Here is a 107,509-nt window from a genome sequence, read left to right on the forward strand (position 1 = left end):
AGATATAGATAGAAGACCATCCGTTGGGGATGGAGGCGAGCACGGTCTCTTCGTTTTTAAATTTTTTTAAATGCGAAGACGTTTAGTTGGGAAAATGGCTCGTAACTCAGATTGGTAACTCGGTAATTACTGGGTTTAACCGTTCCAGTAAAACTTACCGAGGGCTGGAATTGGTGGGACCAGCAGTGAGTTATCTTAACTTTGTCTGTTATGGTTCCTTTAAAGTTTTAACGGACTCGTGTTCGTTTCGGCCGAGTCGCGATCCTTGTCGTCACGCATGCTTGGCCGAGTCAGATTGGGCGAGTCACATGAGTTTAATTAATGACCGACTCTTGATTGTTGTTGTGATAATCAAGCCGAGCTTGTACGTTCGTGTCTCAGACGAAGTCTGCCAGGCCGAGTCGACTCGCCTCAGAGAAAAATTCAATCATGCATGTTTTTTGGCCGTCACCTAGGGGTGAACACAAGCTGAGTTGAGCCCACGTTCAGTCAGGTCGAGCTCGGCTCAACTAATGAAATCTCGAGCTTGATAATAACTCGACGGAAGCAACTCGAGCTCGACTCGATTAAGGTTCGACAAACTCGTTTAAAAAGAATTGATATTCATGCTTACGTGTTGAGCTCAAACTCGACTCGATTAAAGCTCGACAAATTCGTAAACTCGTTTGAATATATCAACTTGATTAAGGCTTGACAAACTCGATTAAGGTTCAAGCTCAACTCGACAGTTACGTGTTGAGCTAGAAATCAACTCGATTATTTGAACGAGTCAAGTCATGAACTTGAGCTCGACTTGTTAAGTAAATAACTTGGCTCAAACTCGTTCATGAGTCGAGCTTTAACAACAAGTTGTTCACCCCTACTGTCACCCCAACAAAGTGTTTATTTCCTCTCAAACCACACTCACAGGGGATTATGCTTCTGGAACAAAAAAGAAAAATGCTAGGGCTTGAGCTCTCATCCAGACCGTAGGATATTCTTCTCATAGTCATACATATGTTACAGAATAATGTATAATTTGTTTCTCAACCCAAATACAAAATCTTATAAATCTTGGGGAATAAAGAAATAGGGTATTTGATTAATAGTTGCTATAATTTATTTCTCAACCCATTAAAAAAATTTATTTCTCTTCATTTATTTTCCAAACCTTTGCTTATGTCGACTTGGTCGATGGTCAATGATTAATTTGATTCGATCTTGCAGCAAATGGGCGGCCTTTTAGTATCTATAAATGATCTTTAAAGAGCTGATTAATGTTCTTTTAGTGCTTTATGAATGCGCTATTCCATTCAGTAGCGGAAAAGCATGAAAATTATTATAATTGTTATAAATGCTATCTCCATGAGGCTCCTCTTGATCATGTGCAAGCTCAAACAAAAAGTTATTCTTTAAAATTGGTCACAGTTTGATGGAACGTATAAAAAAATATAGAATGGTTTTATAACTCATTGCTCAACTTTTGCACCATTGATTACTGCTACCAGTTCTTCCATTAAGAAGTGTTAAACTATAAGTTAATATTCCCTTGAATATCCAAGGACAAGGAAGAATATTATAACTTAGCGATCTGCCATATGGCGTGTCAAAAAAATTAAAGTATAAAAATAAAGAAAAACATGAAAAGTATTTTTTACAAACATTCGACAAGTGGCACCCTTAAATGGGCTCCCGAATTAAATGGTTTGCCATTGATTCGATTTGAAGTGGCAGATTCTGACAACATTGTCTGATGTGTTAGGCAAACTAAGCAATATCTAATTAAAACCAACAATATGGTCCTACATGGTCGATCATCTAAACCATAGTTACAGTTTAAAAAAACAAAAACAAAAAAATGTGATAAATTAAATGGCCATTTAAAACTTAAAAAAATGATTTTTTTTTTTGAAAAAACGCATTTGAACACATTTTTTGGGTTTTTTTCATTTTTTTGAGTTTTTTTTAATGCCAAACAGTTTTTTACATTTTTTTGGGTTTTTTCATTTTTTTGAGTTTTTTTTAATGCCAAACAGTTTTTTTCATTTTTCATTTTTTATTTGTTGCAAATGTACTTTTCTTGTGATGTGTATGTCATTAGTTTCTCATTTATTTTATTTTTTTCTTATTTTTAATTTTTTAAAATTTTTAAAAATTTACTATATTTTCCTCATATTTTTTCGTTTTTTTCAAGCTCGCCGTATTATACCTGAGAAAAATCTTGCCCTTTAAAACTCGCAAGGCCTTATTTGTGATTATGATCTAAACAAACGAAAATTAACATTTTACATCAGTTTTTCTAGTTTTAGCAAAATCACACTTACCCTAAAGTTTTTTCTTGGGTTAGAAATGCACCAATTTGCAAGACTAATTTACTTTTAACATTTTAAGAAATGCACTGAAATTCACTGGAGGAACTAATTTGCAAGACAGTACAAATCAGGCACCTTTTGAAATTATGATTAATAAGGCGGGGGCTATTTTCGCAAAAGCCCTTTGTATGTAATTTCATTTGAAGATGACTACTTATTTCATTCATAAAGAAAAATTATGAGGCATAAATTAGATTCTCTGCATTGTTTGTTTCCAGTTGACAATGAAAGAATGTTCAGGCATGCTTTAATTGCAGTTTTTCTCTTATTTATTGGCCTGTTTAACGAGTTGGTGTCATTTGATCCTTTCTTTCCAAAATATAGATTTTTTTTTTAATTCATAATTCTAAGTGATCTCTGCCAGTTGTTCAAATTCAGGATGTAAGGCAAATTCAAAGAACTCGTCTATGTTGTCTTGCTCTTATATAAATAAAAAATCTACGAATTAAAGCAACAAAGTTTGAAAACTGGCAAAATTTCTGCAAATAACCATATAATCAACCCAAGAACTAAACGGTGAAAAATCGGATCTGTTTTTAAAATCAATTCAGACCAAAATGTTGCTTCCATCAAGTAAGAAATAATCAACACATTAACAAAATTTAAGCCAAACTCATGTTGATCCATGGGTGTTAAATCAGATTTTAAAAGAAAACCATGTTTTAGAATCAGGTTCAATTATATATATATATATATAAAACTGGTTTTTAAAAGGGGAAAGATCTTGTGATTGAGATACATTCAAGTTTCAACAGTGGGCGGGCATATAAGCATAGCGCACATGGGAACTCCTGAACACTTGGGATCGTGTTTGAAGTCGGAACATATAACCTGCTTGGCCGTCTCCCTCTTTCGCTTCGGTACTGCTGAGTACCCGGCCCGACATCCACTCTTAGACCGAACCTAATTTTTTTTATCATCAAGAGCCACGGCGCCCCCGGCCTTGATGCCCACTCTTAGACAAAATCTAGTTTTTTTTTTTTTATCAACAATTATGCTTTCTGTCATCCAAAGAGGATTTAGCTGTTTGAATTCCATGGTTCTTTAGATTTTTCGAAAACCCATTGATGTTTTTGGAGAAACAAAAGCCTTTCGCTTTGACCTACCATACCATGGTTAGAAAGTACTATATACTTGACATTTACATTTTCAGATTCGAATACTAACAAAAGAAAAGTCATATACGAATTTGAATCCCAAATCTGATTTCACATTTTGAATCCAATCCAATTCTAATTGTTTCATTCATATCTGGATCCAAATCCAAATTTTGTAACTGAATTAGACAAATTTTTTAAATCTAAGAGCGTTCGAGAGAGAATGTTTATTTAAAACTAAATCCGATCTAAATCCGGATCCATCAGATGCTAAATTTTATCCATATCCGATCTTTTCAGATATTCAATCCAAATGAGATGTACTGATACTCATATTATTTTGTTAAAACTGGGTCTTAACGAATCCAATTTTGGCCGTCATCCAAACATGCCTTAAGTCTATTTTGAAAGCAAAACGTCGTTTCAGGATGCCATGCAAACATATGAGCTTAGAGTTTTCATGACGTGAGACTCTCTCTGTCTTTTACAGTACGAAGGCACAGGGGCGGAGGGAGGGGGAGCCCGCCTGGGCTATGGCCCAGGTGAGAGTAGGATTTTTTTTTTATATTGAAAAAATCAATCTTTTTTTATTAGTTTGACCCAACCCATCACTCCTCTTGGCCCGACCTGTCGCTTCTCTTGGCCTGACCCGCGAACCGTTTGGCTCACCTCTGAAAAAAATCTTAGCTCCGCCCCTATGAAGACGTGCATGCACGTGTGAATGAACTGACGTCTCAAAACAATAAGGGGCCGTTTGATGAACTGGAAATGTGGAATTGGAAATATATTTCTAGAAATATATTTCCTGGAAAAAATGAATGAGGAAAATCTTTTCGATTTCAATTTTGGTGTGTGTGTGATGACTGAGAAATATATTTCCAGAAATATAGTTCTGTGTTTGATAATAAGGAAACATATTTTCATATTTACATAATCTTTATACAGTTTCTTAAACACATGATGAATACAGAAATCAAGCACGTTAATGTTGTCAAATTTGAAAGCAATAATTTGTCCTTTCACTTTCATATCTTGAATCTAGAATGCAGTTTTCAGAACAAGTATGTTTTCTATATGGCATTTCTCTCTCTCTCTCTATAGCATCTATATTAGAGATGACAATAGATAAGACATAAGGTGTTCTCTATTCATGTTCTTATCAGTACTAACAATACATTATAAGATATAAGATGAGGCATTATCCTGTTGAACATCCACACATTCCACTCAAAAGCATAAAAATTAATTCAAGCAAGGATGGACCTTGTAAAAATGTCAATGATAATCTGAAAGTTGAAAATCACACCACGTGCCAATTGATAATGTGATAGCACTTAACAAATCCACTGTTCTATATCTGGGAGAAACATAGAAGAATCGTTCATACTTGGAAGTATAGGAAATTAAGAAATGGGGCCTTGCCTTACTGTTGTTCTGCTTCAATTGAGAGGAGAAAATAAAAAAAGAGCCAGTATGAGCAGCAGAAAAAAGTTGTAAGCAGACAAATCCAAGTTCAGTTGTAATAGGATTTACCTGAACTAATGGACAATTTATTTCCAAATATATTTGACCTGCATTCTTGATATCTGCTCCATGCCTGTCTCCCCAAAGATGGCGTCAGTTGTATAATTAATGCTGAAGAATGAGATCAGCTTGAACAATAGAATGCTAACAAGGATCTTAATTTGAATGCGACTTAAATCTTGAATGTCAAAACCCTCACCTTATTAAGAAGCTGATAAGGGAATCCTTCGATTGGGGAAGGTTCGTGGCAGCAGGAAAAAGGCTGCGGCTTCACGGCGCGTGAGGACGAAGAGAGTTCCGCGTGAGGACGAAGAGCGTTGCGTGAGGACGAAGAGGTTGTTGCGGCTGCGAGAGGCGAGTGAGTGAAGAGGCAGCGAAACGCGACCGTGCCCTAACGGTCGGAAAAAAAACTCCGAAAATTTATTTCCACCCCTCTGGGTGGAATAATGTTTCCGGAAACATTATTCCGGAATCGACCTAAACGGTCGAAAAAATAATTCTGCGTTTGATACGCAGGATTTTTTTTTTTAAATTTGAATAATTTTTCCTGAGCTACAGTAGAATCCCTGCGTATCAAACGCCCCCTAAGTAACAGGTAGGTTTTTCTTTGTCATGGAAGAATATTAAGTTCCCTACAGGTATTAAAATTGATTGAGGTAGTAGGTTATAACGAAACAATTAAATGGATTATACACGCAAACGGAGTACTCCGCAACTATATCTTTTTCATCAAAGTTGATGAACGTATTGATATCATGTCCTGGTACGTGGATAAATTTAAAAAGAAAAGAACAAGAGTCTGAATTAATTATATCATGTGCATGCACGTTTATGTTTGTTTTCTCCAGTTGGTGCAGCTACCCCTTTAGATTAGGGTTCATGCGGATCTGCTGAGACCCAATGATTGATTGTGACGAAACTATGGAACTAACATCGACTTTACAATTATTTTAGAAGATAAAGCCCATTTAATTCTATTCATGGGTTCCTTTGTAAAGAGTGGTTAGACAGCAAAAACACTATGTAAATCTTACATATATATATATATATATATATTTGGGACATTCATATAGTATATAGTATATAAGTAGATTTACAAAACACTCTCATTGTTTGCAAACTAAGCAACCACTATGAATTTGGGTCTTGATGCCAAATTATACTCAAATTAGAGCAATGTGCTTTTACTAGTTAACTAAAAAAAGGGCATTCGATGACTTGCATAGATACATGGACAACATTTTTTATTAAGAGTGAGTGAAGAGACCGTAAAGAGGGTAGAGTTGGATGTGGATGCTTATAACATAAAAAATGCACCTAACTTGTGAAAGGGGCAGTTGGCTGAGAAGGGTTTGGGTGGTTGTTGGTCCGTTTCAATCAACCCCGTCATTCCCCATCCTCTATAATCTTACTCGAACCCAATGGGCAAAACGCAGCGTTGCCATAGGAAAGTGCATAGGATGGAGTCAGAAATTTTTTATGAGGGGGTCGAATTATAGTTGACATTCAAAATTTTGACAGAGCCGAAATATTATTGTTTAAAATTTTTAATAGAACAATTGAACTTTTTCTTAAATTAAAAAAAAAAAAAGAATTTTGAGAAGGGGCAAGGCTCCTGCCAAACTCCTTTTGACTTGGGGAGTGGTGGAGCAAAAAAAGTTTAGTTAAGAAGCATTAATTGTTTAAATTAGGCCCTTGTATGTAAATAAATAAAAATCGGGGAGGTACCAATGTGCAAATAAAACAACTTTATATGGTTTGGTGTGGGCAAATACGCACATCAGCTTATACAAGCTGCCACCGCTATTGAGGTCATCCGTTAGATTAACTACCGACACCTTTGTATGGGGTCTCGATAGGGCCCTCTTCTTTCTCTAGCATTGTCTGTGTGGGTCTTGGCTGGGCTACCTACAGACTTAGAACACATTAGAGTTGTCAATATTTTTTGAGTTAGTGCAATTAAAGTTTGCCTCACAATATTAATCGATCAGTAGTACTTGCAGGCCCACGAGTTATGGTTGCGCCTCATTCAATCCCATCTAAATCCTCATGCAGCCCATAATCTCGAGGATAGGAATGGAAGGGTCTTTGGACCTCCTTTCCTAAAAACCGAGGCAGATTCACGGTACACTTTTAAACCTATTTCATATACCTGTTTAAGTTTTTAGAAAGATTAGGAATAAGGTGTAAGCGTTCCATAAATTCACATTAAAATTGAGTTAAGTCCATGAAACACTTGACGTGTGTCATGTGAATCTACTTCGATTTTAAAGTTGATTCATAAAACACTCACATGCTTTTAATGTCAAACTGGCCCTTAAGTGACATTTACTAACAAAAGCCTTGTGTTAATTTTTTCAACATTTGAAATAGATTTGGGAAACACTAACATAATATTTCTATTGCCAAACACCCTCTTATTCACCCCGCATCTATGAAAATGGAACCCAGAGTCAATTTCGTACCTGATCCGCGACTTGAAATCCTATTTCATCTGGATAGAGACCAAATATAAAATCCATTATAAAATTTACAAAAGGACCAGTGTATTGAATTTATGTTGTTCGAAATATCCAGAAACTGATCCATGATATAACCGGATCGATCTAGGTCTAGTTGAGTCTGCTCGGACCAGGGCCGGGGCAACAGGGCAGATGAGACCGAACCATTGTCATATAGGACCGGCGGAATACTCCAAATTTTCCGACCGCGACGATCCGTCGGAAAGTAAAACCCAGGCGGCGACGGAAAGGTTGGCGGTCAACCTCGCTAGGGTTGGGAAAAAGCGACTGCCCGAATTCGGTTTCCCCGTCATTTTCCCATCAAACACGCATCTTTCACGGACCTTAGAAGCCACGCCTGCCTCCGGACACCGCCGCCTAGGGAGCCGGGAAATTATTGTAGTGAAAGTTTCCCGAGAGGGGTTGTGGTTTTCGTTAAATTGAACCTGAGCCACTCAAACTTTGCAATCCTTTTGACGAGATCTATGGAGGCGTAGTCATACTCGCCTAAGAATTCAAAGTCGAAAAAGCTCAGTCAACTTGAATGAAATGGTATTCGCAATTTATTTTTCTAGTTTTTAGTCAATGACAGATCGTTAAAAAAATGCATCATGTGGAAAAAGTTGGAAAGCGCGTTAGGGTTTTGGAAATATGATCAAAAGATGAGACCTTAAATAAAAATGCTTGAAACCATTTTCCTACTGTCCCCGTCTCTAGATCTCCGGTGGGTCTGCTGTATTTTTTTGGGTGGTGGTTCCGTCCACTGCACTCCAAAACCGAATTGCTATTTCCCTTGAAAATCTCTTCTCCTCTTACTTCCATCTTCTACTCTTCTTCTTCTTCTTCTTCTTCTTCTCCTTCTGTTTCTTCCGTATAAAGAAACAAGGAGCAAAGCGAGATTTCAGAAACAGAGAAGAAAAAAAAAGCCCTAATTCCATCTTCATTCATCTCTCTCTCTCTCTTTGTTAACGTGCTTCTGGATTCTTTGCAAGAAGTGGAGGAGAAGAAGGGTCTGACTAGGTCAATTTGGCGAAGAAGAGAGAGGGGGAAGAGTGGAAGATGAAGTCGCAGCAGGGGTCGTTCGGCCGGCGAACGAATAGCTTCCGAGGCGTACTGTCTGAGGGCGTTGCAGATGGCACCGCGAAGTCGCCGGTGGGGCTTTTCTGGCTTCTCCTTCACGGCCTCTGCTGCATCATCAGCCTCGTCCTTGGGTTTCGCTTCTCCAGGCTCATCTTCTACGTCCTCTTCTCTGCCTCCGCCACCACCAGGCTGAGTACCACCGGCACGACAGTCGCCACTGATCTCTCTGCCCAGACTCTTCTCAACGTCCAGCCAGAGAGGCTGCTCACGCTTCAATCTGTGCCACGACCGTCGCCGCCGCCTTCATCCCTTCAGTCGCCTCCGGCGAGGAGCAAGGTGGTGGTCGGTCGCCATGGGATCCGAATCCGGCCGTACCCACATCCGAATTCGGAAGAGGTGATGAGGGCGCACATGCTGATCGATCGGGTTCAGGCCGAGCAGAGGAGGGTTTATGGAGTGAAGAAGTGGAAGAGGTTGGTGGTGATCACTCCCACCTACGTCCGGACGTTCCAGACCGTGCATCTTACCGGACTAATGCACACGCTGATGCTCGTCCCCGGCGACCTCACCTGGATCGTCGTAGAGGCCGGCGGAGTTTCCAACGAGACAGCCTCGTTGATCTCCTCTTCCGGACTGGATATGGTCCATGTGGGTTTCAATGAGCAGATGCCCATCTACTGGGAAGGTCGACATCTGATGGAGGCAAGAATGCGTCTTCATGGTCTGAGGTAACTTTCGGGAACCAATTCTGTTGAATGCTGTTGCGATTTTTGATTGATTTAGATGGGCTTCTAGTCTGGTGACCGATTTTTCTTTTCCTCACATATCTTGTTAAGTTTTCTAGTTTATAGATCAATATATGTTTAAGCATTAGTTTATTGGTCTTTTTGTGGTTTGGCCTTAATCAGAATTGTGAGGGAGAAGAGATTGGATGGGATTGTGATGTTCTGCGATGATAGCAACATGCACAGTTTGGAGTTGTTTGACGAGGTTCAGTCTGTGAAATGGGTGGGTGCCCTTTCCGTTGGCATACTAGCACACTCTGGCAGATTGGAAGGAGCCAATGGCGGTGAGATCTCCGGTGAAAACCTTGATGGGGTTGGCAATAAGGAGGAGGAGCAGACCGCACCTCTTCCTGTTCAGGGCCCTGCTTGTAACTCATCGGGGCAGTTGGTTGGTTGGCATACCTTTAATTCCCTTCCTTACATGCACAAGAGTGCTGCTTTGATCGATGATGGTGCGACTGTGTTGCCCAGAAAGCTCGAATGGGCTGGTTTTGTTCTGAATTCCAGGTTGGTATGGAAAAATGGTGATCTGGAGGTTGGTACGAAACCAGAGTGGGTGAAAGATTTGGACGAGATCAATGAAAATGGAGATGTCTGGGAGAACCCATTATCGCTTTTGAAGGACGCTACATTTGTTGAACCGCTTGGCAAATGTGGACGAAAGGTTATGATCTGGTGGCTTCGTGTAGAGGCACGAGCGGACAGTAAATTTCCTCGAGGGTATGCTTCACTTTAGCTTACATGTGATTGATCTTCTTATACTATTTTCTGTAGGATATCTATTGCATTCGATCACTTTGCATTGGTGAAGCTTTTGCTTTTCACTTATTTCATAAGTTAGTATTCCTGTCGAGTATAGGGAATAGATCCTTTTCATAAATTTGTTGGCCTTCTTGAAATTAAATTACATCAAGACCTCTGAAATTTTCATCCATAATTTCTTTGACCTCGTTGATACAGTGACATTATTCTCACACATTTTTGTGTTTATTCTGATGATGAACTTTTCCTTGAAAACTTAGAAACTTGGATGTGAATTGAAATATGAAATTCGTGGTACTTGTGATTTTGTCTCCTAAGTTCATCGGATATTAGAAATTAGTAGTTTCAAAATGGGTGTTACTTTGCAGAATTTAGTTAACATCATTCAAGCTTGATCCAACCTACTCTCGGGAATTTTCTTTTCCGAAACTGTTTATCTTTTCCTCATGGAATATTTCATAGGTTGCAATTCCTTTTTCTCTGATGGTTGTTTGCAGAGCAACATGTCCCCTTCTAGAGGAAGGGCCTGTTGAACTCCTCTACGACTCTTGATCTGTAACACGGTTAGATGCAACAAAACAAAATAAACAGAAAATAAGAATGCTGGCATAAGATAATGGAAAAATGGTACAGTCGGAGAACAAGCAAATTCTGATTCTCTGCTGATTTTGATCTTCTGTTATCTTGTCTGGTGGTCTTTTGTTCGTGTTGCTTCTCAATTTCAAATCTGTTATCCATCAATTTTATAGATCCTCCTTGTACTGATATATGTTAAGCACAAAAACATTAATTGCTCTGTTCCATGTTTTGGGGTTAAGTTGCATGAACTTATTTTTCCTGCATAAGCGCTTTTTTGGTGGGCCGCTCTCTAGTCAGAATGAAGTTTGAGAACTTTTGCTACCTTGTTAGTGGTGCGCTTCAGAGGTTTTTTGAAAGTTAGTTCTCTAGAAATGTTCCACTTTATGCTGATTTTGTCAAAACGGCCCAGCTTAACTGTTTAAATCATATGATTGCCCTAGCAAACCCATAATCATAAAAAATTGGCTAAGCTGTTATGCCTTCACCAAGGCACTGAATTGTTAGGCCCTTTCACTAGCTGATGCAATGTTACATGTATTAGAATCAGCATTGCTACATGATTGCACATATTGTTTTGCTTTCTTACTTGTGCTGTTAATTGTGACAGATGGATAATTGATCCCCCCTTAGAGATTGTTGTTCCTGCAAAGAGAACTCCCTGGCCTGATGTGCCTCCAGAACTTGCAAGTGTATCTACCGCAAGGAAGGGTCTAATTGGGGATCACACAGAGAAGCGTAAGGCTCCGAGAAAAAAACGTTCCACCCGCACTAAAAGGAAGCATGGGCAACAGGAAGATGTACTACGTGGTTCTGGTGCATCTGGCGGCCATGGCCATGTAGAGAAAAGATGATAGCTCATCTCAGCATGAAATATTGCAGGTGTGTGCAACAAAATTGTTTCAGCCCAGGATTTTAAGACCTGCATACGGTTACAGTTTGGCGAACTGTTGGCAAAGCTGATGCCTCTGGCTCATCTTTCAGAAGATTGTCATTTGAGTTTAGCTTTAACAGAAATTTGTAAGTAGTCCTGGGTATTCTTTTGATCTTGGTCGCGCAAAGCTCAAGTGTGTATTATGCTGGAATTGGGAAGTTCGGTGGTATTATGGGTACATGAAGGACGTATCACCATTGCACCGGGGTTTTACTTTGCTGATTTTTAGTGCAAGATTTTGTCAAACAGGGATCGCTTTCTGTGCTGTATCTTCACAGAACCTTCTCTATGCCCCCCCTGGTCTGTGGGGTCTGCATGGTTATTTTTAGTTGTAACCAGGGGATCTTGCGCATGCCATTTTTATAAATGAATTTAAGATTCTCTGTAGCACGCATTATGATGCTCTCTCATAATTATACTGAACATGCAACCTTGAGCTTGTCTGCGTAGAAAATAGAAAAATTTTACGATGCTCGTGCGTCGTGTGTATCCCACGAATATGTCTCATTTCATCGCACCGTGTGGTTCAGAAGCCGCAACATGCTTGTTCTGGTGTACAGTTCGCAATATCTTATTGACTTGTCGCAGAAACATGAACATGGAAGGCTGAGGCGGTCACCGGAGCACTGAGCACGATCTGTGATACGAACTTTTACATTTTGGGTTTCCTTTCAAATTAATTAATCCTCGTCTTGTGAGCAATTGACAAGTATGTTCCCGCCTTATTGTGATCCGAAAATATTTCCATTTTTAAGATAAGCTCACATCCTTTGACTTATGAGCAGTTGGCGAAGGTGTAAATCTATGTGCCAACAAATGGCAGATAAATAGTCATTGGCTCATTCTGCCTTATATCTTTCTTTTCTTTTCTGTCTTTTTAACGTGGCTGCGCCATCCTCCTATCTAATTTTCGGGATGTGGGTATTCGTTGTTTGAATTCCTCCCAGCCACAAACTTTTCTACTCTTTAAGGGGCGTATTTGCTCGGCCGTTAAAATTTTCCTTCGTGTGCCCAGTTGCTAATCGTGCTTTTCATGAAAACCACTTCTTCTTTAGCCATTGATCGGCTTACTCGTGGACCACAGGTCCACAATGGGTTACAACTATTTGAGCAAACTGACTGCAAAAAGTGGGGAGAGAGGGGGAAAGATCTCTTATGCAAGGGGAAAAGAGAGAATGGCGGAAGAACCATTTGGGGACGCGTCAAGTCCCATTCGAGTGCAAGCATAATATACTTATGTTCTCATTGGCATGATCCTAATTTCACATCGTCTTTGTGTATAATCCGTACTTCAGTAGCATAGCAAATCACATGTTCAGTTAGTGTTATTTGACTTGCCCAATTCTTTGTTCAAATCTTAATTTTTGGTCCTGGTTTAGGCCTTGTTGTCCAATAACCTGAGCATATATATATTCGGTTGGTTCGTCTCACTAAGATGTCTACTTCATGCCTGTATGATATTTTTGAGATGTAATTAACGTCCATGGAAGTTCTTATACTTAATTTTTACATGGCATAGAAAGAAGTCAAAGATTACATACAATGTGTTTATTTGCATGTGCTTCTATGCTTATTGAGGCACTTATATGATTTACTACCATATCAATTTTCCTTGGCATAGTGGAGGGTACCTTCTTTGGTTCACGACAAATTCAATTTAGGGACGATCATAGTGACGCCAACATTTCCATTCAAATTTTGATGCCATGATTTGAAGTGATCGCTATTTGCTTACAATCGTTAAACGTTATATTCTATTCCTGTTTATTTTCATAATACCAATTTAACACTCATAAAATTGTCAATCTAGAATGAAAACTAATTGGTATGGAAGACAGAAGCTGGATTATAAAAAAGAAAATTGTACAATGGGTCCATTCATTCAAGGACTTTGTCGTTGCAAATAATGTCATACTACAAGTGCAATAATTGCAAGTCTCAATTGTCAAAGATGAGAGAGACTATATTTTGGATTTATCGAATCAGATCTCCATTGGCAATTTGACGAAGAGATATTTTTTACCACAAGGGAGTAAAGCTACCTTACCAACTGATGTTGAAGTTGAGAATACGAAGAATTGATTCCAGATATTGTGTTTGATGTGCATAAAAATGCATCAACTTCATAGAGGCCTACCGACGTTCAAATGGAAAAAGATTGAACAATGATGCAAATGAAAGATTGACTAGAGAAGCATTAGGGAAACTATATCGATGGTGCATTAGATTGATAAGAATGAACTTTTTGATTAGTTTGTTTCATATAAAGTATTTGAAGGGGTGGAGTAACAAAAGCTTTGACATGTTATTTGAATTGTTGTATGAAACATTTTTTACAGGTGTGCAGCCAATCAAGATTTTAACTTATTTTCGTATATCACTAAGGTTGTGTTTGATAGGATCCGGAGCTGATTTTAGAGCCTTGGATCTTAAATCACGAACACACACACACACACACACACTCTCTTTGGTGGAGCAGCATCTGGTTCCCGCCACAGTTTCCCACATGGATTTGTTAACGGCGCAAGAGATTGGACCTCCCCCCTCCGATTTAAAACCGTGGATTTCTTGTTTTGAGGATTTGAAATCCTTACTTTGAATATCTAAGAGATGACAAAGGCAGGGAGTGGAAGATCAGAGTCGGAACAGTGATGACTTCATCCAGTTTATCACGAAGAAGGTTATGTAGTAACAATAATAATAATTTATTAGTTACTACTGATCTCTTTCATGGTTCTTATATTGGAAATTTCGTAAATTCACTAGACCTTCTGTAATGCAAAATATGAGTTATCGTTGTTTTGTACTCTACATAATTAGTGACTCGTGACAACTCAATTATGGGAGAAAGTTAAGCACCCGGCACACCATGTGCAGTAAAGGAGGGAAGGAAATTTTGGTAATTTATTAAAAAGAAATGTTCTGCATAGTTTTTTGCTTTTTTTTCATTTCCAAAATTTATCTTTACAAAAAGTTTCCTTTTTCAGTATAAATTAAGAGTATCTTAGTCATTAACCATACTATTGCCTTAATACAGTAACTTAAAACAAAGAATTCATGGTTGGATTTAAGATACTCACCAACTTAATGGTACATGGCTGTTGGAGTCAGTCGGACAAATTAGTGAGAAGTTAAGCAGGAAGGGTAGGGTTAGGAGATGAGGGAAGGGGGAAAAATTAGTTACATTTCAAAAAATTTTAATTTAGTCATCTAAAAATTCTGAAAAATATTGTTTGAGTAACCATAAATTTATTAATACATTATTGAAGACACCCATATGAAAATGAAAAAAAAAAATTTGTAGGGTTGGTGTAGGCAACTGTCCACAACAGACCACATAAACTTCACTATTGGTTTTCAAGCTTTTCCACTGAGATGTGTTACACAATGTTAAAAAAAAAAAATCTGACTTGATTAAGAAAGCATTAGATACAAGATTTTTATGGAAAGTAAGTGACTTGATACATATATTTGAAAACAACCAACTACCAGATTATTTTTTATTTTGTGTCGTCAAAAACTATTAGAAAATGTGTATAATTAATGACCGAGTCAGGTTGGCCGAGTCACATGAGTTTAATTAATGACCGACTCTTGATGGTTGTCATGATAATTAAGCCGAGCTTGTGCATTCATGTCTCGGAAGTCTGCTAGGCCGCCTCGAAGAAAAATTCAATCACGCATGCTTTGGGCTGTCACCCCAGCAAAGAGTTTGTTTCCTCGCAAACCACAATCACTTTTGACATGTAGGGAGGGGGTTGTGCTCCTGCACTAAAAAAATGCGGTGAGTAAAGGGTTTCGGCTCTCATTCAAACGGTAGGATATCCCTCACATAATTGTACCTATGTCAACAACATTGTCTAATTTGTTTCTCAACCCAAATACAAGATCTTATAAATCTTGGGGAATATAGAAAAAGGCATATTGATTAATAATAGTTACTATATATATCTCGCATATATTTCCTCAGCTTTATCATTTCCCTGCCCATTAAAAAAATTTAGTTCTCTTCGTTTGTTTTCCAAAGTTTTGCTTCTGTCGACTTGTCGATGGTCGATGATTAATTTGATTCGATATTGCAGCAGATGGGCGACCTTTTAGCATCTCTAAGTGATCTTTTAAAGAACTAATTGATGTTCCTTTAGTGTTTTATGAAAGCGTTATTCCATGCAGTAGCTGAAAAACATGAAAATTATTATAAATGCTATCTCGATGAGGCTCCTCCCAAACAAAAGGTTATCGTATAAAAGGCAATATTGCTCCACCTATTACGGTTGGTGATGTACTGATGTTTCTTCGGTGTTGAGAAGAAGGCCTTGATCAAGAGCCAGCATCAACATCCCCACATTCTTATCTTGCTGGCTCATGGCCACGCGATTCCTCTAATAGAACACGGCCATCTTACAACTCTCTGAACGTGGCCGGACCGTCACATGCCCTTCAAGTCCCTCCCACCATCGATGGGCTCAAGTTTTCCAGCAGCAACGCCCAAGTAAATGGACTTCTTTTCCCTCGCAAGAGTAAGCACTGAGACAGCATGATTACCCAATGACGTGGTGAGTTAGGTGCATGCGTAGAATTTTTTTGGTTAAAGGCACTAGTTATATAATTTTAAATTTTGAAAGACATCTGTAAATAAATGAGAAAAGCTGTCGTAAAGTTTTTAATATGAAAACAAACAGTTTGTCTAGGGTTGTGTAGGCCTTCACCCCTACTGCGGGGAGATTGAAGGACAAAGTCACCCTTGCAGCACGCATCTTGGTTGTGTCATATTTAACTTCCTGCTCAATTCTGTGCCACAAAGGTGGCCCAAAAATTCAACACACCGAGGATCTGCTTCCCTGGCACCTGTAGCTTCTCTTCTGTCTTAAGATTCTACCTCCAGTGTGCATAATCTCCAACCTTGGGCCTTTGCTACCCATGAGCCATTCTATTCTGGTGTCTGATCTGTTATAGATGTTTTTCCTCAAGAAGAATGCTTAAGAAGACAATAACCAACCAAAAATAACTTTTAATGCTGACACAAACGCTTTCAAACTTCAAACATGCATATATCCAATAATTACGCCACTAACAATAATCTCTAGCATCAACATAGCTGTCTAAATAAGTTAATTTCATAAAAGGGATTGTACAAGACTGCTGAAAATCAAATCACTTGGCTGCGAGCACAAAATCGAGTTTCCAACACCAATATTGCAGCAATATATGTCAAGATATATGCTAGATAATGCAGAAAATAAAAGACACCAATTTACGTGGAAAAACCCCCAATAATGAGGTAAAAAACCACAGGCAAGAAAGATTTTCTATATATATAAAAAGAGCCAAATACACCAGCAGTAATATCCATACTTTAAAGAAAGAGCCCAAAAAAAACAAGAAAGAGATCACCAATGAAGACTCCCTTCATTTCTTCTTTTTTCTTTGTCTTTCCTCTCTCTTCTCGGCGTGTCGATCAACCCAAGCAAGCATGCTGCGATTTCTCCTTTTTTTCTTCCTTGCCTTCTTCTTCTCCTTCTCCTCTTGCTGTGTACAGCCACAAGAGTTCTCTCCTTTTCTTTTTCCCCAAAAGAAAAAAATGAGAAAGAGAGGGACGTGAGAGATATGTGGGGCACCATCGGGTTCCCTCCCCCTTTCTTCACCCGTTCACTTAAGTGACGGGTCGGGTCCTCACTTAAAGCTGGACTCGACCCAACAAACTCCCCCTCTAGCCCAAAGAGAGGGATCATACCTGCAAAATGAACAAAATTAATACACTGCCTTAAAGATAGTCATCCCAACTAGGTCTTTACACTTGTCATGTTTCTCTTTATGTAGAGACTTCATCATCATATCTGCAGGATTCTTCTTTGTATCTATCTTCTCTAACTGCATTAGTTTTTGCTCAAGCACATCACGAATCCAATGATATCTAATATCAATGTGCTTGGTCCTTGAGTGAAATGCTGAATTCTTCGCCAAGTGTATAGCACTTTGACTATCACAATGCAACACACAAGTCTTCTAGCCAAGAACTATATCATGAAGAAAACTCTTCATCCACAACAACTCTTTACAAGTTTAAGTTGCTGCAATATATTCTGCCTCTGTAGTGGAAAAAACAACACACTTCTGCAATCTGGACTGCCATGATACTGTTCTTCATGCAAAAGTCAAGACACAACCAGAAAGAGACTTTCTAAAGTTCAAGTCACCTGCCATGTCTGCATCAACAAATCATTGTATCTCTAGATTATATTCACCAAAACACAAACAGTAATTGGAAGTACGTTTAAGATACGTTAGGATCCACTTCAATGCTGCTTAATGCTCCTTGTTTGGATTTGACAAGAACCTGCTAACTACACCAACTGTATAACCCACGTCTGGGCCTGTGAAAACCATAACATACATGAGACTCCTTACTATTGAGGCATATGGTATCTTCTCTATTCTTTCTTTCTCATCTGCTGAGGATGGACATTGCTCATTTCTCAATTTAAAATGTGTTGCTGAAGGCGTACTTACTGCTTTGGCATCTTTCATGCTGAACTCGCTAAACGCATTTTCAATGCATTTCTCTTGTGACAACTTATTGGCCTTCCTATCATGAACAATCTTCATGCCTAACAATTGTTGTGTTGGCCCCAAGTCTTTCATATCAAAGAGATTGCCCATGTGTTTCTTTAATTGACTAATCAATTGACAGTCCTGTCCAACAATAAGCATATCATCTACATATAACAACAAGATTTATCTGATAAGAACTCTCTGATGTGAAAACAATGATATATGACTGACATGCAGTACTTATGATTTATCATAAATGCATCAAATTTCTTGTACCACTGTATATGTGCTTGTTGAAGTCCATACAAGCTCTTCTTTAACTTGCAAACCATGTGCTTATTGCTAGTAAAACCCTTTGGCTATGTCATGTAGACTTCTTCTTGCAGATCTCCATGAAAAAAAGCAGTTTTTACATCTAACTGCTCCAACTCCAAGTGTAGACATGCCACCAAACCAAGTATTACCCTAATAGATGACATTTTAACCACATGAGAAAAAATTTGTACACCCAAACCAAGTATGTGCTTGAAACATTTCACCACTAACTAGGTTTTGTATCTCAACTTGCATTGACCTTCATTTTTAAGCTTGTACACTCAATTGTTTTGCAACACTTTCTTACATTTTGATAGATCTACCAAATCAAAAGTGTGATTTTTATATAGATAATTCATCTCTTCCTGCATAGCTTGAATTCATTCATCTTTATGCACATCATCTAGAACCTCTGCATAGGATTTTAGCTCTTCCCTATCTATAAACATAATATATTCATTAGTAGAATATCTAGTAGATGATATATGTGTTCTTTTACATCTTTCAAATTGCTCTTTATTTGGTTCTAAATAAGGAGGAAGCTCAATTCATGCTCATGATCAGTTTGAGTCTTCATAGGGCTGTCATCTATATACTGCTCCTCTGCCTCTATTTCTTCCTCTATGTTTTCATCAGTCTCACTATGCTCAGATGAAAATTCCTCAGGTTTTGAACAAGTTGGCTCATGAACACCACCAGCATTCACACATGACTTTGTGTCTCTCCTGACATCTTCTATAGTTGATCATATCTGAAGACAACATCATGACTCCTGTAGATTTTGTCATTCTTTGGATATCATAACATGTAACTAAATTCATCATTTACATATCGAAGAAATATTAGAGGAATAACTTCATCATCTAGTTTGATTCTATGTTCTTTAGGTACATGCATGAAAGCTTTGCAACCAAAAACTCTGAAGTGATTATACTTAACCTCTTCATCTGACCAAACTCTCTGTGGAATATTTCCATCTAGAGGCACTGAAGGAGTTCTGTTTATCAAATAAACTTCAGTACGCATTGCCTCTGCCCAAAAAATAGTTGAGGCAACTTAGAGCTAGATAGCAAACTTCTGATTCTCTGAATTATAGTTATGTTCATCCTTTCTGCAACTCCATTTTGCTGTGGAGTTGAGGAAACTGTCGTTTCATGTCTAATACCATGCTTTAAACAATATTCTCGTACATAAGAAGTTATTACTCACCACCATTATCTCTACGCCATCTCTCCATCTTCTTACCAGTCTCATACTCAACCGCTGCATGAAAAGTCTTGAAAATATTACTTACTTCACTCTTACTTTTCATTGTAAATGCTCATACCTTCCTTGATGCATCATGGATAAATGTAACAAAATAGAATGCTCCGCCTTTAGATGTCACATTTATAGGTCCACACACATCTGAATAAACTAAATCCAATACATTTTTAGTTTTTGAAAAACATTTTTTTCTGAAAAGAGATTCTATGCAACTTACCAACCAAGCAGTGATCACAAGAGTTAACTGTGCACCATCTGCCTTTGGTAACAAATTCTTCTTGGTGAGCAAATCGATTTTTCTTTGACTCATGTGACCTAGCCTTTTATGCTACAAATCTGACGAAGTACCATTAGTTATTGCATTTACCTCTACACTACTGGTTCGAGACTTTATACCATACAAAGAGCCAAATCTGCTGCCTCTATCCAATACTAATGCCCCATTTATCAATTTTCAACCTGTTTGACTAAACAAAGTATAATGTCCATTTTCATTTAGTCTTCATGCAGAAATCAAACTCATTTTAAGATCTGAAACATGTCTCATATCCCTCAAAGTCAATTTGCATCACATGCTTGTCTCAATGCAAACATCTCATATCCTAACAATATTCGAAGTGTCACTGTTGCCCATGTGAACTACTCCAAGATTACCTGCTCTGTAGGATAAGAACAACATTTTACATGGTGCGACATGATATGATGCTCCAGTATCTAAAATCCATATAAAATCACCATTCTGAATTGTAAGACAATCTTTCTTCAGATAAAAATAATACTACTTCATCATCTAAAGCAACTAGAGTGTACTCTTTTAGTTTCATACTTTCTTGACTTTTTTTTTTGTTCTTTTTTTTTCTATTTTCTTCAATCAATCTTCTTGTAACCTGGAATACCACAGTGAAATCATTTACCTGTCATCTTGGGCCTTGATTTGGACCTAAATTTTGATATGTCATGCAATTTGTTATGGTTCTTTTGTCTGCCCCTGTCTCCCATCACTAGCACTTGTGAGCTACTAGTACCAAGAGACATTCTCATTGTTTCTTCATTTAAAATGTTGCTGGTTACATGCTTCATCGTTAACACACCATCTGGAGCAGAGTTGCTCAGAGAAACAACTAAAGTCTCCCAACTATCGGGAAGAGAACCGAGCAATAAGAGTATTTGTAACTCATCATCTAATATTATTTTCATAGTCGATAACTGATTTATTATGCCCTGTACTTTATTCAAATGCTTTGACACTGGTTTTCTCTCTCTAAATTTCAGATTTACCAATTGCCTAATCAAGAAAGTCTTGTTTCCAGTTGTTTTCCTCTCGTAAAGATCTTACAACTTCTACCATAATGACTTTGCACTTGTCTCTGCAGATACCAAATGAAAGTCACTGTCATCTAACCATTGTCTAATTGTGCCAATGGTTTTCATATCCAATAACTTTCATTTATCATCGGTCATATTCGCTGGCTTCTAGTTCTCAATAGGTGCATACAAATCTTTACAATACAGCAAATCATTCATTTTTGCTTTCCCTATAATCCAATTATTTTCATTTAGAGAGACCATCCTAATGGGGGTCGATTCCATCCTTCAATAAAAATGCACACAACAAACTTGACGCTCTGATACCACTTTGTTATAGATGTTTTCAAAAAAAAAAAAAAGCTTAAGAAGACAATAACCAGCCAAAAATAAGTCTTAATGCTGACACAAACTCTTTTAAACTTCAACCATGCATATATCTAATAATTACGCCACTAATAACAATCTCTAGCATCAACATAGTCGTTCAAATAAGCTAATTTTATAAGAAAGATTGCAAAAGACTACTAAAAGTCAAATCACTTGGTTGCGAGCACAAAATCGAGTTTTCAACATTGCTGCAATATATGTCAACATATATGCTAGATAGTGCATAAAATAGGAGACATCAATTTACGTAAAAAAACTCCCAATAATGAGGTAAAAACCATGAGCAAGAGAGACTTTCTATATATTAATATATTAAAAAAGGAGTCAAATACATCAGCAACAATATATCTCTACTGTTTTAAGAAAAAACAGTGAACTCAATAGAACAATAACATTCTCTTATATGAATGAAAAAAAAAGTTCCAAAGAAACAAGAAAGAGATCACCTAATGAAGACTCCATTCATTTCCTCTTTCTTCTTTGTCTTTCCTCTCTCTTCTTGGCGTGCCAAACAACCCAAGAAACTTTGCTGTGATTTCTCCTTCTTCTCTTCTTTGCCTTCCTCTTCTCCTTTTCCTCTTGCTGTGTGCAGCCACAAGTGTAATGCCCACGATTTTCTTTAATTAGGGAAAACATTAGAATGAGGTTGTAAATAGTAGATTAAATGATTGTCGAAAAGTATGAAATAACTGAAACTGTCAAGGGAGTAGCGATGGAAGAAACGAATGGGTTACCAAGGATAAACCTGGCTGGAGGAGTAATTGAAATATTAATTGAAAGAGAAAAAAAAAACGGACAAGTTATTTCTTTTCTTGAGAGAGAGAATGCAAAATTAGTATGACAATTTTGGAGGCCTTGAAGAGGGTCTATTTAACCCTATTTTACAGCAATAAACATTCCTTTTACTGCAGCAATAGAAGAAAACGTCCAACAATAGGGAGATTAAGAGAGAGAGAGAAAGAAGGAGAAGGGTTTTCAATTTTGCTCTCTTCTTGGAGAAGATCGTGTCTAGGGGCTGCTTAAGAGAAACAAGAAGACTGTCCACGGGAGCTGATTTTACAGGTATGGGAAGATTCAGACGTGTATGCAACATGTAGTCCATGTATGTTATGTGTTATGTGTTATGTTTGAGGGATATAGATGTATAAATGTAAATATGTCATATGTATACAGGTATGCCTAGAGTAAGAAGTAGTGGTCAGGTTGAATATGCTAGTATGCAGTAATGTAACAAGAAAGGCTGAGCATGATTATAGACTAACACCAAAAAATTTGAATAGGATCAGCATTATGACTGATGGTGAGTGAGTAGGTGTTGTGACGTGATGATACCTAAGTTTTGGAAGTGCATAAACTGATATTCCTATATATATATATATATAGGTACGCATGTGTGGTATAGATCTGCAATGCAAGCTTATACATACTCATATGTAGCTGTATATTCATATTGTGGGAGGTAGGTTGCAGTAGCTGGACTGCATGTAAATGTGCTTGCATGTTGAAATGATATGGGTGGCATGTCCCTTCATGAATGGGTCTGATGATGATCGGCAACTGCAAATGTATATGTGCCAAAATAATAAAGCATATAGGAACAGATTGAGGTCTGCAATTAAACTTCTCATGATTGGGTTGAGACTCCTGGCTAAAACCTCCAAGTTAGAGATGTAATAGACAACAATGTATAGTGTATGACTGAGTGGAGGAAAAACTGAAAGAAGGGTGGTTTCAGAATAGTCAAGCTATTACTGTTGTGGTTATATAGTGTATGACTGAGTGGAGGAAAAACTGAAAGAAGGGTGGTTTCAGATATTTGTTTAGCAAGCTTATACATGTGTTGATCCTACTAAGAATGATAAACATGAATATAGAGGTAAGATGTTGAGAGCAACTGCTGAGAATAAAGAAATTCTCGGAAAGGAGGAAACCAACAAACAGCTAGAGATGTAATAGACAACAATGTATAAACTCTACTGTTCTGTTCCTGCGAAACCTGAAACTGAGTCGGATTCCGATGGCCGGCGCTGTCAGCTCCGAAATTGGAAAATGTCAAATATGGGCTCGTTAGATTCGTCTGCTTCTGCAGATTGTTCCTATAAAATTTCATAATTTTTGGAGCCGCCGATAAAAAGATATGAATTTTCAAGTGACTGCCTATCGTTGGAGTGTTTTCTGCGATGAAAAGTCTGAAAACTACGTTGGATTCTGGCGACCGATGTTGTCAGCTCTGGTGTGAGAAAATAATGAGTAAGGGCTCACTGGATTCTTCTGGTTCTGAAGATTACTCCTTTTTGGGTGAGCGGTTGAGGAGATACGGATTTTTGAGTGACTGCATGTTGTTGGAATGCTTTCCTGAGAAACCAGAAACGGAACCATTTTCTGGCAACCGGCGCTGTTAGCTCTGGTGTTGGAAAATGTCGACTAAGAGCCTTTTGGATTTGTCTGATTCTGAAGATTATCCCTGTAAAAATTCATAATTTTTAGAGAAATCGATGAAGAGATATGAATTTTTGAATGACCGGTTGTCACTAGAGTGCTTTCTGCGATGGCTGAAGAACCAACTACAGAATAGTTGTCTCTCGTGCCTACCCTCGTCAAATTCTGTTAGTGGGCAGGTTTGGGATTTGATCGTAAGTCCCTCGGGGTCGTTCCGACCAAAAAAATCAGAGTATTTGTAGCCTAAAAGGAGCTTTTTATAGATTTGTTTGTAATTTCAGTAGAAAACCGAAATGTTATCTATTATTACTCATTGGTAACCTGAGTTTGCCTCAAATTTTCAGAAAAAAGATGCTGAAATTAAATTCAAAATAATAGCCATGTTTTGAGAATTTAAATATAAATTTCTTGTTTCTATATGGTGATCAAAATATTATTATTTAAAATTTTTGAACGTGATAAATGTATTGATGCATGTCTATTCAACTTTGTCTTGCTGCCATTAAATTAAGTTAGGAAATGACTTATTACTTTTGTTTGGGAAATCGAGCCTCAGGGTGGTTTCTGTGAGAGGTAATAGACGATGTCTAGTGATGATAAACCTTCACATTCAAATTTCGTAGGCGAAACGTGAACTGTGTATGCATTGGTATATGCGAGTGCGAGCTTGTGTTTTGCTAGTGTTTGGTTTCGTTCCGAGAAGTAGTGGCGCGCGTGAGCTCACTATTGTCGCACACTCCTCTGTCTGCATTGGAGGACCCATAGTGTATTGGGCGGCGCAAGGGCCCGAGATTTTGCTGTTTTTGTTGGAGAGCGAGGTGTCTCATGGTCCCTCAACCCGGGTGCCTAGAGGGGCCCTGCAGGAGGCTTCACTGCAGGTTAGTCTCGATCTGTTGGATCACCTGGTGAAGATATGTTCTGTTTTGCCTGTGAGTTGTGTCCACAGGGTTTTCTGTTGTTGCTCAGCACGATGATCATACCCATTATAATGATAGGCCACAGTTGGAAGTCTACGAATACTTGGAGGTAATTCTGATGTGTATTAAGATTTGATGACTTATGCTTTTAAGATTTGGGGACTTATGGCTGTTGACCATAAAGTCTCATACGTATTTGTTTGACGAGATCAAATATTACTTTGTTTGGCCATATTCCATTTATGGCGATTTTTCCATACTCAAAGGAATTATTACACTTCTTTTTATCTCTACAAGTAGTTCTTGAGAGATTTTAGTTTTGAGATTTGTGGTTTATTTTCATTGTTTGGATCAAGTGTTTCATAGTTGCAATAAATCATACTATTTTTTAATACAGTGTATTTGATTTGGTTTTGGTCATGACTCAAGGTTGCTTCCGTTATTATTGTAACAAAAAAAAATGGTGTCAAAAACTTGGCTCTCATTCTCTTTTTCCGCAAAAGAAAAAAACGAGAGAGAGAGAGGGGGGATGTGAGAAGTATGTGGGGCACTATCGGGTGCCCTCCCCCTTTCTCCGCCGCCCATTCACTTAAGTGACGGGTCGGGTGCCCAACATGATCTGCCCGATAAGTTAAGTTTGATTTATTTAAAGCCCAATTGCCAGATGCTTTTGCACACAGGAAGCGTAATGACAAGAAATAACTTATATGCCTGTTCTTGAAAGAGACAACAAATGCTGAACAGGAGTGTCATGGATAACTCCACAGATCCTTCTTATGATGATTGCCACAAGAACACCACAGAGAAGACAGTTTTAGGCTGTTGGTCCTCTTTTCCTGTGTCATAGAAGGTAGCGGTAAAAAGCCTTCTGTTCATGACGAACAGTGGTTGGAGTGAGGCTTGTTACTTACGTATCTTAAATTTGGTGGCATTCATTAGTTTCATTCGTCCAGCCCAAACCACAGGTTATGACTTATGATAGTCTCACAGCCTTCTTGATGGATTGCTTATGGAAATTCAGTTCACATCTGTTTTGGGGTGCCAATGGCATCTGAGTTTTCCTGACGGTCTGTATACCAAAATGACTCAAAACTCTCCAATATTGACTCAAAACTCTCCAATATTGACGGCTTCTTCCCCGTCCAACATTTGACAAGTTAAAACAAAGCATGCACTCGCAAAGCGAATGGGCAAGCAATTCGCAAAACAAAACTTGCTGTCATATCACATCATTTATCATGTCACCTCATGTACAAAGCCCTACGCTGCAGTCTTTTTCGGTTTGTCACACTTAGCCTGGGCTTATAGATATCTTAAAATTATCATAAAAATCAAGGCGGATGGTTATTAAAATAATTGCCTCGTTATCATTTTCATGGCCAATTATTGAAAAATCCTGTGGGGAAATTTGCGACAACCCAAAACCAATTTTTGAAGCCTTCCAACTTTTCACTTCACGCATGTTGGGATGATATCAACAAATGAGTTTTGCATAATCTCATTTTCTTGCAAAACCTGTTTTTTTTTTAAGGAGTGAATAACCTGGCACCACCATGTTATTCAAACTTAATTCTCAAAGTGATTTACTTTAATGCAAAGATTAGGGCTTTTGCAACCGTGTTAGTGTAATGCAAACCGATGTAGAAAATGAATATTGAATACATAAATGCAATGACATATCTGTAAGTGTGAAATTAAAGGGCATGCATTAATTGTTAGGTAGGTTGGAACTTAAAATTATAATTTTTCCGTGACACTAAACCACACCAAATTTTTGACAACAAAAAAAAAAACATTTGTTGGGAAAACAGGTGAAGGAATCAGCCTACCACCCAATTCCAACCCCACCCCTACCTACTACTCAACAAACAGTCAAAACCTTCCAATCCTCCGCTCCCCACCTTCCAACCCTCCACCCCCGAGTCAAAACCTTCCAACCCTCTGCCCCCCTCCCTTCTTGGTTAGTGCATTAAAAATTTGAAACTAAAACTAGCTACTTACCAACCTCCGGTGCGCTAGATGCACTATCTCCCTTAAGGATAACAACTAAAAAACATTTAACTTTTTATCGTAAAAATGAGACTTACAGCGTATAACACTAATGTCAAACTAGATTCACACTTGAGATGAGATGCATCACGAGATCCGGACCTACTTTTAGGTGCCAAATATTGCAACAACCTACTGTTCGAAAACTAAGTACAGCAACCATTTACTAATACCACCACCCGATTTAATATAGATATTCCCCATCTTCAATCAGCTGACGATTTATCGTACGAAGAATTTCTAATGAACATTGTAAAAACAATCCTGAACTCCCTCCCCAAATTTCCGCCGCCTAATACCCCATCATAAATGAGGTGTTTTCGTTTTTTTATTTCATTTTTTTTTTTCTTTTAACCAGCACCAACCATTATGTCCAATGTCGTGCTCTAGTGTTTGCGGTGGATTCTTTTAAGGGTGTTTGGCAACGAAAATGTTAGTGTTTCGTGACTATGCCTTGACTATGCCCTATTTGAGTAGATTCATGAATCTAGCCTTCATTATATGCTCAATGATGTAAAGTAAGGTAAAGCTAGACGAGGAAAAAGCTGAAAGATATTCTCTAAGTATCGCATTCTAGACGTAGATGGTGTGCTTTCACCTCTACATCATCTATCAGTGCTTTGAATGTTAGTATAGTACCATGCTGCAAGTCTTAGGGAGAATGCTAGCATTATGAAATGTTTGTGCATTAAACTCGTATAAGTGATAGCTAAAATGCCAATGTATATTGGGTACTATAACTTGCAAAAGGTATTAGGTGTCCTAAAGGCAGTGTTGTACTGCTGGCAGGACATAACTGGACTATAGACCATTTACTTGCACTTTAGGCCTCCTTTGATGCAGCAGGGAAAATTACCAATGTATGGAAGGTAGATTTTTTCGTAAAGTGAATTTTTCTGATTTGAACGGAAAAATGTATGGTAAAATTTTTTGTATTTGATGCTGTAGGAAAAACCGTACAAATTTGATTATTGACCTTCATTTTCATGGCCTTGTCCATGACTGGTCCCATCAAGCGGCTTTGATATCCATGCAAGGATCCTTTATCATGGAAAGCCTTAAGAAAGTACAGAACTTCTATCAAAGTCATTTAGGAAACAGCCAGTTACGAAGGACGGCTTTTTTCTTCCTCATTTGGAGACGCATGTCTCCATGACACATTTAAACACGTTAATGATAGGTATACCTTGTCAATTAAGATGTCCGTTTTTTTTTCAATTTTTTGAGTTCATGGAAATATAACATCACTGGAATCAAATGTATCTTTTACATGGCCACCTGCCCATGCTAATTTTAAGTCTTCTTATACTATTAAGAATTAATTAAAAATAATATTGGTGTTTATGGCAGGTTTACTTTTTACAGATCCTCAAATGAGGCAGTAATTTGAAATACATCCCAATAAACTTCTGGTATCCCTATCCCACCCCACGTTGGATTGAACTGAAAAATGAGGACCAAAAAGAGAGTGAGTTGCATGGCACACAACAGGTATATACTAAAAAAGAAAGGGGGAGTCGAGGTGTTTTGAGTTTTTTCAAAAATAAATGTCTTCTTTTAACTGTTAACTTTTTGGCTGCTTTTTTTTTTGTCATTATAAAAGGTTTTTTTTGCTGACCAGAAGTATTCTGATAATTACACTCTCAATGCAATTGTTTATACACCTGCATATAACAAGCTTCTACAAAAAAAAAAGCCTATCAAATTATCACTGTTAAAAAAAAAGTACCAACAAAAAAATGTTCCCAATATCTTTCCAAATCCACACTAAGTTTGATGCAAAAAAGTTGTTGCCGACAAAATTTGAATATGTAAATGCTCAAGCACAAGGGCGGAATGAGGATTTTTTCAGGCGCGAGCCAAACGATTTACGGGTCGGGCCAAGAGGAGCGACGGTTCAGGCCTAACTAAAAAAATTTAACTTTTTCAATATAATTTTTATTTCCTACCCCCCTTCTGAGGCATGTATGTATTCTTCTTACTTGGGGGACCACAATTCATATTCACGTGTTCTTTCAATTGACAATGATAAAGGCCGTGGACGGCACAAGTTATTCTTTTCATCAACTTCTTTATTTTACTTTTTTCAATAAATTAAGAAAACATTATACAAAGGATGATCATTTGGTAAGTTGCAATGATTTGATTAATGGTTAGAGCTTAATCGAACCAAGATGCCAAATTAATAGAGAATCACGCGAGGCTGGTAAGAGAATTTTAGGTAAATCAAGGTCATAATATATGGTACCTCGTTAATAAGATAACCCGGGTGATTCTGGGGGACATTTTTCATTCTACAGTTTAGTTTAGTAGTGGAGAGTTCGAACCTTTCATTCAACCCCTCGTTTTTAAAAGTTTGCTTCAACTGCCTTTCTTTCAACGTGAGGGCCCTTTTTACAGCGCATATAATTAACGCATTCCAAAAGTGTCTTTCTTTCAACGTGAGCCTTTTTGCAGCGCATATAATTAACGCATTCAAAGTAAAAACTGACGTCCGTAAATGTTTTGCCTTGCGATATAATTGGGCACTCTTCCCTGGATGTTCACACTCTTCCTTTGAAATCAAAACCAGCGAACCTGTTTCTTCCTCCATCATCTACAGCCATCTCATCATTGTTCCATGGCAGAAAACGCCGAGCTCACTTCAAACCATGCGCATCATCATCGCCCACCTCACATTCTCATCTTCCCATTCTTGGCTCAAGGCCACATTATCCCTCTTGTAGACATGGCCATCTTGCTCTCTCAACGCGGTCTCACCGTAACGCTGGTCACCACCCCCCTCAACCTTGCTCGAATCAGCCCCGCCATAGATCTGCAGAAGGCCGCCGGCCGCGACCTCCGAACGGTCGAGCTCCCCTTCCCCTCGGCCCACTATGGCCTGCCGGAAAACTGTGAGAGTTTGGAATCAGCCACTAGTGGTGGCATGGTTTGGAAGTTCTTACTCTCCACCAGGAACCTCAAGGAACCATTCGAGAAGATCATGCAGGAGACGCTTCCTAATTGTCTCATATCTGACTTCCTGCTTACCTGGACCTCAGAGGTAGCCCACAAGTTCAACATACCGAGGATTTGTTTCTCCGGCACTTGTAGTTTCTCTTCTGTCTTGAAATGCAGCGTTCATGAGCGAAAGCCTCACGAGGGGGTCTCCAGTGATTATGAGCCTTTCCTGGTGCCTGGCCTGCCTCATCAGATTGAACTATCCAAAGCCCAGATGCCGGAAATTTTAGACAATTGGTTGTCTGGTGACCAAGGGGAGACCACCAAGGCTTTTTGGGGGAAGGTGGCAAATGCAGAGAAAGACAGTGACGGCATAATAGTAAACGATTTTTATGAGCTTGAACCTTCTTATGTGGAGTGCTACAAGAAAGCCACAGGGAAGCCAGTTTGGACGGTCGGTCCACTTTTCCTTTGTCATGGAAACAGACAACAGAGAGGCAAGAAGTCTTCTATTAGTGAAGAAGAGTGCCTGGAGTGGCTAGGCTCAAAGAAAGAGAGGTCTGTTCTTTACATATCTTTTGGTAGTATCAGTTTCATTTCTCGACTACAAATGGAGGAGATGAAGTTGGGCCTTGAGAACTTGGGGTGTTTTTTCATTTGGGTTGTCAAGGAACTTGATGATTTGCAGTTTATTGATAGTTTGGAGGAGAAAACCAGGGACAAGGGTCTGATAATAAGGGGATGGGCGCCACAGGCTGTGATACTCTCACACCCTTCAATAGGAGCCTTCTTGACTCACTGCGGATGGAACTCTACCATTGAGGCCATTAGTTTTGGGGTGCCCATGGTCACTTGGCCACTGTTTGCAGAGCAGCACTTGAATGAGAAGCTGGTGGTGCAGATCCTGGGCATTGGAGTGAAGGTTGGCAGTCATATGATCTCGGAGGCTCTTGGGGAGGTGGTGAAGAGTGAGGCGATAGTGGAGGCGGTGCAGAGAGTTATGTGGCCTGGAGAGGAGGGAAAAAGGCTGAGAGAGAAGGCTTGGAAAGCAGGAGATTTGGCAAGGAGGGCAGTGGAAGATCAGAATGGTTCCTCTTGTAGGAACGTTGATGACTTCATCCAGTTTGTCACGAACAAGATTGTGGAGTAATAATAGGAAAAATACTATTGTTATTACGCATATTAAGCTACAACTTATTACTATTTCGTAATTTTGATATGAATGATTAGGTTAACTGAGAGACTGTGTAGTTCTAGTCCACTTGTATTTCAATTTAATGTGTTCAGAGTCTCTTAATTGTTTGGCAGTATGTATGATGCCAACTTGCTTTAAATTTAACGGTTTTGGTGATGGCGGTGGTGGTTCCCAAGTCGACGGCTGTTACAAGTTAAGATATACTGAAAAGCGTCCAGTCTTGGGAGGCGGGATTCTGATTGAGTTCTACATATTTCAAGAATACCAAACCCTAAAAATATGTGCATGTCTTTCATTCCCCATAACGAAAAGTTGATGGGTCGGGTCCAGCCTCAAGAGAGGACCCGACCCGTGTGAAAAACAAAAAAACAAAAAACAAAAAGGAGGCGATGGTGCCTTAACCATGTTTTTTTTTATTGTCAGGGTGAAAAATGTACGGGCGGATGAAATTTCACCCATCAAACAGGGTGAAATCTCACCCGTTTAATGTAAAAGAGAGCCGGTGAACTTTCACCCGCTCGACAATGCTTCGTTTTACCTCATTTCTCTCCAAACCTCCTCACCTCCACAGCTTCTTCTTCGTTCGGCCTTGTACCTTCTCACCATCGCACCAGAGGCGTCGCCCCTCTCACCGTCGCCGCTCTGCTCCTCCACCGGTTTGCTTTTTCCCTTTCTCTCTTGCTCTTGTTGATGCATTCACTTTCTCCATTTCCCTCTTGCTGATGCCTTCGCCACCGTTCTGCAGCCTTTTATCTTCTCACGATCGAGCAAGCTAGCCATCTTTCTAACCTTCCTTCATTGCCAGGGACGAGCAGGAGGGACATCTGCGAGTTAAATTCCTCTCTCTCTCGCGTCAGGGCAAACGTCTGAACCACCGATTAGGGCATTCCTCTTTGTTTTTAATTTTTCTAATTCATCATAGTTTGGAATTCCTTCGTTTCTTGGTGCTTCTGCTCATTGATTTCTGTAGTCATCTCTTATACCTTGAGTTTATCTTGTTGTTTCAATTTTATTTTTTGCTATATTGCGTAATGGAGGGATGGAAAAAACAGAGCCCCTTTGGATACCTAACAGAGCCACTTTCGAGAGTTTCTAGAGATTCCACCAAAGTTCTGCTATGCCAATGTTAATTTTGGTATATTGCAGAATTTGTTGCACTTGTTGGAGGCATAGGATTTTCATTTTACTAGTGCCTTTTCCTCTTATTTGATTGTCATGATCTGCGGCAATAGTTACTTGAAATAACTGGATAGTTCAAAGATTACCTGCTTGAGTATTCCTATTCACCGCGCGGATTTTTTTTTTCACTCAAGTTGCATTTTGCCCCCTCTTTCACCAAGAGCAGATCATCGCTCTTTGCCATCAAATCCCATTGCCCGCCAGCAGCAGCAAGTCTTCTCCTCAGCAAAATTATATTCAGGCAGGCTTCTTTCATATACTATCTTGTTAGGATGTCTTGGACTGTATTTTGAAGGCCGCTTTAGTATGAATTTGGTGGGAAGCTGTCAGTTCAGCTCTTCATGGGAGCTCTTTTTCTGTTGCATTTACGTTGTTCTAGTTAATGTAGCTGGTATTGAGCTGATTCTATATTTGACATGCTTTTGCCTCTCTTGCTTGGTTTTTGGAGGCACCGGTAGAATTGATATGAATGGTTGCTCTTCATCACCTGCTTGAGTATTCCTATAGTTTTATGAAGATATTCCTCGGCGCTGCACATAGCTCGACAGTGAGATACAAAACTGATGATGAAGCTGCTGTGAAGAGAGCAGAAGAAGCACATACTCACACGATTGAATGGTTCAATACATATGTTAACTAAGTCCGTGACACTGTTCAAGGGACAAGCATGAGAGTAGGAGCTAGTTGAAGCATGTGTGCTGCTCTTCATGCTGTTATGTTATATGAACTTTTTGATTTGTTTTGTTGCACTGAATTACTTGAAGGATGAGAAAGAGGATTTATTGGTAAGCAAACGTTAATTATCTGTACCAAAAGCATTCAAGTTGCTGAAATTTGCGTTGCTTTGAGAAAATTCGTAAAATGCATACCATGGTAGCATCCATAAAACCAAGTTGCGAAGCATTCATTAGTATGTTGTAATTACTGCAAAGAGATGAAATCTGCCCAGTCAATTGGGTAGGAGACTTTTCTAACTTTCGACAATAGCCTGGAGAAACTTGTAAATGGAATGTTCTTCAAGCTGGAGCCAGACAGATGTATGGAACGAAACATAAAGTCCACAAGCACAACTCAAGTAGAAAACCTTTGTATAAATCAAAGAAAATGCTAGAAGTTGCAATATAATCATTGTTGGCATATTCCGTGAGTCGACTCAAAAATTGCCCGAGTCAGCTTGGGATTGTCCTTTTACTCAATGAATTTTGTATTGCTTGTATTTTTCCTTGGTAATCCTAATTTATGGATTAAGAATCTTCGCTAGTGGTTGCAGTAAAATCATTTGGGACGAGAAGAAAAAAAAACATCTACCACGTTAAATTCTTCTTTGGTTAAATTCTTCCTGTGTATCAAACATGGTTAAATTTAACAGGTTAAATTCTTGTTGTGCATCAAACAGAGCCTCAGGTTGGAAGAAGGAAAAATTTCATCCTGTAAATTTTTCTAGAAAAATTTCATCCTGTAAATTTTTCTAGAAAAATTTACCATAGTAAATTTACCACGTTAAATTTCACCCGACAATCAAACGGGCCCTTAGGAAAAAAAAAGGAGGCTTTCTCGTGACTCACACCTAGCATGGAGAAATAAAAGCGGTAGTCGTGGGTGTAAGTGTGGAGAGAGAAAGTAAAAAAAATAACAAAAAAAATATATGGTGATTTCTTTTCAGTTAGTTTTTTGTGCATCCATTTTCTATTGAATTGATGTGTTTGTATTGTTTTCTTAAATGTATATAAAGTTTTTTTTGCTTGTGGTTTTTAGAGGTTTTTTTTAAGTAAATTGATGTATTTGATTTTCTGTATTATTTAACATATATTTTGATATATATATTGCTGAACAAAACTCGATCTTATGCTAGACGGGTGAGTAATGTGTCAGAACCTGTCTTGAGAGGAGGACAACAGCTGAAAACGACAGCTAATACCCTATAGGCTGAAGAGCAAAAGGATGAACCTCCATCTGATTAGTTAGTTGGTGAGGTAATAGCTTACCTGACGGATTGTTTCACAGAGCGATGAAAAGCGAGCGTAGAGTGAAAAAAAGGTGGTACTTTGAATTTCTCAGTCCAACCGACCGATCAAGAATTCCACAGTTGGGCCAAAGCAAGAGGGAGATTTTGTTCTGAAAGCAGTCTTGTGATTTAGATTTTTAGCAATTTTGTGCATGCTCCACTATCAAACTAGTTGGTTTGGACTCTTTTATTGTTGTTGAAAATTGTCATTAGCTGTTTAATTATTAAACACATATATTATTGAAATTTGAAAGTATTTGTGTCAGCATTAGCATTAAGAGCAGAGTTAGTGATGGGAAAGCAGTAATATGGTTAAGTTACACCTGTCCACTCACGTCGACAAATTAAGCCAAAACCATCCACTTTATCTTCCCCACACTAATAAGAAAATAAAGAAAACGTCCGTTTCATGCGGTACGAATTACTTTTCTACCTTCCAACAATTGAATCATTGTAACACTTGTGATGACAGGAGGTCACCATTAATACTATGTGATTATATTCAACTTTTTTTGGGGGTTTTATTGACGGACCATTTGCTTTTTATCTAGGTCTTGAAGTGGTTTTGAACCATCGGATTAAAAAAATGAAGAAGGACTTCGGTTTCTTAGGCTATTTCTCTAAACAGTTTTCAAATTCATCCTCCCAGATTCTTATTTATTTAAATATAATCCAGCACTTTTTCTAAGACGTGACAAATTCCTCATTCACTTTATGTGCTCCGGAAGAATTAATAGAGTATGACCAGCGGATCTTAGGATAACAGACAATTTAAACCTCATCTGAGCAAAGTATAGTTGTGTTTTATTAAAAAACGTTATTTTAAAATATGATATAAGTAAATTAATGTGGTTTCCCCATAAATAACTAATCTTTCATTCTTATAGTAGTGGCTAATTTTCCATGAAAATATATGTCTGGAGAGAGGGGGTAACCAACATTTGTTTCACATCGAATGTAATGTTTAAACAACGACTAATGAAAGGATGACGTGCCAACAGAAAGTTAAAGAATAGCATGTTGCAAAAACGAGAAAAGAAATATGTTGATTGTTAAAATAATGCCAAAAATTGAGTCTATTTGGAAACCCAAAATGAAGGACACAACAGAAGGCAGACTTGAATTAGCAACAACGAAAGGTCAAGTTTCACAAAATATGCCCCGAAATCCACCAACAGGAAAACCAATAATTAGCGGGAGGCAAATCATTAATTGCGGTGGGTGGTCTTGGAGCGGGGGAGGGTGTTGCAGCCTTGGTGGAAAGTAATACACTGGAATTAAATTGACAACAACTGGACTGTACCATGACAGGTTTGCAAAATCCAACTATACAAGCTACGACCGTCCCTCAGTGCTAGATGCAGTCTTACAAAAGAGTTCGTTCTGATAACATAAGCGCACATAAAATCTACAATAGCCAAGAAAGAACGAGTTTGCACAGAAGACCCGGAGCTAATTACATGAGAATGCAATATACGACGCCTTCTAACTTTCTCTAAAACTTGGATGAACAACAAGAATCCTCGATCAACTCTTACACAGAGTCCACTTCATGAACATGTCTGGAACTCAGATATTAACATAAAAAGGCGATAAAATGTCAACTCAAAGCACTTACATTGTAACACTTTTAGCCACACGTCCTTCTGCTATCAGACTGTCCCTTGGCAGAAGCCAAAAAGGTGTTTCCTATGAATTTACCATCTCTCGGATAATAAGCATAAGCAAACCAACAAAAAACAAATCCCAAGAAAGAAACATTCTACTTATTCCTTTTGTATTCCCTCATGAGCAAATCTGTCCATTCAGGGAAGCATTTTCCATGCATTAACTAAACAAATCAATGAATTGTAACAAAATTAACTAAGTGGCCGCATGAAAACGCGTGGCCGGAATTAATTTCTCGAATTGGTCGGTCCGGGCGTTCTGACTCTGCATTAAGTGCTGTTGTCCACGCCGAAGGGAGCGGCTACAGCGTAAGGTCTTCCCTCTTATATGGTAGTTTGGTCGTCAGACCAAGTTGTACAGAAGCCAGCTACTGATCGGTCAGGGTAGGATGACGATGAAACTTGATTTTGGTATCGCCACTAACTAGCTTTAAATTAATGATCTATTTTGATGCAAAGATTATGTTTCACAACTGGCGCCACTGCAACGATATATATTATATTAAAGATCTGTAAATATGTAAATTAAAAAGAACAGCCATTGGTTATAGCTGGGAGTGCAACATGTAACTAGAATTTCACAGCGATGTTACTAAGATATTGAGCAGCTAGCAAAACTACAACAGATTATCACAACCAACGGACATTTATTTTTTTACCATAGAAGCACTTACGACTAACTTTGCTGAAATACATACTATAATATCAAACTGCATTCAGACTTTGAGAGTAACGTGCATCGCACGTCATCCACGTGGTATGACGTGCAAAAACTGTTGCAACGTAACGAGCACACCCTTCAGAAATCAAGAAGCAAGAAAGTACTCATATCACCGATATTATGGTATTGAGGCCGGCACCGTTAATCTTCTGCCGTTGACGAAATCAATGAAGTAATCAACATTCAGAGAAGAGGAACCACCCTGTTCTTCCACTGCCTTCCTTGCCGTATCTCCTACTTTCCTAGCCCTCTCTCTCAGCCTTTCTCCCTCCCCACCAGGCCCCATAACCCTCTGCACCGCCTCCACTATCGCTTCCCGCTTCACCACCTGCACCGCATCTTCCTCCCCAAGAGCCATTGAGATCACATCACTGCCAACCTTCACTCCAATGCCCAAGATCTGCACCACTAGCTTCTCATTCAAGTGCTGCTCTGCAAACAGTGGCCAAGTGAGCATGGGCACCCCAAAGCTGATGGCTTCAATGGTGGAGTTCCATCCGCAGTGAGTCAAGAAGGCTCCTATTGAAGGGTGTGAGAGTATCACAGCCTGTGGCGCCCATCCCCTTATTATCATTCCCTTGTCCCTAGTTTCCTCCTCCAGACTATCAATAAACTGCAAATCATCAAGTTCCTTGACTGCCCAAATGAAAAAACACCCCAACTTCTTAAGGCCCATCTTGATCTCCTCCATTTGTTTTCGAGAAAGGAAACTGATGCTACCGAAAGATATGTAAAGAACAGATCTCTCTTTCTTTGGGCCAAGCCAGTCCAGGCACTCTTCTTCACGAATCGAAGACTTCTTACCTCTCTCTCCTCTTTTTTCATGACACAAGAAAAGTGGACCAACAGAAAAAACTGGCTTCCCTGTGGTGTTCTTGTAGCAATCAACGTAAGATGGCTCTAGTTCATAGAAGCTGTTCACAATTATGCCGTCACTCTCCTCTTCAGCATTTGCAACCTCTTTCGAGAAGAGGAGCATCTGTTCTTTTTCTTCACACTCTCTATACGCAAAAGCATCCGGCAGTTGGGACTTGGTTAACTCAACCTTATCAGGCAGACCAGGAACCAAGAATGGCTCATGAGCAGTAGACACGCCATCTTGAGGCTTATGCATATTGAGGCAGAATCTCAGGACAGAAGAGAAATTACAGGTGACGGAGAAGCAGATCCTTGGTATGTTGAAGTTGTGTGCCACCTCTGAGGTCCAGCTGAGCAGGAAGTCAGATATGACACAGTTGGGGAGAATCTGCGGCATGACTTTTTCAAATTGCTCCTTCAGACTCCTGGTGGCGAGCATGAACCTTGCAGCCACGTCATGGCTAGTGATCATGTCGAAGTTCTCGCAGTTTTCCGGCAAACCGCACTCTTTACAGGGGAAGGGAAGCTCGATTACTCGGACGTCGCAGCCGGAACAAATGAGCCCGTCGATGGTAGGACGGATTCGCGCGATATTGAAGGGCGTGCTGACGATTGTCACAGTCAGGCCGCGTTGGGAGAGCAAGATGGCTAAGTCTACGAGAGGGATCATGTGGCCATGAGCCATGAAGGGGAAGATGAGAATGTGGGGATGATGATCTTCGCTCTCGTTCACGGCCATCTCCTCTGCAACTCAGAAGCCAATGGAGTTAGTGAGATGTATAGATGAAACCCAACTTGTCCTGTCCGCCCTGTTGATCGGTGAGTCTTGAAGAAGGATGCCGTAGACGATGAACAAGATGGTGGCCCATCTCATCAGGCTGCGTCATGCAGAATAATTAATTCACATTTATTGGGGTGTTAACTTACCGGTTGAAGTTCCCCAAAAAGAAATTCCTTATAATATTTCATCGGCGTTTTTTTAGAAAAAACGCTTATTATACGCCAAAAAAATTTTGGCATATAAAACGAGAATAAGACGGGTCTTTTTTAAAAAAAGGCCAAATTTTATAAAACGCTATTTATACTAGTCTTTCGCGATACTTTTGAAGGCGCATGGAAAAATGACACAACGTGTAATATTGTTTAAAAGGTTGGTTTTTGTTTAAACTTGGTCTCCTTTTATTGGTAAAAAGTGTATTTTTACATAGAAAAAGATTGCTTAGGGTTAAAAACTTAAAATCTAACACGCATTCGACCCTTCGTGTGACGAAAAGGGGACGCCGGTGAGAGCTTGAGAGGTTCGTGACGAAGAGGGGACACCGGACAGACGATTGGTGAGCGGTTCATCTCCTTCTCGTTCTCATCGTCTTCCTTCGTCTCCTTCTCGTTTGAAGAGGGCATTCGACTAAAGAGGGGATGCCGGACGGACAAGCGAGCAGAGCTTTTCATTCCCTGTTGGTCAGTGGATTTTCTTTTTTTTTTTATTCCATGTTCGTTTTTTTAATCCGTTTACGCGGACTAGTTTTCCCTGCATTTTCCTTGTTGCCAGTAATTTCATAGTGTTTATGAAGGTTGGAAAAATCCGTCCATCTCTATAAATGCTTCTGTTCCCTTGAAGAAGTAGGCAATAGTTGATAGTTTTAGGTGAACTGCAAATGTTTTTTCAATTTTTGATAACGTGGGCAAGCACAACGAGGACACAGTGCAAGCTCAACGAGGACACAATGAAAGAAATGTGATTTCATTGATATATGATTATTTATTTATTTTTTTAAAATTTCCGTCTTTTTTTCGTTTTATTCTCGAAATATATAACTTTGTCTTATTATACTTTCTTTTTTTTTCTCATCCTCTCACCGTATTATACTCATATATATTTTCTTGTGACAAAAAACCTGAATGACCCTTCTAGAAGAAAGCTGCTCCTCGCAAACAAGATGTCATTTTTTAATTGGTACTGAACTTATTAACTAGCACCAACCATTCCATCTACTTCTGTCATTTATCGTTTGCTTACTCATCAGGTGTTCATTGGAAAAGTTAAATTACAAACAAAGTTAACCATTTTTTTCATAATTTGTTATCTTCCATTTTAAAAAGTAAACTAAAAATTGAACCCAGTGTTGGATTAGCTTGTTTACGGTGAAAATTAACACATTTGGACTGCTTAAAATGAGAAAAGAAAACCATGGAGTTATCTCACTGAACTGTACTGACAGTCTGATTGTGCAAACAGGTAGCATTTAGGGTGCCGGGTTTGGTTTTTTTCTCCTCTTGAACCAACCTCGTTCTTAATCTACCAATATGACAATGCGTGGCCGGTCCGTTTCAACAGCAAGCTCGCCTCTGAGTAAGACCCATATAAAGATTCAAGCTTAGCTTTACTGGAGAAGGAAAAAATCAAAGTTTAATGTTTGTCAGCGCTGATGAGTATGAAGTTTCAGTTTTTGCATTCTCGAAAGTTTGATTTGGATCATATAAGAGGGCGTAATCCGTCCTCAAATTTAAGAGGTTTTGGACTGGATCGGACATGATGTTTCAGCATGGAATGAAGTTATCAAACGCAGCATGAATGAATGGTCCAGACATCCAGGCCTTTGGATTCTTTGCATGGGACTTGTGATTCGGTGTGAGAAGCTGGAGCTCCCAATTGCAAGGAGACTGCGAGCGATCAATAAATCTCTCTTGCAATGGTGGGGAGCCTGAATGCGGCTCAACTTCATCAAGGGTAGAGTCAAGAATTTTTTGTTGGAGGGACTAAACTACAGTTTCAAATTTTTAGTAGGAGCCAAAATAGAACTTCTGAAATTTTGTATATATACGTTGAACTAAAATTTTTATAATTGACTTATAAATTTTACAATTTTTAAAAATCTTCCCCTGCTCGCGCTCTAGAGCTTCAAGTTGGTGGGTCATTGTTGCCACAATCAAATGGGTCGGCCTAACCCTATCGTTTATTGCCTTCAAAATTGTGTATATGATTAAGTGATCAGATTAACAAAGTAATTTTTATAGTTTAGATAGTTAATAATAACAAGTTTTGAACCGCATGACAATTGCAATTATATATATATATATATATATATATATATATATATATATATATATATATATATATATATATATATATATATATATATATATATATATATATAAGAGTGAGTTGTGCACACAATAGGTATATACTAAAAATGTGTTGAGGTGCTTTGAGATTTTCAACAAGAAATGCATTTTTTTTTGTGTCATATAGGCATTCTTTTTACTGAACAAAAGTAATCTCCAAAATTGTGCACTGGGGCGATTCATTTAATCATTATCAGTCTACATGTCATTTTTATGAAAAGGCTAAATACACTTTGTAAAAAGGAAAAATAACAAAGAAAAATGTCCCCAACATCACGCTGAGTTCACCATAAGTGTGACGCAAAAAGTTGTTTCCGATAAAATTTGACTATGAGCGTGTTCACATATGTGTGTACGTAGTCTTCTTCCTTCTACCTTGGTAATATTTTGATAAGTGACGTACTTAGAACAAGTGAATACAACCACAATTTATAGTCATGCATTCTATCAATTGAGAACGATATATGACGTCGACGGCACAACCCAGTGAAATTTCATGAACCACTTTATTTAAGTTTTTCTTAAACTAATAAAATATTACCTCTCCAATTGATATGCTGGGTGAGTAGTAGGAGGAGTATTTCATTTACTGTTGAGGAGAAATAAAACTTTGAGTCAACTCTTCATTTCTTATTACGGTAAGGGCATGCTTTTAATGCCTTGGAGTTTGGCCCTCCGCACTTCGAGTCACTGACCCCCTTGCGTCAAAAATTTGAAAGAAAGATTTTAATTTTATCTGAAGAGTCAAAACTCTCACCCAACCTTTCATTTTTTAAGGTACAAGATATGCTTTTTGTGCTATAAAGTTTGACGTATTGAAAACTTGAAAGAAAAAATGGTTACCTACCGATCCAAGGTAGAGAATTTTTAATTTTGCCTTGAAGAGAGGTAAAACTTTCATCCAACCATTTAGTTTTTATGATATAAAGAATGGTTTCAGTGCTAGAGTTCCACCCTTTGCTGCACTTCAACTTTGGAGTGAATGGCCCCCTTTTAAAACGTAGAAAATCGCTCCATGAAAGATTTGAAAAGGAGATTGGCAAAGGAGATTGGCTACTTACCAATTCAGTTGTAAAGAATTTTTAAAAAACATTATTTTAAAATGTTGATATATGTAAATTAATGTGGTTCCCCCATAAATAGCTAACCTTTCAATCCTAAAATAGTGACTAATTTTCCATGAGATTGTATGTTTAAAAGAGAGAGGGCAACTAACGTTTGTTTCACATCAAATGTAATGTTTAAACAATGGCTAATGGAAGGATGACGTGCCAATTGCAAGTTAAAGAAAAGGATGTCGTAAAAGCAAGAAAGCACAAACATTGATTTTTAAAATAGTGCCTAAACTTGAGTCTTTTTGGGAAAGCAAAATGAAGGACAGAACAGAAGGCTGACTTGAATTGAAAAGTACGATAAAGGCCAGGCATAATATTGTTCCAAATTGCAAGCTGATGCATTGAATGCTCATTCTGTCATGGATGTACGTAGAGCATGGCACAGCGGTGCAGTACTCTAGAGAGAACTTTGAGAAAAATATCAAAAAATTCTCATGAACTCGGCACATGAAGTGAAGGAGTGACTTAATTTATAAATCTTTTCAACTCTAGAATTTCTACGTCCATTTATAGAGTGACTAAGTAAGAGAAAGTTTTGATTTATTTTATATTGCGATCGAGAAGATACCAATTTTTTTTCTAGGTTAATATTGAAAGGCTCTGCTAGTTTTGATGCCAATAATGCACAAAAGTTTTCAACATGCGCTGGTAATTGGCAAAATGAACCCAAATTTTTACTACAGCGAAGTGTGGCTGAAGACATCTCGTGGGCTTTATCGTTGGGAAGATGGCGTTCTTAATTTACAAAAAAAAAAAGATGAACATATTCCAGAAAGTTTATTACGGGTTCAAAGTCAGGATGAAAAAAATTATTAGTGGAACATGGCCTCGAAAGTTCTTCCAAAAAGTTTTCTTTCATTGTGTTTGATAAGACAGGAAGAACGTTACAGGTGTATATCCACCAACTACGTAACGAATATATATCAAAGTTGTTATAATATTCAAGATCTTCTAACCTAATTTCATATTGTTACAAATAATGTACGGAGTTTTAAAATACTGTGGACTTTAAAATATGAAAAAAAATGTATTTTTTGAATTTAAAAAAAAAACTTTAAATTGAAAAAAATAAAATAAGTAAAAAAATAATAACATAAACATCAAAAGATAAGTAGATTTGCAACAAATAAAAAATATAAAATTAAGAAAAAACTGTTTGGCATTAAAAAAATAAAAAAATACATTTTTTTTTTTGTTTTGCAAGTTTTTTTTTCAAAAAAAAAACGCTTTTTTAAGTTTTAACGGGCATTTCATTTTTTCACAATTTTTTCGTGTTTTTTTCGAAAACAACGTATTTTTTCAGTTTAAATAACATTATTAGCGTCCTTGAATTTCCTCTACTTTAATCCTATGTATGCAAACGAATTTTATACACCTGCCCGCGAAGCTGATATTATTTTACCGCGAAACATAGAATTTTCCAGTTTAATTTTCTTGCACTGTGTTGAATTCCTTTTGACAGCTATTCTTTAAGAGAGGGGAAGAGAAATCAGGAGGACCTCTCTTTTAAGACATTCCTTACTGGGTGGATGGGGCACATGTTTGAGGAGGCATCATCAGTTGGGTGCAACTAACGGCATTTCAGCTACAGAGGGAAAGAGTAGTAACTCTTCTTGAAGGCCAATCTCCCTGCTAAGGGATGTAGCAGTTGCCGGTGATGCACGAAGTAAAAGTATGCAATTATGTTGCCTTTTCTAAGGTCTCCCCTGAGTTTTTTCAGCTTTAATTTGTCAAGAAAGGAGGTGGTGATACGGAACCTGAAGCCGTAGCTTTTCGAATAATGATTTTCAATTGAATAATCACCCGGCTGAAGCCATTACTTTGCTGGACCCATATGCTTTCCTTTGAGAGAGGGAAGAACCAAAAAAGGTGACCTAACTCTCAGATCGGAAATGAACTACAAGGATCCAGAGAAAATGAAATGAGAAAGCAATATACGACGCCTTTGTGCCGCTCATTAGCAAATCTGTCTATTTAGGGAAGCATTTTGAATGCATTAATTCCACAAATAAATTAATTGTAACAAATTAACTAAGTGGCCGCATGAAAAGGCGTGGCCGAAGCTGGTTGGTCGCAGCGTTCCGACTCTGTATTAAGTGCCGTTGTTCACGCCGTAGGGAGCGGCGATAGCGTGCGGTCTTCTCTATTATGTCGTAGTTTGGTCGTCAGACCAAGTTGTACAGAAGAAGCAGCCACCGATCGGTCATGGTAGGATGACGATGGAAACTTGATTTTGGTATCGCCACTAATTAGCTTTAAATTAATGATCTACTTTGATGCAAAGATTATGTTTCGCAACTGGTCCCAATGCAAAGATATATATTATATTAAACATCTGCACATATGTAAATTGAAAAGAACAGCCATTGATTATAGCAAGGCGTGCGACTCGTAACTAAGATATTGAACAGCTTGCAAAACTACAACAGATTGTCACTACCAACGACCATTTATTTTTTTACCGTAGAAGCACTTGCGACTAAGTGAACTGAAATCCATGCTGTAACATCAAACTGCATTCAGACTTTGAGAGTAACGTGCATCGCACGAAGTTTGAAGTGCAAAAACTGTTGCAACGTAACGAGCACATTCTTCAGAAATTAAGAAGCAAGAAAGTACTCATATGACCAATATTAGAGCATTGAGGCCGGCACCGTTAATCTTCTGGCGTTGACGAAATCAATGAAGTAATCAACATTCAGAGAAGAGGAACCACTCTGATCGTCCACTGCCTTCCTTGCCATATCTCCTACTTTCCTAGCCCTCTCTCTCAGCCTTTCTCCCTCCCCACCAGGCCCCATAACTCTCTGCACCGCCTCCACTATCGCTTCCCGCTTCACCACCTCCACCGCATCTTCCTCCCCAAGAGCCATTGAGATCACAAGACTGCCAACCTTCGCTCCAATGCCCAAGATCTGCACCACTAGCTTCTCATTCAAGTGCTGCTCTGCAAACAGTGGCCAAGTGAGCATCGGCACCCCAAAGCTGATGGCTTCAATCGTGGAGTTCCATCCGCAGTGAGTCAAGAAGGCCCCTATTGAAGGGTGTGAGAGTATCACAGCCTGTGGCGCCCATCCCCTTATTATCATTCCCTTGTCCCTAGTTTCCTCCTCCAGACTATCAATAAACTGCAAATCATCAAGTTCCTTGACTGCCCAAATGAAAAAACACCCCAACTTCTTAAGGCCCATCTTCATCTCCTCCATTTGTTTTCGAGAAAGGAAACTGATGCTACCGAAAGATATGTAAAGAACAGATCTCTCTTTCTTTGGGCCAAGCCAATCCAGGCACTCTTCTTCACGAATAGAAGACTTCTTGCCTCTCTCTCCTCTTTTTTCATGACACAAGAAAAGTGGACCAACAGACAAAACTGGCTTCCCTGTGGTGTTCTTGTAGCAATCAACGTAAGATGGCTCTAGTTCATAGAAGCTGTTCACAATTATGCCGTCACTCTCCTCTTCAGCATTTGCTACCTCTTTCGAGAAGAGGAGCATCTGTTCTTTTTCTTCACACTCTCTATACGCAAAAGCATCCGGCAGTTGGGATTTGGTTAACTCAACCTTATCAGGCAGACCAGGAACCAAGAATGGCTCATGAGCAGTAGACACTCCATCTTGAGGCTTATGCATATTGAGGCAGAATCTCAGGACAGAAGAGAAATTACAGGTGGCGGAGAAGCAGATCCTTGGTATGTTGAAGTTGTGTGCCACCTCTGAGGTCCAGCTGAGCAGGAAGTCAGATATGACACAGTCGGGGAGAATCTGCGGCATGACTTTCTCAAATGGCTCCTTCAGACTCCTGGTGGCGAGCATGAACCTTGCAGCCACGTCATGGCTAGTGATCATGTCGAAGTTCTCGCAGTTTTCCGGCAAACCGCACTCTTTACAGGGGAAGGGAAGCTCGATTACTCGGACGTCGCAGCCGGAACAAATGAGCCCGTCGATGGTAGGACGGATTCGCGCGATATTGAAGGGCGTGCTGACGATTGTCACAGTCAGCCCCCGTTGGGAGAGCAAGATGGCGAAGTCTACGAGAGGGATCATGTGGCCATGGGCCAGGAAGGGGAAGATGAGAATGTGGGGATGATGGTCTTGGCTCTCGATCATGGCCATCTTCTCTGCAACGCAGAAGCAAATGGAGTTAGTGAAATATATAGATCAAACCAACTTGTCCTGTCCTCCCTGTTGATCGGTGAATCTTAAAGAAGGAGAACGTAGACGATGAACAAGATGGTGGCACAGCTCATCAGCCTGCGCCTTGCAGAATAATTAATCTACGGAAACGGGGAATAAGCATATTCCTTCGGTTGTTGACTTACGCTAGAAGTGCCCCCAAAAAAAAATTCCTTATAATATTTCCTGTTGCCGTGCTTGAAATTGAAAATCTAAACGAGAAGTCAAAACTCCCTTGCCGTTCGTGCCTCTCTCCATATACTTGTTAAAAACCCGAATGGCCGTCCCAAAGGAAAGCTGCTCCCCAAAAGAAAGCTGCTCCTTCTAGACGAGCTGTCATCATTTAATTTGTTATTGAACTTATTAACTAGGTTTAAGCATTAGATCTACTTTTGTTCTTTATCGTTTGCTTACTCACCAACACTTTTTAAGGGTGTACCTGTTGTGGGCATACAACTCACTCATATATATATATATATATATATATATATATATATATATATATATATATATATATATTGTTTTTTTGCAATTGTAAAAAGGAAAAATAACAAAGAAAAATGTCCCCAACAGCATAACGAGTTCACCCTAAGTGTGACGCAAAAACTTGTTTCCAATAAAATTGGACTATGAGCGTGTCCATATGTGTGTATGTATTCTTCCTTCTTCCTTGCGTATATTTTCACGTGACACACTTAGAACAAGTAAATATGCCCACAATTCATATTCTTGTGCTCCTGAGAACGATATATGACGTCGATGGCACAAGCCACTCAAATTTCATCTACGCATGCAGTAGATTTTTTTAATGAATTACTTTAATTAACTTTTTTTAAACTAATAAAACATTATTGAAATGACATAAGCTGGAATGATTTGATTATGGCTAGAGCTTAATTCAACAACATGTGAAATTAAATGTATGGATGATGAGGGAATTATAGGTAAATTAGGGTTAGAATATATGGCACCTCTCCAAATGATAAGTTGGGTAAGAGGGAGGTGTATTTCTTTAGTGCCTTGGAGTTTCACACTCTGCTGCACTTCAACTTTCGAGTCAATGACCCCTCTTTCACAACATAGAAAATTGACACATCGAAGATTTGAAAAAAATATTCACCACCTAGCAATCCAAAGGTATAGAATTTTACAAGGTGATCCTATACTTCAAAATTTTAACAGCACCCAAAATATAGTTTTTTTTACATTTTCTAAATAGGTTAAACTAATTTTTTTTAACCTTAAATATAAATTTTTAAAAGGAAAGGTGGTCACGTCCCCTACCAACCCCCCGTGCCAATCTGTCTGTCTTGCCAGTTGGGCTAACCTTTAAAACATGCTGAGTAGGTAAGATGCTATGAAGTATTCCATTTTATTATATATGTGTGAAACTGTCATGCATTCTCGCCGGATCTTCACATTTTTCCGTCCAATTCAGAACCAGTCAACCAGCTTCTTCTTCCAACATCCACTGCTTTCGTCGCTACATGGCAGCCAACGCCGAGCTTACTTCAAACCATGAGCATCATCGTCGCCCACCTCACTTTCTCATCTTCCCATACTTGGCTCAAGGCCACATGATCCCTCTTGTAGACACGGCCATCTTGCTCTTTCAACGCGGTCTCACCTTTACGCTGGTCACCACCACCCTCAATCTTGCTCGAATCAGCCCTGCCGTAGATCTTCAGAAGGCGACCGGTCACAACCTCCGAATGGTCCAGCTCTCCTTCCCCTCGACCCACTACCTGATCAAAGTTAGCAAAATTAAAAACGCAGTTGTCTTTATGAAGAAGGTAAAGGTTTCAACTTTTGGGTTCCTCAATAATTCTATCGTGCCATGACAAGTGCCTCTTCACCTTGCCTATTTTAATTTTCAGTTTTTTTTTAATACATATGTCAATTATGGCCATAGCGGAATCACCATGAGTCATGTCAATTATGGCTATAGTAGAATCAAAGAGTCAAGTCATTTATTTTTTAGTTTTTTTTTACATATATATATATATGGCCTTTTGGGTTGGCTTGGCTAAATGTGTGTGAGAAATGCTTTCAAGTGTGCTCAAAATTTTTTTGTCGTATGCTTAAATATTTGTTCTCTTGTGTCATGCCTTGCAACCACTTGAAGAAGCAAATGGTTGATTAGTTGTTGTGTGGTTGATTGTATTGTCATGATTGCTGGTAAGAGTGCAAAAGAGAAGCCTGCAAGGTAAAATCTGCACATAACTTGTTCGACAAAATTTCTGTGGAAAATTCTTGTTCATTATGGCTAATGGCATGACCACTTCGAATATTTTTCAATCGCTCATACATGTATTTAATAGAGATAATTATGGATTTTAGAGCATAAAAATAAAGACTTTCTTTCTGTCACAAGATCTTTGAGATCTAGTTGAGAATAACTATATAAAAAGTGCATAGAGCTCTAAACAAAGAGAAAAGACACTTGAATCAAGAGAGTAATGGAAGAAGGATTCAAAAGTCTTACTTGTTCTTCAACAAGCTATAAGTAAGACTACCTTTCCTCGAATTGCTGGTGCTACTAGTTCAAATGAAGCTTGGACTATTCTCAAGCAAAAATACCATGGTGATAAAAAGGTAACAATAGTGAAACTCCAAACCCTCCGTAAAGAGTTTGAGATATTGTTTATGAAAACAATGAATCAGTCCAAGAATTTTTTTAATAGCTTTCATAATTATAAATGAGATGAAAACCTTTGATAAGGTTGTCAGAAACTAGAAAATTGTAGAAAAAATATTGAAGAGTTTACCGCCTAAATTTGATCAAGTGGTTACAGCTATAGAAGAGTCTAAGGATTTGACTGCATACTCTGCTAATGAATTATTGGGTTCTCTTTTAGCCCATGAATGAAGAATGAATAGGTCAAGTGTGAAAAGTGTAGAACAAGCATTCCAAGCACAAGTCAAGTTGAATGACTTTAGCAAAGAGAGAAAGGGAGCAACTGCACGAAAGACTGCATGTCGCGGGCGAGGTAGAGGTAACTATCGTGGACGTGGACGAGGAATATTTGAAGCGATGAGAGACAAGTCAGAAGGAGGTGACACAAACAATCAAAAACATGGCCACAAAAACAAGTACTGTGTTTTTTGCAAAAGAAATGATCATACTGAAGCGTACTGTTAGGATAAAGCAAAAGAACAAGTTAATATAGTGGAAGAGAAAGTAGAATATGGTAACTTGTTTTTTACTCATGCAAAGTCAAAAGAAATTATTGATCATTTATAGTTTTTAGATAATGGATGCAGTAATCATAAGACATAAAAGAAAGACTTGTTTCGTCACATTGATGAATTAGTGAAGCAACAAGTTTGACTTGAAGACAACAAAAAAAGGTGCGAATTGATGGTAAAGAGACAATTGAGATACCAATTAAAAGTGGTACTAAAAGGTTGGTACATGATTACTATATACCTGGATTAGCATATATATTGTTAAGTGTAGGACAGTTAGCACAAAAAGGATATTTGATTCAATTTCAAGATGATGTATGTGAAATGAAAAAGAAATGTTCTAACATGCAACCTATAGTAGTGCACATGACAAAGAACAAAATGTTTCCAATCGAGCTTTTACACTTTGATGCATGAAGTTATTGGGGCAGAAAAAATTAGTTGTTCGTTTACCTCATCTTACTATTAATGAAGATATTTGTGAAACATGTGTGTATGAAAAATAACATTGTCTTCCATTTTCAGTTGGGAAAGCATGGAGAGCGAAAGCTCCTTTAGAATTAGTACATGCTGACATTTGTTGACCAATAAGAACTCCATCTCTGAATAATAATAGATATCTTTTTACTCTTCACTGATGATTTTTCTCGCATGAGTTGAGTGTTTTTTCTTGTTGAAAACTCAGAAGCCTTTGAGGAATTTAAAATATTTAAAGAAAAAGAATGTGGGCGATCTATAAAAATATTTCATATTGATAGACAAGGAGAATTTCTGTCAAATGATTTTGAAAATTTCCCAGCAAAATGGAGTTGCTGAAAGAAAAAACCGTACAGTGGTAGAGATGGCTCGTAGCATGTTGAATGAGAAACATCTTTCAAATGAGTTTTGGGCTGAAGCAGTGAATCCAATTGTGTATCTTCTCAACATATCACCCACTAAAGCACTCTGCAATATGACTCCATATGAAGCATTGGTGGGAGAAAAACCTAATGTAAGTAATTTAAAAGTTTTTGGATGCAGTGTCAACTCCTTGCTTGATTCTAGTAGCCGAGACAAAATGGATAAAAAGAGTGGGAAATGTGTTTTTGTGAGTTATGGTAATAACTCAAAAGGTTATAGACTATACAATCCGGTAACAAAGTCTTTAATCATTCGGCGTGGTATCATTTTTTATGAGAATGGATCATGGGAGTGGACAACAATAGAATATCAACATATTCCATTTGTTGAATCAACTTTTCACTCAAATGCATCGTCGTCAAGTGCTACTCATTCAAAAGAGACCAATTCAGGTCATGAAGAAGATGTGGAAATAATTACAGATGGATCTTCTCCACCAAGAATGGTACGATCTCTACATGACATATATGCTTCTTGTTCATTTGCTTTTATGATAGCTGAACCACCATGTTATGAGGAAGCATGTGGTAAAGAAGAATGTGGAAAAGCAATGCAAGAAGATATCACTACAATTAAGAAAAACGATACATGACAGCTTACAGACTTGCCACAAAGAAATAAGCCTATAAGTGTGAAAGTTAATGGAAAATTAAAAACACGCAGCTGTCTTTATGAAGAAGGTGAAGAGTTCAACTTTTGGGTTCCCCACTAATTCCATCATGCCATGACAAGTGCCCTTCACCTTGTCTATTTTAATTTTCAATTTTTTGTTTTTAATGCATATGTCAATTATGGTCATAGTGGAATCACCAAGAGTCATGTCAATTATAGTCATGGTGGAATCAAAAAGAGTCATGTCATTTATTTTTCAGTTTTTTTTTACATGTATTGACCCTTTGGGTTGGCTAAATGAGTGTGAGAAAGGCTTTTTGGGCAAAGGTGGCAAATGCAAAGGAAGACAGTGACGACATAATAGTAAACTGTTTCTATGAGCTTCAACCTTCTTATGTCGAGTGCTACAAGAGAGCCGGAGGGAAACCAGTTTGGACTATCGGTCCACTTTTCCTGTGTCATGAAAACAGAGAAGAGGGAGGTAAGAAGTCTTCTATTAGTGAAGAAGAGTGTCTGGAGTGGCTAGGCTCAAACAAAGAGAGGTCTGCTCTTTACATATCTTTTGGTAGCATCAGTTTCATTTCTTGACTACAAATGGAGGAGATGAAGTTGGGCCTTAAGAACTTGGGGTGTCTTTTTTCATTTGGGTGGTCAAGGAACTTGATGATTTGCAGTTTATTGATAGTCTGGAAGAGAAAACCGGGGACAATGGGTCTGATAACAAGGGTATGGGCGCCACAAGCTGTGATACTCTCGCACTCTTCAAATAGGAGACTTCTTGACTCACTGCGGATGGAACTCTACCATTGAGGCCATCAGTTTCGCGGTGCCAATGCTCACTTGGCCACTGTTTGCAGAGCAACACTTAAATGAGAAGCTAGTGGTGCAGATCTTGAGCGTTGGAGTGAAGGTTGGAAATGTAATCTCAGTCTTTGGTGGGGGAGGAGGAACAGGTGGATGTGGTGAGGGGGGAAGTGATAGAGAAAGCTGTGGAAACAGTTATGGGGCCAGGAGATGAGGGAGAAAGGAAGAGGATAGGAATGCAGGCTACTAATAATGGCAAGGAGTGAAGTGGAAGATCAGATTGGTTCCTCTTCTAGGGACATTGATGACTTCATCCAGTTTGTCACGAACAAGATTGGGGGGTAATAAGAAAAAGACTATTGTGATTATTGATATTAATAGCAACAACTTATTACTATTTTGTAATTATGATATGAAAAATTATGTTAACTGAGAGACTTTGTAATTATATTCCTCTTTTATTTAAAGTTAATGTGTTTATGGGTCTCTTGATTGTTTGGCAGTATGTATGATGCCTACTTGCTTTAAATTTAATGTTTCTTGGTGATGGCGGTGGTGATTCCCAAGTCGATGGCTGTTTCAAGTTAAGATACGCTGGAAAGCAACCTGCCTATTTAGAGAAACCGGAATCCAACAATTTTTTTATATTAATAAGTTCGCATTAGGAAAGGGCATGCTCGGGGCAAGGAAAGAAACCTGATTCTGATTGAGTTCAGCATATTCCAAGAATACCAAACCCCGAAAAATATATGCATCTCTTTCATCATTCCAGGGAAAAAGTTAAGTAAACTGCTGGCTCCAGTCCAGAACCATTGCAGAGTTTATGTGGGGATGAAAAACCTTATTGGGCAACAACTTTTTCAATGTTTTTATTGCTTGAAAAGCTCTTCGAAAAAAGTTTTTTTTTCTTTTAACGTTGAAGGTGTGGATACCAGTGTTGTAAAAGGCGTGCGCTTCCGTGAGGCGCACGCCCCACCCCTAGACACACCTCATGCCTGATACATACGCCTCAGGCATGTCTTTTTTTTTTTCTCTCTTTATAAAATTTAAAAAACTTAAAGAAAAGAAGAAAAAATTGGCCGATGGGTCTAAGTGAAGGTATAATGTCTAGATTTTGTTATTGAAGAAGGAGACTGAGAGAAATGGGGGAAAATTCCTACTATACAGGTCTACCGCTGCCACTCGCTCGCTGCTGCCCTAAGGTCTCTCTCTTTCTTTCTCTCCGTAGGCATTGCCGGTTGATTCCTTTTTCCAAGTGCTCCCTCTTCCTAAGCCTATGTATCTAATTTTGCTGCTGCACAAAAACTAGGCTCCCCAGTCACAGAGTGGCTAATCTAATTCTTGCACGTTAACTAGCCCCTTTTGAGTTCTCATCATAATCTACATTTATTTGATGTCAAGAACTTATATTTTACCAGTTACAGGTTTAGTCGGGCTAGCTTAAACCAGAAAAGTTTCACACAATCTGATTTTGTGAGCAGTAATTCCTGATCATCTAGTGTCATTTAGCCTTTCTTCGATACTATCTAGATTCTCTTTCAGCTAGGTTAGAATCTAGAACCAAAAAATGAAACAAAATAATTAAGAAAGCAAAATTTGTCATTAGCTTGGATCTTTTCTAGTAAAGCGTACCTGGCTATTAAAATTTTCCGTTATCTTATCTATAATTTTTCATTGTCAAATTAATCGTCTGCTTCAATTTTGATACAGCATCCATTATCCTGTTTATTAACGAGCTTGTGGAGCTATTCATTGCTTGATAAGGCTGGTGAGCTCAATAAAAGGTCTTCACCTCAAGAAAACCCAGATCCTCGTTCAACACTTGCACAAAGCCCAACTGATCAACAAGTCAGGAACCCAGACATTAAAAGACGATCAATGTCACCTCAAAGCAATCATATTTGTACCTCTACTGCCATGTATTAGATTGTTCCCAAAAGACCAAGTCTCAGACCTAATCCTTACATCAAAAATCATTTACATTAATGAAAAGAGTTTCAATTAAACCACAATTCCACTAATACCGTGAACACCAATCGAGTGATTTACTAAGCGGAAAGCAGTAATTAACAAAACGATGAAGAGAAAATAATAATCTATCATCTGCTTTACAGCCATAAAACAAGGGGAATGCGCATAATATCTTTGAGAGAGAATCAGGAACTGAGAGAAAAAATGCATTAGTCTTTCAAAAAAGAAAAATCACAACCACCTGTTTCTCCTCTTACCTTGTTCCCTATCCACCCAACACGTAAATTCACAAAATTATAGTCAGCATTTTAGCAGAATGCCCAAAGAATCCATACAGGCGAGAGACTGATCAGACATGGTACGATGATGATGAAACTAGGTTTGGAAACTTGATTCTGGTATCGCCACTAATTAGCTTTAAATTAATGATCAACTTTGATGCAAAGATTTGGTTTCACAACTGGTCCCAATGCAACGATCTAGATTATATTAAATATCTATACATATGTAAATTGACAAGAAAAGCCATTGATTATAGCTAGGAATACAACACCTAACTAGCATTTCACATCTGCACCGCCTCCACTGTAGCTAGGCCACATAACTCTGCACCGCCTCCTCTATCGCCTCTCTCTTCACCACCTCCACCACTTCTTCCTCCCCATGAGCCACCGAGATCATATGACTGCCAACCTTCACTCCAAAGCCCAACATCTGCACCACTAGTTTCTCATTCAAGTGTTGCTCTGCAGATAGTGGTCAAGTGAGCATTGGCACCCCAAAATTGATGGCCTCAATGGTAGAGAACAGATCTTTCTTTTTTTGAGCCTAGCCACTCCAGAAACTCGTCTTCACGAACAGCAGACTTCTCTCTCTCTCTCTCTTCATGACACAGGAAAAGTGGACCCATAGACCAAACTGGCTTCCCTGTGGTTTTCTTGTAGCAATCAATGTAAGAAGGCTCTAGCTCATAGAAGCTGTGCACAATTATAACGCCACTCTCCTCTTCAGCATTTGCTGCCTCTTTCGAGAACAGCAACATCTGTTCTTTTTCTTCACACTCCCTGTACACAAAACCATCCGGCAGTTGGGACTTGGTTAACTCAGCCTTGTCAGGCAGACCAGGCACCAAGAATGGCTCGTGGGCAGTAGAGACTCCATCTTGGGGCTTATGCAGATTGAGGCTGGAGCTCAAGACACGAGTGAAATTACAGGCGACAGAGAAGCAGATCCTGGGTATGTTGAATTTGTGTGCCACCTCTGAGGTCCAGCGGAGCTGGAAGTCAGATATGACGCAGTCAAGGTGAATCCGCGGCATGACTTTCTCAAATGGCGAGCATGAACCTTGCAGCAACGTCATGGCGAGTGATCATGTCGAAGTTCTCGCAGTTTTCCGGCAACCGCACTCTTTACAAGGGAAAGGGAAGATCGATTACTCGGACGTCGCAGCCGGAAGAAATGAGGCCGTCGATGGTAGGACGGATTCGCGCGATATTGAAGGGCGTGCTGACGATTGTCACAGTCAGGCGGCGTTGGGAGAGCAAGATGGCCAAGTCTACGAGAGGGATCACGTGGCCATGAGCCAAGAAGGGGAAGATGAGAATGTGGGGATGATGATCTTGTCTCTCGATCGCGGCCATCTTCTCTGCAACGCAGAAGCCATGGAGTTATTGAGATATAAAGATGATGGTCACATATATCCGTTTTGTGTTTTGAACGTCAAGATGTTTTTTTTTTTTCAAACAAAAATAAAAGGAAGAAAACGGCAAACTAGAAAAAGTTAACAAAATTTTTAAAAATTAAGAAAATTTTAAAATTTGAGAAATGTACAAGATGATTGCAGCAGCTTGGGTAGTATACATGCATTTAGTGATTTTTGAAATTCTGAAACGAACATTGCTTGGATAGAAAATGAAAGAATGATGGGACGGAACAAGCGAGTTCTTGTTGGATAAAAAAAAAAAAGTGCAAAAGATTTTGTGTTGAAAAAAAGATGTACAGAATACTTATCTTACATCAATGTTCTATGCTTGCAGCAATACCTATGCATTCGGCGGGTTTGGTAAGGACACTCCCAAAATATTGATGATTTTTCCTCAAATGAAAATCCTAGGAGGAGTCATCTTTCTACTGAAAAGTTTTTTTTCTTCTCTAAAACCTCTAAGCTTGGCTCCAAATAAATATAGGTTTTCTTTGTTTTCTTTTGATATTGACATTAGAACTTCTTAATATTGTAGGCATGCCACCATTACTTAAATAATATAAAAAGGACGTTCACATCTTTTTCATTTTACCGATTTTTAATAAAAATGCGTTATTTTTTTCGACCGAAATTGTTTTTTTTTATCGCGTTTTATATGTGACTATGCTGACAACTTTTAACATCAATTGGAGAGAGGCATGTACAGGAACTAGGTTGCTTCCCGGTGAAACTTGCAATCTGGTGGAGTCACATGCCACACATCAGAGTGCGTACAAAGGAAGAAGATCCAATTGCTTCAATGTTACAAGATATTATGGTACCACATTGGATTCTAATATGGTCTCTGAAGGGCCCATTTCAACTAAGTTTGAAATTTCTGTCATATGTGTCCATTGGCCTGTTTTGCTAAGACACATAGAGTGTGGGGTACCGGTACTAAAACTTTAAAAAATGTGGGCACGACGTAGGGTAGAATATTTATATGTATATATGTAAAGCAATATAAAAAAATCAAAATAAAAGCAACATTTAAATAAACAAGTGATTTTAAATAAAAACATTACATGTTAATGAACAATGACTTTAAAAATAGAATGAAGGCTAAGCTGAAAAAAAAAATAAATCGCATAAAATTAAGCAACTTGGATCAGTTTAGATCTAAAAAGTACTCAAGTGTGTGTAAGTACCTTCTTTAAGTATGGGTACGGTGATATAGGGATACGTAGACCTTATAAATATGCATGTGACTTAGCAGTTTGATTTGCTTTATTCTACAATGAAAGATATGCATGTTTTTGTTGATTAAACAGGATATTATTACCTATATTGCCAATAGTTATCCACACAAAGCTCATCCTTCACAAGTCCCTTTCTACTCAAAGTGTTTTTTCTTTGTTATTCTTTTCCCGCACTAGGGTATGTTTGAAAATTAGCAATGTAATCACAGGGGTTGTTCTACCGAAATTCACTGTTCATAATGTTCTACAAGTTAGTATAATGTGGACAACTATGTTCTCTATTTCTAATTCTTAGTTTATGAATGTGAGTAGAGAATATTCATTCATAAACTGCTGAGCACGGACAATATAATTGCGGAAATGGTCTCTTTGATAACCTGCAGGAACACCTTTCGACAAAAGAGCGTGGTTTACTTTTTCTTTCAACTGTTAATGGAAATATTGCATCAAGTGTGACCTATTGAGTGCTCGTTGATTTTGTTATTCCATGCTGTTTATAAATATTCTTAGTTTTTTCATTGTTATTGTTTCTTTCTCCCTCTTACAACACAAATGTTGATAAAATTGTGGTATTTATATTATTTATAGTACTTGTATTATTTGTGGACGATATATGAAACATGTATTGTTATTATTTAAAATATATATATATATATATATATTACTGGCGCTTGCCATTTCCGGCCTTGAAAGCGCTTATGCCTGTTACATACCCAGCGCATTTGTGACGCGAAAGTAGCGTCACCGCGGTAGTTCACTGGGGCATTTTCTGTGCCAGATCTGAACATATTTGTGGCAGTGATGGGCCGGTAAAAACTCTGCCGTTAGTTCTATTTCTTCTTTTGGACTTTAGATGGTGGGCACTCTTAAGCGTCTTGCTTACCACTTAAATCTCGAAACAGCCTTAGATCCTGGAGATTGGGGAAAAGAGAGACGGTTTCGACCACTTAAATCTCGAAACAGTCTTAGATCCTGGAGATAGGGTAAAAGAGAGACTGTTTCGACCGCTCTTCGAATCACCAAATGGTTTAGGGCGACTAGTGTTTCAAAATCACATAACCATTTAATCAAGGTTGTTAGTAATGTGCATATTTTTATAATTTAATATTAGTTTACACTTTGTTCTTTTTTTTTTCTCTCAAACATCAATGTGCTTCATATGAATGGCCTTGATTAGATGGGAGGTGAATGTCCTTGGTCTGTTTTGATCATATTTTTTATATGACGTATATCAATGGTTTTAATTTATTAAATAAATTAAGCAGACAAGCTCATCTATTAACTTTAATTGGACGGTCTTAACATAAGTAGTGCAAGAACACACTTGGGCGCATCAATTAATCCAACCGCTAGGGAGGTCTAAGGTCACTCTAATTAAGACTAGAAGCATGATAAACCAATGAAAAGTCATGACTAGGATTGTCACTAAATCCAATTTAGATCTTATATCCAACTGAACCACACACAAAAATGAGAAATGAAAAAAAAAATGATCTTTAATTAACAATTTTGATCAGATTCAGATATAAAAATTAACGTCTGATTGAATTTGAATTTGAATGTAAGTAAATATTGACTAGATTCAGATTCGAATTTAGATCGAACATTGTTTTAAATAAATGTCCTATACTCAATGCTTAAAAATCAGATCTGGACCGAAATATTAATCTGAAAATTGGATTCAGATTTTGGATTTGAATATGGTGTGATGTTTTCCTATCCGAATTAGAATATGAAATTGAATCCAAATATATAATTATCTTAGAAACGGACATGATAAAGTCTGAATCCAATTTGAATCTCATCCGTTGACATCTATGAGTTTGTCATATTTTCACGGGAAATAAAATTGAGGCTCCCAAAAATTTGCTGAAGGAGATTTCGCAACAAAATTTAGATCGACCAAGGACTCTTCAATGACAATGGTGTTGTCACCATATATCGAGGACAAATTAATTCCTAAAGTGGGTGTAGCTCCAACACGGCACATTATATACATTATGTTTCATGTCTGGTATACAATGATCTAGAAGAAGGAGACTTGGAGAGCAGCCATATCAGTAGCATTTTGCTTTGCATACATGGGTCATGCCCATCCTGAATCCAGAATACCAGAAAATGTGTTGCAGAATGAATCAATTAGAAGATAGAAGAATACAGGGCAGGTTTAGCACAATTCAAGTAGAATTTTCCTTGTTGATTGTTCTATAAGCTTTCAATCTGGTAAATCATTGAGAGCCGATCTTGAAGTGCATCGCAGTTAGATATTGGCAGAAACTGTATGTATATGCCCAAAAAACAAGGGAAAAAACCACCATATTCTACTTTGAACCGTCCAAAATATGAAAACAGAGCATGGCATGGCAGATGACTTCATCTTAGAAGCAGGTCCTTGTCTGCAATCAGATGACCATCCAAGAAGAAGCCTGCTCATCTTGCATTAAAGATGGAAAGAACATATACCGCATGCGCGCGTGTTTGTTTCCTGCTTTCTGAAGAGGGTGTTTGTCCCTGTCCTGAGAGGGGAAAACCGGCTCTCGGGAAGAGGAGCTGGACGTCCAGTGGAGGGGACGCTCAGTTCCCAGTTTTCAGACGGTACCCAAATGGCGACCTGCAGGACGGCGCTCTCCTGAAAGGCGGAGTTCCTGTTTCGCAACGAAACTGAACTCTTTTGGAAGGTTCCTCAATAGCAAGTGATCAATGCTTGAGAAGACCCAGAAACTTTTGCTGTGCTATTTTCTTGTGTTCTTTGTTTGCTTAGGGCAAGAAGAAACATCTCAACTGCTGTGTTGATGTTGGGTGGACGATTTTGGTGTTTTTCTACTCAAGAATCCATTGATGAACTCATTTCCATTCCAGCTGGTAAAAACTGTAGGAAACATTGCAGCAAGATCATTCGAATTTCTCCTCCACATATCGCTCGCTTAATGAAGAGGCAAGAAAACGGAGAGGAAATGGTGGAATGAGAGAAAGGAGAGAGGGAAAGAAAATGAGAAAAAAGTCTGAAAACAAAAACAGGAGACATTCTGCAAAAACGAGCCAACGTGCAAAATCTCTCTCCCTCTCTGTTCTCTCTCTCTCGCAGACTACGATTCCTGAGAAGCGCAGAACATCATCAAGCAACGCAGGATTACAAACAGAGGAGGAAGATTTCCTTTTCCTTCTTTTCTCGATTATGGGTGTTGAACACAATTGAGTGATGATAAGATGTGGTTGGAGATCTACCAAAATGAGAAGGGAAAGAAGAAAAAAATCAAAAATTTTACAGGACATTATGTGAGATCAATCTACAAGCCGGCCTGCTGTAATTGGTTGAGAGAGAGAAGAGTGAGAGTGGTTGTGCTCTCCCTCATAGGTAACAACCAGCACGGATGGATCGTCCGAGGCTCTCTCCACATGCTTCCTAGCAGGGCAACCCCTGAAGCTGCTACACTTGTAGTACCCTCTGCAATAAACCAAAACTAAACAAAGATCATTCCCTTAATCAATAAAACTGACCCTAAATTGATACATACAAGACCCAATGACTCCCTTGATCAATTAACAAATTGGTATAAATATAAAAAGTAAAGACTATGCGCCGCTAAAATCCCACAAAGTGCAGTTAATTACTACTCTATTTTTTTATTTCTTTTAGGACAGGTTGAAGAAAAATCTCCAAACACAACCTCACATAGGATGAAGAGAAAACATTTGGGACTTTTTCCTTATAAATTAGGTTTTAGGAAAGTGAAAACCAAATTTCTGTTAGTTGAATGACGACTAACCAAAGCTTATTTTTCAATTTACACAACTTAGTTTTCATTTCGAGGACAATAATTAAGTCTTTGTGAGGATCCTATAATTAAACCTGATCGATAAGAGCAAAGACATTGAATCTCATTCTGAAAAAGGTGGAGGCGAACAGCTTTTACTATTTCCAATGAAAGCTCAATTTACAGAAGGACAACAAGAATTCAACAAGTTTTTCTCTTCTTTTACCATTCTTTGTAGACATGTTTTCGCCTCTTTCCAGAAAGTGGTTTTCAAATCATTACGGAATAAATTGAAGAAAGATTGTTTGACTTGGAGAACCAACCGCGTAGAGTATTTCACCATGCAAATTTTCTTAAAGAAAATAGTAGCCCTCCCCTCATATTTCTGAATTCATGAAAGAAGAAATAGTACCTAGGGTGTGGGGATCCTTTAATGGGCTTTTGACCATATTTCCTCCATGAGAACTCATCCGAAGGAATGTCTGCCATCTTCGAGCTAACAGCCGGCACCCTCACCGTCTTCGTCACCCTCGATTTCCTGCAAAACCAACGGCCAAAAATTTAACAAATCTGCGACTGAGACAACTTTAAATAATTCAAAGCTTTAGATATATATATATATATATATTAAAAGCAGAAGTGTTGTAATTCGACCGCGCTCGACTTAAATAATGTGTTTGTTGCCGTCAAATGAAAGCAAACCAGTACTGGTCACTAAGTCCTCCAAAAGAGATTGAAAATTATATATATCTATAAAAAAAGCCTTTTATTTCGGAGAATTGAAATGCATAATGTAGCATGCACCGTTCAGGTCACCAACTAGTCCGGATTTCACGCCAAAATAATTTGTAGTTTTTCAAAATTTTCAGCCTTAGCCAACTGATGAATTACAAGAAAGACAAATCACCTAAAATAGAAGAAAACGTAAACAATTTACCTTCTTTTAGAACAATGGCACTTTCCAGCCTTGGCGCCAAGATCCTCAGATTTAGGTTGGCATCGCTTCTTAGAAGAGGAGGAAGAGAGGGGAGGCCTACCGGAGGCGGTAGGGCGAGGGAGGAGGGGGGGCTTCTCCTTGGAGACGATGGGCTCCTTACTGAAGGAGCTAGTGATAGAGAAAGACTGGGCATGGCGGTGGTATGACGATGGTGGTTGCGGCGGCAAATGCATGGGCTTCGGGCAGTAGACCTTCGGCGGGTTAGGCGGCGGAGGGGAGCCGGAAGAGGTCGGAGAGGAGGAGCAAGACGCGGCGCAAGAGGGCGGGGCGCGGCGGAACCGCGCGTGACCGGTACGGCCCAGCAGGGAAATCACCTTCCTGAACCGAGCGACGGCCAGATTGGCCACGGCGCCGCAATCCATCTCCATCGCGGCCGCGGGGCTTTGCTGCTTCTCGGAGATGAAGCGGACCAGCTGCTCCACGCTCTTCAGTCCCGCCGCCGCGGCCTCGCGCACGGCCAGATCCTCCATGTCCACGGTCGCCGGTAAGTCACTCAGGTAAGGCATCGTCTCGACGGCCATGTTTTCCGGCCGGAGAGTAGGAATCTGTGAGGAAGGCCGTGGAGAGGAAGCATCGCTTTATAGAGAAGCGTGGTGGGGTGGGTGACGGACCGACGGCTTTTTCTCAGGTTAGAGAGGTTACGAGAAAAGTCCGCAGACTGACATTTTTGTCCTTTTCATTTTCGCAAATGACATAACCATGAATGTCAATGAAAGCGTTGGAAATTTAGAAACCTTGACTCCAACGTCGTTCTTTCTACTCTTCCCTTTCATATTTTATGAATTCTAAGCTTTGTTTTTGTACTTATAACTTATTTTATTGGAGGCATCAGAAACTCGATGACAATTAACAAACAAAGTTGTCTTTATTTTCAGGTCGGCGACGGAGGGATGCAAAAGGCAAGAGGAAATTGACCGAGGACAATCTCGTCATCACGCATCCGGGAGAGTCAAACCCTTCTCGAGAGTGCGAGGCATCGAGGGGTCGCGTTCGTCAATGGGGAAAGGAGGTGACCGGGGATGACCGGTTAATGTGGGCCAACGGGCCGCCCACCTGAGCGTTCACTTGCTACCGGCTCTTCCAGTGGACTGGACTGCAGCCGGTGGCCCGAGGCAGTAATGATATTCCCGACTTCCCATGCCGCTGACGTGGGCGGAAATCTTGTGGTGGCACCTAAGTTGGTGCCAGCCTCAGAGAGTTGACCTCTATAGCACGGTGGGTCCCACCTTCACAAAGCTGAGGTCGACGGGCAGCTCGGGCAGCTTGCGTTCCCACGGCAGGTCGCCTGCTTCCGGGCAGGGAACGAATACGTATTAATAATTATAAATACGCGTTTAACATCATTTTTTTTTTTCGTGTAGGGAACGAGTACGTATTAATAATTATAAATACGCGTTTAACATCATTTTTTTTTCGTGTTTTTAGAAAAACAATACTTTAATGAGTCGAGTTCATATAACTCAAGCTCCACTCTCACCAATGTGGGCTCGAGCTAAACACAAAAACCATGTTCTAGAAACTCATTAAAAATTGGTATGAAATAAATCATATTTAACGTTTGAATTTGGAAGTCAGCGCTTGAAATCACGTGTTTCTCGAAAAGAAGATCGGGATGTATCATATCATCATATATCTTAAAAGCGAGTAGTCTTACATCTACGAAACTTCTAACAAGTAACAACCTTTTATAATCGGCCGTGGTTGAAATGAATCTCAAGTTCAACGCGCTCTTCCATGCCACACCTTGGAAGGAAGACGCATGATATTGCACCTTGGAAAACCTACTTTCTACTTTAATTTGAGTAATTATAGACTCGAACAGACCGTTTTTAAATTTTAACTAGTGTTAAAATATTATTTTTTAAAAATTTTATATAAAAAAAGTAAAAGTTTTTAAAATTTACATATAATTTTTAAAAAAAATTGAGGTAAAACCAGGGCCCATACGAACCCGACCTTAGCTTTGCCCCTGAGTTGAGTCGATTAATGAGAGAGGAGACCATTACGAGCGTTATCCGTTGAAATCGCGTAGACCATTGGATGAGCCACCGAGGGAACCTTTAGCTGCAGTTAGGAACGTAAATGGATCGAGAATCTTGGATTATCGGTTCGATTTTGTGTTTGATTAGTCAAAACAAATCCCGGATTCAATTGCTAACCAAATTCAAATTTGACATATAGTCTCAATACTGAAATCGAATCCAAGTGAGATAGATGTCTTCACTTAGGATCCAGTAAGGATCCGACTCGATTATTCTCGAGAAAAAGGCACCGCCATTGCCAACAAAGGTATGGCCATTGCTTGTAAAACTGAAAGAAGAGAATCTGGAGATAAAATAAAAGAGTGCCTTTAACTTGAAGATGTTCTAGTCGGTCGGAGATTTTGTTGTTCATGCATAAATACAGATAAAAAAAAAACACACAACAAATAAAAAAGAATGAAGGATCTTCACGTGTCATTCAACAGACGATGGCCGAAATTTTTTCTTTTTCTTCATTTATTTAATGTTGGGGAACGTTCCATTTCTCACCCAAGCCTAGATCTGGAGAGCACAAAGAAAGAGGTTGACTGGGTTCGGTCTGCCACTGAGCTACGTCAAGGGTCAAAGACTAGAATCTAGCCTTTTGACTTTAGGCTGGCCGCCTGGTTTTTGAAGCATTGGACACCAAACACTTCGAGAAAGGGGAAAAGCAGGGAGCATCCTTGGAGGGGAAGTTAAAGAAATGTAAACGCACGATAGAGGGTTTGCTTGGAAAGTGCACATAAGATCAAAGAAAAAATACGCATATGATCCGACCAACATTATTTAACTTGCCTCTCAAGGATGCTTCCTGCTTCTTCTTCTCGTTTTCCCTTATTGACTTGCTTGGTGCCAAATTGTTTGACTGCATTTTTGTGTGGGCCAAGGACAAGGGCCCAAGCCACCTTCTAAGTCCAAACGCGGTCTAGACCCTACTCAATAACACAAACAAAAACACATTTGAATTTGACTATTGGACCTTTCTTCCTCTTTCTTATATTTGGTTAGTTTGGCTCACTGTGCCGCCGACCCCACATCGGACCGGAAGACGTCAAGTGAAATTGAAAATGTGAGTGGTGAGGGAGCGTGATGCGGGAGAGAGAAGATCTCTCCCATTTGGCCGTGCCTTCAGGATCTAGAGCTGCTTTGGCTTCGACGAAGTCAACCAATGCAATGCCATTCACCTCATAGCTTTTGAACCAAACTGTTCCCCTTAGAAGAAACACCAAATGTAAAATTTCAAACCTTGGACCGCCTTTTTTGTAAATTCTCATGCATGACCATGCGTTTCTTTGTGACATCTAGAGAGCTTACCTTGCAAAGAATGATTCAAGTTAATAATAACCCACAATTGTTTCAAATGATGCAAGCCATGGGTGTGCATTTAGCAAATATCAAAAAGTTAATGTGGATTTTTTCTTATCACAAATTTCTGACCGGGCATTTGAAAATTTCCCATAAAAGTATCATGCATTGCTTTTGAGAGAGAGTCATCACATATTTGGTGGGCACAGCCCATAAAGTGTGTGAGATGAGCAAAATTTTCTCAACAATCAATCCCCAATTCAACTCCTCCATCATATCAATGATGCCCACAAACTTAGTGTTGTTGGGAATGAGTCAACTTGCTATTAGAATTTTGTCATTTTTTGCTCTATCAATTTGATTCTGACCTAACTATCAATGAATTGTTTGTACCAATGGACAGTACTTGATCCTAATAGATCGCCTGCTAGTGGGGAACACATTACTTTGTTAACCACCCAGTATTGATCATGTGAAAAAAGGGAGGAAACCAAAAAAAAAAGAAGAAGAAGAAAGAGTTTGGCTGTCAGCACAACACCAACCAACCCAACTAAAGTGATTGTCTTTCATTTGGCGATTCGATGAGAGGTTAAAACCAGCTCCTCCTTTCTTCCTGCTCCTAAAATACAAGGCTAAACCAGCTTTGGTTCGACGCCCGTGCCAAGGTCTAAGGAGATAATGCTCACTAGAATAGAATAAGGATTGACCTTTTACAAGTCCTTGGTCCGATCAGTTATGCTGAACGACTGCATAATCCAAATTATTTGGAAACCTTTTCACTCTTATATATTGTAATATAATTTCTCTAAGAAAAAACATAGATCCTAGCGTGTAGGACCTCGAGTTTGAGTGTTGACTAGATTCCTCACGATAAGTGGCCGTCTAAATGTGACTCATGGTAAAAAAAAATTATAAGAAAAAAGACACGAAAGAGCATTAACATCATTCTTTTATGATTATTTTTTCTCAAAAACTTTGATACAAAATAGCTCTTATAAGAATTTGGGATATTAGACCGTTATGAAACCCAAAGTGTGGCCCATTGGCCCAACCAAGTCAAACCGTAGTGGCGACTTGAGAACACAAGATTTGTCCCCCTCGTTTTTTAATATGTTGCGCCACTAGCGTAACTCTTACGTCAAGTTTTGGAAGCATAAATACAAAAGCTCTTTTTATTTGAACGGAGAATCCATCTTTATCTACGGTTCCATGGAATACTGACCTAATAATTAACGTACTTTATAACTTGACCAACTTTAGAAAATGTTTTCCTAACACCTGTTGTTCTTTTGATTGATAGACTGATAGCAGGAAATTAAATGTGAAGATTCATAGTTGATGTTTATGAATTTGACTGTCCCATAACATAGTAGGTCAAATTGGCGGGCTAGTGTAAGCTGGTCATCCTATGAGCGCTATGTGTTTGGGAAGATATCCAAGGAGATCAAGGTCCCTTCCTCCTCCCCCTGGTCCCCGAGGTGTAGGGTGGATTCCAAATTTGAGTAAACTTACTATTACTCATTTTAACTTGGGAGTAACTTGTGGACTGTGACCGTGCTTTTACCACATGGCAAAGGCGAATGGGGTCAAAGGGCCATGGTTTCTCCTTAGATTTTTAAATTTTTAAAAATTTAGGTGTAAATTTTTAGAATTTTTAGTTTAACTTATATAAAAAATTATATTTTTGACTCTATTAAAATTTTGAAAATATAGTTGTGACTTCACCTTTGTCTATTAGCCTATCAGTATGAATTGTTATGCTACGGTCCTTAAACTGATTTGTGTGTTTGGATTATAGAACAAAAAAAAACACATTTTTTGGTGATATCATTGTTACTCTCTTAAAAAAAAAAAAAAATTCAGCGCAACTCTTTGTCTACGTCATTCATGTTTTGGAAGTAAAATTTATTTTTCACTTGTGGGTATCATATCATGCAAACATCCTGAAAGGTTAGAATGGGCAATTGCCCACACCAAACCATTAAATTTACATTATGTATATAAATTTTATTTTCATTTTTTTTTTTAAATTTAACGTTTGAGTGATCCTTAACAACAAAATTTCTGACATCGCACACTACAATTTTTTACTGCTGCTAAACGGCAGCTTGGGCATGTCCTCCCGGCGATACTTTTCTAATTTATCGCGATATTTACTCTTGAGTTAGAACTGGACTGTGCACATGAAAAATGGTCGGAGATTTCCCTCCAACAGTCAAAAGAAATAAAAAGGGTTAGGGTTTTTAAGGGTTTTCTTTCTTCTTCTGGTAAAGTCGGTGAATGAAGGGGCAGCTCTCGTCTTCCTCCTCTGCTAAACTCCTGTCCTCAACTCTTCCTTTCCTCCAATCCGCAAGTCTGTCCTCCATGGCCTCTTCTTCCCACGCTTCCCCTCCCATTCCCGATGACGACGAGCTCTGCTCCTCCCTCGCCCTATGCTCTGTCCATTCATCGTCTTCCTCTTCGTCGCCTTCGTTGATGTCGCCGTTGTTGCGGCCGGAGCCGCCCGAGCCCCCCATCGGTGGCCTGGGGCCAGTGGAACGGGCGTGGGCGCATTGGAGGAGGCTGGGGGAGCCCAAGCTGATCGTGGCGCCAATGGTCGACAACTCCGAGCTCCCCTTCCGGATGCTCTGCCGGAAGTACGGCGCCCAGGCCGCCTACACTCCCATGCTTCATTCGCGGATATTTACGGAGAACGAGAAGTACCGGTCGATGGAGTTCACCACGTGCAAGGTTCGTTGGTCCGGGCATTCCTGCGAGCTCTTCCGTTTCTTTTACTGAAATTTGCTCGTTTTGGAGTTTGGTATTGTTGTCGATTTGCAAATTATGGGACTACTCAATCGTACAATTCGGTATTACCTTTGATCATTGAGTTAATGTTCAATTCTAAAATTGAGTCAAATTCTATGCGCAATGGGTTTCAAACACTTCAAATTATCTAGTTGCCTCCATTTTGCTCCATGATTTTTGTGAGGTGGGTTAAGCTCGGGGATTAGACTATTGAGCCAAAAAATAAAAAGGAAAAAGAAGAAAATTTCATTGTTTATCCTACCATCTCTAGAGAAGCAGTCCTCAATGGCCCTGTTGGTCCTACTACTGAGAAAGATATACTTGCTTAACCAGAAAAAGCATGATAAGTTTCCAACTGAACTGTAGAGTGCAAAATAATTATGCAACTATTGAGCTCATCCTGCTTTTAAACCTTGCACCCAATGAATGTTTCTCTTATTGGACGAGCTTGGTGCTATCCTTTCTTTCAATTATCACGAACTTCGCTTTATTCACGAAAATGCACTGTTTCTATCTTACATGTCTAGCGTTCATTGAGTTTGAAGCTTGCGGTCTTTTTAATTTTATTGATGATTAGAGAAGTTGAGATGTTTCCGTCTAAGATGTTTTCTGCTTTCCCTTCATTTTTTTGTCAATGTTATATTCAATTATTGCATTTTCCTTAAAACGTTTTACAGGATTTGTTGGATTTGATATGCAGGAAGACCGTCCTTTATTTGTTCAATTCTGTGCAAATGATCCTGATATTTTGCTTGAAGCTGCACGATATGTGGAACGTGATTGTGACTATGTTGACATTAATCTGGGGTAAGTACTTTCTTTATGTGATGAAATAAGTTAAATGCTTTCTAGCTGTTACCATCTTCCAGCAATGGACCATTGACAATGCGTCGTACTAAAACTTTACAGACTTTACTAATAGTGTGATAATATCATGTCTTCAAAGCCCTTTTCTGATTGAATTTTGTTGGTCGATAAGTTTTGTGAGAAATATGGTCCAATAAGGTTTCTACAATAGCTTGTTTTGTTATTTTGCTTATGGCATTCAAAAGGAACACATCTATTCACATTAGTTCATCTTTTGAAACACATACTTGTTGCACTCCATGCTTCATAAGTTTTCCTTCCCAGATTATGGTGTTTCATACTGTTCTTTTATTACTTCACAGTAATTTTAACAAAAACCAACTTATTTTTGTTAAATTTTGGTTCAGTATTTGATCTCGTTGTTCCCAAAGCTTCTACCTTAAGGTCTGAAGCTGTGGAGAAAGCACTTGCACGGAGGTTTTCAACATGATAATCCGTCCCACTTAAAGGTGCAGATGTGTAACTAGTCGTTCAGAATTCCTACAATAAAGAAAGCTGACCCAACTGATTTGGTTGGGAGAAAAAAATGTTAGATTGCAATAAATTTTTCATAGTTTTTTTATCTGTTTTCCTTCTGGTTAAACTCATTTACAAGAGCAAGCCTAGGCACACATTTTCAAAATCATTTTATCATTACAAAACATGTAGTATTTTATATTGTATTATTTTATATAGTTTCTTGGACAAACGTGTTATGCTAATCTTCACCCAATATATTTTGCGATATTACAATTTTGTTTAAATTTGTCTGAAAAAATTTTGATTTTGTTTGCAGCTACAATAGGTACTATTCAAAATCACATAATTTAGTTGACAAACGTTAGCTCAATTAGTAGAATCCCATAGCACGTAAGTGAACCTTCTGTATGTCCCATGGATGAATTGCCTATATGAAGAAATGGCATTTGTGTGGTTGAAACAAGCTGCTAACTTCACCTCTTTGCGTTCTTGGTCCATAAGTTTGATGGTAGTTGAAAGAAGCAGCTATTTCACCTTTTGAATTCCTTTCTAGAAGTTCGAACTTTGAACTTAGTTTGCTAGATAAAATATCTTGCATTGATCCACATCTTGTGTTATCCATTTCTAAGGCCCCTTTTGGTGTTAAGTGCACAAGCTACTTTCATTTTCCAAATGTCAGCTTTAATATAAGCATAAGGAGAACTTGACAGGGTATTTCAATTATTAATTAATGATAAGATGGAGTTCCCACATTTTAGCACTTGCTGCCCCCTTTCTTTTAATCTTTAATGTGGTGAAAGATGGCCATATTAGTAAATGAATTTGAATTGCTTTCAGGTTTCGACGCTTTATGTCCTCAAATGCACAAGTAGCACCGTTGGCTTGATTCTTGAATGGTCTCATACATGTCAAACTCTACATCCATTTACTTGTGACAGATCTAATGCCGGTGTGGCAACTGGTAATTTTGTGGCTCTTGGTCATTTTCTTTCCCAAATTTCTTGCAGATAAATTTAAGATGATATACAGTAAAAGTACTTGAACAAGCTTCCTTTGAAGTTTGAAGTTTTCCGGCTTAACTTCCCCTGACATAAATGATGATGTGGAGAGAACTTTTGCTTTACTAGCTTGGTTTTTTGATGCTTCATTTTGTCCTATGCCACAATGGTTGATACTACCCAGGCCATGTACATTGTTTAATTCAATGTGGTAAGGCTGAAGCTTTGTGTCTCTGATCATGCATGAGAAGAAAAAGGACTTGCCTTTTGATTCTCCAATCTCTTGTTGCTTGGTCCTACTTGATTGAGGACTGGTAAAATTAACTTGTCATTTGCTTTCCCAGTTAGTTGCAGATGAATTTAAGACAATATACAGTATTGAAAAGAGAGAAGTTTTGTATTTCTAGCTTTGTGTTTGGATGTTTCACTGTCGCCTATGCCACAATGCTTTACACAAGCTGGACCATATACGTTCTTTATATTTCAGTGTAGTAAGTCCGAAGCTTTGTCTGTGTATTTACATGCATGAGAAAAAATGAGTTGACCTGTCAATTCTTCAAGTTGTTTTGTTGCTTGTTCTTGGATAACTTTCATGGATTGTGTGTTGGAAACTGAAAAGCATTTAATTTGTACTGTTGGGTAATATTAATGGAATGAGAGGAATCAAAAGAAAAACTGCTAGGTAAAGGTCACTGTCAAGTTGACAAGATAGAATTGCATGACCGACTGATCATTGCTACATTGCAATGACAGAGAAGAGGAAATGGGTGAAATAACGTTCATTGATGTATAAGATACAGGGGCGCCATGTGCATCATCCTAACTACCAATGAGGGCACGTGGCATAGATGCTACTGCATAGTTAATAAAAAAGTGGTAATAAAGGGGATAGAAGACGAGAGTATCCCTATGAGTGCATACATGATCCATGCTACTGGGTGATGGTCACGAACTCCAAATTTCTCTACCATGTAATTTTACCTGACCATGTAACATAGTTGAAATCTGTTCCTGTATAAGTGGCAACAGATGTCGCTTGCAGTGCATCTCTTGTAAAATCTGCCTTGCAATTTGCGTTTATCATCCAATATTTGTGTTGATCAGAAAATGATTCAAATGAAGTGCGAGATGTTGCTCTATGACACTATCGATGTCCTTGAAAATGTTGCTTTCCTTTTGAGTCCTTACTTTCCCAGGTCTTTACTTTCTCACACTAAATTGTCCATTTGCTTGTTACTGCAGATGCCCACAGCGCATTGCCAGACGTGGCTACTACGGAGCCTTTCTGATGGACAACCTTTCCCTGGTCAAAACGCTGGTGCAGAATTTAGCTTCTAAACTTGATGTGCCTGTCTCCTGCAAAATCCGCATTTTCCCTCGCCTCGAGGACACCCTTGCATATGCAAAGACGCTGGAAGAAGCTGGCTGCTCCCTTCTAGCCGTCCATGGAAGAACCAGAGATCAGAAAGACGGAAAAAAGGTTAGAGCAGACTGGGATGCTATCAAAGCTGTCAAAGACGCTATGCATATTCCAGTCCTTGCCAACGGAAATGTGCGTCATCTTGATGATGTAAATGACTGTTTGGAGTTTACCGGCGTCGATGGGGTGCTCTCAGCAGAATCACTTCTGGAGAATCCTGCCCTTTTTGCTGGATATCGAACAACTGAGTGGAAGGAAAATGAAGCGGAGGAAGGCGAATTAAACCAGGCAGAATTGGTGGTGGAATATCTGAAGATGTGTGAGAAACATCCAGTGCCATGGCGGATGATTCGGTCGCATGTCCATAAGATGTTGGGTGACTGGTTCAGGATTCAACCTGATATTCGAGAGGAGTTGAATAAGCAATCAAAGCTTAGCTTCGAGTGGCTGTACGACATGGTGAAGCGCCTCCGCGAGAGGGATGTCAGGCTCCCGCTTTACATAAAGGGTCATGGTGGGGTTCCTGCGTGTTGAAACTACGCCTTCAATTTTTTTCGTCGAGTTCTTTACTTACTGATGAGACGGATAAAAACGTGTATCATTCATTTATATACTGCAGAAAAATTCTGTAAAATTTTCTTGTCAGATTATTACCCTACTGTCAATTCGTGTGGGAGCATCTGTTCGAACTTATATTTATCCCAAAGTGACAGTCTTTTTCGTATGTTTGTGAGTTAATAGAGCACGCTGACCATGATTCTTCTTGTTGAAGAATTGTGGGTTCATGATGAGGAGCACAAGGCGCTATGCAACTCGTTGAGTAAATTGATTGCGCTACTCGAGTGCTAGCAATTGGCCATATGACGCACATGAGGTGATGGTTCTGCATACATGTGTCATGTGCTCGTAGTACACACACATTTGGAAATTGACACCTAAAGGGATCCAATGCTTAGAAACACACCTGATCTTTCTATTGTACTCTTTAGAGAGACAAATATGAACTAATCGATATATGAAAGTTGTTTATCTAAATGTATTTACTTGTTTTAATCCCATTAACCCAACTTAAGTGGGTGATATAACTTAGGGCCTAACTATTAGAAGGTTTTTAAAATGAATGCTGCAAATGTGCTTTTTTTTATAATATTTGAAAGGGACGTGCACTTATGGATCTCCAAATCTTTAAATGTAGTTTAGTTTGGCAACAGAAATTATTGTAGCTTATTTTTAATCAGTGCTGCGCAACCAGCTTGTTGGTTGAAAAGGAAATAGGAAGAAGTTCAAGAAAAGCATCTCTTGGCACGCCATGACGGAAACGTGTGTTCTCGTGCTCTTTTTTAACTTGTCAGCTTCTCTATTGGCGATAATGGAATTAGTGTTGCCATTGAAAATATTATACTCGACGACCCACAAACTGCTAATGATAAACCTCTACTATTCTCGAATGTCCTTCTGACAAAAATAAAATAATCAATATGCCGTCGAATTTGTCATTTTGTGGGAGATACAAGTTTACCATGTATTATTCGCTGCGACTGCAGCACCACAAATACCCACATAGGAAATCAATTTTCTTTTTTTTTAACTTCAGGTTGAAGGTTGTAAGCTGACCCACCTACTTGAGAGTGTCATGTTGTGTTACTTGATAAAGAAGCTGACATGTTTCTGTTTTGCCAGGAACAGCTCTGCCCATCTAGGGTAAGGTTTGGACTTTCAAGACCTTCACGTTGAAAGGCGGAATTCCGGCACCACCAGTGCATCTCCGGTCGGCCTCTTGCCTACCAAATAAAAGAAATGTCCCTTTCTGATCTACCATCTTTTGAAGATACATAAATGCTAAACCTGTCAGATTTGCCTTGCCACCACCTATGCACATTCAATTCATTCAAATATGTGGGTTCACTGTCAAAGCCACCGTGGAACCAATCCTGCAAATGGGAGCTTTCACTATAGTTGTTGAAGTGATAAAGAAGCTTGTACCAAACAGCCTGAAGTAGCAAGGCCTTCATCTTCCTAATTGAAGGGGATCATATGCTTGACCTATAATCCAAGCAATGCTCAATGATGCTAACCCACTTAATAAAATGTTCTCATAATTGATATATTTCTCTTCACTAAATTATCATTAATGTGTAGGTATATGCAAGTGATGGCCTATTCTAAAGGTGCAAAAATAAGCATGGTTTATCACGTTTTATAGGATCACATCCATGGGAAAGCCTCAAACCCTAAGTTCTAGATTTTGTGTATTGGCTTTAGGGAGAAAAGTTCCCAGATAAGGCCACCACATTGCTTTCTTTCTTTAACAAATCCTTTCGTTTTCCAACACCAGGAAAGCGTACCCAAGATACACGACTTAGTCGCACTCTCGACAGCTTGGTCCCTGCATTTCGCATCCAAAAGGAATTGAACTAGTGCTACCTTTTCTACCATAAAAATGCAATTATTTTTTTGTATAAGGAGAACTTAGCGGCAAGCTGAATCTATTCTTCGCTTTTCCGTCTCTTTTGTACATGCATCGAAGCAAGCACTTTATTCGTTCTATACGCAAAAGTGTTCACTTTTACATATATCATGCGATCGTAGAAGCAAATGTGGGTTTGGGAAAAACTCATGAGAAAAATTCCACGACAAATGGCAATACCGTGCCGAACATTGTAATTATGAACACAACAACAAGTCCAATAATTACATAAATATCAATAAGTTGGAATTAATGTTCTTTAAAGCATTTGAATGACGGTAAAGGTAAAATAATTGCTCCATATTTAGCGTGAAGATGGGTGCGTAACTTTGTTGAAGAAGAGACCAACTGTGTGGATATATACTGTATTCATTTATTTCCGGGAGAACCAGATCACCCTTATCTTCATTTATTTCTGGGAGATCCAGATCACCCTTATCTTTATCTAGTTTTAGTAACGAAGTAATAAAAAGGATCTGGATGAACTTTACTCAACCAAACAAAATGTTAAGCACCAACAATAAAATAACAAATAGAAAATGAAAATCAAAAGAATAAAGGATATGAGTCCTTTTACATTTGAATTCCCGAGGGCAGATGTCGCCATAAACAGTCCTTCCGTTCCTCCGATCGCTTCTGCACAAGGACTCATGGGAGTCACGTATCCCCACCAAAATTTTTAGATAAGAAAGCAGAAAGCCGGAACTCACCCCCTCCTCGTTCCTTTTTATTTCTTAAACTCTCCGTGGCTCCATTAATCGGATCCGCCCATCGATGTAGAGTTTAATAACCCTTTCATCTCTATCTCTAGTTATTCGGAGAACCCATCTTGGGATTTTCTTCGTATGGGTGCTCTGAGTGGTGCATTCTAGTTAAAGTGAAGAAGATGAAGGGATTCGACTTCTGGGACGCCACGGCTTTTCTGTTCGGCAAGGATGGAAGGAAGTTTCTCAAAAGAAAAGACAGTGACGCAGGGGAGGCTGGTATGGACTCTTCCTTCTAGAAGCTTGAGTGCCTATGGTGTTTATTTTCTTTGCATTGTTTCAGCATTTTTCGTCTTCGCTTTTATATTTTGTTTCGTTAGTTTTCTGCATTTTCCCCTTCTTTCGAGCAGGCAATGCTGGATAGTTTCATGCAGTTTTTTCTTCTCTCCCTTTCTTTTTCGCTTTATTTGAGGCTATTTAGAGTGAGAAATGGGGCATTGCTTGTAGGAAACAATTTATTTGGTGTTGCAGATATGGGGAAAATTAAAATAATGACATGCAGTTCCCAGTGAATTTAATATAATGTATGCGGTTGTTTGGTTGAGACCCACCAGTTGAATGTTGATGATCTCCAGATAATTTTGACCAAGAAATGAGCAACTGCATGCATGGTTTTCTTGCACGACTGTTCCAAAATATGAACCAAAATTATAAATACGCAGTGTTTAAGAAAAAAAAGAAAAAATATTTACAGACTTTGTAAGTGGAGTTTACTGGTCTGGAGAAAGACAATGCAGATTCATTATCAATCAAAGACTCAATTGGATAATGCCAATCTTATGTAGTTAACTAGATGATGCTTCTAATGAAACAGGAAAAACGACTTTCTGTATATTTAATATTTTTTTTGTTAGCCTAGACCATCTGGTTGATGTCATAAATGGTTGGGAGAATGGTGTGCTTCCTGCACTTGGTTCACATGTTCATGAATGTAGCTGGAGTCCTGAAATTTATCATTGATCAGGGCGCACATTGGAGGAGATTCGGGCATCTATTTTTAGCGAATTTCGAACTTCAGAAGGAGCTAGACGCCAACAGCAACGATTCTGTGGTCCCTTTGTGGCTATGACATTTAATTTTTTTGTTGGAGTTAGTATCATCATGGCAAACAAAATAGTGAGTTTTCAGTCCTCCTTGAATGAACAGAGACTCTAGGCGATGGGCTAAAAGCAGCTCCTTGGTTGCTATTTGATTCTTCAACTGATCCTTCTTTATCCGATGATGACTATGATTTTTCCTTTTGGATCAGGTTTTAGGTGATATTGGATTTAATTTCCCGATTTTCCTCACATTTATCCATTATATAGTGAGCTGGCTGTTACTGGCTCTCTTCAGAATAACTTCATTGCTTCCGGTGTGTCCTCCATCAAAATCAACCCCCTTCAGTTCCCTCTTTGCCCTGGGCACAGTTATGGCCCTCTCCAATGGCCTTGCAAATGTGAGCTTAAAGTATAACAGGTAAGATTCTGTCTCTGTTTTTGGAAACCGTAAGTGGTAGGACTAGGACCTAATCATCAATGCGATGTCTACTTGGGTACTGTATTAGAAGCAATAAATCACCCTTAATTGTTATTTTATTTCCAAATTCAGCATAGGGTTTTATCAGATGGCAAAAATTGCTGTGACACCCACAATAGTTCTCGCGGAATTCATGTTGTTTGGCAAAAGAATTACCTTTAACAAGGTATGCTTTTTCCCTGTGATTTCTTATAGCTTTGCAACTCTATGATTAGTATGTTAGTTTTCCTGTTTTGAGTAACTGCAATTTTATGCCTGAAATTGAATGACATGTAGCTGTACTATATAGATGACTCAGTATGTCCAATCTCTCTCTCTCTGTGATAGCTCCACTTTACTTAGAATGCTATATGAACGTGCAGGTATTGGCATTAGCCGTGGTATCATTAGGTGTTGCTGTCGCAACAGTGACAGATCTGCAATTTAACTATTTTGGTGCTTTCGTGGCACTAACATGGATCGTGCCAAGTGCTGTTAACAAAATTCTGTGGTCGAATCTGCAGCAGCGCGAAAATTGGACTGCACTTGCGTGAGTATCTCTTCATGCTTTCCTGAGGATATGATATTTTTTGAACAGGTTACAGTTTTCTAGTGAAATCTTGCAGCTTAGATGTTTGAAAAGTATCCGTCTTGATTTTCTACCAGGTGCCATTGAATAGAATGCCTGTGTCATTCCCTGCAAACACACCCCTTTCCATTTTTTTCACATAGCTTTTAGTATCCAACCATATCTTCTTTTTATGTTTTCTAACTTAGCTTTTGGACAACAGCTTGATGTGGAAAACCACTCCAGTGACCCTTCTCTTCTTAGCTGCTTTAATGCCATGGCTTGATCCTCCTGGAGTATTACTATTTGATTGGAGCTTCCGCAACACTGTGGCTATCCTCATTTCAGCTGCTCTAGGTTTTCTGCTCCAGTTGTCAGGGGCATTGGCGCTTGGGTAAGAACTCAGCTTGATTATTTACTACTGAACTTGCAATTCAGTTTCAAAAGCTACTAAACAGTATTTATTTTTTGCAGGGCTACTTCTGCTACTAGCCATGTTATCTTAGGTCAGTTTAAAACATGTGTGATTCTACTGGGAGGTTCCTTATATTTTCACACAAATCCAGGACTAGTTAGCACATGTGGGGCTGCAATAGCTTTACTCGCAATGTCTGTCTACACCTCCCTTAACTTGAGGCAAGTTGAGCCAGAGACTAAGCTGCCATCTAATGCTGCCTCATTCCTCCCAAAGCCCAGAACAAAGGAAGAAACTGTCACGAGTATTGAAATTGTGAATGCAACTGCGGAATCTGTTTGATAAGTTGAGACTCAAGGTCATTGCAATAGGCCATTAACTAACCTATTCTTTTTTTCGTTCTTTTGTTAATAATTTAGGGTGATACTTTAGTTTACCCTTGAATTCTCATATGCCTTAGATGCTTCATCTAGTGTACAGCAACTAACAATGGGAAATTTGAAATATAGCTGTTCCTTCAAGATTTTTGAGTTGCTGCCATGTCAATGCAGTAACCATTTGTTTACAAAGCTTTCTTCACTTTCTTTGTCTACGAGCCCCCTTCAGCCCTCTTTAAAGCCTATCCTAAAATCCTAGATAGCTATTAAGAGGCAAATCCTCCTTTTTCTTTTCTTTTGTGGTCCAAGCTTGTAGTTCCATTCGTAACTCTCTCAATATCCTTTGCACACTTCATGAATGGAGTTATTTATTACTAACTGAAACTCCAGGCAACTATTCCGAGCTAATGAATGCTTGGATCACCTCTTATGCAATTTTCCTCCGTTAGATTAAACTGTTTTTTCTTTTTCTCCGAACCTGAGTTTACCGTCGCTTACTTTAGGTGATACCTTGAGATGGTATTAACATGTTTTAATCAAATTCAAGCGACTGCACGCATCCCCCCTTACAAAATTGATATTTCTCTCCTGTTTGTATGTAAACTTGACTCTGTTTAATTTGACAGGAAAAGCAAATTAATGCCAGCACAAAAGATGGTTCAGGACTTGAAAGCCATGACTAGGATCGCATACGAAAGAAATGGCCCAAACAGACATCCGAGTTAGGCATCTTAAGATTCTTCCTGCAGCCTTAGGACCCATTTCTTATGGATAAGTGAGGTAAAAGGCTGTCTCTTGGAAAAAGCTTGCAGTTTGAAGGACTGGGTATGTTTCTTAGTTTTCCGTGAGAATGTGCTTCTCCCAAATCCAGAGAGAGGATTTTATCTTTGGAAGTGGCTAAGCCCAAGGCGGGGAATGTGCCATAATGCACTGTGGTATATGGGTTGCTTTCCTTGGGAAAGCCGTGTGTTCCTGCCTTACAGAGGGGAAAACAGTACAGGAAAACAGACATCTTGCTTTGGCACAGAGTAAAGCCCACAGTCGAGCCACTGTTAAATTCATGACATTATGATATGATTCCAATGGCAGAACGGTAGTCCTCCAACATGGTAGTAGTCTACAGGCACAGATATAAGCTAAACACCAGCATAAAGTCTTCTTAATGGCAACTATTACTAACTTAAAGGTGCACATCCAACGTATTCTGCATCCTCAGCATAATAATTCACAGTCTCGAATCCTTTCCATGGTCTGCTATTCAACTCTATTAGAGAATCTTCCCCCTAAACCTAAACCTGGCTGTCGCAGCAATTCGACCTGTAGTGACCCCTTCCTCCACGTGCAGTTTCAAGCGAAAAGGGAAGAAGTCTGCTTAAGAACATAAGCCAAGAATGTGCAATTACTCCAGCACAAATATTGAAAAAACTTTTCGTCCTCGCCATCAGTTGGTTTCGTTCATGTATTTCGAATGCCAGTGGTAGAGCACTGCGCATCAGCAATTTGCATAATCTGTGAAAATGATTTGCTGAGACGAAAATGATTTGCTGAGGCAGCAACTCTCTTTCGAAAAGCTCACAAATTTCTCAGACACTTGTACAGCTCAAATTTTGGGATTTTCACACAAACAATGCCACAGTCGTCTAATTGGTGAATGATCAAGTCATTGAAGAAAAAGAGAGAATCAAGAACATGCCATTGATCGCGTATCTCCTATAACATGCGCCGAGTCGTGGGCACCAACTCTGACGTTTCGGAGACATTAGTATTATCAATCCTCTTAGTTAAGGATACCATAAAAATTTTGTAACTATCAAAGTATGTACCTTTATAAATTGATTAAATGAAAAAAAGCAGAAGAAAACATTTTGTCTGATTATGTTTTAAAATGTTGGAAATGTCATATTCTCGAAAAGTTTGGCGGCTCGAACATGCATCACCTCTACTGTAACGATTGTGACATAGCGCTACAGGGGAAGCCATTGAAGCAGGAATACCATTTAGCAAGAAAGCTTTACTGAAGCAAGTTGGAACGTACATGAAACCACGATGGTAAAAAGAGTTTTACCACCAAACTGCATATTTGTCTTCTTACTCAATTGCGGCAGATGCGAGCAGTGGGCATGGTGACACACACTGGAGCGTACAGCTTCTTAGCCTCAGGACTCCCCTTCTTGGGCTCATCGGCCGCATTCGCCTCCCCGGTCGCCGACGCCACAGACCAGAACACAGCAGCTGCAGCGGCGCCGAAGACGATGTCCCTCCTGCCGCTGCTCTTCTTCTCGACGACCTCGGTTTCTGCTGCCTGTGCCCTGACCACGGCTCCTCCCCTGGGCTGCCGGCTCAGTTCCACGGCCATCCTCGGCGCCGCCGCCGGAGACCTGGAGAGCTTTGAGCCTCCAAAGGCTGACGAGGCTGGGCAAGAAGCCGTCACTGTTAGTGATGCCATTTCCAGGTCTCAGTCACCAGAACCTTTGGAACAACTCGTCACTCTTACTCTCTCTGCCTTGCTTTCTCTCTCCTCAATCTCTCACGCGTATGTTGGTTCTTCTTAAGGAGGTTAGAGATGTCTAAAGGCTTTGTGTGGCAAGAGTTTCTTGGTTTTTTGCCTCATTCCATGGTTGTGATATCTCTGCTTGCTTGTTTGGGACTTTGTGATCCATTTCCTTATCCTAGCCCAACTTCTGCCCAATAGATTGCATATACGTGTCACGTTTATCTGACTAGTGTTTTGCATGACATGTGGATACAGTGTCTGTGGTTTCAGTTCCATGCAAACAACCCGACCGATCGGATCCGATCCGGGTTCATTGATGAGGAAGGGAGTTCAATTGAGACTTTGTGGTTCAAGGGCTACAAGGGTAGGTAGCCTTGCAAGATGAAAGAGATTTTGGAGATTAGTAAAAGTATGGGCTCTTTGTTCCAGAACTAATGCAATAGAGGTTTTTGTTTCCAATGATTTAGAAGTTGACATGTGGTATAGGCATCCAAAACACTCTACTGGTTTCTCCACTCATTTGAAAATAGGAATTGGTTAAACAATCTTGTGTTGGTCTCAAGGGGCATAGTGCAGCTGGTCGAACCGACTGACTAGTGAAAACTCAGCTGTTATTAGTTTGATTTTCATGGGTTCTACTCCTCTGAACTGCAAACAATGAATATGCAACATTTTAGATGATGGTATTACATCTTCCTACTTAGGTTCTTCTGAAGCAGCATTAGATCTTATGAATAGGGAGAAAGAGAGGAATTCGGCCTCTTTGAAGTATCTCTCCTCCCAACATGCATCACTGTATGAAGCTGGGTGCAGTTTGTGAAATTCCACACCATTACTTGAGTTTGGTTCTAGTTTGGACTGAGATTTATGACTTTTCAAGTTATTGTAGACGAGTCAGAACCGAATAATTCATTTTACTTGAAGCATAGAAGCAATAGCAATATGAGCTCTAATTCTAGATTCAACTTCTCTTGTCATCTGTTCAGTATTTGCTTGCTTGCTCCTAGTGGTGGAGCCAAAAATATTTGTATGAGGGGCACTAACACATGTAACTAGGTAAAAAGATATCAAGTACTAACATAAAAATAAACAATTTATGTGGTATTGGTGCATGCAATTGCCCTCACCAGCCCACTCCTCACTGCTTGCTCCCTCTCTTGTTCAGATCTGAGATCCTCACGGGTCCAAGGTAAACAAATGCCCCTTAAGAGTGTGTTTGATACCCTTGGATGTGAAATCAATGTGAGACATAGCTAAACAAAACAAACAGTAGATTTCAGAAGTTGGGATCCGGTTCATGTTACATGTTAAAAAACTTGTGAATCTTAAAGGTCCAACCGGTCTCATCTGAGATCCTCGGTAACCGAGCAAAGATCACCGCAGAATGAAATCCGGAATTAAGAAACGTCCCGTCGAGATGCTGAGATGGAAAGAGCACTTCACATGATCTTTGAAGCTAGCCCTCATAAATCATGGGGATGTGGAGCAATGCAAGGCTTGAAGTCGCTGCCATCCCATAGGCTTACTGATTGAAACTGCATGAAAGTACTGCAACTCTGCATGTTCTCTAAATGAGCTTCATACACTTTGGTCCCTCTTTTCTCGTGAGTCATGACTACCTTTAAAGAAGACCAAGAAAGGGAGAAAAGAGAGGGGTTGCTGGCAGTGTCAGAGATAGAGATACATGGGGCTGGTGTGAGCAGCAGTAGGATTGCTGGTAGTGGCAGACATACATGAGGGCTGGTGTGGGCAGCCATTACAATTTACATTGAAATGCTTAAAATTATAATGTTATAAGTCAAAAAATACATAAGGTGCCTATATCAAACCTGGGCTCATGATTAAGTGCCCCTCCGCTAGAATATCCTGGCTCCGCCACTGGTTGCTGCTGGCTGTGCCGCTGATCATCTAAGTTAATATTCATCCGTTTGCATTGTCTTATTTAGAAGCTAAGCAACTTTTTCACTCCCTACTCTAAAAATCGAAAAGAAATTGCATCTATTGACGTCTTTAAGTTGATGTTGGCACATGTTCATTGACAAGTGCCAGACACCAACCTATACTTTAGCCTGTAGTTTGCCCACCAGCAAGCAAGATGAGGCAGTTCTTATTGAACTGACCACTTGACTTTTAAGTGATCGCTTGTATAAGAAGGGACATTTTTCAACCGAAGTGAACAATGTCTTTCCTACCAAACGCGCTCACCGTAAACTGATGTCTGCCCAATCCCGCTTGCTTCGAGAAGGGAAGGGACTTCGGCCTTTTCAAGGTATCCCTCAAGCTCTGATGAGAAGATGGATTCAGACTGAATCCCGGACACGGACTGGTCCCGTTTCAAACTTCAACTTTGGATATCTATTTAAATCATTCATGTCCGGCATCTTTGCTTTACTTTTGAGGAAGATTCGGAGAGGGAAAAAGGCTGAGAAAAAGAAAAGGCAAGTGGGGATCCAAGATGGCTTAAAACCATTAAAATGAAGGGAGGGGAAGACAACCAACCAATCTGATTTCAAGTTCATTAAATAATATTTTTTAAACCCAACTCTCAATGTCATCGAAAGAGTAGTGTTCATCCGAATCGAATAAAAAACACATCTCGTACGCTATTTCTTATCGGACTAACTATGTTATGCCCCTCTTGGCGAGGAAGAGAGAGAGAGAGAGAGAAAGGGGTTGTGGCGGGTATTAGTGCGGAATTGGATCTTCCAGGCCTGGATTTGCAAATAATTTCATGAAAACAAAGCACTTGCCAAAAGTGAGCAAAGTTGTGTTTTTTTTTCTTTCCCCTGTTACCAATTTTATAATGAAAAGTTATTCTGACCAGGCTGTGCTGGTTTAACTTGTATTTTTTGTTAAAGCAAACACGGCAAACTAGTACTAGAAGATTTCTTATGCAATTTGCTTTATAATTAATGCTGTGAACATCAACGTGAATTGGCGGACTCAAATGGAATTGCTGGCACTTTGATTTTATTGTATTGACTGATATATGTCATATACTGTAAGATTTCTTATGCAATTTGGTTTATAATCAATGCTGTGGACATCAACTTGAATTGGCGGACTCAAATGGAATTGCTGGCACTTTGATTTTAGTTTGAGAATTGATTTCCGTCTCAGACTAATCAAATTGAACGAGAACATTTAGATATGACTAACAACCAGATTCTAATTGCTGAAGGTTTCATTATTGAATTCGACGGGTGCTCGATTTCATTTGATATCTGAATCCAGTGGCATCAAGAAAATCAGATGCCATTTTGTATTTTGGTAAGTGTCCAAAAAACCTACCAATATCTCTATAAATCAATACCTTAATCTTTTTTTACGTTATGCTTCTTTTGAAGGTCTCAAAATGATTCTATTTGGTGGCCAATCCAAAAGTGCCATGTGTCACATTTTGAACTAATTTCAAATATTTTAAGTTTTTACTTTTTAAATTTAATTTTACATTACATTTTTTGAAGAAAAAAAATAGTTTTTCATATCTTTAGCGATTGGCAACAGATTCAGCAGAAACAGTGAATTGGCTGGCAGCCGATCGTTCTTAATTCTGTTCTCGAAAAAACTTTGCAAACCCGGATTTGGATTTCTTTCCGATTCGGAGGATGGTGTCTGTGTCTCTGTGGAAACACAAAGATGGATCCTAACAAGCACAAAAATCGCTGCTGCTTCTTGAAGAATCTAAATGTGCGGTTGATATATATTCCATGGGGAGAAGTTTCGTGACAAAATTATTGAGCAAACAAGGTAGGAAAGGGGAAGGCCACCAAATGTCCACCAGCTCTTTATTTTACGTGTATAGCTTGCTTCTTCTCGGACCCACTTTCACCAATTACGGTTTTTGTGCAAAGGCCGCTACTAACCTCCAATGTGAGACCGCACCTACTGTTCCGTCCTCTCTCTCTCTCTCTCTCTCTCTCTCTCTCTCTCTCTCTCTATATATATATATATATATATATATATATATATAGTCACGTCCTCAGTTCAAATCTTAGAGGATGCTATCTTGTTGGTATTGAGAAATGTTGAGTTTGCGATTAGTGTTATTTTGGAGGCTAAGTAGACCGGTTATTGTCCCTTCATCTCCTCTCTCTGTTTCTTCCTCTACATAAATATATCTAATTGAAAATTTATCCACCCAAATAGGTACTGATCTTGTTTGGGTAAGCATGGGCAAGATCATGAACTTTAGCAGTTCAGGGGACTTTTCTTGGAGATAGATGGTAGACATGCTTTTTCATGCTTACGCTATAACATAGTGTTCCATAAATGTGCCTAGTCTTTGAGATAGGTTTATGAAATAATTTGCTACTATTCTCATTGCCAAACATTTCTCTCGTCACCCCATCGATCTGTAGCACTCATATATCTTGCTACAGCTCTAACTCGATTATTTGCTAATAATTATTATACCTCTCAGATCACATTAATTTCATGACCTGTAGCATCTCCTTTAACTACCAGAGTTGTAAATATTAGGCATCGTACAGATCCAAATGAGATAAATGTCTTGGAAAGTATTTGTGATTTAAATTCTATACAATCAAAAGAATTGGGGAACCTTCAAAGAGACTCTTTTCCTACTGTCCACCAGAAGTTATTCTATAAATCATTATCCGAAACAAGATAACTTAAATTAAAGGATATTTTGCCCATCCCAAATACTAGCTTGTCTTATTTTTGCCGAGACAATCGCCTTTTTTTTTATGAGGGGTCGAATTAGAGTTTCAAAATTTCAATAGAATCAAAAATATAATTTCAAAAAAAAATACAGGATAAATAATTTTTTAAAATGTACATGTGTTTTTTTATCTTTTGAGAGGAGGCCAAGGCCCCTGCCAGCCCTCCCCTGGCTCCGCCCCTAATGGTATCGGCAATTACCCACACAGAGTCACATACTATTTCTACATTAACATCTTATGGTAATTTTTATGATTTACATGGAGATATCTTTTGAAAGTTTAAAATTTATTACTACGGCCTCTTAGCTCACTTTGCAGCAAGGGCGGAGCTAAGGGGGAGCCTGCATGGGCCCTGGCCCCACTTCATTTTTTTTTTTAATTTATATATAAATTTTAGAAAATTTTACTTGTCCTATATAAAAATTTTGAAAAAATGATATATTGGCCCGTATCAAAATTCAAAAACTTTAATTCGACCCCCTCGGCTCCACCCCTGCTTTGCAGGTACCAGGAACTCGAACCAAAATCTTTATGTTTGCACCCCTTGTTTTGTGGCAGATAGTCTCCAACTTGCAAGCAAATGAATCAAAGTCGGGAATTCTCCAGCTGTGACTGATTCCTCACAGAACATACGTCTGATTATTATAGTTACACGTTTTAAACTATCTGCTTTCTCAGAGCGTTAATTAAAGTTTCCACATGCGCCACTTTCTATTTGCTTACTCCACGACGATGATCAGAATCAATTCCACTGTTCAAGAGAAAAAAAAAAAAAAAAACCGCTAAAAATTACACATCGAAATCCAAATCTTCATGTGGTCGTCTTCACATTATGTCCTGCACTTATTCAACTCAATGACTAATTGCCTTCGTGCATAATATATATATATATATATATATATATATATATATATGAACGTGCTAGTGTGCATAACTGCATGTGTTTGGTAGATAAGAACTTTCGTATACATTCTTCGTGGAATATTTTATAGAAGAATAGCAGATTGAGATAAGAAGTACCTAGTTGCTTCAAAGAATAAAGGAAGAAGGAGCAGAATTCACATGCCGAAGATCCCCCGCTAGCCAACTGTGGCATATAGATAGTCTTCTCAAGTTGTATTTTACCACAACATTGTAAAAAGAAGATTGTTTTACACCATCAATAAACCAAAACAAATTACATCAAGTCTTAATTCATGCTGTATTATCCTCAAATACATAACAATTAACACCCAAATTACTCGAGGTACTTAAAAAATTCTTTTTCGAGTTTTTCGGATCAAACATGGAAAAATGTTTATGGAAAATTTCAGTCGCAAACGAGGCCAAGAAGCTAAGCGCTATTCTTATATGTATAGATTAGGGTTCAAGTGGTAGGTAGCGTGATGCAGACAGCACCACGAATTAAATTAATTTCCATGAGTGTCACTCTTCCACTTTTCCTCAAGTTGAAGAAGCTATAAGTACTCTTATTCATTCCAAGAACATGAATAAATAAAATTGATTAGGAACTTAAGAGCTACCAAATAGCATAAGATATGTTTTAGAATTACGTGTGGAAGAGTAGGATCTCAATGAATATGTCATACATAGAAAAGAACACGCATGCACATTGTGCCAAGGGGACATCAGCTGAGTGGTGAAGTGCCATAATGAAATTAACTGATGCAAAAGGGACACCTGGTGTATACGGGAAAAAGCGCAAACTTCCGAAGGGGCAGGTGTCAAGCACTGCATGGATATTTTACGGTGACATTGTAAAATATTGTTTTACCTCTCATCCATTCTTGAAAAGAACAAATTATCCTTGATTGCCCACCAAGAGTCTCCAAGGCAAGGAAATGAGCTTCACAGTCTTAGCCAAGGCAAGGCTCAATCATGGTCCAGCCAATCTTAGATAGAACATGATCAAGGTGAAGACCATAGACTTGGTCAGATGATCAAGGTGTCCTTTTAATAGAGTGCATGTGGCATATGCATATAGGTACAATTCGGTTATGGACCGGACACAGACCCAGTTGACAAAAAGTGTGAGTCAGACCCCGTGCCAGGTCCGGCCCTGTTGAGCCGGACCTTACGCCGACCTAACAGTTGGTCCGTACCCCGAGCCCAGTCAGACACGTGAAGCATCTGGTCAGAAAAGTCAAGCGTTCTTGTTTGTCTTGGACTCGGAATCGCGGGAAAAAAAAATACCACCGGTATCTGTCGGTGACCTACGTGGGCAACGGCTGCAAAGACGAAAACGCCCAACAGGGCAGGCCGCCGCGTCGCTTTGGTCTTAGAGGAGGATTTATTCGTCTATGGCGTGAAAGTTGAGGGTAGGAGATGTCAAATGATGTCCTCTCGAAAATTAAATTCCGATTTGTACGTGCCGGTGCGAATAATGGGTCGGACAATAATAACCCCCCTTCGCTTCGTGCCTTTCACTGCGAGGCCCTTTTAAAAACTAACCGTCCCACTTCATGAGTGGGTCATAAAAACGGTTGCAGGGACGCCAATTACGGAACTATCTAGAGCAAATTAGTCAATGACGCGGGAGTCCCTTCAGTCGACGAGATCTGAGATCCATTGAAGCGAGTAGAAGTTGCCCGGTTTTGTCAGTTGCCCGGTTTTGTCAGTTGCTCCGTTCATGAATGGATTTTGATTTATTTGATTGCTTACCTAAGGCTTGACCAAGTTTGACAGATTTGGTAGAGAAAATAGAAGGCGATTATAAATCGAGCTCAATTTTAGTAAGTGGTTGCGCGCCTTCAAGTCTAAGCAAGTATAGACATTTGGTGCGAAATGAATTTGGATACATGATGGTCTCAAGTTGGTCATGCTCGTGACTACCAACTTGAGAAAATAAGGTCCAACAACACATTTGGTCGGGTCAGATTTTATATTTCGGATTCGGCAAAAGTGCGATCATATCCTTTTCGGTCCTCAACGTGAAAATGAAGTACATTTCGGTAATTTGACTGTTGTCGGCTGCCGCTCGCACCTAAAATTCACCACTCCCCAATCCCCAAATCAAGGCAGCAGACCTGCCCTGGAAAAATTAAAGCGCCTCAAAAGCACCCCTAGATTTCCTCGATATTCCAACTCTGCCACCGCACTGCTTTTAAACACCTGACTTCTCGGTGGCGCCTCCGACACGAAGCCCTTCTTTTTCCTCCTCCTTCTCCTTCTTCTCCCTTCTCCTGTGCTTCCAGCAGTTCCCTCTTTCGCAGAAGGCAAAAGTACCATGAAGCCCTCCCCGACAAAGCTCATCCTCCTTCAATCCCATCTCCATAAGCTGCAGAAGCAAGGATATTTTCGTCTGTGGCTCCTCGGCTTCATCTCCTTCCTCACCCTTGTCACCTTCGCCACCCTCCTTTGCCGCGACTCCGCGCACCACGGCCACCTCGACCTCTCCCTTTCCCTCCGCCACCACCGACAGAACCCGTCCTCCGGTCGCGCCGCCGCCATCCCCGCCGACGCCGTCGCGGCGCTCCTCCACTACCTGGGCACTAATGTCACCGGCGGCATGTCGCCGCCTGACGCGCGCATCCTGGCCGGCGTAATGTCCCGGAAGTGCCCCTGCAATCTCCTGGTTTTCGGCCTCAACCACGAAAGCCTACTGTGGAAGACGCTGAACCTCGGGGGCAGAACCGTCTTTCTGGACGAGAGCGAGTTCTGGGTGAAGCGCATGGAGGAGCGGCACCCGGGGATCGAGGCGTACGACGTGCAGTACACGACGAAGGTGGGGGAGATGAAGGCTCTCCGCCGGGGTGCGGTGGCCGCGGCTGCTGGAGACTGCCGGCCGGTGCAGAACCTCCTCTTCTCCGACTGCCCGCTCGCCATCAACGACCTCCCGAACGAGCTGTACGGCGTCGACTGGGACGTCGTCGTCGTGGACGGCCCCCGGGGTTACTCCGCGGCCGCCCCGGGCAGGATGTCGGCCATCTTCACCGCCGGCGTGCTCGCCCGGAGCAAGCGCACCAAAGCCGCCACCGACGTTTTCGTCCACGACTACGCCAGGGAGGTGGAGACGGTGTACAGCCAGGAGTTCCTCTGCGCCGAGAACATGGTGCCGGATTCCTCCACCGAATCGCTCGGCCACTTCCGGATCCCGACGATGCAGCGCGACTCAACTCGGTTCTGCCTTGGTGCCAACGTTACCAAAGGCTCAGGTTAGACAAGAGTCCCTTTTTCCCCCCTTTCTTTTCCCGCTTTTTCGTTGTCCTCTGTTGTAGAGAAAGAAAAAGAGACAGAGATGATGATGTTGTTGTTGTGATGATGGACGGTCATGGATGGATGGACTTGTACACATGTATGTATGTGATGTATAGAGGTAGTGCATTCCTGCATAAACATGCAAGGAAAGAGCAAGGCAAATTCTTACCTTTTTTTCTCTTCTCCTATTAAATTAAGCATAAGCTAAACACATTCAGAGACATGTGAGAATCCCTCAATTTTATATATATTCCGACTCTCCGGTCAGTTCTTTTTTATTTTCTCGGCCTACTCCGACGCGTCCTTCGTTCGGACCTTGTGGTTAAGCAGACAAAGGGCCGGAAATTTTTTTTGAGGGGATATGTTCAACCCTAAGGTTAATTTCCGTTGTACCTCTCACAATGCAAAACCACCATTCCATTTAAGACCATGTACTTTCATCCGGGTATGTTTTATGAAACGACTAGAGACTTTTTTTTTTAATAATTATGACATACTTTATGTATATGTCAATATTGGAGGGGGCTTATACATGTTTGGAAATTAATGAGGCATGGTGGGTGGGCGAGGACCCTGTCAGCGGCGGGGTGGGTTTGTTGGGTCGGAGGGCACATCGGCATATGATCAATTAATTTTAATCTCTCGGATAATAATATTAAACGAACAGGTGAGGTGAGAAGTGAGGAGGATGTGAATCGTGAAGTGGTTCAGGTGATGGGTCCGCACCTGTCATAGTCTTGGTTCAATCCCTAGCCTAGTTCGGTCCATCCTAGGGGTTGCAAGTGGGTAGTGTGTGGTTCACGGGGTGTATTTAATTCTCACAACTCCCTGTATGGCTGCTTCGCTGCTTCGGATTCGACCAGTTTGAGGTTTCAGCCGAGGCACCCGGTCTTCTTCACCCATGGGAATCGAACTGACGATCATGCTCTCATAGGCCCATTTACTCAACTAGCTACACTGTTCTCCTTAATCAGGACAAGCCTACACAAATCTTGTTTTTGGTATGGCGTGATTCGCACATCATACTGATTAGTACCCGACACGCACTGACCCACAAAACTCGTTCATTATGTATCGGTGTCCTTCACCTACTTTACTGTATGCTTTGAAAGGTCTAAAATTGTGTCGCGTCGCTAGGTATTAGTGTCCCTCAGCTAAAAATTTTAGTCGGTGATTCTTTCTAGAGGAGGAGGAGTAGCCCCCACACAAGAAAAGGCGGGGTGGGCTTCTGTCCCCTTTCCCCATTGATAGGAAGTTGTCGGTGGACTTTATTCCCCCCTCCAAATCATCCCCACTCTGATCACGTCCACGTGAGTGAGAACCCTAATCTTACTCTCTACCATGCCTTCATGTTTTTTTTGCTATTTTTACCTTCCCCACCAAATTATTCATATGCAAGAAACTGTGCGACGTTTCTTACAAAATCGGCTTGGTTTTGTATGTATGTGATGATGATATGTCGTCTTGTCCTAACTTTAATTTGATTGACCATAAAGGTTTTAGCAGGACAAGAAACAAGCTAGATTCCCAGTACGCATTATAGGCATCGTGGCCCGTTTCCGCAAGAAAGTTGCTACAAGTCATGCCTTTTGTGGGGATTTATCTTGTTAATGAATCTCAATAAGAAGTTTTGCTTCCTCTTAATCTAGTTTTGCCAAACTTTAATTACTCTACTTGATTGAATGGGTTAAGGGTTTGTAGCACACAGAATAGTATATAACTGTTCCGTGACATAGCGCAAAAATTGAAGCAGATTCATGAAACACCTTCACAAATATTTTAATGAATTTGCGTCAACTTTCAAAACAAATTCATAAAACAGTTTGTAATTGTTCTATTTGACAAACAAGCCGCGATCATCTATTCTTTGAGCGAGTCAATTGTCTCGCCACTGAACTAACCGATACAGTTAGAGTCTCGGATCTCCGGTGGCTATTTCTCCTCTAGCATATCATATGTAGAAACAATTAGTTGAAAAACTGAACAACCGGATTGCAATATACGTAAAAGTGGTAGGTTTCTGATCAATGTTTATGTGTGAGATTCACTTGTTATAAGTGCTTCGGATTTCAAGGTGTAGTTATTACCTTTTGAAAATTTTCTTTTATTTCTTCACTTTTGTTCATTTGTTAATAGAAAAAAAAAAGAAATCTTTTGAGAGTTCAACACAAATCTATTCAATTCAAGCCAAATCTTTTGTTTTTTTCGAAAAAGTGATTTCGCCGTTTGAATCTCTATTTCCGTTCTCTTTCAAACTAGCCTTGTATTTAGACCACGTTTTCTTCCTAAATCTTTTTAATAAATTAAGGAAATATTAAAAAAAGGGAATAAGAAAGAAAGTGAGGGGAGGACTGCTTTTGAATTCTCAATTTATTTGACCCTTCAACGGTTGGTTGGTAAAGTGATGCCTTCTTTATATGACCATAACGACTAAGAAAAGAGGAAGTTTCGCTGCAACTGCTCCTCATTGATCATAAATGACAAAAGTGCGTCAGTATTTTTAAGTTTCCTAATTACGGTTCACACTCTTGCTGACAACCTCTAACAAAGCTCTGCCTCTTTACCTTCTCCTTTTAGCTGATGGCCACAGATCAATTGAACTCAATTAAATTGAACGAATTAACAGTGTATTTATTTTGCTTTTAGTTTAAATGAGAAGAGTTTAATTTTCAAGTTGAGATAACAGTTTGTAGATGTAAAAACATGTTCATTTGGAGACCCACTTGGGTCTTATTCCTTTGTCAGGGAATTTGTTCCGAGCAATAATATGATGTCAGGTGCAAGGGGCTTTGTTCGACTTTTTATAGAATCAATTCCTTATATTAACAAAAGAAGACATTGATATGCAAGTAAAAACATAGTAGAAATGTTGCTTGAGAGTAGAAATGTCATTTAAAGGCACGAAAAGTAAGTTGAATATCAGAGCGATGCGAGAAAAGTAGAAGCTTCGGCTTTTAATGAACGGAGAATGAAATACTCCTCGTTGCACTTCTCGACCCACTTAAGTCTTATCGACACAAAATTGAATGAATGACATTTCACGCTCTCCTCTAAAAAAGTCACGCAAACAAAAGTGATGTTCATATATAAGTATTTAGAAATATATGATAATTATGAGTTAAGAGTCAGAAAAGTGCTCTTAAAAATGTACTTGGAATATTTTTAAAATGAAACAAAACGAGGACGTAGAAAAAGGTCTCCTTGATGTGAACGTATTTGTGTTTCCTAGTCTCCCGAATCACTCCCATAATTGCGTTAGCTAATATCAACGTCACTTGAAAATGACTCGAGTTATCACAATGGTTTCTAAAAGTTCCAAAACACTTTTAAAATATCGCGTTCTTAACGTGCAACCTTTTCTACAGGTCCTCCTTTTCTGACATTCAGTAAAGAGATCCACATTTTCTAAAAAAAAAATTCATTTGAAAACATGATTTGTCCACAGCTTAAAACTGGTTACCAACCACCAATTTAAAATTGGTTAGAAGTTCCGAATTCCAAACCGATAAAATAGAACTTGTAGTAGTTGTTAGAAACGAAAAGGCTCCTGATTGCTAATAATAGTATCGTTCAGGAAAAAGAATCATGAGGATTGGAAAAGAATATGCATATGCCAACTTTATTTTCGGTAGATTTTTTTACTAATAGATTGTTTTATTTTTCTCATTTGAGGGGGTAAGGTACCTACAAGATAGCCTCAGGTGGTGTAACTTAGTTGGTCGGATAGCCGGTTGCCCATAATAAGTGTTCGTTTATTCGATTTCCATAAGTGTTATTTTTTTATATTGTAAACGGTGGAATTGCGACACTTTATTTGATAGGTTTATTGTATTCTATCTAAGTTGCAACACAACACAAGACCCCAAAGACGAGAAACTGGGGGTGGGTAGGGGCTTCGGACTTCTTTTTATTATGGTAAATTGTTAACCTTCTACTCACTCAAAATATGCATACCCAACCATTGGATTCTTGATTTTCTTCAACTTATAGATTTAACTCGGATCCTTCGTGTAGATGGAGCTCTTATAAGATTGACATGAATCTATGGTAGCCTCTCAACGTACCTGGAGAAGGGTGGTTGTCAGTTCCTTCATTAGGTGGAAATTCAATAAAGTTCAGCGAAATGAGTGAAGACCAAAACCAGAAGAGATGCATAGAATCAAGACGAGTTGTTTTAGTTTATTCAAACACTCAAGGTTGCAGTAAGTATATACAGTTGCATGCTTGTTTGACTGTTGATTTTTTGTGAACGAAAGAAACTATATAAGACTTTTAGAAGTGTCAAACTTGGTGACCCATGAAATCGAAATCTATCATGTTATGTTTCAATATCGAAGACCTTCTCTTGTCATGAATCATAAATGGTACAATTGTGACACTCTATTTGACAGGTGCATCGTGCATCCTAAGGCTCAGAGGGCAGGAGGAATGGAGGTCCGGAGAGGCTTTCAAACCTCTTACTAACTCGAAACTTATGTACAAGATACATGCACCAAAAGGAACCAACCCTAACTATTGGATTCTTGATTTTCTTCAACTTATAGATTCAAGTCAGATCCTTCATGTAGATGGAGCTCTCATACGATGAACACGAGTCCATGAAAACCTCTCCACGTATCTGCAGAAGGATGGTTCTCAGTTCCTACTTCATCCATTTCTTCTGAGTCCTGCTTGTTATGTAGCAAGTCAATAAAGTACAGGGAAATAATGAAGACGAAACCAAAAGAGATGCATGGAATGAAGACGAGTTGTTTTGAATCTATTCAAATTCTCAAAATTATAGTCATAAGTATATACAGTTGCATGCTTATTTGACTCTTCGTTTTTTTGTGAATGAGAGAAACTATAAAGACTTTTAGAAGTACCAAACTTGGCGACGCATAAAGTCGAAATCTCGAATAATTTCTCTTGTCCACGACCATGAAAGCCTCTTTGTTTTATTGCATCAGCCTTAAATCAAGGAGGAGATGATCTTTAAGCAGCCTGAGCGCTCTTTCTCTTTGAATCAATGACAAGGTTGATATTGTGACATCGGTCATCAATCGAAGATCACTTAGTCCAACTTCTTGAAGTTCATTAAAGGCTACAGGTCGAGTTAAAGTAGACCATATAATAAATTTCCTATTTACAAGGTCAAGGATGAAGACATATTTATATCAATAGTCAACTCATTGATGTAATGGAACCTAACTTTAACTAACCTACTAACCCAAATAGACCTACCGTATAAGTCGTTAATCTGGACCTGTTCGGCTAGTGTTTTGACCCCACCCACCTGCCTGGTCATCCTAGTGTACAATATCGTGACGCCTTTTTCTTCATATTTAAGAATTCATTAACCAATTGACAACGTCAAGACTTAGCTCCTTACAAATCCAATCAACATATTTGACAATAATATTCTTGATTTTGCTACCAATTTTATTATGAAAATAATAGGTCGATTGTATACACACGATCTGGTGAGCAGATCTTATAATTCAACCTTCGTTAAGCATATACCAAAGTATTCAAATTGAAATAATGCAGCATACATCTATTTCATGACCTTTAACGCTTGGTGTATATGATACTACTCCAACATAGTAGTGCGTTAGTTTGGTTGCTTATTTTAGTACCAAACAGGATACCGAACCAACCTAATCCATCCCAAGGACAAGAGGCATTAGGATAAGAGCAGGTTTCTTTCTGGAACATCACATCCTTGAGGGTGTGTTTGATTTCATCGTGTCTAAGATGTGAGGTGATTTATGACTTTAGGATCTTAGATCCCAGGATTTTAGATCCTTGATCTTCAATTTGGATATGAAAGATGCAGGGATTACAACCTGGGTTTGTAATCTTGCGTCAAGCGCTTGAGATTGGATTTGAGGCATAATAGTGATCTTAAATCTATAGTTTTTTATTAATTCTATAAGTTTAAAGTGGGTTTTATCGAATCAGATCTCAAATCTAAGATCCGGAGCAATCAAATTCATGTAAACCATCTACTCAAATTGTGAATACATTATTATTGTGAAAACTAGATTAATGCAAAGAAATACATTAATTAAATACTTAACATTGTCAACCTTATGCAAATATTTGTAATATAAAGTAATGGATGATTTGTGCCAATCTTAAAGCATGTGTGCTAGGGTTTCGTTATCTCTAGGAAAAAATAAGTCCTAAGTAATGGAGTACTGTCCTTGTGACACAACTTCTAATATGGATTAAGAACGTCAAATTCTTCATTCCAATGGTACAACCTAACTCGTTACTGGAGTGATTACATTCGTATATGTGCTGTTTTCGCGTTATATTGTAAAATACATGTCAGTAAAATACTTGACTTCATTTGCAAGTATATTTCAAAAATAAAACTTAATATTCTAATACTAAATACAGCAAAAGATATTCCGGCATAATAGTTTTTAAGCATTATATAAATCTGCGGTAATTAAGAAATCTCACTTCCACGTGCAGGGTTCCGGTCTTCTTTATTTAAATTTGTCAAAAAGTCTGACAATTAGTTAATTAAAATACGCCATAACTAGAACATGCATATCCTTATTTTTGTATTATTTAGTGAATATTTTACATTTTAATATTTTTTTTCATTGAAAAGGTTTACATTAAAAAATTATGAAAGTTTTTTATTGAAATCTGAAAAATTATGGCCTAGTTTCTAATATTCAGCAGGAAAAGCGTTGGGCATATGTAATACGCTATAACATGCAAAAACGCAACTCTTTTGGTCATTAAAAAAAGTGAAAATAGAAAAATATTTTTTTGTAACCGGAAAAATTAGGGTTTAGGCAGAGACCAACCTGCAGGTTAGTTTCTAGCTAAACCCATGTTAGGAACCTGATTCTATTGTCAAATATTAATGTTCAAACCAAGTATTAGAAATAATCTTATGCTGTTTCAATCCAAATTCTTTAACTCTAAGGTCCAAGTCCGAACCCTAACCCTGGTCAACCCAGCCCTTATTCACCACACACAATTTCTAATCCTCTCTATGTGTGATCGCTTTGGGCTCGAATTCAAAGATCTGAGTCGTGTTTTACAGTTAATCTAGGTCACAACCTGGCTCGGATTTCATGCGCGTGTATATCTTTTGTTGGATCTTGAACTGGTAAGATATGGATTTCCTTTTGTTTTTCAAATCCAAATCAAATCCCTTTGGTGGGGTTGAGAAGGAGCAGCCAGAAATTTTTCATAAAGCAGGCCGAATTAAAGTTTATAAATTTTGATTAAGACCGAAATTTCATTTTTCAAAATTTTTATATAGAACAAGTGAATTTTTTTTAAAATTTACATATAAATTTAAAAAGAAAATTGAGGTGGGGCCAGGGCCCAAGCGGGACCTACGTTGGCTCCAAGAAGGAGGTACATGTAGTTCGAGTTTGAGTTGCACTCTACTCTATCGACCATGAAATAAGTCTCTTGGGGAGTGTTTGGATGACACCCCAAAGCCAGGTTTTGAAGGCAGAACCTGGCTTTGCTTCCAAAACAAGATTTTTGAGGTGTTTTGATGTCATGAAAACTAGGTTTTAGGAAATCCCAGTTTTGACAAAACCTGGCTTTGTAAAATGGAGTAAAATACTTGACCCCCTTTAGGTTATTCATACGAAACCAGGCTTTCAATGTATCATCCAAACAAACCAACCACGTTTTAATGGTTTTCATAAAATCAAGTTTTCACAAAACTGGATTAGATAACATAACATTTTTCAAACATTCATCTTCCTCCGCTTCGTGTATCCGTTTTCTTGCCTTCACTTACTGGTAAAACAGGACAAAATATAAATGAAAGAATTATAAATTTTCCCAACAATAGATGGTTGAAGAACACAGAGTGGTTGAATTGAATTCCCTTGAATGCTTATTATATATGTGCCCATTTATGGCTCTGCATAGTACATGTAGAACGACACCTTCATATGCGCGCATTTACTAGTCATAAGTGTTCATGATAAGGAAAAATGAGCACCACCAGCATGGTGGCATTGATGTTCAACCACTCACGATCTACAAATGTCATCGAACCAAGTCCAGTGGGCCAACTAAGCTTGACCGGGCAGGATCCAAGACTGAGCTGAATTAGAACCCAATGAAATCCTCTTCAAGTTTCATAGCGTAATCTTGGGGATCATTTGACATTAGGAACATCCAGCGAGTGTTTGTTTCATGTAAGTGCATATTTTAAAACATTTCTACAAGAGTTTCGTGAATCTTCTCCAATTTTGGGGTACAATAATGAATGAAACACTCACATGGTGTTGCTAAGGCCAAATGGCCCTTTTTATGAGTTATTTGATCATAAGAACAACTTATAGTTGTTTCATGATTATGTATAAAAAATTAGAATAAATTAATGAAAACTCTTTAAAGACTGTTTCATAAATCTAGTCCAATCTTTAGGGTATGTTGATGCAGATCCTGAAGAAGGTAGACCCAGATCCAACTTATTTGGGAACATAATGAGATTTACTAGTTGGTTAAAGTTTTGTCTTATGTTTTGGATTTTGTTTGGTTATTTGGACCTTAGTCCTGATCCTGAATATAATGTACTAGATCCATATTTATGTAACTGGATCTAGCTACTTTCCAATACCTGTAAATGGATCCAGATCTGAAATCCATCCCTGTCTCGATATAAAGGGACGTAAGTTCATTTTGTAAAGACGGTTGAAAAGTTGAAAGTTGAAAAAGAAAAGAAAAATTCAAGCTTTGTTAGTTTTCCTCTGTTCTTCTTGTTCGTTTAGTAATTTGCTTGAGTTTTAAGAGTAGTATTAGCTTAGTTGTGAGTGTAGACGGATTAGGGTTCATTAATCTTAATCTGTCTTGCATTACATGTTCCTAGAAAGTGTTCGACACACACCAAACAGAAAGACGAGTCCCGTTGAAGTACATTGGTAAGGCCATGAAAGCATTTGCAAGCCGTTCAGATGGAAGTATTATCACAAGAGGGTGGCAATAAGATCTAAAAGCTTCATTTGTGGCTACGCCAAATTCCATTGAATCTGATTTTTGATGTAATGTAGATTATCCCAATCTGAACTGTTCACAATCCTTTGCGCAGTTGGTATCAGGAATGGTGCACCGAGAAACTTGCAGAAAGATAATGTTTGTAACTTATAATGACAACTACAGTGGCTTCATTTGATGCAGGATCTTTGTTTTCACTGTGTCTTCTTCTGTCATCTGAAAATACATTTTCAACAAAATTTGAATCTGCCAAGTTTGTTGGCATTAGGAGTCATATATGCTGGAACTGATATATCAAAGTCTTCTCAAAGGTCCAATTGGTGTAGTTGAGCAGCATATGACTCTACAGCATCCTCTACCACGATGTGCTCCACTGTTACCTGAGCTTGTTTATGTCTAATCTCTAACTCCACAGCATTCATGAAATTGCTGCAGATCACCTCAATGCAAAGCGCTGGTCGTTGCAAACCCGGCCATCCTCTCTATACATCAACCTATTCAGAGTCGAGTGGATTGGCTCCCCATGTGGTTGTTTGGTAGCAAATACATTTTGCGAGCGTCTTATAATTTTGTCTCAAATATTGAGATAGGTTTATAGGACAGTGTAACTATTGTTCCATGAACATGTTCCAATCTTTGGGCAGATTAATGGGACATTTACAAGATCTTCCCATTGCCAAACTACCATTAGAGGTTGTTTGGTAGCAAAGACATTATGTGAGTGTTTCATGAACGTGTTTCAAATATTAGGGCAATTCATAAAATGCTAAAACTTATGTTTTATGAATTTGGTCTAATCTTTGAATTCATGAAACACACATAAATAAAATATCTTTACTGCCAAACGACATACTTAGAGCGGGATAATGTATGTGCCTGAACGAAATATGCAGTTTCACATAAAACACTGAACAAAGATGAAACCAAGAAAATTATGATTTTGAACAACTGACCTCATGATTTGCCATAGTTAGAGGTTGATGTGCTGATCTCTTAGAAAATTCCAACACTCGGAATATTTATCGGCATGCATGATTAGTCTTCCACTTTTCCGTGCAGATTGCACCATGTGCATAGCAACCACTTTATCAGGGCCAGCTTTGGAGCTCCGGAGTGAATTTATGTCTCCCATCTTGGAAAAAAGTGTCAGCAAAAGCAGTAGCTTTGTCCTTAGTAATATAAAAATTGCAATTCAAGCCAAAATCACCAAATGAGTTTGCCATTAGAACATCAATCTATCAAGAAAAATTGTAAGCTCATCAGCCAGCAGTGCTTTGCTTTGCTTCTGTCCACCGCTGAGACTCTGAATTGGCCTCTGAAATACACAAGAGGAAAATGTTAAAAGAATGAACAAAAAAACAAAATTTTACTTCTCGAAACTCCTCTAAGGGAGACTCAACTTTCCATAACATCACGTAGCAAAGAATGCAGTATTCCTGTTATCAAACACCCTCAGGCTTAATAGCTTTGAATCTCAAATACAAGGCTCGTCCAAAATTCACATGTCCCACTCTTTAAAGAAACTGTGGATCCTTTTTCTAACTCCATCTTAGGTAGCAAAAACTTCATATCCATAAATTTCAGACCCAAAACCCTTTGCGCGGTTCGGCCTAGGGATCTGTCTAGCTTGAATTTAAACCAGTTGGATTTGGATCACCTAAGTATACAAAATCAGCCAAATAGATCCAAATTAAGCAGAAAAGTTAGACCTGTAAACATGCAGGACTCAGTTTTGCCCCGAAGAAATCGAATCCGAACAAATGATGAACTTTTCCTTTGTCCCTCGAGAAGATGCAAATACAAAAAATCGACGTGTTTGTTCTCGTCTCTTTTTTTTTTTACAAGGAAAAGTTGTGGACGCTCATTGGATCCCGTCATACTTCTCTTATGAGCAAATACGGTCAGTCCGTCGATTAGCCGGGCCCCATAAATTTCTTTTCCTCCCTTTCTTTCTACTTTTGTCCGGAACAGAACAATTAGCGGCATTTTCGACGGTGTAAATTCATCCCTCCCTCCATATAATTACGACACCATTTTCAAGATCAACCCCCTTACAACGCAATTTTCTCGTTTCGCTTTGCCTTTGCAGCAAAGAATCGATGCCTGAAATATAACAATTTCTTGTCTTCTTTCGGGTCGACGCCGAGTGCCTAAAGCAATGCTCCCTAGATCTACCATTTATAGCTCTATTATTGCCTTGCGAAATGAGGATCGGTCGCCGTTCATGGAGGAATGATGCGATCACTCACTCTCTGAAATCTGTCAATGGCTGCAAAATGTTGCTTCGAATTCTGCGACACGCGGACGCTCCACTTTGCCCTCTCGTCCTCTCCATCCATATATTATTGAATTGAATGATGTTCTGAAAGGCGCTACCAACGAATCACAAAAACATGCTCATGTTTGGACATTTAATTGCGTCGATTAGACTACAGTGACATTGGGAGATTTCCTTGCTCCTGTTTTCTTTCTTGTCCTGGTTTCCATTCTCTAATTCAAGATATATCCTTTTTTATTCCTCTCTGTTCTTGATCTTCGACTAAATCTTTCTTTTTCTGTTAGACTTCGCCTTTACATCACGTACAAAGATCGGATCAGATGTGAAGAGGAAGATCTAAGACGCCGAAAAACATATGTTGCCTGTCGGTTGGCACCTTGATGCCTGTCGTTAGAAAGCTGTCTCGAAAGTGACTAAAGGTAACTTAATTTCCCTCTATTCCTCCACCGGGCCCTTCGTCCAGCTAACCACCAGAACCAAACTGATGACCAGATTTTTACCGATCAGCTATGTTATGTTAAGTCTTGTTTTTCCAAACAAGTGACATTATATATATATATATATAATGAGAGAGAGAGAGAGAGAGAGAGCTTGCCCTGCTAAAAAATGGATGTTTGTATGTAATGTCAGGTTTATGCTTTAATTTTTCGGATACCTGAAACCGACAATGTTCATTAGATCCCCAGGACCACATAATCAATCCTCTGAGTCCTCCTGCTACCATTAATAATAAAATCCCCGAAAGATGTACATGAAGCAGAAGCCCATAAGCAGTGATTTTGAAAAATATTAAATTAAAGACGAGGAGCCGGATTCCAGTAAACTATGTGAAGCAGGAACCACGTTCCGAGCGAAAACACCCATGCTTTCCGGTGAGTGTGGTCTCTGCAACTTTACTTTGATCTTGTAATCAGGAATGGCCTTAAATAATTCCTCTGTTCGTCAGGGTCCACTGGTCTCCAACATATTGCGTTGTACTCTCCTTGGCTGCAACGGCAACCATGGGGAGGAGGCACTGACACGTTTCCATCGACAGAGCTGATCCATCCTAGCGTTTGATGATCTTCATAATTTTAGATTCATACCATCCATCGAACTGGGACGAAATTCTTCTCTTCAATCATTATAACACCTTTTTTGTGTGTTTGTCTATGTAATGGAGAACACAAGGTTCAGAGTTGCGTCGGTGCTTAATATGAGATAAGTGTACCTTCAGCTGGGTGTAGTACCAAAGCTCATTAGATATAAAAGCATAGCATCCACAAACATGGAATTCAATCCAGGATTAACTCGTGATCAAGGTTTATACAGCAGCTAAAATCTCAAATATAGATCTTGAATAAGTGAATTATGAAAGTCGAGACCAGTCAGAAAAGCTATGCCACATCAAATCTATGGATTTAAGATTATTGGCTTTCAAGATGTTTTTCTACACGATGAGACCCACTTTTCATTTTACGAGCTTGTTTGCAAACAAGGGTTCAGGAACACAGTGTTTCGAGCGGCAAGCAACACATGGAGCATCTATTCTCAGCAATGCAAATCCGAGCCGTTCTCACAGCCGACGTTTGTGCGTTCCGTTCGCGAGAAATGTCTCCAACTCCAATAAGCCTGATTTTGTTCCTTGAAGCTCTGGAAATTGGTTGGTCTCTCCGCCATGTTGAAATCTCTCTGGTTCTCCCTTGAGTCCTCGACCGTGTTGAAGTTTCCGCTTATTCTTCGCTCTGGATTGAGCCTGGTTAAACTTCTCTCAGAACTCAAAGGTCTCCTCCGCACTGATGAATGATGATGATCTCTCTCTCTCTCTCTCTCTCTCTTCATCTTTGCTCTCCATGAAGTCTGTGACAACACGTGATGAAGGGGGTCTTGTGCAGGCTGCCAGCTGCGCAGCCGGCACGGACTTTGTCACGTAACTCTTTTAGCGCTTTCCCTTTCCAGCCTTTTTCTCCCACTCTCGTTCACTTGCATCACTGTCGTCGTCTCCCTCCACCTCCTATGCCTCCTCCTCCCATTACATCACTGATGTGAACTCCCCTCCTTCCCTTCTCACTCCCTATCCCACACCCTATCCCACACCCTATCCCACCCCCTCCCCACTAGAAGAAGAAGAGGAGATGGTTACACCGAAGTGGGAGAAAATGCTCACCATCTTCCTCTTTCTTCTTCTATCATCTACTCTTTCTCTCTCTGCCCCTGCACCTGCCACTACCAATGCCACCATCCCCACCAACAATACGGCAGATCAAGACTTCTTGTTCCTAAAGAAGTTCAAGCTCGAGGTTGACAGACATAGCACTCTCAATTTCTCCACTAAGGTGCCATTCTGCAAATGGGAGGGCGTGGAGTGCGACAAGGGGAGAGTAGTCCGCCTCGTCCTGGAGAGCAAGTCCCTCACCGGCGTCTTCGCCCCCGGCAGCCTCGACCGCCTGGACCAGCTGCGCGTCCTTAGCCTGAAGCAGAACTCCCTGAGCGGAAGCATCCCCGACCTCTCCCGCCTCACCAACCTCAAGACCCTCTTCCTCTGTTACAACGCCTTCTCGGGTCCCTTTCCCCCTTCCCTCTTTTCCCTCCACCGCTTGAGAGTGCTCGACCTGTCTTATAACAAACTTTCCGGCGTCATCCCGCCGGATATCACCAGCCTTCCCAGGATCTACTCGCTCCTGCTACAAGGCAACCGCTTTGACGGCTCCCTCCCTCCCCTCAACCAGTCCTCCCTCCAAATCTTCAATGTCTCCAACAATCTCCTTTCCGGCATCATTCCGACGACGACCACCCTCTCCAGGTTCAACTCCTCGTCATTTTTGGGCAACCCTGAGCTGTGTGGACCTACTCTTTCTAAACCCTGCCTAGGGGCTCCGTTTTTCCCAGTCACCTCCCCCGTCCGGGCGCCGGAGTCCAGCTCGCAGAGGCAGACTTCCGAGGGCAAAGTTGAAGAAAAGCGGGAATTCCGGTCGAGGAAGGCCAGGTTGGTGATGGGTCTCGTGCTGGCAGGGTTCTTCTTGCTTCTCGGAGCGATAGTCTTTTTCTTAGTGAGGGGGAAGAAGAGAAAGGAAGCAGCAGAAGGCGATTCGTCGTCGCGGCTGGCGCCATCGACGGTGGAGAGCGAGAAGCCGGGTAGGGAGAGCATCAACAGGGCCCAGCAGAGTGCGGAGATGGTGAGGAGCGGCAAGCTGGCGTTCTGCGGCGGGGAGGCGCAGGCCTACGCGCTGGAGGAGCTGCTGCGGGCATCGGCAGAGATGCTGGGCAGGGGGACGGTGGGGGTCACCTACAAGGCCGTCATGGAAAGGCAGCTCATCGTCAGCGTCAAGAGGCTTGACGCCGGCTGCGCGAAGTTGGGGAGGGAAGAGTTCGAACGGCGGATGGAAGCGCTCGGCGCGCTGCGCCACCCCAACCTGGTGCCGCTGCGGGCGTATCTTCAGGCCAAGGAGGAAAGGCTTCTCGTCTATGAGTACCAGCCTAATGGCAGCCTTTTCTCTCTTATCCACGGTGAGTGATCGTTTTCTTTGATAGTTTGCTCTTTTACTCTTGCCTTTTTAGAATGAACGGCTGCACTGGGTATGGTTATGGTGGAACTGCCGTTACTGCTAATGGCAGAGCTGCCATGGTGAACGTAGCGGTGCCGCTGCTGCACTATGGATGATTGAGGGATCTCCATCATGTAGGATCGGTAGATCAAGGTGGGAGCTGTTGGATTGGTCGATAGGTTTGTGAGTGGATGCTGGAGATGGAGGCTGGAGCAACAGAGTTTGGTCTTGGGCAATCAGGATCTGTATGACAACAGATCGTGAAGTTTGTGAATCTATGGGGTGCAATGGGTATGAAGTTCATGTTTTTGGTAGCAGAAAAAGTGAAAGGTAGCAATTTGGAGCAAAGCCCCCAAACACACCCTTCTGCTCCTGGATGCTGAACAATGCGTTGAAATTCGTCATGTTTCCTTTGCCACTAAACAAGGTCGTATCTTGAAGGATTGCTAGAGTATGAAAAGATTTTGGAGGTTGAGAATTTGCTCTTATCTTGGGGAATGCGGATATCTGGGAGATATCTTGAAATTTCAGTGGCATTAGAGATAGCTTAGGATGCTCTGGCTGAGTCTGAGGCAGCATTGAAAACGAGGCCTTCAACAATACACCAGCCTCGGGTTCTCTTAGGTTTCATTATTTGTCCATTTGCTGCTGTTGGGAACTTACAAGTCGAGAAATTTCATGTTCTTGTTCTTATAACGAAACATTCTAGAAATTTATACAATTCCAAACTTAAGCCTAAGTTTCTGATTTTCTTTACGAAATGCGGGTTCACTGTACTGTTTTGCAGTTCACAAAAGCCTCCATCGGGAAATTAAGAAATGTGGAGGCGGCATTTTAAAAGTGGAAGCAGAAGAATGGCCTTAAATAGAAATTCCCTTACTGACTAAACTATTCAAAAATGCAAGAACTAAGAAGAGACTCCAGCTGCACTCACTCTTTAAAACAATAATATAAAAGACATTTACATCTGATGTTCTATTGTTGCTGGTTTCTGACTTTCTTCCAATAGTTTATGCTCCCTGTCACTCACATGGAAGTGGGTTCTGGGGATTATCCCTAGGCTTAAAAAAGATTATAGGCCTTGATGGTCATGTGATCCTGCTGTATGGGCGAAATGTTTGTCTATAAGCATATCTTATGCAGATTGCCTGTTTCTCCTCCCTACTCTCCTGCAACCGCTTTGTTGCCGTTTACAGGTTCTGGTTTGTCTCTTCTCTCCATCCTTCCTACATACATATTAGCCAATCAGTCATGATAAAATTGAACATGATGAGATCTTGGAACTCGTGATGTTGTCCTAGTTTCTTGGGAATGAAGAGTTCTTTTTCCCAAGCACTGCGTGGTGAATCTAGACAGAATAGTTTCCTACACTCTCCTGAGTCATAGAAGGTAATTAACTTTGATTTATAGTTTAATTATTTACATACCATAGAAATTAAGCATTACACTATACTAATTGGCTCTGGTGTGAAACAACAAATGGTTCAGTTCATTGCGAGTATCTCTCTCTCTCTCTCTCTCTCTCTCTCTCTCTCTCTCTCTCTCTCTGAAAATGAATGTGAGGGATTCGTCCATGTCCTGTGCTTTTTTCATTGATGTGATACCACTAAGATCGTATCCTTTTATCACATGCTCACGTGCATTCCTTGCAAATGAAGTAGACAAAACTGCTTGGTTGTGTTGCGGCATGTGATACAATCTCTGATTTTCTCAATGAAATAAAGGTAATAGAGGCCAATTCAAATCAATGGTGCTGTCTTGTCTATGACTCTATAGAACACTATATACAACAGGATCTCTTTGCCTGTATCTAGTACTTGCTTTAAAGCAAATATCAGCATTTTACGTTTTTCAGATTCTCAGCGTTTGCCTTTAATTAGAATAGATGCTTTGCGAAGTACATGTTTTTGTCATACTAAACGTAAGTAGAAAGTAATCATTTTCTTTTTCGTGTACTTTTGCTTACCTTTTGTAGGATCAAGATCATCCAGAGCCAAACCTCTACATTGGACCTCATGCCTCAAAATAGCAGAAGATGTGGCACAAGGGCTCTCCTATATTCACTTAGCCTCCAAATTCTGCCATGGCAACCTTAAGTCCACCAACGTCCTCCTGGGAGCAGACTTCGAAGCCCGGGTTGCAGATTATGGTCTCACCATCTTCTTGCCAGAGCATGCTAACATAGATGACAGTGTGTACAGACCACCTGAAACAGCTGGCAGGCCTGATCGGCGTGTCAGCACCAAGGCAGATATATACAGCTATGGAATCTTGATTCTAGAACTCTTGGCTGGGAAGATGCCGGTCAGATCAATCACTGCATCGATGGATCTCAAAAGGTGGGTGAAGGCGGCAAGGAAAGAAGGATCAGAAGATTACACTCTATCATCTTCGGCCACTACTGACACCACTACCACCACTTCCACGACCGGGATTGGAAACCAAAAGCTTGACATGCTTGCAGAGGTAGCATCTGAGTGTATCCGCCCGCGGCCGGATGAGCGACCGACTATGAGGCAAGTCTTGAGGATGATTCAAGAGGTCAAGGAGTTCGATGAAATGGAGGAAGTAGATGTGTACAACTAGAATGCTGCCTTGAAGATCTGTGCATTTTTGTTAGATTTTCTGCCTTACCATTGGTTTATTTCTCAACTCTTTTGTACCTAAATAATTTTAGTTCATAACTGATGACGGAGTGTAGATATTCTTCATGGTGCTTTTATGGTTAATAAACCTTTCAGTTTCAGCATAAAGTTTCCTAGCTTTTGATTCTGACAGTTCAGTTACTGTTTTTACCTGGCGGTAAGGTCCTGGTCCTCTTGAATCAAGTGAACGTTGCCAATATGGAACGCTTGGTAGTGCCTGACAAGTGCCAAAAGTGGGAGGTCCTGACCTCGATAGACTACTTTGTTCTGCCCCTTAATTTTGATCCGTAGGATGGATACCGTTGGCCTGACAAATCATAACGTTAAGCGTTTTTTTGTAAAATCTTCGTTGACAGAAGAAGGCGGCGATTTGTGACTGCTCCTTCAATTTGAAAGCTCACCAAGTGTCTTTGTCTGAGAGCACAGCTTCGTTTACAGATATCATTTGCAAGAAATTACGACATGCTCAGTGGAGAAGCTCAAGTCTGCCCATCTAATTAAAAAAAAATCGTTTCATCTATGAAATTATTTTCTGCTGCTCATTCAAGGACAGGAGCCTGAGCAGAACTTAATATCCGAGCCATAGACGAGCAGAGTAAGTCATCAGTGTTTCACTCTGTAAGCAGCATTGGAATTCTCCAACCATCGCTTGGCTCCACCGGTAGTAAAGCACATGTGGGTCGTCAGAGTCAGTAAATAGTAAAAAGGAGAAGTAGGAGGTCGCCCTGCATAGACATAACCTGACCGACCGATTTCCAGAAAAAGGCGATCCCCGGATTCCTGAAAACTTCAATCCAAAGCACCGACTTCTGCAAAGGAGGGGAGATTCTATAGACCCCTAGAGATTGACGACTTAGTTCTCAATTGTTTGTCATCGTAAAGATTGACGCCTCCATGACCAGGCTCACCAGAAACTGGTAAATGACAATGACAGTGCAACTGCCAGTCTGCATTTCAATCCTTTTTATCAGTTCAACTATGATGCCATTTGCTTTATGTTCCGGTTTTTGCGCAGAATCTTGCCTCTTTTGCGTCTCTGAATCAGATTCAAAGCCATTCCATTCCATCAGTTGCCGACATTTAATGTACTCACATTGATCTTTTAAGTCCTGTGTTTGCAAGAGGGTGTACTGCTCAGACTGAGTATGTCAGAAATCTCTCTTTTTAGTAAGAAATATACAACTTATGTAGAACTTACCAACTACCAAGGGGTAGTTTCAAAACTTTAATAAAGACGGAGATACACTTGTTCAAATTTTTTACATGGGTTAAACCAAAAAATTTAAAATTTATATATCAATCTTTTTATTTTTTTAAAAATCGACTCATCCTGTGAACTTGGATTCTTCAGCCAAGTCATGAATCGTTGAATCCCTTCCCATATAAAGACCAGCGAAGATCAGAACTGCCTTCTTTTGTGATGTCAACCATGAAGTGTTCAGGATCGAGCGGTGTTTCCCATACATCAGTTCACGTTTGCATGGGGTTGCCACATCTGCGCTCACTGTGTTCAACTGTCCTAAACGTGGATCACCCTCTTTCCCACCATTAATGGACAAATCAAGAGTCGGTGGAATGGCTTTCGTAGCGATCAGCCGGATGGGAGGCAAAGGGGGACTCACAGGTAAAGACGAATGAATATGATCAGCAAGTTTTAGCTAATAATATGCAAAGGCACAGTGCAGTTTCCGGCGGATGATAGCTTTTAATAATTGAATCAATTACTCGAGGTTGCTCTAACTCTCATTTTATATTCCGAAATGAACCTAGATTCAACTATAT

At 39.5% G+C, this 107,509-nt stretch overlaps 11 protein-coding genes across 14 annotated transcripts; 6 read left to right on the plus strand and 5 right to left on the minus strand.

Moving 5' to 3' along the window:
• Positions 1-8,187: 8,187 nt before the first annotated feature.
• Positions 8,188-12,004, plus strand: LOC116261003 (probable beta-1,4-xylosyltransferase IRX14H). The gene is made up of 3 exons (XM_031639571.2): positions 8,188-9,281; positions 9,462-10,058; positions 11,287-12,004. The coding sequence occupies exons 1-3, from the start codon at positions 8,533-8,535 to the stop codon at positions 11,528-11,530; spliced, it is 1,590 nt and encodes a 529-aa protein (XP_031495431.1). The 5' UTR covers positions 8,188-8,532; the 3' UTR covers positions 11,531-12,004.
• A 17,338-nt stretch (positions 12,005-29,342) lies between these two features.
• On the plus strand, positions 29,343-31,153 carry LOC116259893 (scopoletin glucosyltransferase-like). Its single transcript, XM_031637877.2, has one exon. The coding sequence runs from the start codon at positions 29,464-29,466 to the stop codon at positions 30,931-30,933; it is 1,470 nt and encodes a 489-aa protein (XP_031493737.1). The 5' UTR covers positions 29,343-29,463; the 3' UTR covers positions 30,934-31,153.
• A 5,515-nt stretch (positions 31,154-36,668) lies between these two features.
• On the minus strand, positions 36,669-38,147 carry LOC116260621 (scopoletin glucosyltransferase-like). The gene has a single exon (XM_031639072.1). It carries the CDS (start codon positions 38,145-38,147, stop codon positions 36,669-36,671), a length of 1,479 nt encoding a protein of 492 aa, XP_031494932.1.
• A 5,887-nt stretch (positions 38,148-44,034) lies between these two features.
• Positions 44,035-46,059, minus strand: LOC116260622 (scopoletin glucosyltransferase-like). The gene is made up of 2 exons (XM_031639073.2): positions 45,965-46,059; positions 44,035-45,763 (listed from the first exon to the last, which is right to left on the minus strand). The coding sequence occupies exon 2, from the start codon at positions 45,756-45,758 to the stop codon at positions 44,280-44,282; it is 1,479 nt and encodes a 492-aa protein (XP_031494933.1). The 5' UTR covers positions 45,759-45,763; positions 45,965-46,059; the 3' UTR covers positions 44,035-44,279.
• A 7,783-nt stretch (positions 46,060-53,842) lies between these two features.
• On the minus strand, positions 53,843-55,012 carry LOC116260623 (UDP-glycosyltransferase 73C25-like). The gene is made up of 2 exons (XM_050079607.1): positions 54,708-55,012; positions 53,843-54,658 (listed from the first exon to the last, which is right to left on the minus strand). The coding sequence occupies exons 1-2, from the start codon at positions 54,932-54,934 to the stop codon at positions 54,088-54,090; spliced, it is 798 nt and encodes a 265-aa protein (XP_049935564.1). The 5' UTR covers positions 54,935-55,012; the 3' UTR covers positions 53,843-54,087.
• A 4,352-nt stretch (positions 55,013-59,364) lies between these two features.
• Positions 59,365-61,566, minus strand: LOC116260843 (probable WRKY transcription factor 17). 2 transcript variants are annotated; one of them, XM_031639359.2, is made up of 3 exons: positions 60,927-61,564; positions 60,402-60,527; positions 59,365-59,679 (listed from the first exon to the last, which is right to left on the minus strand). In XM_031639359.2, exons 1-3 carry the CDS (start codon positions 61,505-61,507, stop codon positions 59,517-59,519), a joined length of 870 nt encoding a protein of 289 aa, XP_031495219.1. In that variant the 5' UTR covers positions 61,508-61,564; the 3' UTR covers positions 59,365-59,516. The 2 variants fall into 2 exon arrangements, with proteins under 2 accessions (XP_031495219.1, XP_031495220.1); XM_031639360.2 differs by having other exon boundaries at positions 59,530-59,695; positions 60,927-61,566.
• A 4,981-nt stretch (positions 61,567-66,547) lies between these two features.
• Positions 66,548-71,508, plus strand: LOC116260842 (uncharacterized). The gene is made up of 3 exons (XM_031639357.2): positions 66,548-67,042; positions 67,800-67,906; positions 70,666-71,508. Exons 1-3 carry the CDS (start codon positions 66,593-66,595, stop codon positions 71,375-71,377), a joined length of 1,269 nt encoding a protein of 422 aa, XP_031495217.1. The 5' UTR covers positions 66,548-66,592; the 3' UTR covers positions 71,378-71,508.
• Positions 71,509-73,904: 2,396 nt separating this feature from the next.
• Positions 73,905-78,768, plus strand: LOC116259899 (nucleotide-sugar uncharacterized transporter 2-like). 3 transcript variants are annotated; one of them, XM_031637886.2, is made up of 8 exons: positions 73,905-74,293; positions 75,039-75,190; positions 75,324-75,532; positions 75,665-75,758; positions 75,955-76,121; positions 76,363-76,533; positions 76,614-76,912; positions 77,558-78,768. In XM_031637886.2, exons 1-7 carry the CDS (start codon positions 74,197-74,199, stop codon positions 76,894-76,896), a joined length of 1,173 nt encoding a protein of 390 aa, XP_031493746.1. In that variant the 5' UTR covers positions 73,905-74,196; the 3' UTR covers positions 76,897-76,912; positions 77,558-78,768. The 3 variants fall into 3 exon arrangements, with proteins under 3 accessions (XP_031493746.1, XP_031493745.1, XP_031493747.1); XM_031637885.2 differs by lacking the exon at positions 77,558-78,768 and having other exon boundaries at positions 76,614-77,133; XM_031637887.2 differs by lacking the exons at positions 75,039-75,190; positions 77,558-78,768 and having other exon boundaries at positions 76,614-77,133.
• Positions 78,769-78,910: 142 nt separating this feature from the next.
• Positions 78,911-79,534, minus strand: LOC116259900 (photosystem II 5 kDa protein, chloroplastic-like). The gene has a single exon (XM_031637888.2). It carries the CDS (start codon positions 79,375-79,377, stop codon positions 79,024-79,026), a length of 354 nt encoding a protein of 117 aa, XP_031493748.1. The 5' UTR covers positions 79,378-79,534; the 3' UTR covers positions 78,911-79,023.
• A 7,693-nt stretch (positions 79,535-87,227) lies between these two features.
• LOC116260000 (protein IRREGULAR XYLEM 15) lies at positions 87,228-88,530 on the plus strand. The gene has a single exon (XM_031638051.2). It carries the CDS (start codon positions 87,337-87,339, stop codon positions 88,267-88,269), a length of 933 nt encoding a protein of 310 aa, XP_031493911.1. The 5' UTR covers positions 87,228-87,336; the 3' UTR covers positions 88,270-88,530.
• A 12,430-nt stretch (positions 88,531-100,960) lies between these two features.
• On the plus strand, positions 100,961-105,835 carry LOC116260781 (probable inactive receptor kinase At5g67200). Its single transcript, XM_031639264.2, has 2 exons — positions 100,961-103,044; positions 105,058-105,835. The coding sequence occupies exons 1-2, from the start codon at positions 101,673-101,675 to the stop codon at positions 105,666-105,668; spliced, it is 1,983 nt and encodes a 660-aa protein (XP_031495124.1). The 5' UTR covers positions 100,961-101,672; the 3' UTR covers positions 105,669-105,835.
• The last annotated feature ends 1,674 nt before the right edge of the window (positions 105,836-107,509 follow it).

The sequence above is a fragment of the Nymphaea colorata genome, chromosome 9, assembly GCF_008831285.2.
Source record: "Nymphaea colorata isolate Beijing-Zhang1983 chromosome 9, ASM883128v2, whole genome shotgun sequence".
Taxonomy (NCBI): Eukaryota; Viridiplantae; Streptophyta; class Magnoliopsida; order Nymphaeales; family Nymphaeaceae; genus Nymphaea; species Nymphaea colorata.

What these genes read in the sequence shown, in the direction of transcription:
- LOC116261003 (XM_031639571.2), top strand. Translation starts at nt 8,533, where the DNA reads ATGAAGTCGCAGCAGGGGTCGTTCGGCCGGCGAACGAATAGCTTCCGA. An exon ending in ATGCGTCTTCATGGTCTGAG is followed by an intron (nt 9,282 to 9,461) that starts GTAACTTTCGGG and finishes GGCCTTAATCAG; the next exon opens with AATTGTGAGGGAGAAGAGAT. An exon ending in GACAGTAAATTTCCTCGAGG is followed by an intron (nt 10,059 to 11,286) that starts GTATGCTTCACT and finishes TAATTGTGACAG; the next exon opens with ATGGATAATTGATCCCCCCT.
- LOC116259893 (XM_031637877.2), top strand. Translation starts at nt 29,464, where the DNA reads ATGGCAGAAAACGCCGAGCTCACTTCAAACCATGCGCATCATCATCGC.
- LOC116260621 (XM_031639072.1), bottom strand. Translation starts at nt 38,147, where the DNA reads ATGGCCGTGAACGAGAGCGAAGATCATCATCCCCACATTCTCATCTTC.
- LOC116260622 (XM_031639073.2), bottom strand. Translation starts at nt 45,758, where the DNA reads ATGGCCATGATCGAGAGCCAAGACCATCATCCCCACATTCTCATCTTC.
- LOC116260623 (XM_050079607.1), bottom strand. Translation starts at nt 54,934, where the DNA reads ATGGCCGCGATCGAGAGACAAGATCATCATCCCCACATTCTCATCTTC. An exon ending in ATCGATCTTCCCTTTCCCTT is followed by an intron (nt 54,659 to 54,707) that starts GTAAAGAGTGCG and finishes GACATGATCACT; the next exon opens with CGCCATGACGTTGCTGCAAG.
- LOC116260843 (XM_031639359.2), bottom strand. Translation starts at nt 61,507, where the DNA reads ATGGCCGTCGAGACGATGCCTTACCTGAGTGACTTACCGGCGACCGTG. An exon ending in TGCCATTGTTCTAAAAGAAG is followed by an intron (nt 60,528 to 60,926) that starts GTAAATTGTTTA and finishes TTGGTTTTGCAG; the next exon opens with GAAATCGAGGGTGACGAAGA. An exon ending in AAAGGATCCCCACACCCTAG is followed by an intron (nt 59,680 to 60,401) that starts GTACTATTTCTT and finishes GGTTTATTGCAG; the next exon opens with AGGGTACTACAAGTGTAGCA.
- LOC116260842 (XM_031639357.2), top strand. Translation starts at nt 66,593, where the DNA reads ATGAAGGGGCAGCTCTCGTCTTCCTCCTCTGCTAAACTCCTGTCCTCA. An exon ending in TGGAGTTCACCACGTGCAAG is followed by an intron (nt 67,043 to 67,799) that starts GTTCGTTGGTCC and finishes TTTGATATGCAG; the next exon opens with GAAGACCGTCCTTTATTTGT. An exon ending in TATGTTGACATTAATCTGGG is followed by an intron (nt 67,907 to 70,665) that starts GTAAGTACTTTC and finishes TTGTTACTGCAG; the next exon opens with ATGCCCACAGCGCATTGCCA.
- LOC116259899 (XM_031637886.2), top strand. Translation starts at nt 74,197, where the DNA reads ATGAAGGGATTCGACTTCTGGGACGCCACGGCTTTTCTGTTCGGCAAG. An exon ending in TCATCATGGCAAACAAAATA is followed by an intron (nt 75,191 to 75,323) that starts GTGAGTTTTCAG and finishes CTTTTGGATCAG; the next exon opens with GTTTTAGGTGATATTGGATT. An exon ending in GTGAGCTTAAAGTATAACAG is followed by an intron (nt 75,533 to 75,664) that starts GTAAGATTCTGT and finishes TTCCAAATTCAG; the next exon opens with CATAGGGTTTTATCAGATGG.
- LOC116259900 (XM_031637888.2), bottom strand. Translation starts at nt 79,377, where the DNA reads ATGGCATCACTAACAGTGACGGCTTCTTGCCCAGCCTCGTCAGCCTTT.
- LOC116260000 (XM_031638051.2), top strand. Translation starts at nt 87,337, where the DNA reads ATGAAGCCCTCCCCGACAAAGCTCATCCTCCTTCAATCCCATCTCCAT.
- LOC116260781 (XM_031639264.2), top strand. Translation starts at nt 101,673, where the DNA reads ATGGTTACACCGAAGTGGGAGAAAATGCTCACCATCTTCCTCTTTCTT. An exon ending in CCTTTTCTCTCTTATCCACG is followed by an intron (nt 103,045 to 105,057) that starts GTGAGTGATCGT and finishes TACCTTTTGTAG; the next exon opens with GATCAAGATCATCCAGAGCC.